This window comes from Neophocaena asiaeorientalis, unplaced genomic scaffold (assembly GCF_003031525.2).
Source record: "Neophocaena asiaeorientalis asiaeorientalis breed wild unplaced genomic scaffold, Neophocaena_asiaeorientalis_V1.1 scaffold332, whole genome shotgun sequence".
Classification (NCBI taxonomy): domain Eukaryota; kingdom Metazoa; phylum Chordata; class Mammalia; order Artiodactyla; family Phocoenidae; genus Neophocaena; species Neophocaena asiaeorientalis.
The window spans coordinates 6483637-6627815 of record NW_020173111.1 but is presented as its reverse complement, the minus strand read 5'-3'; the positions used below and the strand labels follow the sequence as shown (position 1 = coordinate 6627815).

At 39.3% G+C, this 144179-nt stretch overlaps 1 protein-coding gene and 1 pseudogene across 2 annotated transcripts; one reads left to right on the top strand and one right to left on the bottom strand.

Annotated features, from left to right (window-relative positions):
- Nucleotides 1-7392: 7392 nt before the first annotated feature.
- On the top strand, nucleotides 7393-8191 carry LOC112398732 (embryonic polyadenylate-binding protein 2-like; annotated as a pseudogene).
- Nucleotides 8192-27654: 19463 nt separating this feature from the next.
- On the bottom strand, nucleotides 27655-90057 carry PDCD6IP (programmed cell death 6 interacting protein). Of its 2 annotated transcripts, none has more exons than XM_024743441.1 (18): nucleotides 89716-90057; nucleotides 76935-76989; nucleotides 75384-75453; nucleotides 68986-69113; nucleotides 66646-66799; nucleotides 65364-65464; nucleotides 62982-63113; nucleotides 56444-56666; nucleotides 54771-54894; nucleotides 52561-52738; nucleotides 48128-48239; nucleotides 46851-47020; nucleotides 41909-42157; nucleotides 41422-41556; nucleotides 40136-40230; nucleotides 33483-33606; nucleotides 32158-32351; nucleotides 27655-31261 (listed from the first exon to the last, which is right to left on the bottom strand). In XM_024743441.1, the coding sequence occupies exons 1-18, from the start codon at nucleotides 89922-89924 to the stop codon at nucleotides 31087-31089; spliced, it is 2628 nt and encodes an 875-aa protein (XP_024599209.1). In that variant the 5' UTR covers nucleotides 89925-90057; the 3' UTR covers nucleotides 27655-31086. The 2 variants fall into 2 exon arrangements, with proteins under 2 accessions (XP_024599209.1, XP_024599210.1); XM_024743442.1 differs by having other exon boundaries at nucleotides 62982-63098.
- Between the last annotated feature and the right edge of the window lie 54122 nt (nucleotides 90058-144179).

Genomic DNA, 144179 nt, shown 5'->3' with positions numbered 1-144179 from the left:
CACCTCAGCACAATGCCTAGCACAGAATCGGCATTCAATAAACATTCGGTAAACAGATGAGTTAATTAATTGAAGTCCATGGAGTTTACAGTCTAGGAGTAAACACATATGACACAAACATTCAAAATAATAATTATTTAATTCCAAGTGTTGTGAGTGCTACTGAGAAAAGAATGATGCACACTGCACATTTATAACTGGAGAACCTGATCTACTTAGTCCAGACTAGTCAACGAAGATTTTCCCCAAAAAGCAACATTTGAGCTGAGACCTCAAAGATGACGACCAATTGTCCAGCTGAATGAAGGAATGGCATTTCAGGCAAAAGGATCAGCATGTGTGTAGTCTCGGGAGTGGGAAGAGCTGGGCAGGTTCAAGGGACTGAAAGGAGGCCTTTGGGGCTGGAATGCCAAGAAGGAGAGGACAGGGACCAAATCACAAAGAATTGTATAGGCCAGGGTAAGGGTTTGGGGCTGTGGTCGGTTGCAAAAGTGGCTACAGTTATTCCCCTACCAGAGTCTAGCCCCTTTGCAATGTGATTTTGCAGCTCCTCCCATCAAGAAATGGAATCCGGGCTTCCCTGGTGGCGCAGTGGTTGAGAGTCCGCCTGCCGATGCAGGGGACACAGGTTCATGCCCCGGTCTGGGAAGATCCCACATGACGTGGAGGGGCTGGGCCCATGAGCCATGGCCGCTGAGCCTGCACATCCGGAGCCTGTGCTCTGCAACGGGAGAGGCCACAACAGTGAGAGGCCCACGTACCGCAAAAAAAAAAAAAAAAAAAAAAAAGAACTGGAATCCACCTCCCCACCCCTTGAATCTTACCTGGACTTTTCTCTTGATTGAGCCAGAAGAATGCAGAGGAAGTGATATGCCAGTTCTGAGCCTGGGCCTCTAGATGCCTTGAGCCTCTACTCTCTCTTTCTCTTAGAACACTTCCCAGATCCTGAAGCATGAGAGATTATGTGGAACAAAGCCCAGCCATCCAAGCTGAGTCCCTCCTAGACCAGCCAGTTCCCAGCTGACCCTAGAATCATGAGTCAGCCCAGACAAGCCCAGAAGAACCACCGTGGTGAGTCCAGACCAAGTTACCAATCATAAGCCATACATGCCTGTTAGTATCTATGTTTGGCATCACTTGTTAGGCAGCAAAACCTAACTGATATCACAGCTTTATCCTGAGATCCATGGGATGCCTCTGAAGGGATTTAACAGCCGAGTGACAGGGTGAGATGTGCCTTTGTAAGAACTACTCTGGCTGCTGTGTGAACATTGGGTGGAGAAGGGGCAGGACTAGCTCAGAGACCAATTAGTGAGTGCTGCTGCCACCCAGGGGGAGGGGCTGCTGCCCTGGCCTAGGAGGTGTCAGTGATGTGATGAGAAGTGGACGGCACGGGAGCGCTTTGAGAAGTGATAGCCACAGGACTTGGTGACTGATTCAGTGCTATAGGTAATGAGAGAGGATGACGCCTCTGTTTCTGCTTGAGCAGCTGGGAGGACAATTGTATTAGTCAGGCTTCTCTAGAGAAACAGAATTCATAGAATGTGTATAGAGAGAGAGAGAGAAAGAAAGAGACTTATTTTAAGGAATTGGCTCATGCAATTATGGGGGCCGCAGTACAGATCTGCAGTGTGGGTGGGCAGGCTTGGGACCCGGGAGAACCGATGGTGCAGATAAAGCCCAAAGAAGTCTGCTGGAGAATTTTTTTTACTTAGGGAAGGGTCCGTCCTTTTGTTCTACTCAGGCCTTCAGCTGGTTGGATGGGGCCCACCCACATTACGGAGGGCAATCTGCTTTACTCTACCAATTGAAATGTTAATCTCATCCAAAAACACCCTTGGAGAAACATCCAGAATAATGATTGACCAAATATCTGGGCACCTTGTGGCCCAGTCAAGTTGGTACATGAAATTAACCATCACACTGGTGCCGCCAGTTACTGAAATGGGGAGGCTGGAGGAGCAGGCTCGTGAGCTAAGGTGCCGAGCTCAGTAAGCACGAGGCTCAATGGACAGAGGCCGCTCTGGCCGGGACCAAGGCAACCCAGGGAAGCCTGAGCAGTGAGGCTAGTTGCTTCCACCCTTGCAGTCACTCCATCACTAGATCGTGATGTGACCCTAAGAGCTCAGCAGCCACTGAAGAGACCACGGCGAAGCAGACAGCACAGCCCGCACCCCGGCAGATCCTGACAGTCTAGTTCGAGGAGAAAAGTGGAACTCAAGGACACTGGACCCCAGCTGGACTCATGGAAGAGATCCTGGGGCCACCCTTCCAAAGCAGGCCCCCACTGCAGCCGTGGGCCCTGCAGCGGGCAGCCCGACTCCATGACTGCCATGCTTCGTGGCCTGTGGGCCTGTGTGCTGCACACAAGGCCCTCCGGGGTCTGGGGCCTATCAGCCTGCCTCTCCAGACTCGCCTTCCCTCACTCTGCCCTTCCAGGAAAAGACACCCAGAAAAGGGCAGTGGTTAGGAGCACAGGCTTTGCTTTAAGGCTGCCTGGGAGCAGACCTTCACCCACGGGTAAAGGGCTTCAATCCCTTAACCATTCCCCAGCGTCCTCTTCTGTGAGGTGGGGATAAAACAGGACAGACCTGCATGTGCTGAGAATTCAGTGAAATAATGCTTAGCGCAGTATCTGGCGCTTAGTGAGTATGCAGTGAGTGTCAACTACTACTGTTAGATTCTTGCTGCCACCGCTATCATCACTCTGGGCTTTAAGGTCCAGCAAGCCTAGGCCACTCCTTACTAACTACTAATTAATGATGAATCCTGGCTACGTCACTTAACCTCCCTGTGCCCCAGGCCCTGAACTATGAGATGGGACAATGGTTCTTCCTTCTCAGGGATACTGTGAGGACTAAAAGAGATGGAGCCTTGAAAACACTGAGAACCTTCCCCTCCCCGGTGCTTGGTAAGTGAACAGTACACTTTAACCCGGAGCAGCACGGGGTATGGTAGTTCTCAAAGTGCGCCATGCTGCTTGGCTCCCCTGTGACTTTTCTGTTTGGACACCCGTCCATCGGCCAAGCATCATTCATTTTGTGAAGCCTGCTCAAGTCCCTACTCCCCTAGACGCTTCCCGGATATCTGCTTCGACCCAAGCATCTTCTCCTGGGTATACCTGCTGTCAAGGATATGCCTCTATCACTTCCCATGTCTCATCACATCGAGGACACCTGCTTACATGTCTGGACACCGCGGGACCTCCAGAGCCCAACACAGGGCCTGGTACACAGCAGAAGTTCTATAAATGCTGGTAACACTGAACCAACTTGTCAAGAGAACATTCTGGATTGATAAAAGGTCTGCAGCTGCAGGTTCACAGCCGCTCAGACCTGTGGGTCTCTGAGAAAGGCAGGGAGACACTGAGACTTCAGGAAGGTAGCCTCTGTGCCATCTTTTCCCTACCACCCCACACTCTCTTTCCTCCAGCCTCCCCTGGAGCCCCCTGCCAACCCCAAGAGAGCAAGAGGGAAGCCACAAAGAAGGGAGAGGATGAGCAGCTGAGGAAATGCCCCAGGCCTTCTCTCCTGCTAAGAGGCCTGAATTTGCAGGTTTCCTGTGGCCCCAGCCCAACCCTTAATGAGTTGGCAAGAAAAGATGCCTCGGCCCGGTTTGCTGGTCCTGCCAGAGTCAAAAAATGCTAACTGGCATCGCTCTGCTCCACAAGGCTGGAGGGTCATGCTGGGCCTGCCACGTTAGATGACACGCCAGCAGCCTGGGACTCATGTGAACCTGGCCACACCTTCCTGCCACCTGCACTCCCGGTAATTGGACAGGGCTCTCCGTCAGGCCCTGTCCCCAGGGCGAATGGCCTCACAGCCTGGCCCCGCCGACGGCTCTGTGCACTCTCCCCAGAATTGTCTGCAAAAGCTCTCAGGGCTCCCCTCCACCATTAATTCAAAGTTCCTCATGTCCACACAGACCCTGGGAGGTGGGCCTGGAAGCTGCAGCCTTCACACCAGAAGCCACCCACCTGTCCTATTAACTGTCTCATCAGAGCTACTGCACGTGGGAAGGAGCCGTGGGCTGGGGGGCAGGGGGCAGAGAGATATTCGCTGTTTTCCTGAAAAACCTCACACAAAACCGAAACTGTTCATTCACTCGTGTATTCTTTGGAAATTTACCAAGCGCCCACTATATGCGGGGTTCTGTGTTAGATGCTAGACTACCAGTGGTGAGCAAAGCAAACATGATCCCTTTTCTCGCTGGTGGGGTCCGCATGCTGCTGGTGAGACCGGATTTGAATCAAGGAATCACAAAAACAAAAGCTTGATTCTACTGTGCAAAGCTGCTATGGACTTCAGAGTGACAGCCTGTGTCCTACACTATAGGACAAGGGACCCAGACTGAGTCGGGGGCTCGGGATTAATCATCTCCAGAGATGCTTAAAAGGCATGTAATGCAATTACATACATTCTTAGGATGATTTCATTCCTAATAAAAAGAGGAATTTTTTGAGAATTCCCTGGCAGTCTCGTGGTTAGGACTCCACACTTCCGCTGACAAGGGCCCGTGTTCAATCCCTGGTCGGGGAACTAAGATCCCATAAGCCGCATGGCATGGGCACCCCCTGCCCACAGAAAAAGAGGAACTTTTTTACAGATTATCTTACAAACCTTTAGAAACAGTTAGTTCTCCCCAGGTTTCATCCTTTCTTTCTACAGTAATCAAACACCTGAATATTAGCTGGGTACTTGGCTACCTAGAATAAAATTACATTCTTCCAGCTAAGTGTGACTATGTAACCAAGTTCCACACAATGGGATATAAAGCAGAAATGGTCTGAGCAACTTCCTGGACATATACTTACAGGGAAAGAGAATGTCCCTTTTATTCCCTTCTCTCCTTCCTGCTGCTGGAAAAGTGGTCATGACTCCTGGAGCTGGAGCAGCTGCCTCGGACCACAAGTGGAAAAGGAATGTTGTAGATGACAGAACAACAATAGTTCATTCTAATTTAAACAGAATTTGGTACCCGCAGGTGGGGAGCCTCAGATAGCAAAGCATAAATGAGACGCTGTCCAAGTGGAGCCAGTGGGACAGCCGATGGCAAAGGTGCAGACGTGATATCTCATCATATCTAAGGTGCACATTTTTTTGTCCATTTTAACATTTCTGAAATTGATTTGCATCCTATAATTGAGGGCACATTACAATCGCCACGGGCCATTTTTTTACATTTTAACATTGTTGAGTAAGAGGTACCCAGCAATTACTAACATCTCACATAAAATATGGCATCACAAGCTGGTCATATGATGACTTGTTATTCCACACAGAGCTCTTGGTTAAATCATCACTCGTGGTACCTTGGAAGACAGACAACCTTCCAATGAAGGTGAAGCATTGGGGAAAATTCCAAATTTTGATGGACTTTAGCTGTCTTTTTCTTTCCTTCCACCCAACATTACAAGGGAGATTAACTCAGTCTAAAGCCAGCCAATCACAAACACAGATGGAAGAGGACATAATTCTGCTAGGAGAGGTACTTTCTGTCTGTGGCTAGCAATCTAAGTTGACTGGAAGTCAGTGCATTTATGGTCTTTAACAATAAAAGACAAGGAAGAAAGTTACCCACAGGCAGAACTGGGGATTTCAGAAGACAATGACTTTTTCCCAGGGAGCAGAATGAAGTGGTCCAAATGGACGAACCAGTGAAATGTGTTCTACAGCCAGAAAAGGGAATATTTGTCATAGCCCAGTGTAATTTCTGCCATGGACCAATGTCTATCATATCTCCCATTTTCCCTTTTCAACACGGAGTTCCTGTTGTGATTAACCTGTGTCCACTGAGTTACTACATATTGGCCATGCTGTGATTAGATCATTTCCCTTTTAGTTTAAAGACCACCAGATCAAGGGAAGACTGTCTTTTTGGGAGGATGGGTGGGAGATGCTCTGAGGAAACAGCCTGCTTTCTGTTGGTCCTCAGATATCTCCACCTAGTGAGTCTGTAGGATTTGTGCTATGACATTCAGAGCCAAACCTCTTCAATAAAGAGTTGAATATTTTATATATTTGTAAAAAGTTTTACATTTTTAATTATTTTGGTTCCTAGCATATATTGTTCCCTCCATGACACAATTAACCTCAATAATGAATTTTATTTTTTTAAAAACAAAACAACTCAACAAAATAAATTATGATTCTAAATTTGATCTTCTCATACTGTGGACTGAAAAAAACTTAATCTCTTATAAAATAAAGATAGGACCAACTGACAATTTCTGAAAAAAAAATCAAGGGAAGACTATCCTGGTCTGATGGACAGGACTAAGCATCACCCACAGATCCTGGCTGTTCACCCAGAAGCTGACCCAAGTGGGACTCTATTCCCATTAGGGGGTGGGGATGTTCTACAGAGGGAAAAGGTACACACACAGATACTTGGCTAACCCAAAGAATTGGCTATACCGAAGGTTACTAATGATGGATGCTTACCTAATGTAACAGGTATATATCTATATCTATTTTTTAAACCAGCCTCACGTTTAATGGGAAAACACAAGAAGCACTCCCATTAAAGCCAGGAACAAAATAAGAACGTCCACGATCACCCTTATTATTTACAATGGTTCTGGATATACTAATCAAAGCAATCAACAATAAAGAGAAATATAAAGTATAAAAAAATTTAAAAGTGGAGGCAAAGTTATTTGTAGTCGGTATGATTATCAACCAATAAAAGTCCAAGACAATAAAAAAAATTTGTATGCTGGATGGATACAAAATTAATATAAAGAATTTAATAGCCAGTTAGAATTATCAAGGAAGAAAATATCTCATTTATAGTAACCAAGAAGGATAAAATATACAGAAATAACCTAAGATGTGCAAAATTGATGTGAAGAAAATTTAAACTACCCCTGAGGGATGCACACCAAAAAACGACTTGCATTAATGGGAAGATGCACCATATTCTTAAATAGGAAATACCTCAAATGCAAAAAAACAAAACAAAAAACCCAAGCAAACGTTTTTAAGAAAAGTCTCCTTTTAAAAGTAATGTGGAGGACCTTGAAGATGTCTACTGAGCCTGAGCTCTAGAGCCCACAAGCCACAACTACTGAAGCCGGTGCGCCTAGATCCCGTGCTCTGCAACAAGAGAAGCCTCGCAACGAGAAACCCGCGCACCGCAACAAAGAGTAGTCCCAGGGCTTCCCTGGTGGCCCAGTGGTTGAGAGTCCGCCTGTAATAAAAAAAAAAAAAAAAGAAAAAGAGTAGCCCCAGCTCGCGGCAACTAGAGAAAACCCAAGCACAGCAACAGGACCCAATGCAGGCAAAAATAAATAAAATAAATAATTTTTTAAATTAAAAAATAAATAAAAGCAGTGTGAGGGCATGAAGGTGAGCAGAGGCCTGGCCTATCTCCCCTTCTGCCCCGGCCGCCATGTGGTCCTTCCTCAGCCGCGCTGTCTTCCCACACACCACAGAGGCCTGACAGAGGGCTTCCAACCCCGAGGCCCAGGGCTGGGGGGCCTGGTGCCGCCGGGCCGGGAAGACCTCTCTGGGCCCCAGAGCTGCAGACAGGGAGGAGGAGGAGACAGGGGAAGCGGGGGAAAAGGACGAGGAAGACGCGGGCTTCCTGCCGTCTCTCTTGGAGGAGGAGGACCTGGCCGAGTGCCCGGTACCGGACCGGGAGCTGGAGGCCATGAAACTGAAGCTGTGGGCCATGGAGCAGGCCCAGGGCCCAGAGGGGGAAAAGGAAGACGCCGGGGCCCTGCTGGCCGGGCAGCTGCTGAGCCCCGAGCCAGACACCCCCATGGAGAAGGTGGAGGCCAACCACAGATCCAACTACATGGGCAATGTGGACTACGGCGGCACGGCCCAGGAGCTGGAGGCCTATTTCAACCACTGCGGCGAGATACTCCAGGTGGCCATCCTGTGCAACAAGCTCTCCCAACACCCCAAGGGCTATGCCTGCATAAAGTTTGCCACCAACAGCTCGGCCCAGGCCACCGTGGAGCCGAACAAGAGCGTCTTTCAAGGTGCTATCCAAAAGAAACAACTTACCAGGAATCAGCTCCACGGACCGCGGGGGCCTTCAGAGACACCCAGGCGCCGGGGCGGACCCTCTCCCCACAGCAGCCTCCAGGGTAGGGCCCGTGTCGGGCCACGAGGGCGGAACCTGGGGCGTGGCAGATTCTCTCCGTAGTTCTCACCGTACTGAAGGGAGGACCCGATTTTGAGAGTGAGGCTGCAGCTGGGTCAAGTGTAAACACCTGTGCTCCTCGTAGGACCATTTACTCTGCGCAGAATCACTGCCCCGCCCCCTTCACTTGGCGGGAGGACGGCTCAGACCCCACGGCCGAAGCCCTCGGTCACGAAACAGCGCACGGTGTGGGCCTAGCACTGGGGCTACCGGGGGCTTTGGAGGGCACCGGGCAAAGCTGCAGCCAGGTGAGGCCCAGGCGGCGCTGGGTGTGCTCCCGGTCGGCATACTCAGGGCTGTTCGACCAACGCCTTTTATTTATTTTTTTTTGCGGTACGCGGGCCTCTCACTGCTGTGGCCTCTCCCGTTGCGGAGCACAGGCTCCGGACGCGCAGGCTCAGCGGCCATGGCTCACGGGCCCAGCCGCTCCGCGGCATGTGGGATCCTCCCGGACCGGGGCACAAACCCGCGTCCCCTGCATCGGCAGGCGGACTCTCAACCACTGCACCACCAGGGAAGCCCCCAACGCCTTTTATAGAAAAGTAGAATCTTAATGGTTATTTTTTTTTAAAGCAATGTGAAAATGGAAATAGACCCACAGACACAGAAAATGAACTTATGCTTACCAAAGGGGAAAGGGGGGGAGGGATAAATTAGGTGGTTGGGATTAACATACACTACTATATATAAAATAGATAACCAACAAGGACCTGCTGTATATCACTGGGAACTATACCCAATATTTTGTAATAACCTATAATGGAAAAGAATCTGAAAAAGTATATATATGTGTGTGTGTATGTATATATATCTGTGTAACTGAGTCACTGTGCTGTACACCTGAAACACACAACACTGTAAATCAATGATACTTCAATAAAAAAATAAAAGCAATGTGAGAGGACTGCCAGATATTAAGATATATTACAATACTACAGTAATTAAGTTAATATGGTGCTGGTACATGAAAGGACAGATAGATGAAAGGAACAGAATTTAAAGCCCCCCAAAATATCCATCAGTAAATGTGTGTATAAATAGATAAACATTTAACATATGATAAAGATGATATTCTGAATCAGTAAGAAAAAGATTTTTTTCAACAAAATAATGTTAGGAAAACTAAATAGCCAGATAGCAAGACTGCCACACATTGCAAATAGTTTTTCCTAATTTGTTGTTGGTTTTTTTACTTTGTATGTGGTGTTTTTTTGCAGTGCAGGTGTTTTTTATTTCTATTTTGCTTTAGGTGGTCAAATACATCAATCTCTTTTACTATGACTTCTGGGAAAGTCTTGCCCATTTTGAGATTAAAGCTATTTTCATATTTTCTACTAATACTTTATGACCTTATTTTTTTAATACTTAAATCTTTGCTCCACCTAGATCTTATCTTAATGGAAGATGTGACGTGAGGCCAAGTTTATTTCTCCTAGTGTGATTTCTCGGAGAACTAAGGTGTGTTCAGAAAAGAAAAGTGATTCTTCTTCTGCTTCTAGGACAAGAACCTGCTCCCAACTGCAGAGAATCAAACAGCCTGCACTGGTCAAACCACCTCTTCAGCTCTAATCCTGAGAATCTTCACAATAAAACGTGCAGTCACCAGTGGCCCTGCACTGCCTCCAAGATAAAGGTCAAAGGCAGGCTGAAAGCACTTCGACCTTGCCCTGCTTTTCAGTGCATTATCCCTCTGGCTGGCTCCCCGCCCCAGAGCACCCTCATTCATTATCTGGATAAAATGCTTTGTGAATACTGGGGTTCACTCTTCACCACATTCTTTGTCTGGCTAACTCATTTTTCAAATCTAAAGTCAGTCATTACAGGGAATTCCCTGGCAGTCGGCGCTTCTGCTGCAGGGGGCACGAGTTCAATCCCCGGTTGGGGAACTAAGATCCCACAAGCTTTGCGGGATGGCCAATAAATAAAATGTAAAAAAAAAAAAAAGTCAGTCATTACCTACTCCTGAGCTGCCTTGCCTTACATAAGACAGACAGACAGACACACACACACACACACACACACACACACACACACACACACACATTCCCCACCCACATCTCTCCCTCTGGGCCACGGGCACATGCCCCAGACCCCTCCACACACATCACTACCAAAGCAGAAGCCACATTCCACATTGTGCTGTCCACTACTGTGTATCTTCCCTGCTGGACTCCAGACAAATGTACCCGCTGCTTCTGCCCTCCCCCAACCTAGTGCAGAGGGACGCTGAATGAATGACTCCTGAATGAGTGAAGATCTTCCCACCTTGCTCCCTTAGTAAGTATTTTTCTAATGCCGAGAATGGTAAAATCATCAGGAAGAATGTGATGTTCATAGCAGTGATACATGTAATGTGCAGAGTGATGTACACTATAAATGCTTCATTTCTAACAGAGTGATACTCAGTCTGCCATTCTGGTATACAACAGCATGGTAGTTTTTGCAAAAATGGCCCAAATTATGCTCTTCCCTGTATCCATACCTGTTTTCAGTGTGATTTTGCAGCATCTTCCATACAGAGGTGGAGTCCTTGTGGCTGACCTTGGAACTTGCTTTAGCTAATTAAGCGTGGCAGAAGACACACTGTTCCCATTCCAAGCCCAGACCTCAGGAGTCCTTGCACGTTTTTTGCTTGTTTTCTTGCAACTCCATCCAGTCATGTGAAAAGTTCCATCTAGCCTTCTGGAAGATGAAATACATACAGTCAAGTCATCTCCATCACACCAGGTGACCCTGCAGCACCCAGTAGCAGACTGTCTAACTGACCAGCAGCAAACCACAGGCATACAACTAACCCTAGTCAGGACCAGTAGAATCACCCAAACCCCAGCACAAACTGCTGACCCACAGAAGCATGAGCTAAGCATACTGCTTTTTTTTAAGTCACTAGGTTTTGGAATGGCTTACTATACAGCAAAAGCTAATTTACAACTGGTTATTGAATTGTTGCAGTCCTTCCATATCAGTTAGTAAATATCCACTACCAAATTTGCCATGACCAAATGGACCCCTGACCACTCTACACCCAGCAACAAGAGCTAATGCCAGGTCCAGCAGGGGCCTTCAGTACATGCTCTGTTTCTATAGCCTGGTCTCTTCTGACTAATCGATGTTAATGAGGTATCGGTTATTAAATACTTTTTCAAATAACCTCTGATCAAAGGGGAATGACTAAGTGAGCTATAGCATATCACAATATTACATTGTCACTAAAAATAACCATATGAACTGTCAGTCCGTAAAACCCTGTCTATAAAATACTGTGAAGTGGAAAAGAACAGATCACTACCAATTGGTATGCACCCACTGTAATAACATCAAATGTATATGTACACAATGACAAAAAAGAGAATTGAAATTATAGTACCAAGAGCTTGGTGTTTTTGTTCTCTGTAATTATTTTATTCTAGTGCATAATAAGACAGAAACAACTCTAATCTTTCTTAGTAGAATGCGTTTTGGAAACTTGTCTTCTTGGAATTGAATTTTCTCAGAGCAAAGTCCTGACATTGAGTAGAATGCATTAAGAAAAAAATATTTAATTTCCTATAGGCAATATATCCTAACTGTTGAACCCGTGTCCCCTGCATCGGCAGACAGACTCTCAACCACTGCACCACCAGGGAAGCCCTCTAACTTATTTTTAAAAGCTAAAAAGTCACAAAATGAAAACTAAGTCAATGTGTTCTAGAATAGATCTTGCTTATTTAAGCAAATACTAATTCACGTGTGGATAACTTTGCTCCATCAGCTTCTCTCCCACATCCCAACATGGACAAGAGCCCTGTTTTTACTAAATCCACCCTCAAAATTCTTGTGATGCAAAATCTAGAGGATGAGTATACCAGACATTGCCAACTTCTTACCCAATATCTCTTCTTCCCATCTTTATTAACAGGACCCTGATTTTTTTCCCCAGGGTTGCAAGGTGACAATTATACTTACTTCCCCAGGATCCCTTGCAGCTAGTGATGGCCATGTGACCATTTCTGGCCAATGGGATGTAAGTATCAATCTACTGGATGAGGCTTCAGGGAAAGTAACTGTTTTCCCAATATAAAGAAACCATTCAGATAAAGAGACAAAGAAGATGTGGTACATATATACAACGGAATACTACTCAGCCATCAAAAGGAATGAAGTAATGCCATTTGCAGCAACATGGATGGACCCAGAGATTACCATACTCAGTGAAGTAAGTCAGACAGAGAAAGACAGATATATGATAACACAGGTAGAATCTAAAGTATGACACAATGAACTTATTTACGAAACAGAAACAGACTCACTGACATAGAAAACAAGCTTAGGGTTACCAAATGGGAAAGGGGGTGGGGAAAGGATAAAATAGGAGTTTGGAACTAGCAGGTACCAACTACTATATATAAAATACATAAACAACAAGGTCCTACTGTATACTACAGAGAACTTTATTCAATAGCCTATAATAAACCATACTGGAAAAGAATATATATATTCATATATATATATTCATATATATATATGGATAGCTTTGCTGTACACCAGAAACTAATGCAACACTGTAACCAACTATACTTCAATTAAAAAAAAATTTTTTTTTAATAAAGAAACTATTCATCAGGCACATGTCTTCTGCCTTTGTCCATTTCCCCTCTTCTGGCCTGGAATGCAAACTCGATGCCTACAGACGCAGCATCCATCTGTGAGAATGAAGAAAGCTACACAGCATAAATGGCAGAGCAGAAAAGCAGAAGGACCTGCTGGACCAGCTGTGGAGCACCTTGCTATGGACTTTTTTGCGGGGAGAAAAAGAAACCTCTTACTTGTTTTAGCCACCGTAGGGAGGCTTCTGTAACATGTAACCAGACACAACCCTGACTGATATAAAGGTGGGATGGGCACTGAGAAAAAGGAGGATGGGACAGAGGGTATGGACAGAGAGGCCAGGCCAATCCATTTATGAAAGAAGTAGACGAGAGGAAGGAAGGAGCAAGAGAAGATCCAGCCCCAGTCTGTGGTTAGGGAGCCGTGTGGGTGTTGGCACAGAGGCCACCTGGAGAAGCTGAGAGGGGAGAGGAGGAAAGTCCTTTGGAAGTGTTACTAGAGCTCAGGAATCACATCCCCTTAAAGGTCTTCAACAGAGTCCTGTAACAATGGAATTCCTTCTCAATTACCTCTGGCTGCTTCATTTTATTTTTGTGAATTGGCGGGGGGAGGGGGGGGTGTCTCTGCAGTGACCCAGCCATGTAGAGCCCCAGGATTTACTAGGGTTATGAAAGCATCAATTCAGGGAAGTTTTGAAAGAGCAGAGACAAGGCAGCCGGAGATGTGAGGTCAAGTCCTCATCCTTTCATGATTTGCTGTGGAATCTCAAGCCAGTACATTGCCAAGTGTGGCTTCAGGTCCCCCCTTTGTGAAAAAGGGGAGCAGATCAAACGTGCCGGAAGAAGCCTTCCATCTCTGTTCCTATAGTAGTCCAAGCGTTACAGCAAGAGAAGCATATCTAGACTCCTAGAAGGATATCCCCCCTTTGGGTAGCCTTCCTTTTGGGCTTTGATGGCAATCCATGGTGTGAAGAAAAGAAGGGTGTGCAGGGAAAATGAAGGCCATCCCACATCAATAAACATCTGTTGACCAGCTGCTCTGAATTGAGCACTCCGATGAAGATGGCCAAAGAATACAGTCTAAGCTCCGTAGCCAGGGGCAAAGTCCTCCCCACCCGGCCCCCTCTAATCCAGGGCCTTTCTCCCCCTGTCTCCCACACACATCCTCACTTCTGACACTCAAGCTGCTCACAGCATCCTCAGCCTCTTGTGATACTCCACGCCTCCCTCAATCTCCTCCAGCTATACCCTCTCTCCACGGGAGATGCCTTCCCTCTTTGACCTGGAAAAATCCTACTCACCCTTCAGTGCCCAGACCAAGCATTTTGAGAAGAATAAAAGCAGCTAGTCATTGGCCCAGGTGCTACCAGCTAGGCTGTGATGTTCCCCTGATGAAATTAACAATTTCATAGACTATCAATGCCAGTCGAGAACTCCAACAAGACACAAATGATACCACTTGGGAATCATACCTGAATAGAAATTGAAAACAAAGACACTGTGCAACAAGGAGAAGGACCACACCTCCCCTCCTGAGGCTGACGTGAGCTGCCATGGCTTCTTTTCCAAGGACATCTCTATCCCCACTCCATTCATCCCACCTCCTAGACTAAAGGTATTAAGATGCCCAGTCACCAAATTGCCCCTCTTTCTAACAAGACTGACCCAGAAGAGACCCCACTTCCTTGTACTCAAATCACCAAACACAAGCCCAAGCCTCTATGAAGCCCCTCCGAACCGCTCTTACCCAGACACTCCATGGTTCCGTGGGGTGCATGTTCTCTTTTCATGGAGCAGGTTACAAACCCAAGTTCAACTACATGTGTACTCCTGGTGCCCTTGGCAGGTGGTCAGTGACAATCTCTTCCTCTCTGACCTGCTCTAATCCAGCAGAGCAAATCTCCTCTCCCATGGACATCTACATCCCCTGTGCACACCTCTAGTTGCTGGAACACTCTGCTGGAACATCTCTCCTCAGTTCCACTGTCTCACTACCTCTCCCCAAAGCCTGTTCATCCTCTCATGACAGGGTTCACATCTTCCTCTGCACTGAGCAGGTCCCTCGGGTGTCTGTGGAACAAATGTCCCGAGACCCCACACCACAAATCAGCATGGCTAGGCCCCCGAGAGTCTCAACCCCAAGCACCAAAATGTTCATAACTCTTCCCCCTTCCCGGACCACACATCACGTGGAACCACAGGACGGGAATATTAGAAAGTCTGTCTTCATCAGCACTTCCCATGCCGCATCTCATTTTTGCCGTGTGCGCTGTTCTTAAACTTGCAAATTTGCCATCACTGCTGATCGCCCATCGAGGCCACCTCTGTGACATGAACCTCCCCTGACAGTGCGATGCCACGTTATTGCAAGCGGAGGATTGCAACGGCAGGCAAATAACAGGAACATAAGTTAATGAGTTGAGAGCACCAAGCTCCTTCACCAGAGGGAAGAAAGGAAGAGTCCTGAGGTTTAAATCACGTCCATAAAACATCTGCAAAGAGGAGTCGGAGGGGCTGCTGGCAGCCTAGCAAACAGCAATTCTAGGAAGCAGCCTTTTAGAGATCAGTATGGCCTGAAGTGTACCCTTCTATTTCTTTTTCAATTAAAACACATTGACGTGGAGGCCAGCTGCATTTGTCCTGGCCCTGGCACAACAGGACACCACCAGGAACGGCGGCAGCAGCCCATTTTCAAAGGCTCTCTACGAGAAACTGCATCTGCTTTTACCAAGGAAAATGTGATTTTGCTCAGCCTTATGGAATGTGGAACAAATACTTTTTTTAAAAAATGACAGGTTTGGTCGGGGTTTTTCTCCCTCTCCAAAATGGTTCCCTAGATGACAAGGTGTAGTGCAAACACCACTCACTTACCAAAGCTTAAAATGAAAACTTCTTAAGTCAGACAGAGTGAGACAAATATATGATAACGCTTATATGTGGGACCTAAAAAAATGATACAAATGAACTTATATACAAAACAGAAAGAGACTCACAGGTATAGAAAGCAAACTATCGTTACCAAAGGGGAAAGGGAGTGGGGGAAGGATAAATTAGGAGGTTGGGATTAACAGATACACACTACTATATATGAAATAGATAATCGGGCTTCCCTGGTGGTGCAGTGGTTGAGAATCTGCCTGCCAATGCAGGGGACACGGGTTTGAGCCCTGGTCTGGGAAGATCCCACATGCCGCGGAGCAACTAAGCCCGTGAGCCACAACTACTAAGCCTGCGCATCTGGAGCCTGTGCTCCGCAACAAGAGAGGCCGCGATAGCGAGAGGCCCGCGCACTGCGATGAAGAGTGGCCCCCGCTTGCCACAACTAGAGAAAGCCCTCGCACAGAAACGAATAGATATATATATATATATATATAAAATCAACAAGGACCTACTGTACAGCACCGGGAACTCTACTCAAGATCTTGTAATAACCTATAATGGAAAAGAATCTGAAAAAGAATATGTATATATACGTATAACTGAATCACTTTGCTGTATACCTGAAACTAATGCAACATTGTAAATCAACTCTGCTCCAATAAATTTTTTTTAAAAAAGAAAATTTCTTGTCTGCTCCCATTTCCCCACTCACTCCTGCAGTATCAGCCTCCATACTCCAGTACCTCATCAGAAAGGAAATAGGGTCACAGACATACACACTGGAGAGAAGGGGCCCAGGATGACTCTCTGAAAAAGAAGAGAGTTTTTCTTGTTGTCTCTTCTGCCGTTGTTGAGGGGAAGTTGAAATATAACAAAATGGCCTCTTTTTTTTTTTTTCAACAAAAATTAATTCTGCAGCCACGGGAAGGGTTGTAAACCAGATGCCTCCTCTCAATAGTTTAAGAAACATGTGATCTGGAGGATCATCTCAGTTTTGTCACCCATAAAGCTGGGTTCTTTTATCTGACCCCAACATCAAAGGGATGTTATAAGAAACATTGGTACAATAGCGCTTTTTTTTTGCAGTATGCGGGCCTCTCACTGTTGTGGCCTCTCCCATTGCGGAGCACAGGCTCCGGATGCGCAGTCTCAGTGGCCATGGCTCACGGGCCCAGCCGCTCCGCGGCATGTGCGATCCTCCCAGACTGGGGCACGAACCCGTGTCCCCTGCATCGGCAGGCGGACTCTCAACCACTGCGCCACCAGGGAAACCCTGGTACAATATCTTTAAAGTGCTTGTGATTTCTCAGAGAAAAAAAAAATTGAATATGAGGTGAGACTGTAAAATAAAGCGCAGGCCTGTCCAAAAGCAAATGAAACAAGTTCTTAGACTACATGCTACACTGGCCTTGCTGCTCAGAATGCCAGCCTGGCCACGACTGACCACAGCTGGGGAAACACCTGGGCTCCTGGGGAGCACTGCCCAGCGTCCCACAGAGCTCTGCACCTGAAATGCACTGGAATCGGAGACAAACCTGATTCCTGAACAAGGGTCTGCTTTGTAGTCACAGCATGGTGGGCCTCCAGGGAGTCAGAGGGGAGGGGCCGTCCTCCTACCTCACCACTGAGTCCTCCTGGTGCCTGAGCACCACTGCTGCTGACTCATTGCTTCACCGTCAACACCAGCTACTCATCATCATTCCCCACCTAGACTACCAGCAAAGACGCACCATCACTCCACCCACAACCCTCATCACCCACCATCACCTCCCCACCCCCACCAGCACATGCTGGTTTGCAAACTAACCCTACACACGGAGGGCAGAGAAGGATCAAGTTTAGAGGCAGCCACTCCAGATGAGGAGGCAGCAGGTGTGACAAGCCAGGGAACTTGCGCACGAGGCTGGTCTTGGGCACCACACAAGGGGGTCTCCCATCCGCCTGCCAGAATTTTACAAGTTTATACAGAGGCCTTAACTGGGTTCAGTCACATATACTGTCCAGATGGTTCCAACACCTTATTCTCTGAAGGCTGTGTCCTTGAAACCGGCTCCACTGGGGGATGGCGAGTGGAAGGTACATTCCAAGGACAGGGGAGGTAGGGGAGGGGGTGCAGCTCTCATGTCAACCTCAGAGGAAACAGGGTCCAGGGACCTGAGACCACTGGTCCAGACTGTCTAGTAGATTCACACAAACCTTTACATTTGTCATCAGACAACATTTAACAAGTTGCCTAGGGCAATAATAATAATAGCTAATAATTTTGAGAGCTTACTATGTGTCAGAGACCATTCTAAGATCTTTTCATGCATTAGTTCATAATAACTTCAGGCAGAAAGCGCCATTACTGTGCCTATTTTGGATCTGGGGAAGCACAGAGGCGAAGTCATTTGCTTCAAGTCCTGCAACTAATAAAGTGTCAGACCTCCAGCCACAGAGCCCATGCCTTTGCCCACTTTGTCACACTGTCATCTCACAAAATAAATCTAGGGCACGTTAGTGAAGAGCATTTGTTAAGTTCAGCGGGTTATTGGGGTACCCGTGCCAGAAAGCCAAGCAGAAGTTGCAGCCGCTCACACTCTGGGCTACTGGTATTTGCATGCCCCAAGTACACCACACGCTCAAGGACTAAGCTACGATCCTTGGTGGTAACAGCCAAGCATGGTGCTAACCGTGTACACACTTGGTTTTCTTTATTCTCACAATAAACTCGTGAGGTAGGTGATATTGATCCCACTTTATACAAGAAGAAACTGAGGCGCAGATCAACAACTTGCCTGATGGGCATGCAATAGACATACCTGAAAAGATCCTGTTCAGAGCGGTCACCTGGACCCAACCTGTGCTGAGTTCTATAAGGAGCTAGAAGCCACAGCCCTTCGGTCTGGTCTGTGCTATGGCCTCAGCACCCAGGATGGAGCCTGAAACGTCAGCTCCTGTAGATGAAGGCATGCATGCTTGCAGGAAGGAATGAATGATTGAATGAAACAGTGTTGCTCATAATTAAAATAAGAGCCAAATATACCTGGAGAAAACCATAGTTAGAAAAGACACATGCACCCCCAATGTTCATTGCAGCACTATTTACAATAGCCAGGACATGGAATCAACCTAAATGTCCATCAACAGATGAATGGATAAAGAAGATGTGATACATATATACAACGGAATAAAAAAAGAATGAAATAATGCCACTTGCAGCAACATGGATGGACCTAGAGATTGTCATACTGAGTGAAGTAAGTCAGACAGAGAAGGACAAATATCTTATGATATCGCTTATACGTGGAATCTAAAAAAATGGTACAAATGAACTTATTTACAAAACAGAAATAGAGTTACAGATGTAGAAAGCAGTCATGATTACCGGGGGAGAAACAGAGGAGAGATAAATTGGGAGATTGGGATTGATATGTACACACTACTATTTATAAAATAGATAACCAATAAAGACCTGCTGTATAGCACAAGGAACTCTACTCAATACTCTGTAACCTATATGGGGAAAAAAGTCTAAAAAAAGGGGCTATGTGTATATGCATAACTGACTCACTTTGCTGTGCAGCAGAAAGTACCACAACACTGTAAATCAACTATACTACAATAAAAAATTTTTTAAAAAAAGAAAAAGAAATGAAAAGTTCGAGCTTATATTGAACCAAAAAGTACAGGGTACCCATATCCTAGAGATTATTTAATGTTGTGATATTAAATAAAGCTAGTATTTTATAATTTAAAAAATAACATAACAGCCAACAATCCTTAAAGGTCAGAAGAGCAGGAAGTGTAACAAAGGTTAATTTTAGAGTCACTGCGGGAGGCTGGAACACAGAATCACCCCGCCCACCAAGTCATTTTCCTCCAGGCCGACCTACTTCTGGGCGAGTGAGGGTTTGCATACCTGTTCCTCTGTCCCAGGCTGACTTGTAAAAGTGGCTGCTGCCCTTTTCAATTAGACACTCTTAGACCTCCATTCTGAGCCCTTAAATATATACAGTGACCTATGCGCTGATGTAGCCAAAGAAGGAGGAACATGTGAAATTGTTCCCATTAAAATCAGCCCTGGGGCAACCACCGCGTCGCCAAGTGGCAGGCCTGGCTGGGTCCTCGGTTTGTAGTATAGGATCGCGGTCTCTCTGCGCCTGTAAAGTTCCGGTTTTACAAAGTCCCTCTCTCCTACCGCATCTCCCACCTCTGCCCCTTCCCCTCCCCCACACAAGTGCAGCCACTTCCAACAGCCGCTGACTTAATGAAAACCCTTCAGCTTTGTTTCTACCCTAACAGCGGATCTGTTCCTACCAGAATAACAAACCAAGTATGCTCTCTGCTTCACAAGTTTGGGTGTTTTTTGTTTGTTTTTCTTTGGGCGGGGGGAGACAGCAAATGAGCTGTGGGCACTAAACTAGTTCTCATCTGGTGCCTGGGAGACTCACTTTTTCGCATCACGTCTTCCTGGACTCACAATAAAGGATGCTTCAGCTCTTGGCGGGGTATCAGCTTCAGAGCCTTATCACAGGACCCCAATTACATTGTTAACAGTAAAGAAGAAAGCTTGAACCAATTTTAGAACAAGAGTTAAGAGGAATAAAGATCCCCGCCGTGAAGTTTTAAAGCATTAGTTGGGAAATAGTTCCCTCCTGTGGTGTAAGTGGAAATTGCCGCTCTTACCCATTGGAAAGTTTTCCAATGTCTAGAGGTTAATAAATTTTGTGTGCTGCTATGAACCATATGGGCAGTCAGGTAAAGCCTATGGACCTCTTCCCAAGTGCATAAAGTAAAATACATAAAATTACAAAGGAAAGTAATTATATTTAGATTTGTTTATCCAATTATTAAACAAGTGGGGTCTATACTAATATATGTGCTTTTTGACAGTAAATAACAAGACTTAGTGGCAGGTCTATTTACCATAAATGCAAAGTAGTGATAAGTATAAATGACGTTTTGAGAAATCAGTGGCAACTTTAACGTGATATACAAATAGCTAGGATTTTGAGACGGGCCAAAATCACAGGTTCTAATAATACCACAAAGGTCAATATTTGACCTTTTGTCACCATTTATAATTGAAGGAATTCTGTATTTCAGTTAGAGCGTAGTAAACACAAAGCCTCAGTTTTTTCCCATTCTAGTAGAGGAAGAGACCTCCTGAATTCCATCCCCTTGGGGACCCCTTTGGGGTTGGTGGAGCCCAGCTAGTCTCTCCACCTTAATCTATTCATGGAGCAGTTTCCGCACCTGAGGCAAGGAGGTACCAATTTTGTAGTATTTCAGGGGGAAAATGCTATTGTTACCTCCAGGGTGTGAGAACTGGGGAATCTGAATGCAATGGCCATTCCAACACTTCATGTAACTGAAACAACACTGCTCTGAAAACCAGGACACCAGTTTCTCTTCCATCCTGGCTAAACTTGCAGAAATGGAAGCAAATTTCAGCAAGATAAAATACATATAAGCCTAAAGTCAGAGAAGGGCCAACAATCTCACCAAATTCTCCCCAAGTTATGGGGAGTTTGCAGGTGCTGAGAACAATTATAACAGCCAGCAGCTCTGAGCACCTACCCGGATCGGTCTTTTGGGCGCTGCTCCTTTGCTGCTGCACCATCAGGGAGATGGAGGCTAAAGGCCAGAATCACAAAGGATCCAGACCAGGTCAGGCTGCTTCTAACAACCAGCCTTTAGCCTTTGCACAGCGCTGCTGGTGGTTTGTAAATTTGGGACTTTCAGGGATGAAATCTGAAACTAGCCCCGAACTCGAGGGCAGGGGAAGAGCAAACAAAGCGGCAGCCAGTCCAGATCGTAGGCGGCGTGTTAACAAGCGGAGGAGCTTACCTGAGAGGTTGGTCTTGGGCGCCGCAGGGTGAGTGGGTCTGCACACCCACCCACCAGAATTTTACACGTTTATGTAGAGGCATACTGGGTTCGATCATGTACACCGTCTAGAGGGTCTCAACACCGCGTACCCTCTCAAGGCTGCATCCTTGAAACCCTCTCCACTGTGGGCACCACAGATGGCGCGTGCATTTCAAGGACTGCAGGGGGTTGGGAACCTCCTGTTGCCTGGCTCAACTGCAGGTCCCAGTCTCTAGATGACCTCCCCCAAAAGCTGCCTCAGTGGGAGGGACCCTGACCCCAGGAGACCCCAGTGATACCCACAACTTGGAATGAGAAGTTGAAGGGGAAGTGTGTCCTCTGGGAAAGGCAGCACGTGAGCAGAACCCGGCGTTCTCCCAGCCGTGGCGAATGACACAACAACATGGGCAACCAAGGACCCCTTGGCTGGAGTGTCCCGCCCACTTTCCACAAGCCTCTCGTCCACCAAGCAATTCCACAGCCCGTCCAAATGTGCCCCTTCTCCCTGCTGGACTCCCCAGACCTCACCTGCCTGCACCCCTCTCCTGCCCAAACCTTCTTGGGGCCCTTGCCAACGGAGCTCTCTCACTGCTGCCCTTTCTCACCCCTGGACTCCTCACACATTGCCTTTGTCTAAACACTGCCCAACCAGCCCACCACCGCCTGCCCGCTACACACACACACACACACACACACACACACACACACACACACACACACACACGGTGAGGGGGCTCTCCCTTGGTCATCTAGACACGGTGGGAAGGGATGGAGATGAGATGGCAGAGTCGCAGGACTTGAGCTCATCTCCTCTCACGAAAACCCCAAAATCACAACTAACTGCTGAACAACCATCAACCAAAAAAGACTTGGAACCTACCAAAAAAAGATATCCTACCTCCAAAGACAAAGAAGCCACAACCAGACGGCAGGAGGAGCACAATTGCAATATAATCAAATCCCACAAACTGGAAAATAATTCTGTTGCAGAGGTTCTCCCACGGGAGTGGGAATTCTGAGCCCCACGTCTGGCTTCCCAGCCTGGGGGTCCGGCAGCGGGAGGAGGAGCCCCGGGAGCATTTGGTTTTGAAGGCCAGCGGGGCTTGAGTGCAGGAGCTGCACAGGACTGGGGGAAACAGAGACGCCACGCTTCCTTTTTTCTTTTTTTTGGGCCATGCCGCACAGCTTGCGGGATCTTAGTTCCCTGACCAGGGATCGAGCCCGTGCCCCCTGCAGTGCAAGCGTGGAGTCTTAATCACTGGACCGCCAAGGAATTCCCCTTAAACTGCACTCTTGGAGGGCATACACAAGGTGTCACGTGCACTGGGATCCAGCGCAAAGCAGCGACTCCAAAGGATCCTGGGCCAGACCTACCTGCAGGTCTTGGAGGGTCTCCTGGGGAGGCGGGGGTGGCTGCGGCTCACTGTGGGGACAAAGACACTAGTGGCAGAAGCCCCAGAGAATATTCCTCCACGTGAGCTCTCCTGGAGGCTGCCATTTTCTCACCAAGATCTGGCTCCACCCAACAGCCTGGGATGCCTCAGGCGGAACAACCAACAGGGCAGGAACAGAGCCCCACCCATCAGCAGACAGGCTGCCTAAAGTCTTTCTGACCCCAAGGCCACCTCTAAACAAACACACCCTTTGACACAGCCCTGCCCAACAGAGGGACAAGACCCAGCTCCCCACAAGAGTGGACAGGCACTGGCTGCTCCCACAAGGAAGCCTGCATAAGCCCCTGGACCAACCCCACCCACCATGGGGCAGACACCAGAAGCCAGAGGAACTGTGATCCTGCAGCCTGCGGGACCAAGACCACGAACACAGAAAGTTAGAAAAACACCACAGAGAAATATGTTCCAGACGAAGGAACAAGATAAAACCCCAGAAGAACAACTAAGTTAAGGGGCGATAAGCAATCTACCTGATAAAGAATTCAGAGTAATGATAGTAAAAGCGAGCCAAGGTCTCGGATAAGCATGGCGGGAAGTAACACAGTGGTGCCCCACCGCCCACGCTCTGCATGCACCCCCTGGATTCCTGATCCACCCCAAGTCCTCCTCAGCCAGCTCACCAGCTGCAAGCTCCATGGCTGAAACCTCGTGAAATGCCCCAGGCCTCCCCACAGGCACACGGTTGCCTCCTTAGGACATCCTTTCTGAAGCAGGGTGTCCCTTACCTGCCTCACCCCGCTGTCTGTCCTAAGCAGGTATCTCCCCAGAGTGCCCGGGCCACCCCATGAGGACGGGCTGAGGATTGCCCTCACACTTGGGATGCAGGCTCCACACCCATTTCCTGAGAGTCTGAGACATATCCCCATGTGTTGGCCTCAGTGGCAGGGCCTGGATCTCCCCACCCTCTAGTACCAGCCTTTATGGCATCAGTGGTTGGAGAAGGTGTGAGGGTCGGTCAGGTAGAGCTTGGGATGGGAGGTGCCACTCAGGTCTGTCAACACCTGTTCTGAGTGTCCAGGCCTTGCCTGTGAAGTCCAGAGCTCTGGGGAAGAAGGCCCTTCTGACCTCCTCTCCTGACCAGTGGGTGCAGACACGTTCCAGCAGACTGCTGTGTGCTCATAAGGGGTGCAGCCCCTGAAAGCCTGCTGGGGAGTCCGCATCACCCACTGAGCCTCCTTTGCTCCGAGAGCCCCGGAGGCCCAGGACGTCACCCCTGGGATTTCATTCAACTCTACAGTTTCTCATACACAAGGTGCTACCAACCTGCTGCATCTCAGGAATGAGCCCCAAAGACAGGCAGACTCTTCTTCTGGGACCAAGTTGGAGCTTCATCCCCCAGCACCCACAGCTTCTAGTGGGCTCATCTCTACCATAGCAAAACAGGCTTCCCCACAACTGGGGCAACCCCTTGGCTTGGCCTTACATGGCATGACCAGGCTGGGGCCATTTTAGGATTCAGGCGGCTCCCTCTGAGGTAGAGGGCACTTTCAGCTGGGAATGAGAAACATGAATCTCCTCAGCACTGTCTAATGAGTGATTTACCTTCTCTCCATCCTGCCAACCCCCATATCTGACCAGCAGGTGAAAGCATTCAGATCACTCTTAAACATCAGCAGAGGCTTCCAGGGGCCCTGTTATTTCTGCTCACCAGTCCTCCAGTGGGGTCTCAGCCAGTTCAACCAAACGAAAGCAGTGCTATTGTTGGAGCACGGCATGGCATGCATGGCATGAACATTCTTTGCCCTCCCAGAGGTGGCCTGAATGCAATAGGCAGCTATGAATTGAAGCTGATCAGCCCAGGTACATAAGAAATATCTATTTATTGATTGATTCAATTCTGACTCTGAAGCCCATCCCACAGGGTGATGAGAAATTCAGTCTCAGTCATTACTGGCTTCCCACACAAATATCCAATGTGGTGCCAAGTCCTGGGTCACCATTCCATGCTGCCCAGACTCATGGTCCCTTCAGTTACGGAAGCTCCACCTCATTTGGAGTGTGATACCCACTGGGCCTGCAGTGATCCCTCTAAAAAAGCTAACCCCTCTGAGGTGTTGCTGCTTCCTTTAACTCCTGGCCCCAGAGACTCCACCCTGCAAACAACCCCTGGAATAGGAACATGCAAGGGGTTTAGCTACCTGGTTGGCACTGAAAGGAGGGAGAAGGAAATGGAGAACTCCCACAAATTCACACTTAAACCTATCATTGTTCCCAGTTCAATTTCACTCTTCCTTGGAATATTAATTCCTTGAGGGCAGTTGTATTCGCAGCACCTAGAATAATCAATAATCTCTCAATATACAATTTTGAATTATTGGGGAGAAAAAAATGAATAGGTGAATGGAGAGATGGATGTGAGGAATGAGAGCAAATGCCCTACTATAAAACAAATACTCCAAGAGACAGGATAAACTTTAGAAAGCCTTTAACTTTTCATCTCAGTGAGATCCCAGCTCCATCACTCAGCTCCTCTGTGCCTTCTTTCCTCCTGTCCTGCAAAATGGGATGAAGTCACTGGCCATCTCACTAGTGACTGCTCAGCTAAAATAAGTTAATGGAACTTAAATGCTTAGAAGAGGACCTGGAATGTGGCAGGCACTCAGTAGAGGTCAGCTACTTTTAGCAGTAACAACAGCACGCAAGAGGAAGCTATGTTTGTCATTGTAGATGTTCAGATCAGACATGGCCGCTGAAAAGATCCCCAGCTCAGCCACTCGGCAGCCATGTGACCATGGACAAGTTGATCAACTTCTCTCCAACAAGTTGACTCCTCTGTGTAGCGTATGAATAAACATATCAATTTCATAGGGCTCTTCTGCAACAAATGAATTATTATTTGAAGACTCAGTACAGTCCTTAGAACCAGTAAGTACACAGTTGATGTTGAGCAAGTTATTATATGAAATAAGAGTAGGCAACCATGCTATCAGTGGAACACAGCCAGCAGTGGACTAGAGAGAGAAAGGTGAGATCAGTACACAGGGCATCAGAATGTAAAGATGAGATGTGAAGTCATCAGGGGCAAAACTCCCAAAACTGGAGACACAGACAAAGACAGAGAATCACAGGTTACTGGGAGCAGAAGCCATTGGAGCCAGAATCCTGGAGGAAAACACAAACCTGAGCACAAAACAGTTTTATTCATAATCGCCAAAAACTAGAAGCAACCAAGCTGACATTCCAAAAGTCATAAGAAAATAATACATTAACAATATAAGTGCAAACCCTGTTTACAAAAATATATATAAAAAAGACAAGATTTAGCTGAGGATGGGAGGGAAGAAAATAAGAGTATAAGTGTTCCAAATAACTAGAAAAAAAGAAAGCATAATCCAAGCAATGAAACACAGGAAAAGGAAATAGGACAAAAATATTCCAAACAGACAAAATGTCCAAAGATTATATGATTATAATTTTAACAAAGTTGCAAATTATTTTAAACTTTCCTATTAGATTACAAAACAAAAACAAAAAACAAAACGAAACAAAAAACACTAATGTATCCAGCTAGAAAAAACAGTGGAGATATTAATAATAATATATATTAAAAAGGATCACTTCATGTTCACAATAATTGGCTTGAATATGAATCACGTGGCTTCAAAATGTGTAGAGACCAGAAGAGTTACAAATACAGGAAAACTTTAAAAGAAACACAAAGGTTATAGACTTGAACATATCCACCTGTATCACTTGGTGTCACTAGTTGAAAAGGACGTAAGCAGCTTTTAAGCAAAAAGGAAGGTTATCAGGAGCCACAGAGTTGACACGAGCCAGGATCCCTTGCAGGTAGAGTACTAAGGCAAACAACTTGGATGTGCCCCAGTTGAATTAACTACAAAGGCAAGACCGGTCAGTGGATGGGGACCCTGGTTAGCAGGGGCCAGCGGCTCTCTGGTACACAGGTTCTAGGCAAGCTCCTGTCTGCTCACAGGCAGTGCCCAGGCCAACCCCACCCACCCTGTGGTCATAAACTGAAACAGCCCCAGCAGCAGAGCTGCTCAAGTCACTGTCCTAGATTTAGGTTGCAGCTGAACTCCAGTTCATGGGAGGGTCCCTTAGTTCCCCGTGTTCTCCCACCCCACATGCCTAGGTTCCCAAGCCCCTCCGTGAGAACTCTACTGTCCAACCCAGATGCCAGATAAGTGAAAACAAACAAAAAAGATTTAACTATACCCAATAGTTATGTATCTTAAATGTATATAATAGGGATTCAGACTATAGATTCATTCCTGGAGGTAGCTTGTTCAACTTCAACACACTTCAAAGACATACAAAGCCAACACATTCTCTGATAAATTGTGTATCCTGAGCTACATAGGAGAACAGCTGCATCTGACCTTAAAACATGGGAGAAGTAGGAAGAAAAGAATATAAATGTTTTAGAAGACGAACACATTTCACCATCCCCCTTTCCCTGGTCAATTGACTGTGGTAAGCTCGCCAAACATTTCCAAAATTTAACCCAAAAATGACACCTGAAGAAGCAATTACTCATCTGAAAGATCTGGGTCAAATCATAAGTGATGAAAATCATGGTCCATCCATGATCAATTATAGGGTTGACAGCTGTAAGAAAACATTTAAACAACACCGTCTTCTTGTCTCATGCAGTTAGTCAAAGTGGGTATTTTTTTATTTCCCAACCCACTGTTTGTCAAAGAAATTAGAGAAATATAAAAGCTGAAGCATAAACACTTTAAATAAGAATTCATACTACAAGGAAGTAAGAATCTTTCAACTTTTATTTCTAGGATACATTTCATCCGGAACCTTTTGTTTTCTTTACAATTTCCCCCTAAGAGAAATGAATACAATAAAAATATCATCCAACTACCAGCAATGTTTGTAAGCAGAAAAGAATCTAAAATCTCTGGTGTGATAATATAGGATTTCTTAAAAAATATAAACTTCATACCAGAAATAAAGCCTGAATATTCTCTTTTTCTCTAAAAATATAATTTTTCCTTCTTTGCTCTTCCATGTAAATCTTATAATCAACCATTTAGTTCTAAAGTCTATTTTTAAACTAGTAATTATAATGCTATAGCACTGTTTTTCTCCTACTTTGTATCCTGTTCTGTATTGTGAATCAACTAATAATTGCGGAAGTGTAAAAACAAAAAAAACAAAAATAGATGCTGCTAGGTTGTAGCAAGATTTTCCAAGATATCCTGATCATCCAAAAAAAAAAAAATTCCCCATCAGCAAACTGAAGTCTACTTAACAAATTGCATTTTGCCATGTTTATGAAATTAGAAAATGTGTAGAAAAAGCACTTTTGCAAACTGTAAAGCTCTAATGGAAAATATCTTTTTAATCTTTTTTGACTAGATAGGCTGCTGACTGGTACAGAAAACCAGGGACAGAGGCTCTGTGAAAACATTTTTTTTTTGGTAACTACTTAAATTTGGGGAGAGATTATAAATTGCAAAGAAGTTGGATGCACAGATCTCACAAAGATTGACTGGTTTGCAGTGACGTATGACTATTTTTCTTAAATGTAAATAAAGACCAAGAGGCACAGGAGTAGACCAATACTTTACACCAGACTGAGAAGTCAAGCCATCTGCCTCCAACTAGGAATAAGAAATAAGTTCGTTTTTCCCCCACTTCAGACCAGCTCCTTTATGCAGAGCTTCATTACTTATAGTCCATTTTAAAATAGTATTCCAAAGCCTGACATAAATAAATAAAACAAATAGTGTCCTTTCTTTAGTTTAGGAAGATAATCAAAAAGCCTAATTATAAACATAGGTACAACATACCTGAACCAGAGTGATAACTCTCCTACCTCTAAATAAAAAGCATTATCCACAACAACTTTTTAGGGTATTTTGTGGAATACAGGAAGTTAAGCAAAGGATAAAAAAGTCTGGTAACAAAAATAATCCCAGTGAGGGCTTGCTTCTTCTTTGCTAGAATGCAAAACGGACAGAGAAACTTCTTTCCATGAGCCACCTTAATGAAACTAGAGTCCTATGAAGACACACCCAGCAATGAAGGGCTGCAGAAATTTGGTCATCTGTACCTAAGACACTAGATGACCAAAGGAAAGCATCCTCAATCATCTAAAAGATGAGTGAACCAACAAGAGGGAATAGGCCTGGGTTTGCTAACAGAGCTGAATGAGCTGGGTATGCTGAGGAGGCTGCCACGAGGGGCTGTGGAGCCTCCTTCCCTAAAGTTTCTGAACCACCTTCCTGAGCCCTCTGAGAGAACAGAGGAGGCCTAGTCTAGCACAGGGAATGGGCTAAATGGCCTTGTAACTTCTCTGGTGGCCCTCCGATGCACTTACTCTTTTCTTTAGTGCCTTCCTTCCCCAAGAGAATATTCAGGCCAATTTTGTTTTGTTTTGTTTTGTTTTTGCATTAGTGAGAATTATAAACTAGCAATTTGGAATACCCCTAATCTCACTGAGTATCTTATGATAGAAATGATAACTTGAGTAATAATAAGGAACTTAAGTGCCATTTACACAAGTCAAACAAGCCCATGTCATATTCTGATGATTCCACATTAATAGAACTTAGCTATGATATGTAAAAAACTATTTTTGCCAAGGTTTTAACTACTGAACTTTAAACCAATTTCAGTATTCCATGTAAAGGTCATTTATATTGAAGTAACATGCCTTCATGTTTTCTACATACAACAACAAAGATTTTTAAAGATATACATATATTTTAAACCAATTCACTCCCTTTACAATCACACCTTCAGTCCCACACTTAAAATATAAACCCAAACTGTCAAATGAAAACAACAGTGGACCAACTGATAGTATCATTTAAATGAAACAGTAATTCAAGAGAAGGTTAGCATTAAAACTTAGAAAATAAACAGATTCATTGGACATCTACTCATATGCCTGGTATGTTCTGAAATGAACCTCACACAGAACAGACCCCACTGGAATATGAGACAACTCATTCCTTTCTCACTTTCTCATTCCATGAGGCATGTCTATGCACTCCACTAGGCAAGTCTCACTGAGGTTTATACAGTGATTAGTTTATCCTAACAGCAGAGACTAGTATTAAATACACAGCCTATTCCAGAATTGGCATATGCTCCCAACAACTGTTTTGTGCACTCCCTGAATTATAAAATAGTCCAATCTTTTAGGAGCATAAAAATGAAAGGGCTTAGATCTATTCATATACATTGTGCATTAAATGTTAGTAGGTTAAGACAGTAAGGTGAAAAAAAGGAACGGAAGGGTACAGTAAATTTTCTTTAAACAATTCCATTACATTAGACAGCATTGTTAATGACATGTATTTATTTTAACCAGATTATGAAAAAAAGAAAAAAATTATTACCAGAATTTGTATCAATTTCTTGGAGAAGCTAATAATAAAACATTAAATATACATATTTACTTGTATATTTATTTGAAGAATCTTTGGTAGCAACTGTGTTTCTTCTACATTATAGGATTTTTCAAAATAAATGTCAAAATTAATTTACTAACCAGCATATGAAGGATAAATTATGGTTATTATTCTTTTGGTTTTCCTATAAAATGTACTTGAACCTATTAACTTGCATTAATCATGCACTTAACTCATGATCTGTTTAACTTGTGTACACATAAAATGAGAGACTAATACCAGAAAGAAATTAGACAGGAATGAGAATCAATGACAAAACATAACAATGACAACTGTTCTTAAGGAATTTATTTTTAAATTATAAGATTTACAATGTTTTGATTATGCAAAATAGCATAATGAAAATTAAACCAAATCAATAAACCAAAAGAGAAAGATAACTTAGTTTTCTTGAGTATCAGTACTGAAACCATCATTGTAAGCCTCTGATGTTCCCATCATGTCTTATGTAGAACTAAGTATAATAATTTCAAACGTTTCACTTGTGGGTTTAATTTCTCATTTTCAACTTTTATGAACTGTAATGTAATTTATTTCAAATCCTATTAAACTTAGTCTTTATACTGCAACAGCAGCAAATGGCCCATGTGCAATCAAATGTGGAACTGGGGCACAGCTTCTAGCTGCAGACAGAAATTACACACTGCACTCAGCACATCGGAGTACGTTATATTAACCAGAGCGTAGGGTTTAGTACACTTATTGCAGGGTTGGTATTTCTTTCCCTCTGAGCTGAACCAGCTGAGCTTCTGAGCTGACACACTACTGCTGTGGATAGTAAGGCTGCTGTGGGGGCTGAGGGAAGGGGTATGAAGGCTGCTGGGGTCCTGGGTACGGAGCCTGTCCAGGACTCTGGTGATACACTGGCGGATATGGCATATTATACTGGCCGTACGCGTAAGGATTATAGCCCATGGGCATGGGCATTTGGCAATACCTGATGGGAAGAAGAACACAAGAAAGCTGGATTGGTAAATCAAACACTAGAAAATGAAACATACAATAATTATTCTAAAATGAAGTTTTTTCAAGAAAGCCATTCAATGGCGAGAAAAAACAGCTGTTTCAAGGTACTTGCTAGAGAAAAGTGTTCTATCCTGTTATTAATTGAAATGCAAGAAAAAAGTGTTGAATGCTACCCAAAAAATAAGATTGTTGAAGGAAATAAGACTAAATATTCACCTATGAACAAGGAATAAAAACGGAAGCCCTTAAGTCTAATGTGGCAATCTAAGTGCACTTCTGTTTCACAAGATTCAAGGTTCACTGTAAGGCTCATAAATTTACTATTTACAAAGTTTTAACGTTTGGAAGATACAATGTACTTTACTAAGTTTGGAAGACATTTTAAAAGACAGTTAAATGTCTGGATTTTTAAGACTAAAAAAACTATCACAAAGGCAGCTGATCTTTAAGAAAATACATGCCATAATTAGATAGATTTCTATTTAAGAGATGATCAGAATGCCAAGACATCAAAGTACAGGTATGTAAAGAAGGCCTTATCAACCTTGCTATGCTAAGCTCAGAAAAGGCACCTACCTGTTTGTCACCTAAATGAAGACCAAGGAAACATTCTGAATTCCATACAGAAGAGATATATTTAATATAAACCCAGTAAGTAAAAACTAAAATTAAATAAGTCTGGGAAATGGCTATTCAACGACTCAAAAAAAGTGACTATAACTTACTTTTATTTCTACGTGAGCTGACAATGTAGCTTACTCATTCATGACACCTCCATTCAGAGAAGGGGTGAGCTTGTTTTTAAAAGACTAACCAGAGCTAGAAACATTAGCCAATTCATTGGGATATACAAAGTTTCAGCCTTACCCGGGATACCCTGGATAGGTGGGGTATGGGGGTCCCTGGGCCTGCAGAGGGGGAGCTGAACCAGGAGTTTGTGATGGAGCTGGTGCAGTGGTCCCAGTGCTCGCTGGAGCTGGAGCTGGAGCAGTAGCAGGAGGAGTTCGATTTGCTGGAAGCACAGGAGGTGGAGGCCGGGCTGGGGGCTGGGGCTTAGTAGGCTGTAAGAAAAAGTCAGCACTGACAAAATGTGTCAGGTTTCTGTCAAATTGCTATCAATCAAAATAAAAGGGCATATGAGAAACTCTAGAATCCAACCAAATATATTTCTAATTCCCATTCTTAAATGTGGGCTTATTACTCCAGAAATGTACTGTAGCTGAAAAGTAATTCTCCAATTTGTGGATACTCCATAGCCACTGCTCTTTCCCTGATGCCTAATATTTAATCATTTACTGTTCACTACTGCTCCCATCAATGGTTATTAGACATTTGAGGTGGGAGGAAGGAGCAGGTCAGGTACCGTTTATTCCTGTTATCTCTTCCTAGCCCCATGAATTTTCATATGAAAATTTTTAAACACCAGAAAACTTAAAAGAATACTATTATAAACAATCACGTTTACCAATTAAATTAATTATTAATATTTGGCCATCTCTGCTTTATCTATATCCATATATTTATCTATCTATATATTTGCAGAACCATTTGAAAGTTAAGTTGCAAACTTCAGGACACCAGCCCGAAAGACTTCAGCATACAAGTCCTAACATTCTCCTACATAATCACAATACCATTTCACCTGAGAAAATTAATAATTATTTCCTAATATCATTGAGTATCCACTCCACATTCAAGTTTCCCTATTTATCACAAAATCTCTTCTAGGCGTTTTTATGAACCAAGATCCAGCTGAGGTTCATGTATTGCATTTGATTATTATGAATCGTTCCTCTCTTTTAATCTAGAATATGCCCCCTGTCTATTTTTTTCTATGACATTTGCTTTTAGAAAAGACCAAGCCAGGTGTCTCACAGAATGTTCCAGTTCTAGACCGTCCAACTGTTCCTAACAGCACAATTTAATTTCTTGTTTTATCACTGTATTTGCTATAAACTGAAAGTTGATTCTAAAGACTTCATTAGATTTAGTTAAACATTTTTAGGCAAGAATCCATGAGTGATGCCGTGTTCTTTATACTGCAAAACATCAGAAAGTTGAGGTTGGTCACCTGATCAAAGTGGTGACCACCAGACCTCTACAATGTAAAGTCTGTGTTATCCTTTACAGCAAGCAGCAAGCTGTCAAGAACACGTAAAACTTGCATTTTAACAATGTGGTTGCTTACTGACCGGCATGGTTCTCGGTGCTGGAGTTGGAGGCATTGGCGTGTGTCCCCCTGCGGGAGAGGACTGATACGCAGGTGTAGGAATTGAAGGAGCACTAGGTTCTCTGGCAATGCTTTGTTGCAAGTCCCTTATTAAAGACAGAAGTGTTAGAAATTAACACAATTTTGAAAACCAACACATACAAAATACCAGATCTTTTTCTTACTTTCTTTTCTTCACATATGAAACACAGAAAATATACTCAAAACAATGATGGTATTTTAAAATATACTACATTTCTGTTCTTGACTAGAACTAACTGAAATCTTCTTTCTTCCTACTAGTGAATAAAATAAAGTTAGTTCTTATTCTGTTTCTGAAGACCAGGGAAAAAGGTAAACTTTTTCAGAGATCACAGTTAGAGCCAGACTAAGGAACATGTCAAACTGAGCAAGTGAGCCTAAGAAACTGCCCTCTCTCTAACAGGAGGTCGTCCCCTAGATGAGAAACTCGTAACATAATAATCTAATAATTATCAGGAAACTACAACTGTACATAGTTACCTAGCTAATATTTTAATCACTGTATTGTATCAGTGTTTACAAAAAACAACAACCTATTCGAAACCACTGAGCAAATTTCTTGATGAAAACTTTAAAACCGTTGTACAAATTTCTTGATGAAAGCTTTCTGAAAGATATTCGAAATGTGGCACCGAGATAGTTTATGTTAAAAGATACCTCATAATCTATTATTAAGGTAAATTCATAAACATAGAGGTTGAAAGGACTATTAAAATACAGTATTAAAAATTTTGTTAATATTTTAAAGTCTCCTCTAACAGTAAATTGGAATCTCACTAAACAAAACCCTAAAGTAAAATACACTCTATGAAATACTTGGTTATTGAACAACTTCTCACTGTGCTGATTCACAAGCACAGAGCAGTAAACATGACGTGTCCTGAAATGTCTGCAACAGGACCTACTGTCTTGATGTAACAATTAACAGCAACTCTGAGTCCCCCAGACCACACTTTCACTGTCAAAAACAATCCCAGTTGTAAGATAAATTAGACACTCCACATAGAAAGAAAACTTACACACATTCATCAAGAAATCAAAACTACTTCATAATGTTTGTAAATTTGTAATAAATGCTTACAATATAAACTGTAAGTTTTTAGTCAATATTAAAATTTGAAAAAGGTCAAACTTTGAAACATCTAATATATATGTGTGTATATATATAACTCACATATAATAAATATAACAATTATATTTAATATTTTAAATATTTTATTTATTATAATTATCTTTACAACTATTTAATTAGATTTTGAGTATATTTAATCATAAACACAGTATCTAGCCTGTATGATTATAATATATTATAAAGCACATAAGACATAATATTTTTTCCTTTGATAGACTCCAGAGATGGTTGCAGTAAATAACACATTTATAGGACAAATGAGAATTTCCTAGGCACTTACTAATTATATAAATCAAAGCTATTAAGTCACAGAGTCATTTCTGTTTGTTTCACAAACTGGGCTTCTCTGCAAGATTCAGTCTGAACAAAGGGTTCTATGGCTAAAAAAAAAAAAGGCCAGGGGTACAGATAAAATGTCAAAAATAAAGTTAGACTAGTTGGTGGTACTATAAAAAATATGAAATCCCTATAATTATTTATATTAATTTAATATAATTTTCTGAAAAGGTAATATATTCACTTGATTCAAAAACTAAAAAGTGACAGGCCACTCGCTATCTACAAATTCTCATTCCACCATTCACTACCACAAACAGACAGCCACTATTTTTTATTTCTTATGAACCTGACCAGAGCTTCCTTATCAGAAATAAACCAATTCAAAGGTTTTTTTTTTTTTTTGTGGTACGCAGGCCTCTCACTGTTGTGGCCTCTCCCGTTGCGGAGCACAGGCTCCGGACGCGCAGGCTCCGGACGTGCAGGCTCAGCGGCCATGGCTCATGGGCCCAGCCACTCCGCGGCATGTGGGATCTTCCCAGACTGGGGCACGAACCTGCATCCCCTGCATCGGCAGGCGGACTCTCAACCACTGCGCCACCAGGGAAGCCCTGTATTTTTATCTTCTCCGTTTTTACATAAGAAGCATACTTTACACTGTCTGTAACCTTATTTTTTTTTTACCATTAATTATTTATCTCAGAGATTTTTCTACATGGGTAAATAGAAAACATTCTTTTTTTTTTTTTTTTTAAATAGCTGCATAGTATTTCACTGCACAGATGTAGCTTTATTTCACCAGCCCCACCAGGGATTGAACTCGTGACCCCTGCAGTGGAAGCGCGGAGTCTTAACCACTGGACCACCAGGGAAATCCCTGAAAAATGTTATTTCAGAGTAATTTTAATTCATATTTATTTTATATTGAGTGAGGGTAAGTATTTTTTCATATGCTTAAGAACCACTCATATTTCATCTGCAGAATTTCTATTCACATCCTTTCCCAATTTTTCTACTGAGTTTTTTCCTCCTCATTAGTATCTAGGAGTTCTTTATAAATTACGTATATTTGCCTTTTGCCCATGAATAAGTTTCAAATATTTTTCCCCAGTTTATTACATTTTGACTCTTCTTATAATGTTATGATGAACTTTTTTTTTATGGCTTCTGGGTTTGAAGTCAGAATTACAAAGACCCTTCCTATTTCAGCTTTACTAAGAAATTCTCTCATATTCTCTCTTCATTTCATTTTATACATTTCAATTATGATCCTTTCAGAACTTATTCTGAGGTAAAAATAACTTTTGTTTTCTAAATGGCTAAGCACATGTTTCTAACTTCTTCTTACTGATTTAGGATTTTTTCTTTCACTAAATTCACATATGTATTTGAATCTACTCCTATCTTCTATTCTGTCTTTGGTCTAATCACGTGCCAGTATCACTGTGTTTTAGAGACACTATTACATATTTTAGTGTCTGGCAAATTAGTTTCCCCTTACTGTTATTATTATTCAGTTTTCCTGGCTAATTTTGTTTAATTGTTTTTCTACTTGAGCTTTAGGATCAACTTGTCTAGTTTTACATGAAAATCTGTTGATTCCTTTTTTAATCAAAGTTATGTTGAGGGACTTCCCTGGTGGTCCAGTGGTAAAGAATCCGCCTTCCAATGCAGGGGACGCGGGTTTGATCCCTGGTCAGGGAACTAACATCCCACATGCCACGGGGCAACTAAGCCCGCGCGCCACAACTATTGAGCTTGCATGCCTCAACAAGAGAGCCTACATGCTGCAAACTACAGAGCCCATGTGCCACAACGACAGAGCCCACGTGTCCTGGAGCCCCCACACCACAACTACAGAGCCCATGCGCCCTAGAGCCCACGCACCACAACTAGAGAGAAGCCCAAGTACTGCAACAAAGAGACCACGTGCTGCAACGAAAGATCCCGCATGCCGCAACTAAGACCTGATGCAGCCAAAACAGTTAAAAAGAAAATAAATAAATAAATATTTTAAAAAATTACGTTGAGGGCTTCCCTGGTGGCGCAGTGGTTGAGAGTCCGCCTGCCGATGCAGGGGACGTGGGTTCATGCCCCGGTCTGGGAGGATCCCACATGCCGCGGAGCGGCTGGGCCCGTGAGCCATGGCCGCTGAGCCTGCGCGTCCGGAGCCTATGCTCCGCAGTGGGGGAGGCCACAACAGTGAGAGGCCCGCGTACCACAAAAAAAAAAAAAAATTATGTTGAATACATAAGTTTCTTTAGAACTGACATCTTCATGAAGCTGTCTCATCCTATCTAAGGACATGATACGTCTTTCAGCTTGCTCAAGTCCTCTTGTGTCCTTGAATAGTGTTTCAAAGTTTTCTTCAAACCGGTCTAATAAATGACAAATTTATTCCTATGTATTTTATCTTCCTTATTGCTATTTTAAGTGAAGTCTTTTCCTCCACTATATCTTCTATGTGTTTATTTGTATGAAGGCTATTGATTTACTTTTAAATATTTATTTATTTATTTGGCTGCACTGTGGGACCTTTCTTTAGTTGCTGCATGTGGGATTCAGCTCCCTGACCAGGGATCGAACCCAGGCCCCCTGCATTGCAAGTGCGGAGTCTTAGTCACTGGACCACCAGAGAAGTCCCAAGGCTATTGATTTCTACAAATTATTTTTATAATCACCTATCTTCAGTAACAATTCCTTTATTATTTGCAGAGTTTGAGGGTTGATTCTTTTGGGTTTTCAAGATGTGTAATCATAAAGTCTGTAAGTAGTGATAATTTTACCTCCTCCTTTCCAATTTTTCTATCTCTAATTTCTTTTTCTTTTCTAATGGTGTAGTCTGGTACTGCCAATATAATATTAAATAATAGCATTGATAATGGGCATTTGTCTTTTGGGGAAATGTTTATAGCATTTCTCCATTAACCATGAAGCTGAGTTTTGTGCAGATATAAACAGATAAATAGATCTATTGTATATATACACACATACACATATATTTTCATGTTAAGGAAGTCAATTAATTCCTATTTTGAGTACCAGAATAGTTATTTTCTCATGCTTTTTCCTCATTCATGAAGAGAATCTTTTTCTCCTTAGATGTAAAAATACTGAACCAATCACTGCATTACTGGAATAACCACCCACTCCCTCTTGGTCATGCTTCTTTATTAATATACTAAAGAATATCAATGGCAAGTATTTTATTTAGAAATTTCGCATCCATATTCATAAATGAAACTGGTCTGAAGACTTTTGTTTTAATCTTTGTCTGATTCACTTATCAGTAAAACTAACTTGGAGGGTTTTTTTTTAAACCTCTAGAACCATTTAAAAAGCATTCTAATTATTTGCTTTTTAAAGGTTTAGTAGAAAAACTGAAAACAACTGGCCCTGCTCTTTCTTGGGGGGTGGAAGAAAGTAGCTCTTAACTTCGTCCACTTCTTCAATGGGAAACTGTATAAACATGGACAGAGACAAGAATAATGGTCAGGTCATCTGAAGGGCTCAGGCCCATGAGTATAATAGTCTCTGGGTCCTTTACATTCATTACTAATTGAGCACATGGCTCTGTATACACCTGAAGGACAGGCTGACTGGATATAAAATCTTTGCCTCACATTTGCTTCGAGTTCCAACAAGCAATCATTCCACTCTGTTCTAGCATGCAGTGCTGCCAGCCTGAATTTTTTTCACCTTTTTATAAACTTACCTGATCTTTTTGCCTGACTGCCTTAATAGGATCCTACCATTATCTTTTAAGACTAATAATTTATATGCTGGGGTGTTGACAGTTCTTGTTCATTTCTCCTGACCATATTATATACCCTTTCAACAAGCCTTATTTTAGAAAAATGTTCTTGAGTAATATCATTAAATATTTGTTCTGTTCACTGTTTTGGTTTTTCGTCTTTGAAGGGAATTCAATTTTACATATATTGGATCTCCTCTGCCCACTTTCTCTAATCCTTTTTAATCCTTTCCTTACTTTGGTTTCATTTTCTTTGATTTCTTCTTTTCTACTTTGTGCTCCTGTGTTTTCTTCATCGTCTATCCTCCATTTTGCTCCTTCCCATTTCATCTTACACCTGTGATGGCTTTGTTCTTCTCTTCCACTTGTTTCCTGAATCCTGACATCTCACGTTTTAGTGCCTCCTGTTTTCTTACCATTTTCCTTGAGTTCTGGCACTTGTTTGTGGTGATCCTTAATGATTGTTTCCTAGTCTTTTCTTTTTTTTTTTTTTTTTAATTCATGGTAAATTTTTTATCTGTTCTGTGACGACATTATTCTGGTGAATGTTCTTCATCTATTAAGTTTAGTAAAATTTTGTTCTCTTTCTCACCTCAATGAATATAGTATATTTGTATCGATGCTGTGTCAACTCTCTATTCATTACTCCACATGGAATGAGTCCTATGTTACTCGCCCAGCTTTCCCAGTAGGCCCCTGCAGAAAGTGACTTTACTGACATTTTCTGAGCTATAAACCCTCTCTCCCTCATGTTCTGTGCCTCTAGCTTCATGTAAGGAATCTATTTGCCACTTCAAAGTAAACTGCTTATGTTTATTCGCATTTCCTAAGATCTGTTACCCTGAGCTATTCTGCTATCACTTCTGTGACATCACTGTTCTTCCTACATCTAGAGTTTCCACTCCTTTTCACCCTTTGGTTCTCAGATTATGCAGTTGTTTCCTTGCTGCTTTGTAAAACACCATGGAGGGGACTTCCCTGGTGGCGTAGTGGTTAAGAATCCACCTGCCAATGGAGGGGACACGGGTTTGATCCCTGGTCCGGGAAGATCCCATATGCCATGGAGCAACTAAGCCCGTGTACCACAACTACTGAGCCTGCGCTCTAGAGCCTGCAAGACACAACTACTGAGTCCACATGCCACAACTACTTAAGCCCGCATGCCAAGAACCCACGCTCCACAAGAGAAGCCACCGCTCGCCACAACTAGAAAAAGCCCGCATGCGGCAACAAAGACCCAACACAGCCAAGAACAAAAAATAAATAAATAAATTTATAAAAAAGCAAATAAACAAACAAACACCATGGAGGAAACAAAGAAACTGCCAACTCACCACAAAAGTCTCCACATATGACTTTTTAAAAGAGGTAGCAAGATTTTTTTAAAGAAAAATACTTCAAAAGTACAATTTAATACACAAAATAAACTTACTTTAAGAGTTCATCCCTCTCTGTCTTCCGTGCAAACACTATATCACTGCATTTGTTCTGGAACCTGATGAGTATTTCAGTCAGCTCATTGTAAAACTACAAGTAAAGAACAAACACAAGTGATAAACCAGAACAATTTTTAATCTAAGAGGAACACAATCTAAAGCTCCTTTGTCAATAACAGTTAAAGCTAAAGAGCTAAAATCCTATGCATGAGAGACAGTCATACCACTTAAGTCCAGTAACTTAATATTAAATATGACCTAAGAATCCCTAAGAAAATAAAAATAATAAAATCATCGTTAGAAAGCACTGCCACCAAAAATTAAGTGGCAACAAGTTAAAAGTTTCATGATCGTGAACAAGTTCCCAATTCCTAGAGAAAAGTCAACTTCTTAATAAACACTCTAAACCTATTTAAGTGGAAGTATTAGATCTGCACATTCACTTCCGAAATGCAGGCATCATTTCAGAAACCCTCAGAAGAATTTCCAAAGGCACTCTGGTGAGTTTTCTCAGCTTATCTATTTCAACAAAGCATTTTAAACCAAATTAAAATGGCATTTTACTATCCTCTCTCTTTGGAAGGCTTTGGCAGTATTTCTATGCTCTCTTCAGAGGATTTTACATTATATCTACCATATTTACATCAAGATAACTTTATTAAGTGATCATTATGGAGTTAAAGTACCAAAAGAAATTATGTATTTGAAAAACTTAAAAATCACTTGTTCCCTCAAAAGCAAAGTAATTGGTAAAAACAAATATAAGCATTTCCCTAAAATATCTAAAGGAAAGGCAAGAAAATACTTAAACATATTTAGTAAGCACTCTGAGTCATAAGCAGATCACAAATCTATCATAATCCGCACCGCCAGCACAGAATATAAAAGCCATACATACCCCCTTCCCCACCACGTATCAGCTTTGACTACTACTCCTCTTCCCTCATAATTAACTCAGATTGGCCAACTTTCTACCCCCCAACAAAGTGTCACTGACCTTTTGACCTCTCTGTGCTAATTCCTGCTACCTGAAATGAATGCCTACACATCCTCTTTCTGCCTGGTGAAATATAAAATTCATTCTGCAAAGTTCCCATGAAATACTCCCACCTTCATTAAGCTTTCTCCCATTTATACCAAAGCTCTCAAGAGCCAAAGTCATTAAAGCTAAGAAATTCAAGACAGAATGATTTGGTCCAACTGGAAATACCAATTAACTTCCCAAACTATATCCTCACATCCACACTGGTTAGTTAGCTCTTGTTTCTTTTGTGCTTCATACCTTTGTGCCCTCCTTCAAATTAGCTACGAGTTCAACAAAGTTGTCATACGCAGTGGCTAAATTCTTCAAAACTTCTTCTCTTAAATTAGCTTCATTGTTAGACTGTTTCATTTTTGAAAATTCCTGGTGTGAGACCTTGTTAAAAGAAAGATTTATGCAGTTACACTTATTTATCAAGTTACTATAGCTCATAACATTTGTACTGATACTTTCCCAACTATGAAAATCATATATGATTTCCTGCAGTTATTACTAGATATTTACCTAATATATTCCTTTTGGAGTAACACAGTACTTTACAGCTTTCCTTAAGTAAAAAATACCACAAATTCAGTGGGCATGAAAATATAACCAATAATGTTTACAGATTTTTATTAATATGTAACATTTGCAAAAAACACAATCCTAATTGGATACAGATTTAGTCCAGGTTTATCCTTCCTGTAATTTTTTTAATAAAAATCTTACTAAAGTATATAAACTTTACCTGAATATTTTTAAGAAGTCCTTCTTGTTTCTTTAGAGATTCTTGGACTTTAGTTGTAAGACCCCCATAGATTCGATCCAGTTCAGTAACAGAAATAGCTTCTTCATTTATCACACCATCTTGAGCCAGAGCAGTCAAAAATTTGCTCGTCATGTCAAAATTCACTGATTTCAGGTCATTCTCCAGCCCCTCTCTTTCCTTCTTTACTTCATCAAGATTTGTCAGTAAGGATTTTAAGACATTTACAACCTAAACAATTTAAGAAACTTAGTTTAACTGCCCAAAAAACAGAAGCCAATTTCAAGAAAGGAATTATATATAAAGGTTCACCAGGGTCAGGGAGAGACGATCTCTCAGAGAGTCAAGTATAAATTGTACATCAGGTTTATTTAGATACAGACATTGCTGTACCTTTAGTGGATTCAGATTGCAATAGCAGCAGCAATAATGATAACAGATCTACTGAACATCTATTATGTGCGAGGCACTGTCCTAAACACTTTACAAATATAATTTTATGTATTCCTTACAACACCCTATAGGGTATATATTTATTACCTCTATTCCACAGATGGAGAAATTGCATCCCAGAAAAATTAAGTTAACATGCCTAAGGTTGCACAGCTACTAAAAGGAGCAGAGGTGAAATCTGAGACCTAAGCCTGCCTAACTCCAAATCAATCTCTTAACCTCGCTACACTACACTGCATCCTTGTCACGAGGTAGAGGAAAGTATATATATATATTTTTTTTAATATTTATTTAATTTAATTAATTAATTTATTTTTTGGCTGTGTTGGGTGTTAGTTGCAGCATGTGGGATCTTCACTGCAGCACACAGGATTCTCTCTAGTTGTGGCGTGTGGGTTTTCTCTCTCTAGTTGTGGCAGGTGGGCTCCAGAGTGAGTGGGCTCTGTAGTTTGCAGCACACAGGCGCTCTAGTTGAATCGCGCAGGCTTAGTTCCCCCGCAGCATGCGGGATCTTAGTTCCCTGACCAGGGATTGAACCCATGTCCTCTGCATTGGAAGGCGGATTCTTTACCACTGGACTACTAGGGAAGTCCCCAGAAGGTATGTATTTGTCAAGTAAAGAGATACCCTATTTTGCCGACCTATCGAGACTGAGAGAGAGAGGGACATGGAGACAGAAACAGAGATATGGATATACACGGAGAGAGCACTCGAGAGAGACAGACAGACAGAAAGCTATAAGCTGTATGTTTCTTTTATATCCTGGGAGAGAAAGAGTGGGCGGGTTCTGCATCTCTCTTCGCATCATGAGTTCTGCCTCTTACTCGGTCCAGGCAGTCTCTAACACCCACATGATTCATAAACACCCCGTTGTAGTAACAGTGTTAGAGTGTTCAAGCGCCCTCTAAGGCCACACATGAGCTGCCCCCTTTCACTCACATCTCTTCACACTTCTGCTAGGACCAGAGGGGAGAACAGCAACCCCAAGCCCTCTGTTCTGCTTGCCCCAGGGATGCTTATAGAAAGAAAGTGGGGAAAGACAAAGGAAGAAGGGGCCATCCATGAACCCCACCTACACCTCTTCTTACCAGCAGCACTTCCAGCTCCAAAGGATCTGCTCACCTACTGCCTGTTTCTAAGAAGCTCTGTCCGGCTCTTCAGTCCACGGCCTTAGTTAGCTCCCTGACAAGAGGGTCCAGAGCGACCTTCCCATGTGAAAACCAAAGCCCTGAGGAAAAGTCTCAAGTTTCTTCTATATTTTGGCCTCTGTTACCACCGTATCTCCTAAGTGTCCTTCCTATCTTAAATTCACTCTCTTAACATGCAGAGCAGTGCAAAGAAATGGTCTTAGAGGCCCAAGAAGCATCAAACCACAGACACTCTTAAAAGGAAGGAAGAGGAGAAAGAATCATACCTGGATGGACATGGCAAAGTCTATTAAAGGGATTAGTAGAATTTGATGTTAGACAAAGTGGAGCAAAGTCTTGCTTCCAAATGACTTCCAGGACATATTGTTAAATGAAAAAAGGTACAAAAGCGTTATGTATGGTATGTCGCATTTTGAGTGAGAAGCGAAATCAGAATATAAAAGCTATACACACACATAATATATGATATGTATCTGTGTGCATATGTATTTTTCACAAAAATAAAAGCACTAAGCACAAACCAAAAACTAACCAATATTGTTCTTACATAGAGCAGATGGGAAGAAGGTAGAAAAAGGGGTGAGATTTCTCTGCATGAACCTTTTGAATCATGAACATTCTTTTACACATCCAAAACACAAAATTAAATCAAATTGTGAATACAGAAACAAATGAAACTGGTTGTCTAGCAAAGTGAAATATGATGACATAGAAAAAAATACTTCAACTCTGACTACACTCCCTTAGTGAATATAATGGGCTTAGTTACTGTATAACCAAGGGCAGTTTACCTGGAAAACTCAATTTTCTCATCTGCAAAACAAGAATAATAATAGTACCTATATGTCAGGACTGTTGTAAAGACTGAAACAATCCATATAAAGTGCTCAATGTAATTTCTAACATAGGCTAAGTGTTCAGTCAGTAGTAGCCATTATTATTAACTGTTAGTTAGGTTTCATGGTTTAACTCTATACTTCATGTGCGTTGAGGACTAAAGAGGCTTAGGCATCTGAGCACTCAGACAAGAACAGAGTAACAACAAGGAACAGACCAAGAATTAAGTATCCCTTATTTTGCTGAATTATAACTATTTCTGTAACTATGTGACACATTTTGTATTGGGGGTATGTAACAGCATATAAATTTGAAAAGGCTGCAATAGTTTTATCTGTTGGCATATTTAAACTGATAACGGAAACTCAACCATGACTATGACCCTATGTGAAGGTTGCTTGGCTATTAGGAGAGTAAGAAAGGTCATTTTCCTCTCTATAAGTTATGTCTAACAAAAGTTAGAAAATGTTTAAGTAGCCAAGTGAAATAAAGCTGGGGGAGAAATAGGAATATGCAGAATTGGTCTTAAAAAATAGTCTAGTAAACAAAGCTGAAAGTCAGGAACACTATTATCTTGAAATACATGACTGTCTCTTACAGTATAAAAACGAAGATCCTCTAAGTACCTAAAACCAGATGCCCAAACAGAACAAAGACAAATAACTAGTTAGTTGGCCTGTTCATAATGAAAGAAAAAAACAGCCCTACCTGTTATGCTTGGACCTCTTAATAAAACATGTACTTTGTATCACTTTAATAATCAGCAATTCAAATGCTTGAGTTTTTCTCATAAAAACTCTGGCTAATGTGTCACCAACTACGATGACAACTATCTGAAATAGCTTTAATAAACACATGATGTTTGCCTCTTCTGATAAAGGCACATGATGAATGAATATTTAGAACATTGAAAATTGCTGATTACCTCTATGCAGAAAATCTAGTTTCAGTAAAATAACTTCATATTGACTATAAAAGTTTTCTTCCCCTATGTAACACCACTGTGAATTAACAAAGCAGCTATTACTGAATAAAATAACATATCAGTACATGCTCATTCTGATTTTGCTTAGCAAGAACCATTTTTGCTTTTCTATAGAAAGCAGGAGAATAAAAGGACAAAAGCCCTATAAGTTCTGAGTCATGCATGTGACACTAAAAAGAAAAAACGAGGATACTAAACAGAAATGTTTTTTTCTAAAATAAAAAGGGGCCAGAAAGTGTTGCTGTTCTATGGGTCTGCAGGCTCTGTTCTTCACAAGTTAATCTTCTAACCACCTTCCTTTTCTCCCCCACGTCCTCAAAGCATCTAACTGACAGTCACTGTTCCTTCAGGCACCCGCCTTGAGACGCAGGCTCTGTGCCCATCCACCAGCGCCGTCTTCTCTTCACTTTGGGGGCTGCTTCCACAGAACCTCAGAAACCGCTCTGGACACACCCACTCACTCAATCTTCTCGGATCCTACACATGTCCACTTTCCTGCCTGTCTACTGTTCTCATAAAGTGCCAATTTCTTAAGCCTCCTAAGCTTAAGGAGCTCCAAATGCTGAAACATAACTACTTCGTCACCTAAATTCTCACAGTATAGTTGCGACACTTTTCAATTTCTACCCTGTATTACAGTAATCCTTGTATACGTCTCATCTTCCACACTGGATCGTGAATTGAAGGTAAAGGCTGGTTATTATGTGCATCTAGCATAGTGCCTTACACAGTAGCTATCCATTAAGTCTTGGCTGAGTAAATACATGAAACATTTCTGTGCAAAGACAAATAAGGAATGACAGTGATAACTTCTGAGATCTACTATTCCAGGAAATTCACCTTTTTCAATAAGTTTTCAGCGCTATCTCTTGCCCTTTGGCTTATTTTCCTGTGTGCTTCGGGTCTCCTCTTCGCCTACACAACTTCACAGTGTTCAGCCCACACTCCCCTTTTGGGACTTAGCGAATCACACGCCCCACTACTGATTTTCTCCTTCCTGTCACCAGTAGAAATGTCATGATGACGTTATCCATTTATTAGATTAACAAGCACACCTTGACAACTTTCCCTTCAGAGGTACTCCCAGTGGAATATGGTGGAAGGTGGTATAGAATGATGTAAGAAACAAAGAATCTGTGGTCAGAAGAGTATCTGGCCAATCCAGTCCTTCCACTTCAAGGAAGTTCCTATACTTCCAAGCCTCTCCCTTTTATAAAATTTGAATTAAACCTGTGAACATATGAGGTACCTAGAATACAGTACCCAGTTCATAGGAGGCATTCAATAAATGGAAATTATTACTACAGGACAGTAGTATTATTAATATAATTACTTTTTACACGGTATATATATCATGCTACTCTAAACAACCACCTCAATGTACATCAGCATTTTTAAAAAGATGACAGTAAGAAAAAAAATTGGTAATTCATTGTATATAATGACTTGAACATAGTTTTCATAAGCAGATGATCACCCACATCAAAATGCATGTCCTCACCTCGCTGCCCTGCATGGTCTTTGCTGGGTTAGCAGACGGGATGGCAGCATTCAGCTCCAGCTCCGGCTTACACAGAAGTGCAATGGTGTCCCGGTGAGCCTGGTAACGCTCTTTCACCTGTCCATCTGCTTGCACAGCTTTATCCAAAACAGTTCTGAAGTTGCTTCCCTCTGTGGAGGGAAAAAAAAAAAAAAAAGTTACCAGAGCACAGTACTGATTTTAACAGTAATGTATATAAGCTGGTTGTACTTTTAATTCTGTTCTCCAACTTTACTTGTTTCCCCCTTCGATAAGTCCCAATTCACTAGATAACAGAAACTGAGCTCCTATTAGTCTTTGCATTTTCGGTTTTGGAAAAATGACAAAATCAATTATAAAGCAAAAGCACAGTTATATCTTAAAATACATTTGCGGTTACTGTCCACCAAATAAAAGCCCATCGACATTAGTCTAATCTTTTCCTACAACGTGTGAATATAGAAAGATAACATTTACTCCAAAAATTGTTACAACTTACTTCAAAAGTATTCCTCTCTCAAAGGATCACTCCTTAAATCTGACTTAAAAGAAAGGCGGATATATTTTTAGAAAAATCTCAATAGTATTAATTACTTTTACAGAGAAATAAAACAAGTCTAGACATCATTTATATTAACAAGCACAAAATCTTAATATTCAAAGTCTTAAAAATAACAATTTGGGGCTTCCCTGGTAGCGCAGTGGTTGAGAGTCCGCCTGCCGATGCAGGGGACGTGGGTTCGTGCCCCAGTCCGGGAGGATCCCACATGCCGCGGAGCGGCTGGGCCCGTGAGCCATGGCCGCTGAGCCTGCGCGTCTGGAGCCTGTGCTCCGCAGCAGGAGAGGCCACAACGGTGAGAGGCCCGCGTACCGCAAAAAAAAAAAAACAATTTGGTTTCAGGTTAACTGTTAAAACCTCATCTTTTACTACCCACTACTAAGTGAAATGAAATTACAAAACCATATATATAATATAATCTCATTTATGTTTTTAAAATATGCATAGAGCCTGGAATAGGAAATGAGTATTACAGGATCATTTCAATTTTTACTTTCTTAAGAATTCGAACTTCTCATAATGAACGTCGATTACCTTTGTTATTTTTTGTCTTACACGGAACTGAAGAAAAACACCTGGATTTTCATAATAGCAGTTTCAATAAAAACACGTTTACATCAGAGCCTACTTCAATCAAGCAAAAAACGTAGATCCAAACTGAGAACTTACTCAAGTCAAAGTCATTTATGCACATTCTTACCTGCTCTTAAGGGCTTATAGAGTTCATTGGATGGCGTCCTTTGCCAGCGTTCCTTGAATTTTGCTCTTAAATCATTGTCAGTTGTTTCTTCTTCATCCAACAGTCTTAATGACTTTTAAAAAGAAGGTAAAGCAACAATGAAATATTTCTGGTGTAAAAAATTTAAAACAGTTTTTAAATGATCATACTCAATACAGGTGAGAATTAGTGAGCTCCTACAGTACTGGTTAGAATATAAATTAGTACAATAATTTCTGTTGCAGAAACCCAAGTTATATTTAACAAAAAATCTTGTAAAAACTTAAGACTAGGTTAGCCATTACCTTACTGAGTAAAATTAAGAAGACTAAGAGATTATGCACATCCATGTACCAAGACTACTTTGAACAAAGATGTTTTTAAGATTAAAACAAATAGCCTTTAGACCACTGAAGCCATAAACAAAACAGAGAAAATTGATTAATTCATGAAAATAAAAGATTTAGACTTCACTCCCAATACAACAAACTGAAAATTAACATATAAAAAAATGCCTTTCTAATGCATAGCTGAGAGGACAGGATAGTAGAGCACCTGAAACACAAGTGCTAATCCAGTCAATGGTATCTGCTAATTCCTGATAGCTTAGAGCAGAGGTCTGCAAACTTTTGTGTCAAACATTAGGGTAAATATTTTAGGCTCTATGGACTATAGTTTCTGTCAAATATTCTTCTCCTTTTTTTTTTTTTTTTTTTTTTTTTACAATTCTCTAGAAGTGGTAAAAGTCATCCTTAACGAGTGAACCATATAAAAACAGGCCACAAGGTAGAACTGGCCTACTGTCCATAGTTCACCTCCTACACATTCTCTAATGGCTTAGAGTGTGAATTTAACAGAACATGAATAGGAGACAAGAAACACAGGTGGAGTTAATAAGAGGAGGAGGTTAGATCAAGGGCACAATCTTCCCTCAAACTGGGTCACTTCCAAATGGGTGACTCTCGGTGGACAAATTTTTAAAAAGGAAAACTGCCCAAGAGAAGGGAACTTAGAACTGAAAATCATAAAACCTGTGTGACACAAAGTCCTAAGATGAATTTCAGAGTAAAAGATTAACCACAAAGAAAAAAAAAAAAGAAAAAACCCTCCAAATTGACAGTCTTAAAATACAGGAACACACCAAAACAAAACAAAAACAAAACAAAAAACACTGAAATAAGAGGAACAAACCACAATTAGCAAAATATCAGCAAAAATAACAAATCATGAAACCAAACCACGAAGGCCACAGATACTAAGATGATAAAATAAAGAAAATAAAATAAATATATTTACTACATTTAGAATAAGAGATAAAAGTATGACAGGAGAAAGAGAATGAAAAGAATTGAAAAAGAACCAAATAAAATTTCTGGAAATGAAAAAAATAAAATGAAAAAGTTAGGAAGTTAATGGATAGTTAAAAACTGCTGAGATATAACTGAAGAGAACCAGTGAACTGTAAGACTGACCAGAAGAAATCACACAAGATGAAGCACAGAGCAACAGAAAATACAAGTGGTTAAAAGACCTGGAAAATAAAGGGAGAAGATTCAACATCAGAGATCCAGAAAGAGATAATAATGAGAATAGGGAAAAAGCAATATTGAAAGAAGTGAAAACTAAGAACTTTCTGGGATGGATGAAAGACACAACTCCTCAAATTCACTGGATCCAACAGAATATCAAGCAATTTAAATGAAAATAAACCCACACCCAGACACATCACAATGAACTTTAAAGAAGAAAAATAAGTGTACAACTTCCTTGCTGTTAAAAAGAAAAGAAAAAAGAAAGAAATGGAGGAAACTCAATAAAACCAGGAAAACGTAAGGGTGAGGAGGGACAAAAAAAGAAGGAAATCAAAAGAGTGAGACAAGTAGAAAATACAAAATATAGAAGAACATGATTCCAAATATATGAATAATCACAGCTAATATATACGGATTTAACCCTCTACAAACAGAGATGAAGATTGTCAAACTAAAAGAAAAGGAAAAACCTTACTATGCGCCATTTACAAAAGACACAACCACAAGGACACACAAGTTGAAAGTCAAAGACACAACCAGAAAACTACAGACCAATATCCTTTATGAATATAAATGCAAAATGCTCAACAAAATACTACCAAACCAAATCCAGCAGCACATTAAAAGGATTCTAGGGCTTCCCTGGTGGCGCAGTGGTTGGGAATCTGCCTGCCGATGCGGGGGACGCGGGTTCGTGCCCCGGTCAGGGAGGATCCCGCGTGCCGTGGAGCGGCTGGGCCTGTGAGCCATGGCCGCTGGGCCTGCGTGTCCGGAGCCTGTGCTCCACATCCCCAAAAAAAAAAAAAAAAAAATGGATTCTACACCATGACAAAGTGGGATATACTAGGAATACAAGGGTGGTTCACATCTAAGAATCAATTAATGTAATACTCTGTATTAGTAAAATGAAGGGGAAAAAACCCATATAATCATCGAGATACAGAAAAAATATTTGACAAAATCCAACACCCTTGTATGACAAAAACACTCCAAAGGCATGATTCCGTTTATCTGAAATGTCCAGAATAAATAAATCTATAGAAATCGAGATTAGATTTGTGGTTGCCAAGAGCAAGGGGAAAGGGAGAATGAGTGACTCAACTCCATGAGGAGTTAATGGGTACAGGCTTTCTTTTGGGGGTGATGAAAATGTTCTGAAATCAGATTGTGTTGGTGCTCACACAATACTGTGAATGTACTAAAAGTCTAAAGAGGTTAAAATGGTGAACTTTTATGTTATGTGAACTTTATCTCAAAAAAAAAAGACACATGTAGTTGTGAGATTAATATAGGTGATTTATTAAAAGAACCAATCAGGCATCTTGGAAATGAAAAATATGGGGGAACAAACAATAAGGCACAGCTAAACAGCCAATTAATAAGCTGGATGGCTAGCCTGAGACAACCTCCCAGACAGAACAAGAGCACAAAGAGAAAACGTAATAGAAACTTTAAGAGGTGTGGGACTTCCCTGGCGGCCCAATGGTTAACTCTCCATGCTCCCAATGCAGGGGGCCTGGGTTTGATCCCTGGTCAGGGAACAAGATCCTGCATGCCGCAATGAAGATCTCGCAGGTGGCAACAAAGATCCCGAGTGCTGCAGCTAAGACCCAGTGCAGTCAAATTAATTAATTATTTTTTTAAAAAAAAAGAGAGAGAGATGTGAAGAACTGACCCAGAAGCACCACAATCAATCTAACAGGAATTCATTAGGAGAATGGAGGAAAAAAGAGTAACTGAAGAAACAGAATCCATGAATCTAAGATGGAAAAGGCCCAACAGCTCCCAAGCAAGATAAATTTATCATTTAAAAAATAAATTAGTGGACACTTTAAATTTTCTCAAAATCAAGACTAAAATTAAATTTGCAACCACAGAGATAAACACTCAAAAACAGTATCAGCTTCACAACTAACAACTTACTTAAAATGAGACTCTCCAAGTACAACTGACAGAATAACAGTGACTCTGACTCATAAGGCTGTTAGGAACATCAAATAAAATAAATAAAAATACTTCATATTAAGATAGGCAGACAACAGACATATCATATACACTAATAAAGCCAGTTTTTCCTTAATTATGAGATGAGCTTTTTTTCACATTAATATTTGTTTTATTTTAGTTAATCCTTTAAATAACCCTGGAAGGTATATATTCTTATCCTCAAGGTTCACACTGTCATCTCTGCCCCCAAAGTACTTGGATATGATGTAAATACAACATCCTCTGATAGTTAACTGAAAGATCAAAATATGAATTAAAGCACTGAGAACAGAAGTCACCTAAAAAAGATGTGACTCCTAAACTGACAAAAGCCAAAATAACCAGCCTGAATATATTTATAGCTAAAGAAACAAATGTATCAATTAGGGGAAAGAGGTGAAAGCACAGTAAAAGGAGAATAACATTGGCAAATAGTTGTCTTTAGCCAAAAACTTGAGTGTTCCATTCTTATTGATAAAATCTCCTTTCTACTAAAAGATAGGTATAGTCGGCTTATAAAACATTTGATAGCCTAACTTCCTTAGTCTGATTCGTTGCTCACCAGAGACCTAATCTTTCATAGGAAAAAAAAAATCATTAATTGTGAACAGTTTGTGTGACAGTAATTTCTCACAGTATACTAGTTTTACACAATGGTCGTACGAGTTTCAGTAATGTGCATTTATATACCCTTAAGACACATATGACCCCATTTTCACTCACTCAGAATTCCTCTTGAGGCTGAAGAGCAGACTCTGTCTGGGCCACAGCAAAGTCACCTAAATGATGAGTGCTACCTTGTGAAACCCAATAGGAAGAAGCCTTGAGTCCTAATCCCTGCTGGATACCATGGGGCTGAAAAGTTTTTGCTTGAAAAGCAAATCTCTTAAAACATACCTCATCTAGGATTTCTCTATTTCTTTGTAGAAGTTCAGGTAGCTCTTTGATCAACTGATCAACAGTCTGGATGCCTCCCTGTTCAATCACAGATGTGGACTTAGTCAGTATAGACTGAGGTACAGTATCTCCAGATATATCTTCAATTGCTGCTGGAAGATTAAGTGAAGCTAACACCCTGAAAAAATGAGATAGTATGTCATCTAGAGGTCTAATCCTCCTTTAAAACACTGATATCCTGTATCCAAATCAATAGCAGCAGAGTTAGCACTCCAAAAAAGTGGGTAAGCCCTGTCAATGGAAACATAAAGCAAAAATAGAGGAAAAACAGAAAATCAGTGATGATAAAATTAAAACAAAATCATTAAAGAGTTAAGTTAGGTTCACAGTTCAGAACTGAAAGCTAAAAGGTAAGAAATATGCATTAAAATATACTAGATACCTTTGGCTCACAGGTAAATTTAACTTCTTTCAGTCTAAGTAATTAAAAGTCAAAAATTCTATTTTGAAAATGCAATCTTTTATCACACTCCTGATTGTTATACTGTCAGTGACAAAACAGAAGTAATACACAAAATGGTTATAATTTCATATCATCTAAGCAAAATTTCAAGAGTACATAGTTGGTCTATGTATTAACACAGCATCTTCATCTGTTCTGTTTTGTGGCACAATAACTATTATTCTATTATTTCATTTACAAAATGGAGGGGATGTTGGAGTAAACTTATGTTGCTTTCTCACTGGAAAAGGTAAAATGAGGTCAAAACCTATGCATTCATCAAAATTAAAAACATGAAAAAGCAAACAAGACTAGGAAAAAATTCTCAGTAACATTTCTGATAAAGGACTTGCCTCTAAAATATGTAAAGAACTCTTTAAAAATTATTAAGAAGAAAAACTCAAGTTTCTAAAAATGAGCAAAAAGATTTCAACAGACACTTCACAAAGATATATGAATGGCTAATAAGCACATGAAGAGTTGCTCAACATCGTCAGTCATCAGGGGAATGAAAATTAAACCACTATGAGATACTGCTACACAAACACTAAAATGGCTAAAATTAAAGAGATTGACAATCCTAAGTTCTGATGAGGATGCAGAGCAAGTGCATTTCTCACACAGTGCAGGAACAATGACTTTGGAAAACCATCTGGACATTTCATGCGAAGTTAAACATACACTAACCATACAACTCAGCAATTCTAATCCTAGGTTACTTATGCAAGAGAAATAAAACATGTCCACACAAAAATCTGTACATCAATGTTCATAACAACTGAAACGTCCATTAAAAGGTGAAAGAATTAACAAACTATTTAACCATAAAAAGGAATACTGCTCAGTAATAAAAAGAATCAAACTGATGCATAAAACATAGATTATGCTAAGTGAAAGAAGCCCAACACATTTTTAATATATACTGTTATATGCTGTGCATACTGCAAGTATTGCATATTATACATACTGTAGCAATACTATACACTGTATATAATGTACGATCAATATATATCATATATAATGTACTATTTACTGTATATAATATACTATATACATCATGTACATATTGCACATGCTATAATGATTACATTTATAGTAAATTGTATAAAAGGTAAAACTAACCTATGGTGACAAGGAGCAGATCAGAAGTGGCTAGAGGGTAGAGGAGGAGGAATTGAATGGAAAAGCATGAGGGAATTTTTTAGGGTGATGGATATGTTCTCTATCTTGATCATGATGCTGGTAGTTACATGGGTATACATATTTATCAAAAAGAACTGAACTATACACTTAAAATGGGTGTATTTTATTGTGTGAAAATTATACTTAATATATTTTTTAAAACAACGTATTATTTTCTTAGCTTCAATCCACCAAAAACAAAAACTGTTTCAGAATACTGAACGTACATGTATCTTAACTTTGAAAGTTCAGTTCTACTTCACATTTCCCTCAAAAAAATATCCCCTAAAATACAAATTAGTGGTCAAATATTTTCACTTTGTTTCAGTAATTAAATTTCTTCCAACTATAATATATTTGCCAGGGTTCAGTAAATATAGTGTCCCCAAGAAATGTGTGTGTATTTGTTATTTCAAATATCCTTGACATTCAGCTCTGAGCTCAGAAAACTACAACGTTCATAAATAATCAATCAGGAAACATCAGAACTTTAGAGATAAATTTATGAAAGTTAAGCTCTACTGACCCATTTGCCAAAGTGGTGGCTTCTCTCATTTGAGCAATTGATCTGTTAACTAAATCAGCTTTCCTCTGACCGCAGGCAGCCAAAGACTGCTGCACTGACACAGGAACCATCTTCTCAAACAGATCTAAAATTAGGAATTAAAATTTCAAGAAAATTTTAAGACAAAAACTCAAACTGTAAAGTGACTACTCATATTTCCTTTCCAATATTCACATTAAAAGTCTACAGATATTTAAAGAACAAAACTGAATCACTATTGAAAATACGATGAAGAGAATTTTTAGATCACCATATTCGTGGACAATGATAACGAAAGCTTTTTCTTTGTACTTAATTTTCTTAGCTTTTAAAGATGTGTTAGTCATTAAGTTTAAAGGATCTTTGGTGAAGATCTACACAGGAGAAAACAATGCTTATTTGTTGATGAAACTGAGTGGAGCACAGTGCTATGGTTTCCAGCTCTACCACTTCCTGGTTCTGTAACCTTGGGTAAATGACATAACCACTCTGCATCAGTATCCTTATCAGTCAAATGGGGATAATAATAGTACCTGTCTCATGGAGTTGTTCTGAGAAATAAATGAGCTAATATTTGGAAAGTGCTGAAAAGAGTTTCTGGTACATGGTAGACACTTTGTTAAATAGAAATAAGTACAGTTATCCCTTGGTATCTGGGGGGATTGGTTCCAGGACCCCCAGCAGATACCAAATCCGTGGATGCCCAAGTCCCTTATAAAAAATGGCACAGGGGCTTCCCTGGTGGTACAGTGGTTGAGAGTCCGCCTGCCGATGCAGGGGACACGGGTTCGTGCCCCGGTCCGGGAGGATCCCACATGCCGCAGAGCGGCTGGGCCCGTGAGCCATGGCCGCTGAGCCTGCGCATCCGGAGCCTGTGCTCCACAGTGGGAGAGGCCACAAGAGTGAGAGGCCCGCGTAACACACACACACACACACACACACACACACACACACAAAAGGCACAGTATTTGCATATAACCTACACATATCCTCCCAAACACTTTAAATCATTTCTAGCTTACTTATGATATTTAATACAATGTAAATGCTATGTAAATAGTTGCCAGAGGATGGCAAATTCAAGTTTTGCTTTTTGGAACTTTCTGGAAATGTTGTATGTGAATATTTTTCAATCAGCAGTTGCTTGCATTCATGGCTGTGGAACTATAGATACAGATGGCCAACTGTAAAATAACCACCCAATAACTTAGAATATTATCCTTGGCATCTCAGCTAGAGGCTACCATAATATTGCATATACCTACAATATTCAAGGATACTATAACATTTGATACAACCATGACTCCAGAAGTTTATATGTTTAAAGTCATATTTATGTATGTTTATTTTTATTAGCAGAATCTTAAATAACAAATGTTAACATAAAGACAAATGCTCACTGAGGTCGTTATCATTACTCAGACACAGTTTCAAGTTTTCTGACTCTGTTGTATATATACTTCATGCTTTACTACCATTTACTTTCCATCTTAAAATTTCACTGTAATTTTTATTCTCATATTCACTTTGAACAACATGAAAGCAAATTATATTCAAACACACAATCACCAATTATGTGATTTTAGCTACAAAAAGTAGATTAAACTGCAGAAAATATAAATAAGATTAAAGTGCCTCTGAACAGTTTGACATACCAGTGAATTTCTGGCTGATGGGTACACTGACTGGCGTAGATTTCACAAGTGTGGCTTTGCCAATAGGGTCTAGATCTTTAAGGTCTGGAACTCGATCATGATAAATGAAGTCATTATCCTTCTTTGCTGCAGTAAGGGCACGGTTGATTTTGTCAGAAAATTCTTTCACATTGACATATTCATCATAGCGAGATGCCACTGTTTTAATCAATTCTGCCGCATGCTAGTTAAAATGTAAAAAGAAAAAGAGAGAATATTTTCTTTCTTTTTTTCAACCAGGTATCCAAGCACTGTTTTCTTAAAAAAATCTTTGAGGATTGGCATTACTATAAGTGTGGTCAACAGAACAGCCTAGAAATTCTCCCATCACAAAATACCAAAATATCAAAAATGAAGAATAATACAGAGCAGATATCCCTTTAAAGACATGAATGAATTACCAAGAAAATAAAAGAAATCAAAACTATAAACTGACATTGAGGAAAGCTGGCTCTGGCTGTTGGGTATTTCTGTACCCAAAGGACGAGCTATTAAAATGTATCAAAAGCCCTCAGGGAGACTTAAGACACGGGTCTTGAAACTACATAAGACAGAAAACTAAGAAACATCCCTTTCACGCTCCACATGAAGGCAGTAACCTCAAAGGGCTATACCCGTGATGAAAAGGGTGAGTCAGAAAAAAATTATGCAACATAGGAAATCAACAAGGAAGCATGCTGTGTCAGCACCAATAGGAATTTTTTCTTTAAAGGCTGCCCTTGTGATACATAAGATGAACACATGCCTCACATAAAGTTAGGGTTCAAATTACTCAGGTGGTATTAGGTATAGTAACACCAGATAAAATAGACAATAAAGTCAAAAGAATTATTAGGGATAAATTCAATATAAAACACTTTCCAATTTGCCAGAAAGATATAAAACCTCTTAAATATTGTATTTAAAAGCCTTTATCGGGCTTCCCTGGTGGCGCAGTGGTTGAGAGTCCACCTGCCGATGCAGGGGACACGGGTTCGTGCCCCGGTCCAGGAGGATCCCGCATGCCGTGGAGCGGCTGGGTCCGTGAGCCATGGCCGCTGAGCCTGTGCGTCCGGAGCCTGTACTCCGCAATGGGAGAGGCCACAACAGTGAGAGGCCCGCATACCGCAAAAAAAAAAAAAAAAAAGCAAGCCTTTATATAAACAATTATAATGAAAAATTGATAAATCTACCCAGCATTAGAGTGGAAGATTTTAACATTCCTGTCTCAGAAATAAATGGAGTAAACAAAAAATGTGTAAGATTATAGAAGATCTGAACAACACAATTAATGAGTCTGATTTACCAGACATGGAGAACCCTGGGCTCCACAGTTAGAGAATACATAATATTCTCAGGTATATAAAGACCATCTATATAAAGCGACCACATGAAGAGATAAAGCAGTCTAAAACACCAAAATTACAAGAATGGTTTAATATTTAAAAAGCTACTTATGTAATTCTCCAAATAATAAGTTTAAGTTTAAAAAATCAAATTATCTCCAAAGATGCTGAAAAATCATTTGATAAAATATTCACTCTTGACAATTTTTAAAATTTTAGTAAAATAAAAATAGATATCCAGTTCCTTAACATGTTAAAATCTTAACCTCCAAAGTTAATCTCATGCTTAGCAGAAAAATAAAAGAAACATTCCTGGAGTCAAAATAAAACAAAGATCACCAGTATTGTCATGAACATAGAACACAGAACATGTCAAAATAACCAGACAAAAGGATAAAATTAGAGGTATAAAATTTAGAAAAGAAAAGGAACAATTATTATTTACCATCTTTTGCTGGTATATATTTGTATACCAGCAAAAGCTAAGAGAATTAACTATTCTAAATAAGAGATAGCTTAGATTCAAAATCAACAGAGCGAATACAGATAACCACCACTTTGAAAAGATAATTAAAGAAAAAATCCATTGTTACTAGCAACAGGAAGACAAAATATCCAGGAATAAATTTTAAAATATATGTACAAGATTAACATGAAATAGAAACAAGGATAACCAAAACAAGGAAAAAAGCTATACCTTTAGTGTAAACCAAGAGATGGGAAAATACACATATTTAAATCACTTTTTAAAGTGATCTGTACATCAAATTTGATTTGTAAATGTGGTCAAATGCTCCCCCAAATTGAAAAATTATTAGGAGCATAAGAAATGCTGAATACAGCAGAAGAAACAGGGGAAGGCTAAGGGCCCCACCCTGAGGGGAAAGTGCTTAATTAAGCAAATCTAAAAACAATGAAACGCAATGAGGTGACAGCTGCCAGCTCAAAAATAAAGGTAAAGCCAAATGGCCTGCCTGGAGCCACCCAAGGGTCACAGGAAAAATGGAATACTGAGGAGCCTGGTTCCAAGGAGCTGCTGAGCACAGAGGCAGATAATTACAAGGGCAGGGATGCTGGGGGAAGCAGAACAGAGGACTGAAAGTGGGGAGAAGGAGGAAAGGGGATGAGCACTCAGAAAATGTCAACAAAATACAAACTCTGAAAATAGATGCATCACCTGGAAAAGCAAAGGCTGTGAGGAACTCAGGGAAATACAGGCACAGAAGTGGAATCCTTCCTACACCAGGCTTTGAGAAGCAGAGAGGAGGAGAGGAGGAAGGGCCCTACACAAGGAGGCTGGGAAAGATACACTGCAGTTCCCCCACCCAGGAACCTCTTGCTATTCCCCGACTAAAATCAAGCTCATTCAAACACAAGTGACTGAAAAGGCATCCCATCTGCCTCAACACTAAGAAACCATAAGGAAAAGGATGAAAAAGAGCAGTTTAACTTTCCAACAGATAATGAAAATTCACTGAAGAAACGTTGCCACAGGGAGTTCCCTGGCAGTCCAGTGGTTAGGACTTGCACTTTCACTGCTGTGGCCTCGGGTTCAATCCCTGGTCGGGAAACTAAAATCCCACAAGCCTTGCAGCACAGCCAAAAAAAAAGAAAGAAAGAAAGAAAGAAATTGCCACAAAGCAAAGAACACAGCATACTAAAAAAACTAAAATAAGCTAAAAACTTAAGGATGCAATCACAGTACCAAAGACACACAAAATATGAACAGAGGACCAGATGGCCCAGATAACAGTGGGTGATAGATAGCAAGAAAATGTGAAACGGGACCTGCAGAACTCAGGAAAGAAAGTGAAGAAAACTAGGAAAATAGTTTAAGGAAGACTGTAATATTTATGCAAGGAACATGAAAGAGATAGCAGACATCACAGAAATCAGTGTAAGAAACATACAAAACAAGAAAAAGTGAGGACAATTCAACATGGCAGTTGGGGAGCAGAGGCCATTACAAATTAAAAATTCATGAGACATATCAACCAAATGCAACATGAAGACCATGTATGAATCCTCAATTTGAACAAACCAACTGTAAAAACACATTTTAGAAAAAAATCAGCGAAAGCTAAACTATGTTTGGATACTATTAGATTACTAGAATTATTAATTCTTATTAATTGTGCTAGATCGGATGACACTGTGGTTTTAATTTTTTTAAGACTTACATATACTGAAGTAACTTAAGGATGAAATGATACATAAGACAGCTGAAAATACTCCAAAAAAATAAGAGGGGAAGGGGAAACCTGAAACGCAAAGCAAAATATTGATAATCACTGAAGCTGGGTAATGGATATTTGATGATTCTTACTTTTATATATATATATTTTTGAAATTTTCCATAGTAAATACTTAAATAAAATTCATACAGAAGCATAAACAATCTCCTTAATATCTACAAGCTACTATCATAACAAAGAAAAAAACAATACTTTCACAAAATCAGTTTTATCCTCTCATTAGGTCCCTCATTAATGAATTAAACAAATTCATTTATTGTATGTATGTATGTATTCATTCTATCTGAGTCACATTTTTTTATCTATATAGAGTCATCCCTCAGTATCTGCGGGGGATTGGTTCCAGGACCTGCCACAGACACCAAAATCCAAATTCTCAAGTCCCACAGTTGGCCCTCCGTACCCAGACTCTGCATCTGCAGATTAAACATAGCACACGACCAGCATTTGGTTGAATCCATAAATTCAGAACGTGAAGATACGGAGAGCCAAATATTTATTCACTGAAATAAACCTGCATATAAGTGGACTTGGACACGTCAAGCCTGTGTTGTTCAAGGGTCAACTGTATTTTTATGTCTTTTTGAAGATCATACCTTGGCAACTTTAGAGACTCCACCAGGATGATCAAGGGGACCCACCTTCTGGAGCCAAATGAACTGCACTGTCCAATAAGCGCACTTCATGAGCTGTGTAAGTCCAGGTTCAACTTTTCTTGGCCCCAGAAGTGAATCACAAGCAACAATTTTCCCTTTGTTATTTTACCTACTGTTGTGATATTCCTGACTTTTGTGATTTTGTTTTTAATATCTGGTTTGCTCGTGACTAATAAGCTTTTCCCCATTATTGTTAACAATGATTGCAAAGCTGACTGAATGGTGCAACCATCAGGTACATGGGGCAGGAGAGACTATGGAGAATATGACTTGCTGGTCAACTTTTTTGTCTGTTTTGTTCTGTTTGCCTATTTCTGAGCTCAAATCAAGTAGAAAAATATCTCATACTTCATGGAGAGAGGAGCAGCCCTTGGAGATATGAATCAGTAAGTATTTGTGTTCTATATGTTAACTTCTGACCTATGACTAAAGGTGTAAAACTGAAGTCATAAACTCTTGTGTGTCTATAACTGAAAAAAGTCTTCATCTCTTGTTATGTTGAGTTTGAAAGTTTCCTTTTTCCAGAGGGGTTTTAAAAATTAGATTAAAATTTCAAAAGAGCCTCTTATATAACTGGTTTATAGAGAATAAAGGCTTATTTGAATATAATAGTCCCAGAATTCCCCCAAAATAAAAAAGCTAAACTTCTGTAAAACAAACAGCAGTGCTCATCACCCAGTCATTATCCAGTGCAGTGGCTGACCAACACTGCTCCCTGAGAGAGGAATTCAGGATGAAAAACAAGATGAGGTACTCTATGCTTTCGAAAAACAGGCCCCTTAGACAGTTAGATGCGTATCTCAGGAAGAATTTTAATGAACCCAGATTCCCACATCTTCCCATACATAGAAAAACACTAAAATCATTAACTTGAGATATCTGTTCTTTGTGACTAACAGTAATGTTACTGAGACATAAGCCTGACCGATTGTACATATTCCTTAGCCAAAATCATATATAAGCTGGTTTCTCCCGTACCTCTTCAGAGTGGTTTCCCAGAGCTACTGAGAGGCTGTCTCCCAGGCCACAGTCCTCAGTAAAGTCCCTGAATAAAACTTAAACTCCAACTCTTATGTTGTGTGTTCTTCTTTCAGTCAAAACTCCTAGTACTCCTAATACTTTAAATATGCTACCCTGAAAAAAATCTCTCCCCCAGAAACCCCTTTCTCAGAAGCATTTTCATATAATGCTAAGTTATTACAATCAAAGTGAATCCCTGGAAAAATAAAGTATGTTTGATAATCTGAGTGTGTCCGTCTCTGATTTTGTCAGTGTGGAGGTGTGGAGCATAATACAAGCATACATTTTATTTTTTATAAAACTTGGGGTTTTTTTCTCATGAAAAGACTAATTAAACTGAACTTCCTAAATAAGGCTTGCATGTATCTTCTAATACCAGTCCATATTTAAATTTCCTTAACAGTCCTCTTCCTACCCTCTGCTTACCAACCCTCAAAATACAAACAACTCATGTAAACAGCCCTTGCCCCTGCTGCAAAGTTGCCCCAGATGTCACATCAAGTTTCTCACACACCCAGTGCTGATACAACAGCATAGAAGATACTCTGCTGATTACCAAATCTATTTATGTATCTATTACCACTGTCCTTTTCAAGCTGTGGAATTGTAATGACCCAATTTAGACCAAGGCTAGGCCACAAGTTAAGTACTCCACATCCTTTCTGGAGCATATAATTAATTTAGAATATTTTATATTACAATAAACATGGATAAATAAAAGAAAACTGAATGCAAATTTTACATGAAATTTTTAGATAAAATATGAGACTTCAAAAAGCACACAGTAGGTATAGCCTAGAAAATAAAAACAATCACCTGACTCTGTTGACAGGGGAAATGAGTGGGAAAGGTTTTTACGAGCAAACTTGGGAATCTCACTAAAAAAAAAGAGAAATCCGGGCTTCCCTGGTGGCGCAGTGGTTGGGAATCTGCCTGCCAATACAGGGGACATGGGTTCGAGCCCTGGTCTGGGAAGATCCCACATGCCACGGAGCAACTAAGCCCGTGAGCCACAACTACTAAGCCTGCGCGTCTGGAGCCTGTGCTCCGCAACTGGAGAGGCTGCAACAGTGAGAGGCCTGCGCACCGCGATGAAGAGTGGCCCCCGCTCACTGCAACTGGAGAAAGCCCTCGCACAGAAACGAAGACCCAACACGGCCCAAAATAAATAAATAAATTTATTTAAAAAACAAAAAAAAAGAGAAATCCAAGTTACTTAAATATTTATTTCTGAGAAACTCACCTGTAACCTTGCAATCTCTTCTCCAAATTTCTTCTGCTGTTTTGCCAGGATAGACTGGTGGTACTCAGCATAGGCCTGCATGATACAGTGCTTTGCAGCCAAGACAGGGAACACCTCCTGGAAATAAAAATACTGACCAGGGGAGAGTCCAACCACACAAACCACCACAGACAACATGGGATGCAGGAAGAAAAAGGAAAAGGAGACAGAAATTAGAATCACCCCATTAATGGTTTAGGGATAGGTTAGTCAGGTGTAAACAGAGAAGACCACATGATTTTGCATGGACTGGATTCAATGAATTCAGTTTTTTTCTTCCAATTAGAATTAAGGTTTGGGTTCTTTTCTTTTTTAACTGTTAAATGAAGCCAATTAAGCTTTTACAATTCACTTTAATTGAGCCATGAAGTCAACATTTTGTTTACAAAGAAGAAAGGAAAGCATGCATTAGAAAGAGAAGTAGAATGGACATTCACAGAGGAATACCAAGCACAGGGCTTTAGAAGCTTTCTTGTGAGCCCTTACCCAGCCCTTAAGAGTTAACTAAACCACCATTACTCACATATACTAATGAAATTGCTCTATAGCTGACTGTTTCAACATGTTTAAAAGACAAAAGACAGTAAAGTAAGTTCCCTCTTAAATTCATGTCCTAAGAGACTTTTTTAATAAAGATGATTTTTAGCCATATAAAAATTACTCAGTATCACATACTCAAAAACACATAGCAAACAGACAAATGCACTAAGCTAATGACTAATATGATAAAGTGCTATTTTGCCCTAATTTGTTTTGAAAAAAATTCCAGTCAAAATTAATTTTAGAAGATCCAAAAACATGAACCAAAAAAGCAGAGGATCTTCTAAAATGTCAAATCCTAGCCTATAACCTCATTGTTTTTAGGAAGTACATGCCATATAATATCCAAGAAATATACTAGACAATCACTGTCTAGACAAAAAAATAAGAGAATCAAAAACTGAATTACTACCTTGTGAGCTTTCCTGTCTCCCAGTGAATAATTTCCTAGCTTCCTGGGTCACTACTTGCAGATATTCCAGTTTTATAACTAGAATATGAAAATATCTTATGAGATTTATTAGTAAAAAGGCAAAAAATAAAAGACATCTAAATCTCAAACTGTACTCATGCCAGTTCTCAAGGTAAGTCTGGAGCAACTTGGTACTTAAACAGGAGATTTTCAAGGAATACCAGGATTGGTGCAGAGGTAGTTTCCAAGTCTTTGTAGGTGACATTCTTCTCTCCAGGACAGGACTGAACTAATGGCCCAACAGGATGTAACGGTACACTGTGCAGCTGATCATGAGGTCTTCCAGATGAAAAAAAGGTGAGAGGAGATCCCAAGTCTCTTTTTAAGAGCAACACTATTACTACCCAAGAGTCCTGGGCAAATTTCTACTGATCTCTTGGTGAATTTTAAATCTCCAGGAATCTTCAAATTCCCTAGTGCTCATATTCTGACTAATGTGTTGATGTACTTACATGCTTTTTTATTTCACCACAAAATTGTCTGCAATTTCATAATTTATAAAGATTCCTGAATGACTTATAAATCAATAAATCTCCCTACAAAAGAGCATGTAACAAATATCATTTGCTATCATACAGACAAAACTAATTCCTTGAACATTTCTGAAAGAAAGCAGTTGAATCATACTACATTTCAGTCTGTAAGTTTCCGTTTTTAAGCATTCTGAATTTACTTCTTAGTCTAATCATCTGCTTTGTCATTTACAAATGATCATCACTGACTAGTCTCTTCAAATGCCACTTCAGAAAGGTTTATATTAAAACAATTAATACTTCCTGTGATACATGGTTTTAGATGGTTGTTTTCCTTAGCTGTCCAATAGCAGCCCAATTTTCTAGCCCTGTTGGCAAAATTTAATTCTAATCAAAGTACTGGATGAATTTGTTAAGTTTCCTTTTCCTTTTGTCTTTATGTCTGTTTTTGCGCTTTAAGATTCATCTCTAAGAAAACAGGACAATAATTAAAAGGGTGAATAATCAACATGCTCAAGTACTCATGCTGTACCAAATAACCAATGATTCAAAACTACACAATGCCCTGATGTGATAAAATTACTGGAGACAGGTGTTCAAAATTTTCCAGCAAGAGTTTTAGCTCGGAAAAACAAGTTTAGTAAAGAGTGGAAGCAAAGGCATCCCCTAAATATGAAAGAGAATTTGTCATGCATCTTAAATAAAAAAACTGTTTCTACAAATATACTCTACAAATGCCTCTCCTTAAATTTCAAATTTCTTTAAAAAACATAATTTTTAATTTGCTTTTTATATACAAAAATGTCCAAATATTTCCACATGCAAAACAACCAAGTATTTACAAAAACAATAACTGACCTTGGGGAGAGTATCTTTGTACTGACACTGTTTAAAAGCATCACCAAAATAATCTGCAGCCTGATTAGCCAATTTAGCTATGATAGCATCTTTCATTTTATCTGGAATAAAATATTAAATTGACCATTATAATGAAAATAAATATAAAATAATCTGATATATCATAATAACTCAGTATAGACATTGAGATCACAAGTTTGTACATTTATCTTAAAAAATTCTTATTGATGAAATCAATTCTTCTGCATACAACTTAATTATTCCACAGGCAGATCCAAAGAGTCAGAATAGATCAGCAGTTGCTAGAAGCTGGGGGAAAAGGGGAATGGAGAGTGACTGACAGTGGGTATGGGGTTTCTTTTGGGGGTAATGATAATGTTCTAAAATAAGATAGTGGTGATTATTGCAAAACTCTGAATACAATGAAAACTAATGAACTGTATACTTTAAAAGGGTAAATTTTATTGTTTATGAATTCTACCTCAATATAAGCTGTTATTTTAAAAGAAAAACTTTTCCAGTTCATTTAGCTTCCACCTGATGGACTGCTCCCTTATTTTCAATTTCTCTGTACTTACATATTCATTCAGTCTTATACTAATCTCTCATACTAATTCACAAGCCTTACAAGAATTGCTCTTATTCCCTCATTCACAGGGCCAGGGACTCTGCCTGGATGGCTCCTTCTTATCAGTTAAGTCTGGTTTAAACAAGATCTCCTCAAAGAAACTCTTCTTGAATGATGAATCTAAAATAGCATGACTCCCCCTACATACTTACCCAACTGCCAGACCACTAGTCATTATCACATCTTATTTTCTTCACAGCAATTATCTCTCTTTAAAATTACCTTGGCTACTTAATTTCTTGTTATCACCTCCCCCACAATAAATTGTAAGCTTCCAGAAAACAGAAATCTTGTTTGTCTGCTAACTCTATCTAGAGCCTATCACAGGGATTGGCACACAGTTGTACCCAATACTTATTTGCTGAATTAACGAATTTTTGACACACTACAAACCTATATAAATACTATTCCGGATTTCAGTGTTTTAAGACAGTAACTATGTATTTCATAAAAGACTTCAAACACAGCCTACATTCTTAAATGTGCATTTGTACCACCTTAAGGTCAGAAAAGGAAAGCTGAAAGTTTTCAATAATCCGTGGGTCAAATTCAAAGAGGAAAGTTCTGTGTTGAACATATTACAATCACCTTCTTATTTTAAAAGCCTGTCACTTCTTTTCACATGCAACAAAATATAGGACAAACTGGAATTACCTCTTGTGGCTTTTAAAAAAAATACTTCTTGGGCCTGTGCCAGCATGATAAGACTGAGAGTCCCAACGGTATCTGGAGATATGTCCACAGTAGGCTCTCTATTCAAGGCAGATAAAACCGTCTCTTTAATATGCAAAAAGGCACCACTAGCAAACTAGAGGAAAGAAAAGAATTTCTTTTAAATCTGTAAGAATTCAGCAAGACAATTTTCTACTGTTACACACAAAACCACTTACATCTGACCTACAGACAATAAGGACAGTTTTCTAAAACACTATAGAATAACAAGAGATTTAATGTACATTAAAGTCAAGTGCAGTAACAAACAAAGTAAACTGATGAGAAAAATTGATTAAACTTTTTAGAAATACTCCCTCAAAACTAACATGAGAACAAAGGCAGGGATAAAACATTATTAAAATGTTTTTAGTCCTGAAATGCTCTTGCTTTGGTCCCAAATTCATCTCTCAAATAACTAAACATGCCATACTTAGGGGAAACCTTAAATACTACTGATACCTAGTCCTCTGGGAAACAGCATGACTATCCATTGCTACGGATTTTTTATTTGGCTTTCAGGGCTCCCTACTGACATGTTCCCCATCAGATTTTTCTTCTCAATTATATTTCGTTGAGGTTAACACTAAGATAACTTCACTTTTATGAAATAAATAACCCTGGGAAAAAGAAAGGTGGCAGTCTGGGATTAAAAAGTGCTGGGGGGCACTTCTGTGGTAGTGCAGTGGATAAGACTCTGCACTCCCAATGCAGGGGGGGCCTGGGTTCGATCCCTAGTCAGGGAACTAGATCCCACATGCATACCATAACTAAGAGTTCGCATGCCACAACTAAGGAGCCCATGTGCCGCAACTAAGGAGCCCTGGAGCCTCAACTAAGGAGCTGGTTACTCAAGGTTAACTGTACTGAAGTAAACATCAATGATTGCTGCAGTCATGAAGTATCATAAAACTAGAATGTCTCCAAGGAGTGATCAGCTGACTTGCTTAGTAAACTCACAGAATCACAGACTAGAACTGCAAGGGATCCAGTCTCTCATTCACAAATATGGACTGGAGACCTACAGAGTTTAAAGCACTTAGCCAAGGGCACAGAGCTTCTTGGTAGCAAACAGCCCAGACAGGTAACTAGGATCTCTTTCCATCACACTAGGGGACCCTGCTGTGAATCACAGAGGTGACTCACAGAATGGAACATATCCTCAGTAATTCAGAATGCCCTCTAAGATTTCACATGCCAACTAATGGAGTTACAATGAATGGAAAATTAAATAAAATTTTACTTCACTTTCACATTTTAAAATATTTGCCATTTATAGCCTCACAAAGGAAAGGTATATGCACCATGCTTGTCATCTGCGCCCATCTAAAATTGGGAGCATGTTGTGTGTTTAAAGTACATTTTCCTCTCACTTTCTTAGAACAGCATTCTTCACCTCTCTTCTAAACTTAAACAATGGGAAAGATCAAACTCCACCTCTGAGACAAGCAAATTCCAGAGCCATGAGGGACAGTGTAAGAAGCATTTGGAATTCCATAAAATTTGGAATCAGAACACCTGAAACCCCAATCTACCACTTTATTAACACTTCTGCCCTTTAGTCTCCTTGTCTGTAAAATGAAAACGGCATTATATAACATGCATCAAAAAGTTTATGTGAACATCAACATACTCCGTAAATTATAAAGGAACATAAAACATAAAAACATAATTACAGATATCACTTAACAATAATCACTTACTGTTTTTTAAATTGAAACAAAAAAGAAAAGCTGAGTAAATAACATACTGCCGCCAAATAATATGCCATATTAGTCAATGACTGTATCTAAAATCTAAATTTAGCTAATTTAAGAACATTACACATCTGACCACATTTAACTATGACCTCTCCACAAGCTCAGAGTTAAAATTTTCTTGCCAAAAGGTCTTAATTTTTGTGACACTGGTAAAAATTTTTAGTGTGTCTAAGAAAAATTATGTAAAAATAACGTACAAATATTTTAAATGAGGTCATTTATTTAAAAGGGATTTGCCAAGGATTTCACCTCAAAACATTTAATCATTTGTTCTCCCAACATCTACTGAGCCTTTATTATGTGCCAGGCACTGTGCTAGGTGCTGGGTATACAATGGTGAGGAAAAACAGAGCTGGGTCCACAAGTAAGTAGTTTATCTAAGGGCTTCCAAAATATGTATCAATTCATTAAAAAGTACATTATTTTTCAAGAAAGCATCTATGTGTAAAGAAACATTTATAAACCTAAACGCAAATTATTTTCAATTTAATCCAACTTAGTGTTGATGTTCTGTTCTGCGTACCTGATAATGCTTAGCAGCGATTTTCAATCCTTCATCATTATCCAGGTTCTGTTCCGCTGCAATCTGGCTAGCTAAGGCTGCACAATTGAACAACACACAGCTCTTTTCATATCCTAGGCTTGCAAGAGCTGTAAAAAAATTGAGAAGGAAAAATTTATCAGATTATTTTTGTTCTAAAGAAAACGAATGTTTCAAAGAGAAATACTATGACCTCTATCCCACTGGCTCGCACAAAAACAAGTTTCCAGACCTGTTTTCTGACCCATAATACCACTCCCATATTCCTAGTTGCCCTGCCAGGCATCTATTTCCACAACAATATTCTCATCACCTAAAACTCAAGGATCAATAAATTAATCTTTCCTTCCCTTTATATCCACACTGCTATTAGTCAGATTCAAAATGAAAAGTCATTCAAGTCATTTCAAATTCAATTGGAATAAATTCTTTCCATTCTTCCATCACCTCTCTCAAAATGATATCTTCCCATGACATTCAAACCAGTTCCTCACTACTACAAACCTATGCCAATGCAAGTACCTCCTAGAGTAAAGGAGACATGGAAGGCCAGCTAATACATCTCTCAGAGGTAGAGAAGATTATATGGTTAAAATACAATTCTAACCAAGAATCTACACACCTCACATCCACTGGGATAGCTACTATCAAACAAAATGGAAAATAACAGTTGTTGGCAGGCATGTGGAGAAATTAGAACCACTGTGTACTGTTGGTGGGGATGTAAAATGTTGCAGCCATGTAGAAAACAGTATGGAGGTCCCTCAAAAAATGAGAAATAAAATTACTAAATAATCCATCAATTCCACTTCTGGGCATAAACCCAAAAGAACTGAAAGCAGGGTCTCAGTCTCAGAGATATTTGTACACCCATGTTTGTAACAGAATTATTCATAATAGCCAAAAGGTGGAAGTAACTCAAGTGTCCACTGATTCATGAACAGAAACAAAATGTGGTGTGCACTTATAATGGAATATTAGCCTTAAAAAGGAAGGAAATCGGGTCTCATGCTACAACATGGATGAACCTTGAGGACATTATACTAAGTGAAGCAAGCTAGTCACAAAAAGACAAACACTCTATGATCCCACCCATACGAGGTGTCTAAAGTAGGCAAACTCACAGAAACAGAAAGTAGAATGGTGGTTACCGAGTACTGGGGAAAGGGTGAAAAGGGAAGTTGTTGTTTAAAGGGTACAGAGTTTCAGATTTGCAAGATCAAAAAGTTCTGGAGATCTGTTTCACAACAATGTGAATATACTTAACACCTCTGAACTGTACACTTAATATTGGTTAAGACAGGGAATTCTCTAGTGGTCCAGTGATTAGGACTCGACGCTTTCACTGCTGGGGCTCAGGTTTGATCCCTGGTTGGGGAACTAAGATCCCGCAAGCCATGTGGTGCGGCCAAAAAAAAATAAAGAATTTTTAATAATTGGTAAAGATAGTAAATTTTATGTTACGGGTTTTTTTTAACCACAAAAAATTTTTTAAAAAAGAACAAATTAAATCATAGTGACATTCAAATGGCTTACATAATGTGCCAGGTATTGAACACCAAGCAAAATAATCAGAAGGCTTCTTACAAAAAATACTGAACAAACCATCTAGGAAAATCAGAACACTACAGCTGTGTGTTTGTGCCACACAATAGTGCCATAAAGTAAAACCCTCCTTGTTATGTAGCATTTTAGTAGTCTCCCTTGTAATTACGGTCAGCTTTTAGCTTGCCTCCAACCTAATTCTAGCCTCCTCACCATAAAGTAAAGCAGACATACACACCAGCTACTCTAACCTACTTTCTTAAATAAATGTATTAAAAATCTAGAATAACCAGGATATGAGTAGAACATGCAGCAAAATAAAGATCAAGGTGAACTAAAACTCTAAGCCCAGAGTAAACAATTCCAATAACAGAAAACATTCCAAAGATCCACATTAACATCCTTAAAGAGATTCAAAGATGGTACATCCATAAACAAGTACATGATGTTATTAAAAAAAGAACAATCCATGAATAAGAAAAAGCCCCTGGAAATTAAAAACTTGATTGCTAAAAGTTTTTCAAAAGAAAGGTTAGAAAATATCTAGGCAGCCCATAAAGAGAAAACAAAATGAAATGTGTAAAAGTTGTGAGTGAGTAGCTCAGAACAACTAATATCAGTTAATACAGCATTCTGAAAAGAGAGTAAAAAATGAAGAAATTATCGAAGAAATGTATGAAAATTTCCCAGGGCTGAAGGGAGATAATGAGTCTTCAAACTGAAAGGACCAACAATAAAATGCCATACCCCAAATGAAAGCCAATTAGATCTTTTGAGATTTCTAACCATGAAGTATAAAGAGAAAATTGTAAAAATCTTCCCAAGAAAAAAGGATCAGGTCACCTACAAAAGAATACTCAGCAGACTTTTCATCAGTAACACTGGATAGTAAAAGGCAAGGGAACAATGCCTTCAGGTTCTGAAGAAACATGATTCTAATTAATTCAACATATATTAAAGCCAGTATGGCTAAAAAAAAGGGGAACAAGGGACTAATGGGAAGCAATGATGTCAGGGAGGTAAGAGAGCCAACTCTGCTGTAAAGCTTTAGCTTTTACTCTGAGTGAGGCAAGAAGTCAACAGAGTTTTGAACAGAGACACATTCAGCCCGCCTGGTGGACAACAGACTGTGGAGAAGCAGCACTGGTGGAGGCCAGAGATTAGGACAGGTAGCTGCTGCAATAGGTGCAAGGGGTGATGGTGGCTCTGACCACAACAGCACGAGCAGAGGTGCTGAGAAGTGACTGGATTTTTAATACCTTTCAAAAGAAAATCTGATAGGATTTGCTGATGAATTCACTGAATGTGGGGAATGAAGTGAAACAATGTCAAGAGTGCCTCCAAGGTTTCTGACCTAAGCAGAATTTCAAACCAAATTCATGTGAGGGCAAAATACAGACATTTCCACAAAGAAGAGATTCAGAAATGTGACCTTTTCTGAGAAAGTTACTTAAGAGTATATTCCAGCAAAAGAGGAAGACACAGCAGCCAGAAAACAATGGCTCTAAACTAAGGGATAATAGTTATACAGCAGATTTAGATAGCAAACAGTCCAGATTCAAGCAAGAAAACAGTCGAGGCCAAAGGGAACAGAAGAGTCACTCAGGAAAAGGTGAGTCCAGAGAGATAAATAATAAGACCAAGAGTTTGCAAAGTCTTGAGAATATGATAAAAGCACAGAATGTGTGTGGTGGTGGAGCAATTAAAACTTCTAAAAACACACACACACGCACGCAGAGCCATACAAGAAAGTCACAGTCTAAATATGAAGCAACTCATCCAGTATATATGACAGAGAGTCGGTGAACTTAAAGAAGAATGAAATATATTCTAAGCAACAGATAAAAGTAAACTTTTTATATATAAGATATATATGCCAGCCTATTATATTTCCTATGAACATTATCATCCCAGACTGTTGTCTTTCATTTTATTTTGACAATTTCTCACGTATAAGAGATTTTGTGAAAACTTTTTCCTGTAATTAAATCTTTTTTCCTTTATGATTTCTTCTATCACATCTAAAGTTAAATCAGGTTTTCTTTAAAATAAATGTTCAACTCTCCTTTCTTCAAAGAGCTCTTTTTTGTTAATATTGAACTTCATTCTTGTTTTTTTACCTGAGCTTTTCAAAATGACAACAGCTTGATTATAAATAAAAATAATTGTTCTAAAATTCAAACAATTGTTTAAACACACACACACACACACAAAAGAAAAAGAAAATAAATTAAAAATCACTCAATATCCTCCCAGAGTTACCCACTAATTTTTGGTGAATATCTTGACAAATAAGTACATACATGCTCACATACCCAATTTTTCACAAGTAGTACACTATACCATATTCAGGGTGCCTGGAATGCACAACTCCAGGAAGCAGCAATCACCCTGGTTTCTATATAAAAGGTGTTCCAAAGAGACCAGCTCTGGGGCCCCGAGTTACATCAATTCAAGGCAACAGCTCTCACCTGTAACAGGTCTTTTATTGGATATTCAATGGACAGAGATGTATATGTCAACAAATATATATTTGCATTATCATTCTTAATATTCTAAATTATACAATATTCTAATGAATGGGCAGCCTGTGCTTTATTTAACCAAAACATTAGTGATGGACATTTAATTCCCAATATTTGCTACTAGAAATGCCTTGATGATCTACCTCCTGCTTTACTTATGCTCTCAATTTTTTGTGTGTCCCAATTCCTCTAGGACCTCAGTTCATCAACTTAACCTATCTCACTTAAATGTCTCCTGGTTCTCCTGCTACCTGCTCCTTATTCTCAGCCAAACAACTTGCTTGTCACAACAGCACTAGAAGTCCTTTTCTTGACTTTGCCTCCCTCTCAGCATAACACTCCCTTTGTCCCCAACTCTTTACTGTATATTTTCTGAACTGAGCAACCCACACATGCTGCTTGCACTTCACTTCCAGTCCACCCCTTGACATGACGCAATCTGACTTCAGCATGCCCCTAGTGACACTTCTTTCTCTGCCAAATCCAGTGAATTCTACAACCTTCTATTTCTTGACCTCGGCCACAATGACTCTGTCAATGACATTTCGACATCAGAGTCACCTGAAGGTATTTTCAAAGGTATCAATTCCAGTGGCCCACCCTGAAATGTCCTCCTATCACATCTGGCATTCTGTATCTTTGTCTGTAAAGATATAATCTGTATTTCTAACATTCTCCCCAGATAACTGTAATATGCAGCCAGATTTGGGAACCACTGGACACAATCTCTGAAACTCTTCTGGCATTCAATCCCATTGTCTCTATTTTACCCTGGTTCCTCTGAGATTTGAAAGTCTTTTCTCAACCTCATTCCCAGGAACCTCTTCTTCTCATTCCCTTGAACGTTGTATTCCCTAGCTTGGCTTTCATATTTTTCCCAATCTACAATCTACCAGAGGAGATAAATTTATTATCTTTTAATGAAAATTGTTCCCAAATCTACATCTTGACCTCTTTTGAGCTTTAAATATATTATTTCTAAATGCCAAAGAGAAACTTCTACCCAGATATAACACAGAAAAGTCAAACTCAACCTGTCTATTGAAAGGAATAATTAGCCACAGGTCAAACCAAGTTACAAACCTTAGAGTCAAACATCAACTCCTACTCTTTCTTCTGACAGCCAGCCAGCAGATCCATCAGTTTCATCTCTGAACCCTCTCTCAAACCCATCCCTTCCTTGACCCACATACACTATACCTAGTCAAATCTCTTCATCTCTCACCAGTCTAACTGGTCTATTTCTCTCTAGTCTCTGGACTTAGGCTTTCTGGAGTTATATCTGGCTTCATTAAATCTTTGCCATATGATCTTGGAAAGTCACTTAATCTTTCTAAACCAGTTTGTGCAACTGGTGATAACAGTGCCTTTCTTCATTGGGCTGAGAAGGAATTTACTAAGATAATATGTGTAAAGCCCCTTCCACAGTGCCTGGGTGGAATAAGCTATAAACATATAAGAGGGAAGAGCACAAATTCACAGTACACTTACAGCTCTTCACAATCTACTCTCCAATGTCTTCACCCTCCATAATCCCCAATTCACCTAAGGTTTCAAGCCTTAACAATAATTATATCAATATGTATTACATATAGTAACACACTATATGACACTGTTATATAATATTATATAGTATATATTCTATGATGCATACACATTATATATATGTATTTCATATGTAATATAATACCCATATTATTGATTGTAGCTAATAGTTATTGAGCCTTGTTCTAAGGACTTTACACATATTCACTCATTTTATCCACAGAAGAACCCAATGAAATAAACAGTACTTCACAGTACTATTCCCTACTTCACAGAGGAGAAAGTTAACACACAGAAAGGTTAACATGATGAGCTGGTAGATCAAAAAGCCTTGTGACTTTCAGTTATAATATTCTACCTGTAATGTTATTTTCTACCTGGAAAAACCAAATTCATCCTTCAGGGCCTCACTCAAACATCACTTGCATTCAAACAGGCAGAATTAACCACTCCCTCATCTATGCTCCCGGAAGTTTGTTCACAGACTAATATACTCTCTACAATATTTTAGAATGATAGCTACCTTCCCAACCTGACTGAGTACAACTATCTTATTCATTTTTAAAACTATGACAGTGCCTGGCAAGGTGTAGGCTCTCTACAAATATTCGGAAATTTCATTAAAAGTTGAAGTTAGAAAGAAAATAAAACATAAAAATTTTTATTATTTACAAAGAGTCATAAGGAGAGCAATTTTAGAAACCTACAACAATACAAAGTATTTAGAACAAATTTCCTATCATTTTTTATTTAAAAATTACATACCCAATTTTACAGATCCTCCAAAAAGTGAACCTTTATCAAAAGCATCCTTCCAGGTAAATGTCAAGCAGATCTTGATAAAAAGAGGAAAAAAAGAAAAGAAATTCATGTTACCTTCCTGAATCTCATTAAATATTAAGTCTCTTTCAAAGAAAAATCCACAGTGAAGAAAAGGACAAAAGCTTCAACCCATCTAAAATACTATATTCTCTAACCAACCAATTCCTTTTCCTTTTTGTGGACCATAAAATTTTCTTTTTTGAAAGTAAGATACTGGCACTAGGATATTTCAAATGGTCATTCTGCCTCAATAACTGAATACATTATTGTCTTCTTCAGAAAACACAATCTTACTCATCTTTACAAACACACAATGGCTTGAACAGAACAGATACTTAATAAACGATCATCAAATAAGCCAAGAGAAGTGAAGGCAACGAAGTAAGCTCTACAGGTTTCCCAGAGGATAAAATTTAAAACTATGGAATACATGATGACAAAAGTAGGAGAATGATTACCTTTCCAGGATAAAATGAGACAATATTTTATTTCTTGATCTGGGTGGTGGTTATACATATATATTCACTTTCTGAAGATTCAAGCTATATACATGATACTGTTCACTTTTATGTATGTATACAAATAAAAGTTTACTTAATTAAAAACTGCATCTCACTCTACTCTAAAATATTCCACACATGAAGGTTAAAAAGAACTTGGCCTCTTTTAAATTATGTATTGCAATCCAATACAAAATTTTTCAATTCTAGATTAGAGAAATTTTCAATACACACAAAACTAGAGAGAATAACACAAGGAACTCCCATACACCCATTAGCAGTTTTAGCCTTCTGCCCTTCTTGGTTCATCTACCCTCACTTCCTGACCCCAACCCCACTACACACATACTTTTTCTCCTGGAATATTTTAAAGCAAATCTTACCATATTATTTGACTTGTAAAAACTTTAGTACAAGAATGTTTAAAGTATTTTGTATAAACTATTTTAAAATTTAGAAATGCCACACAAAAACTTTTAACAAGTCTCCCAAATAAAACTGTAATAAATCATCAGCATTTTCAATATCTAGCCTTTAAGAGAAAGTAAGATTGACATTCTTATAGTGTAACATCTAATCATAGTATCTGCAAATTCATATGCAAATATAACTTGTGCAAATAATTTTTAAAGCATATAAAATGAGACTAGTACTCCCTGAATCATACAGTTTTCTTTATTCTGTAAAAACCAAAGGAAAGGGCACCACAGATTATATTAGTCAAAAGATCCTATTGATTAAAAACTGCAAGAAAAAAAATGCAGTCCAATGCACTAAATGAGCCCAGATGTGACTGAGGAATGGCATGAATAGAATTTCCAAGAGACTCTTTACAATGGGCTTAAAAGTTTCTAATTTGTATTTTTAAAGTCTCATAAAAACCTAGGGATAGTGAAGAGGCACCATTTATTTTAATAAAATACCATGGGTAGGAGGAAATGAGTTATTTACCATTATCATATAAGTTTAAAACAAATTAAAATTAATGACTTACCTGGTTTTCAGAAAATGGGAATTTGGGTTCAATGGAACAGATCTGATCATAGTATCTAAAAAAAAGAGCAAATTTGTTTATTTTTCTTTTTGTTTCCCTTGACTGAGGAGACATATTCAAAAAAATATTACGAAGACTCATGTCAAACAGCGTACTATGTTTTCTTGTAGAAGTTTTATGGTTTCAAGCCTTACATTTAAAAGTCTTTAATCCATTTTGAATTTATTTTTGTGCATGGTGTGAGAAAGTAGTCCTGTTTTCCCAACACCATTTATTGAAGAGGCTGTCTTTTCCTTACTGCATAGGAGATTAAGAGGTATAAATGTCCTGTTGCAAAATAAATGAGTTACGAATATGGAATGTACAATATGGGGAATATGGTCAATAATTATGTAATACCTTTGTACGGTGACAGATGGCATCTAGACTTGTGGTGATTATTTTGAAATGTACCAAAATATCAAATCACTATGTTGTGTGACAGAAACTAACATAGTGTTGTAGGTCAATTATATTCCAAAAACAAACAGAGATCAGATGTGTGGTTACCAGAGGTGGGGGGCTGAGGGGAGTGGGAACTGGATGAAGGCAGTCAAAAGGTACAAACTTCCAGTTACAAGATAAATAAGTACTAGGGATTGTTAAGTACCACATGATAATTATAATGAACACTGCTGTGTGTTCTATATGAAAGTTAAGAGAGTAAATCCTAAGAGTTCTCATCACAAGGAAAAGAAAACTTTTTTCTATTTCTTTAATATTGTATCTATATGAGATGACGGATACTCACTAAACTTATTGTGGTCATCATTTCATGATGCATATAAGTCAAACCATTATGCTGTACACCTTAAAAGAAAACTTTTTTCTATTTCTTTAATATTGTATCTATATGAGATGACGGATACTCACTAAACTTACTGTGGTCATCATTTCATGATGCATATAAGTCAAACCATTATGCTGTACACCTTAAACTTATACAGTGCTATGTGTCAATTATATCTCAATAAAACAGGAAGAAAAAAGAACCTTAAAAATAATTTATTAATTAAATATAAAAACCGGTCAAAATTTTAAATTATCAAAGCTAAATATTACACACATTTATGTAAACACAACTGGAGTACACTAAAATTATACGTGTTAACTTTGAGTGGACCACAAATCAGATTTCAATCAGCCATTTTAAAGTTAATTAACGTAGTCTTTTTTTTTTTTTTTTGGTTGCACCAGGTCTTAGCTGCGACATGCATGTGGGATCTAGTTCCCTGACCAGGGATCGAACCCAGGCCCGCTGCATTGGGAGCGCAGCACCTTATCCACTGCACCACCAGGGAAGTTCCACACAGTCTTTTAATGTGTAAACCTGTATCTAAAATGCATGCAATGAAAAACTGTCAAAAAAAACCTCTTACCACCAAAGAAAAATACTTATCAACTATTATTGGCTAAAAGCAAACTAATATCTGCCTAGGTAACCAATGTATATCTTAAAATACTATTTCTTATTAAGATAACTTTATATCCATTGGGCAGATTAACACCTCTGGTAAACTACTGATTAAAAACAGGTTTACCAACTTTCCCATATGATTTGGGTATGTCCTCTCCTGTCCATCTCCACCACTGCTACACAGTCAACAATTCCACTCTCCCTTGAATGTAAACTAATCCAAAAGTTCCCTAGCCAGTCGCCCTGTCTCCTCTTCTCCTTTCTCATTCTCTTCAATGTGTTCTCCACACAGCAGCCAGAATGATTATCAAACATGAGGCAGTCTTCCCCTATCAGGCTGACCTCTGAGCTAGCAAGGAGGTTGGGGGGGGTGTCCAAGGCCAAGCTTTCTAACTGGCCTGTAATCTTTCTTCCTTCCCTTATCACCTCCCTGCTTCTCCACCCCCATCACCATGGCTCTTTGCAATTGTTATTTCTGAGGCCAAGTTTTCCAGAGGGGTGTGAGCAACATGTCAGAGATCAAGTTTGGGGCTGCCATGGCCACAAGTTTGGTTACACAGAGGAAGAATTGAGCAATTAGGTAAATACAATGAAGATAATGGGAGTCAGGCTTCTAACTACCAGAGAAAGGAGTTACAAACATGGGAAGGTGGACAGCTAGAAGAAATGCTGGCTTTGGATCGGAACGGGAGGTAACAGTGTGAACTCATTTTTTAATACAATGTAATACAGATACAAAAGAGGTATAAATATGTGTGTGTATGTATTTCCTAAATGTATATGCTGAGAGGTCCTAGAAGCAATAATACCTAAGTAGCAATAAGCACACCTAGAGGCCAGATAAATAGTACTATGCATTAAACGGAGCCAGCCAGTCCTTAGAGAAATTGCTGGCTCCATGGCTGCAACTGAGAAAATTCAAGCGGCAAGCCTAAAACATCTAGCTATGCTAGGAAGTTAAGGACTCAAAAAATGATGAGGATATGTCAGAAGAACACAGGAACTAGCTTTAAGCAGCTCCTACTAGCGAAGTCCAGAATAATTCAAATAAATAACAAATCATAACCCACTAAGGAAAATAAGAACACCGTTCTAAAGTAAACAAAACAAACAGGTGAATAGGGAAAGCTCTACCCTACTGTACAATGCCAACTAATAAATCTAGAAGAAACAATGAAGTGAGAAATGTCACCATTTGGCATCTTTCATAATATAATATCTGATTCAGGTAAAATCATTAATGGAAGCTAAAACACAAAAGTTTGATGGAAACAGGATATTACAAAGTTGCAAAGTACCTCCCCACAAAATACTAATTAGTATAACTTATTAATTGTAAGGCCAAAAAATCTGGCAGACAGCATCTTAACAAAGTGATAAAAGTTAAACATTATCAGCAATGGGACAAATCAACCTCGTGTTTTTCCTAATATGCACTAAAAAGAACACAGCATCACTTGGGTGGTACTAGAGCCCCCAAATGCGTAAAACACAAGAAAATATGAGGCAAGCCCTTACTGAGGGACATTCCACAAAGTAAGCAGCCAGTACTCTTCAAAAATGCCAACATGGTGAACGACAAGGAAAAACTGAGGAACTATTCCAGATTGAAGGAGACTAAAAAGGCAATTAAATGCAATGCCAAGATCTGGGATTAGATCCTGGACCTGTAAACAACATTATTGGGAAAATCAGCAAAATCTGAATGAGTTTTGTAGATTAAATGGTAATATTCAATCAATGTTAATTTCCTGATTTTGAAAGCTGTACTTTGGTTATGTAGGAGAGTATTCTTGCATTCCCATTCTACTTATAATTACATCCAAAACTTTTGACATCATTCAACTCTCCAGCCTCAACTCAGAATATTCACTACACATTCTAGGCACTAAAATGCTATGCTCTCTCCTGGCTCAGGGCTTTCACCCATTTTTTTCCCCCATACCTGGAAATTTTCCCATCACAATTTCCCCTTTTTCTTGTCCTCATTCATTCACTCATTCAACAAACATATACTACAAGTTTACTATGCACCAAACACAGTTCTAGGATATAGGAATTCAGCAGAACATAAGCATTTAAAAATTTGCACCCTTGTAAAGCTTACTTTTTGAGTGGGACACAACACAAGATAAAGTAAAAATGTAGTAAAGTAGATAGTGCTAAGTGCAGTGGCACTTAAAGAAGTGAGAGAAATAAGGTATGTGTATGGGGTGAGGTGAGAAGGCTGTAGTTTTTTCAGATAACATGGTCATTTGACTACATAAAAGTAAAAAATAAAAAATTTTGAAACATCCTGGGGGCTTCCCTGGTGGTGCAGTGGTTAAGAATCCACCTGCCAATGCAGGGGACATGGGTTCAAGCCCTGGTCCGGAAAGATCCCACATGCCGCAGAGCAACTAAGCCCATGTGCCACAACTACTGAGCCTGCACTCTAGAGCCCACGAGCCACAACTACTGAGCCCATGTGCCACAACTACTGAGCACATGTGCCACAACTACTGAAGCCCGTGCGCCTAGAGCCCGCGCTCCACAACAAGACAAGCCACTGCAACAAAGAGTAGCCCCCGCTTGCCACAACTGGAGAAAGCCCATGCGCAGCAACGAAGACCCAAGGCAGCCAAAAGTAAATAAATAAAATACATAAAAAATTTTTTAACAATCATGAATAATAGAGAGGGCATGAAGGAAGTGATGGGATGTGAGGGAAAAGCATTACCAGTCAAGGGAAGAGCAAGTGCCAAAAAGCTGAGACCAGAGTATGCCTGAAAAGATCTCTGCCATGATTAGGAGGCATATGGCCAGAGAGTGAGCACTGGAGAAAATCGTGGGACATTAAATCAAGGAAGTAATGATGCCTGGAGTGCAACTTGTAAGACTTTTGGCTTCTACTATAGAGTAAGAGGAGGAAGCATCCAGAGGGTTTGGACAAGAGTAACACGAGCTAATCCATTTTCAGAGTCACCCTGGTTGCTATGTAGAAAACTGACTTGCAGGTGTGCCAGGGCATAAGTACAGACAAGTCAGAAAGCTACTGCAGTAATCCAGTAAACAGATGATCCACGGTGGTGGCAGAAATGATAGAGGCACTCAATCTCACTCCTTTTCTAAATTAGTTCCCCTCTCCATTTATAATCTTAGGCCCCTGAATTTTTCCTTCACAGAACTTACCACAGTTGGTAATATATTTATTTGCAGGACTTTGTTTAATGTCTTTTCTCTCAAAGGACTGTAACAGAAACTGGGTCTATTTGCTCAGTTTCATTGCTAGCTCCAAACAAATGAATCAGTAAAATGCAAAGTTTTTAAAAGGCAACTTTTTTTAATCTCTGAAAAGTAAAACCTGAGATTCTCTGTTTTGGTAATAAACAGGAGCTACCAAAGAACGTGTCCATAAGGAGAGACTAGCAAGTACCAAGACCCTGAGGCAACAATGTGCAAGGAGGCCGACAGGGCTATAGGGCGGGGACTGGCACACTTTTTCTGAAAAGGGCTATTCTAGGCTTTGCCAAAAAAGAGGCAAAATCAAGGATAAAATGTAGGTTTGTTATAACAAGAAAGAAAACTCCTGCCCTGCCCTGGGCGCTTTTTACCTGGGTTGGGCCATCTGAGATGGTGGGTACACTAAGTACACAGCTATCTAATTGCCATTAGCTGGAGACTTCTCTGAGGGAAGAGGATCCAGTCTGGTGTTAAGAAGCCCAGGGGAGGGAGGTGAGTAGTGGCGAATACAGTCTGTTTCACTCTCTGCCCCAGTGACACTCAAATATCAGCACGCCCTTCTCTCCTGCCAGAGAGTCTAGCCATCTCAAACTTGGGCGGCTGGTACAGCTGGCAGGAGAGAGGGCAATTTGCTGAGTCACCAAGTTCCGGTGTGAGATTACACCATTCACTGCCAAGCCACTGCCAAGCAGAAAACCCAACGTGTAGGGCACCTGAGCAAGCCCTGGGCAGCAGTGAGGCACGGCTACTGGCCAGAGAAGCAAACACTTGGAATAAAGGGGAGGATGGGGCAGAGGGGAGCACCCCAGCTAACTCTCCAAGGCTCACAATGCTAGAGTGGTGCCCTGGACCATACAAAAACAGGCAGCTGGGCAGGCCTCTGCTCTACAGACAGCAAGGAAGGAAGTAGGAGGAGATGAAGCTACTTGCTCTGCAAGTGAATCAGGAAAAAAAAGAAAGGCTAAAGAGAATGTACTAAAATTTTATACCTACCCTATTTACTCCAAAGCTTTTTGGGGTCAACTCTGAAAACGTATGTGGGGTAACAGCACATGTATATCCTACATTTAAATGACTAGGAAGATACGCGATGGAATCTTCAAAGTAAAATAGCTGTCTTAAGACAGGTTATATAATATGAAATATAAGTATGAAAAAATGAAATATAAGTACTGTACAACACTCATTGGAAATCAATAATATCTGACTTCATAATATGGAGTAAACTCCAACAAAGAGACCAACTAATGCTTTTCAAAAGAAAATAGCCATTGCTAACTGCAGGTACCACAGGGAAAATGCTGTTCCTACAGTACGAAGTACAGTAAGCTATCCTTTCAATATAATTCCACCACATACGACCCCTCATAGTTCAGCCTAATTCTCAGCTATCAAAGCTCTCTAAAGACGGAACAAGAGCAGCACAAGAGCAGAACAAGAGAATCTACCACACCCCTCTCTTTATCATTTAAATATGCTTTACTCAATCAGCAGATTCTATCCCAGGGTATACCTCTAACAAATTAGAGCTAGGCTGCAAGTTTTCCACAAGTGGGGAGAGAGAAAGCCAGTATGCTACACCAGAGTACTGGTGTAGCAAAAAAAAAAAAAAGAATCTGTACCGTTAAAGATTTTATTTTAAAAATAAGTAAAAAAAAAAAATTAACTATAAAATCCTAAACATAAAAAGGTAAGTCAGACAACCCTGAGTTTGAATCCCAATGCCACCAACTCTTAGCTGTGTGACTGCATGCAAGTTACTCCTCAACCTCTCTAAACCCTTCCTAAAGTGAGGGCAAAACCTCATTTAATTTAAGCATGAGGGACAAATGATACAATATATACTCAAAGCTTAAAATATTGCCTGGACACACTGCACATGTTGGAAAAACGGTAGCTACAGATTCTTATTTTACAACTATTCATAAGTGTTTTACATGTTCTCCAGTATTTCATAAAACTCAATCACTTTAGAGCACATATCTAAGAACTCAACGTTTAAAATCTCATGGGGAAATAAAAAGGAAATGAATATATTTCTTTTAATATACCAGTGATAGGTACAGGACAAATTCCCATTAGAAATTCTAGTTTTAAAGTTTTTTTTAAGGGGAAGCTGTGAAGACTGAGAACAACCAATCTACGTTAGGCAAAGTGATACTGCAACGCAAATTCACGTAACCCATCCAGCTCCAGCCAGTACTGAGGGCTGGGCAACTCCCAGCCCACCAACCAGAGACAGAAACAAGAGAGCTGGGCCAGATATTGATCAAAGTTAACAGATGCCTCCTGAACCTTATTTTCACACTTCTTTCTTTGCCCAATTTACCTCATGAAGAATCACTAATGAAGCACTACTGCAGCAGAGTATGGCAGAAAGTAAATAGTCAGGGAGTCAAGAAGTCAAGATCTTAGTCTAACTCTACCACAAAGCTAGCTGCGTGGCTTAAACCTCCTGTGTGCAGAAGATTCTGAGAGAAGATTCTCTCTAGGGTTACAAAGAGTGAAGAAAATCCTGACAAGCTATTTTATTTATTAAACATTAGAAAAGTCAGAACACAGAAAAGCAGAGATTTAAAATTTTCCTTTAAATTTTCAAGTTTATTCATTTATGCACAATAAAATTACTGAGCCAATTTAAGGTCTGGCTACTACAGATACTCCTTGAGACCAAGGGTCAGGTATTATATATCTTTATATTCCCCACACTGTTTTATTAACAAATTGTAGCAACGTCATTAGGACTAATATTATCTCAATATCTTAAGCAACAATCAGAATGTAAGCAACAGCTTGAGAAGTAAAATGGAGCAGCAATATTTTCTTTCTTGATCTGTAAAACACTAATGCTGGGATAAAATTTCAGAAATTATGAAACTAATTCCATCACCTTTATTTTACAAATGAAAAAGATACTACCATAATGCAGCAAACTAAGTATTAACCCACAAAAAAGTGACACACAGCTATTTAGAAATTTTACAAAATCCATATAAAGGACTCTTGAGTTAAAGAAAACTAAAATTACAAACTATTAAAAAATGTCAACAAGAATACTATATACCGGGGACTTCCCTGGTGGCACAGTGGTTAAGAATACACCTGCCAATGCAGGGTACCACAGGTTCGAGCCCTGCTCTGGGAAGATACCACATGCCGCGAAGCAACTAAGTCCTTGCGCCACAACTACTGAGCCTATGATCTAGAGCCCACAAGCCACAACTACTGAAGCCTGCATGCCACAACTACTGGGCCTGTGTGCCTAGAGCCAGTGCTCTGCAACAAGAGAAGCCACCGCAATGAGAAGCCCACGCACCGCAACGAAGAGTAGCCCTGCTTGCCTCAACTAGAGAAAGCCCAGGGACAGCAACAAAGGCCCAACGCAGCAAAAAATAAAATAACTAAATTTATTTAAAAAAAAAAAAAGAAAGACACATGCACCCCAATGTTCACTGCAGCACTATTTACAATAGCCAGGACATGGAAGCAACCTAAATATCCATCAACAGAAGAATGGATAAAGAAGATGTGGTAACATATATATATATATATATATATATACACACACACATACACACACACAATGGAATACTACTCAGCCATAAAAAGGAACAAAACTGGGTCATTTGTAGAGACGTGGGTGGACCTAGAGATAGTCATACAGAGTGAAGTTAAGTCGGAAAGAGAAAAACAAACATTGTATATTAATGCATATATGTGCAATCTAAAAAAATGGTATAGATTATCTTATTTGCAAAGCAGAAATAGAGACACAGACATAGAGAACAAACATATGGATACGGGGAGGGGGATGAATTGGGAGATGGGTACTGACATATATACACTATTGATACTATGTATAAAATAGATAACTAATGAGAACCTACTGTATAGCACAGGGAACCCTACTCAATGCTCTGCGGTGACCTGAATGGGAAGGAAATCCAAAAAAGGGAGGATATAAGTATACATATAGCTGATTCGCTTTGCTGTACAGTAGAAACTAACACAACGCTGTAAAGTGACTATACTCTGATAAAAATTTTCTTAAAAATTCCTTTACCTATCCTACCCTTCTATTAGATGTGGACACACATAATGGCCAATAACATATGAGCAGGGTATTCCGGGGCAGCTTCCAGGAAACATCGTGGAGGCTGAGCCCTCTGCCTTCTTTCTCCCTCCCTCCATCCTCCTAAAACTTGGGTATGACTGCTATCTGGACCTTGAGAGCAAAGACTCTAGGTTTTACAGAGCAGCTCACTGGAGGAGCCAGAGCCTGAGCCTGATGAACTTCACAGAACCACTACACCATCCCTAGGCTACCAGAACTACCCATCCACCAACTTTTCACACAGAGTAAAATCATAATTTTTTTTCAATTTATTTTTTGGCTGCATTGGGTCTTCATTGCTGCATGCAGGCTTTCTCTAGTTGCAACGAGTGGGGGCTACTCTTCGTTGTGGTGCACGGGCTTCTCATTGCAGTGGCTTCTCTTGCTGCGGAGCACTGGGCTCTATGCATGCAGGCTTCAGTAGTTGCAGCATATGGGCTCAGTAATTGAGGCACATGGGCCCTAGAGCACACGGGCTTCACTAGTTGCAGCGTGCGGGCTCAGTAGTTGTGGTGCACGGGCTTAGTTGCTCCACAGCATGTGGGATCTTCCCAGACCGGGGATCGAACCCATGTCCCCTGCACTGGCAGGCAGATTCTTAACCACTGAGCCACGAGGGAAGTCCTAAAATCATAATTTAACTCACTGACAATTTGAGATCTACCACACGCAGATGACTTCACCCCTAACACAGCAACATAAATAATATAAAACTAAAACAGATAATATAAAAAACTGCATACATGACTGCTGAGATCCTCAACCTCCATTTCCCCTGACCAAATTTCAGAAAGCTGACAACCAGGCTTTTTCATGGAACGAGACTGGAAGCTTTCTCTCTAAAGAAACTAATCACAACAAAAGACATGGAAGGTGGTATCTGGAACTTCCCCCTCCCCCCCCCAAAAAACCCAGCAGGGTTCCCATCTGATCACCTAGTGTAAAATTCACTATTTACCAAGGCTCTCCTAATCAATTTGTAGTTAAAGTCACTTTACAAATGATGACATTCACTCTTAATATTATAACTCATAAATGTGTATTTTAGGAAATTTTAATAGGTCATCTAGAAGTTAGTAACAATAAAAAAGGCAAGTCACTGAACCTATATGTAGAGCTGTGTATCATTACCAAGCTAGCTTCTCTTCTTTAGGAATTAGATTAAGCCCTCTTTTTTTAAAATTTTATTTAAAAGTTCATTAAGTTTAAAATATGTAAATTAATGTTCAGTTTACACAATTATCCAAATATAATTATTAAAAGTAAGACAATCTGCTTGATTGGATGAACACCCCACAATTGTTTCATTTTTACAGCATGTATACCAAAGGTACTTTTGTACACACCTCCATTTAATAGACTGTACTAATATCTATTAGTTTACCCTAACTCTCCTAGAACAGCAAGAAGTGAAAAAAGCGTAGTTGTTGAACGAATGTGTTAATATGAGGATAATACAGACAACTAAAGAAATAGTTTCAAAGAGACTATCTCCTCAACAGCCCTAGAACCTAGGAACAGTTCTCACATTTACACCTTGGAAAAGACTAAAGGAATGAACAAATGAACAAAGTTTTAAACTTCACAGAACCACTACTCACTATTCTCTCATCTTTTAGTCTCTGAAGACTACACACTCCTTAAGGGCTGAGACCAAACCTAATGTATTCATATGTACATTATACACAACCCATGCTTTTTTAATACTACTAATGAAAAATCGTCACCGAATGCCACTCATGTCTACATAAGAATTGTACTGGAGATTTTTTTTTAGTATGTTAATTCTAAAGAATGGCTAAGGATTCATAGGTTAATTTTTTTTTTTATATTTGTTTCTTTTTTAAATATTTTTAAATTTTCTTTATTTTTGGCTGTGTTGGGTCTTCGTTTCTGTGCGAGGGCTTTCTCCAGTTGTGGCAAGCGGGGGCCACTCTTCATCACGGTGCGCGGGCCTCTCCCCATCGCGGCCTCTCTTGTTGCGGAGCACAGGCTCCAGACGCGCAGGCTCAGTAGTTGTGGCTCACGGGCCTAGCCGCTCCGCGGCATGTGGGATCTTCCCAGACCAGGGCTCGAACCCGTGTCCCCTGCATTAGCAGGCAGACTCTCAACCACTGCGCCACCCGGGAAGCCCCTGGAGATTTTTTTTAAGTATGTTAATTCTAAAGAATGGCTAAGTATTCATAGGTTAATTTTTTTTTTTATATTTGTTTCTTTTTTAAATATTTTTAAATTTTATTTATTTTTGGCTGTGTTGGGTCTTTGTTGCTGCGCGCGGGCTTTCTCTAGTTGCGGCAAGCGGGGGCTACTCTTCGAGTGGGCGCTACTCTTTGCTGTGGTGCACGGGCTTCTTATTGCAGTGGTTTCTCTTGCTGCGGAGCATGGGCTCTAGGTGCATGGGCTTCAGTAGTTGTGGCACGCAGGCTCAGTAGTTGTGGCTCATGGGCTCTAGAGCACAGGCTCTGTAGTTGTGGCGCTTAGCTGCTCCGCGGCATGTGGGATCTTCCCGGACCAGGGCTCGAACCCGTGTCCCCTGCATTGGCAGGCAGATTCTTACCCACTGAACCACCAGGGAAGCCCTAACTTTTTAAAAAGCTTATACTAAGTATCAAGTTAGTGATCTTTGCAACCCAACAGTCTTATCTTTAAAACTGACACCAAGGGGTCATCATCTCTCTAAGCAATCTATTCAGTAGCCTCCTTCTGGAGAACCAGCTCTTCCCCAGTCCATACTAATATTACTTTAATCCATGCTGCATGGAGAAATTAAACCAGCAGAGTGACTCAGACAAGGGCAATTAAATTAGGCCATTTCCCACCATCATACATGGGCACAAGCCAACACAATCAGAGGCCTCCATGGACTTTCGCCAGGGTGTAGGAGAAAAGCACTCTTACCTAAGATCCTAAGTGTTAAGACCACTGTAATTACAGGAGAGCCAAGATCCTGAGTGCTAAGACCACTGTAATTACAGGAGAGCCAGTGGCCATCTCTCCCAATAGAGAAACAAAGCTCTCCTAAGAGGTAATCATCATAGAGGCAGGATGATCTCCTGGAATGCCTAAAGATAAGGAAGCAATATTCCTTGACTTTGCAGTTACTAAGCTAGTTTGACCTGAGCTGCTCCTACCTGCATACTAATACAGCTGTGTTTTTCCTGTGAAACAAGGAGAATATGTTACACATAGGAAATGAGATCATTAACAAGATGGGTGAAATAAATTTTTTTAACTATAAAGTGCTATAAAAATGTTCTGCCATCCTAACTAGAAAGAACTACAAAAGGAACTCTCCTTAAATACAGCCTGAACTCAATAAACATTTGCTAAGATAACAAATTTACTCCAATATCTGCATACCTGTTTGTGAACAAACTGATTAAAAGCAATCTATCTTGAACGTTAATGTCACTCAAGTTTAACTTCAAATAATGGCAGCTCCTAACCTATGGAATTCTCCATTTGTCGTTCAGTTACGATGAACCTAGGAAGATGGCTCATTCCGGTGGACAGGGTAGTACGTAATAAACATGGGTTCCAGTGTTCCAATTCTGCCACTTCCCTGAAGCAACTACGATTACGAAATCCAAACCTGGCCAAGAAAGTTTCGCAGTGATGCAAAAAGTGGGGAAGAGAGGAGTCTCAGAGACCCCCTCCCCCCACCAAAAAGTGAAGAAAACCAGTTCTGGGTAAATGTGGCAAGAGAGATCAGTACGTGGCTGACCGTTCCTCCCAGGTGGCCGACGGCCCGAGCCTCGGTGGACCAAGGGCTAGGGCGGGCAGCTAGGGGAAGCGGGTCGGGTCCCCGGGGCCTTCGAGGCCGCTCCTGCTCAGCAGGAAGGAATGCAGACCACACCTACGCGCCCGGCCACCAGGGGCAGGACGGCCGGCCCGGGCAGTGGGTGTGAAGGAGGGACGCAGGAAGAGAGAAGGAAGCAAGGGGAGCAGCAGGCCGCCGACGGCCTCCCCCCGCCCGGCCCCAGGCCCACCTCAGCAGCGTCTCGAGCGCGCCCTCGTGCTTGTCCAGCGGGCGGCCGAGCGCGGCGCGGCGCAGCTTGCTGAGCTCCTCCGCCGCGCGGCAGTACTGGGCCTGCTCCTCCCCGCCGCTCGGGTACGTCTGCTGGATGAACTTCACCAGCGGCTTGGCCAGGTCCACCTCCGAGGTCTTCTTCAGCTGCACTGAGACGAACGTCGCCATGGCGAGCGCCTCGGCCGCCCTTCGGGCCAAAGACCGCGGGACGGCGACGAAGGCCGAGGCGCGCGGGGTACCGGACGGGCTGACTGACGGGCTGACAGACCTCCGCTCGGCCTGCGCTTCGGGTCTGGCCACTTCCGGGAGCTATCGCGCAGGCGCAGTCGGCGCGCCGCCTCCGGTCACGTGAGGGAGACCGGGCGCCGGCGCTGCTCACCTGGGGCCCCACTCTTCCTGCGCCCAGCCTTACGGCGCCGGCTTTCTCCACAGGCGGAATTTTCTCATTCCTCCGTACTTCCTCGGCAGGTGGGCAGAGTGCTTTCACGTAAAGATAATTCTTCCTGCGCTCTAACAATTTCCCGGGGAAGTGCTCCAGTTACCGCCACGTGCGCGAGTTTGCAGCCACCCGTCCAAGACCTGGCAGCCTCAGGGTTATTGTGACCTATGGTAATTCATTCAGCGGGCTGCTGTGTATGAATACCGTGTGCACAGTGAGCCGAGTAGGCAAGGTCCTGGCTATTGTGCAGTTTAATGTCAGGTAAGGACACAGATACTAAGGTGGACCAAAAAAGTATCTTGGTACAAAAAGCAGGGTGCTTGGCATGTAAGGGTATGAGGGTCCCTCGAAAGAACCTAGTTTAAACAATAATAATTATTAAATAATTAGAGAAGTCTTTTCTGAGGAGGTGAACTTTAAAAGACCTGCAGTTTGAGAAGATGCTTGACATTAGGGGAAGGGAAGAGTGGCCGGGAGAGTAGTGGCTAGGGAGAGCCTCCCAGACCAAGGGGCAACGGCCCTAGGAGGCAAGCACTTCCCATGTTCAGGGAGTGGAAGCAAACAGTGTGGCAAAAACTTAATAAACAAGTAGAGAATGGGATGAAATAAAGTTGGAAGAGTAAACAGGCATCAAATCGTTCAGAACCTTGTAAGCCAAGTTAAAGAATTTGTATTGTAGAATAAATGGAAAGGAGGCTATAAATGCCATTTAAGAAACGATGACATGATACAATTTATCAATACATTTTTAAAAGGCCATCCTGTGCATCAATCTGATGGGATGTCATATGAAGTATACAATATCGTCATCTATGGTCTATTCCAGGCAAAAATGTTTAACTTGAATCTGTCAATTCTTTGCATCTAACACACAATTTATAAAGAAGTACAGGGGATAGAAGAGCAAACTAAATGATACCATGAAAAGTAACCAAACAAATCCAGAAGGTGGAACATTAGGCAGAATAACTGACCCCATCTCTTTAAAAAATTATAGTTATAAAAAAGCCACTGCTCTGTAAAAGAAATTTGAGGGACGTAGAATCTGGATTGAATCCTGATTTGAACAGACCAGCTATGAAATGCGTTTTCAGGACAATTGAAGAACTTTGAACATAGATGGACTGAATATGAGATGAAAATGTATTGCCATGGAAAGGTGGAGATCATTAACTGAAAAGAGCAAGTCACAAAACAGTATGTATGTTACAATATCTCATTTTGATTATAAAATGCACATATGTGTATTTATTTACTATGAAAAAAGATCTAGAAGGATTATACCCTAAGGAATTAGCAGTTGTAATCTTTAGAAGTGGAAATGTCTTATTTTCTTTATTTGTTGCCTATCTTTTTTGTGTAATTTTTTACAGAATATATACTACTTTTGTTACAAAAGTTTATTTGGCCACAGTTTTTTTTAATTTTTAAAAGTTTATTTTAGTTAAAATGTTCCAGGTTAAAATAAATAAAGTAGCCACTCTGGGTGCTATGTAGAGAATGTATTAGAAGAAGGCAAGGTAGAAGCATGGAGCCAAATCATGAAACCATTTCAGAAATCCAGGCAAGGAATCATGAAAGCTAGCATTAGCAGTAGTGAGCCAGACTCCCAGATTTGGGGCCTGAACATCTGAGCTGTCAGTGGAATCATTTACTGACATATTAAAAAAATATAAAAAACTGATGGATAATCCACTGATGGGCCCAGAGGATGGAAAGTGTTTATACCAAGCATTCAAGTGGAGTCATTAAATTGACAATTGGGTATATGAGATTAGAGCTCCAAGAAGAGATCTTGTTTGGGAATCAACAGTCGGCATACAAATTAATTTTAAGCCTCTGGGCCTAGAAAGGAACACAAAGAAATAGAAATAGATCAGAAGCTGTCAGGAAATAGAATATCAGATTATGTGTTTTTTTAAGACAGAAGATAGTATTTTGTAGGTTGGCTGACAGGACTGATCCACTGGGGAGAGAATGAAGATTCACAAGAGCTGAGGATAACCAAAGGAGCCAAGTGCATGAAAAGAGGAGAGGAAAGGGTAACCAGAGTAGGGAGGGTACAAGAGAAGGGCTTAACTGTCAGAAAGATGAGGGATGTGTCATTTGTTGAGGCAGATGGAGGGAAAAAGGAAATGAATATAGATGTGTTTAAGTTTGGCATTGATCGAGGAAAGATTAAGGTGATCTTATCTGATAAAACATGATCTGTCTCTGCATGTCTCTCAAACTTTATGTTTTGCCACTTGTTCCTCATGTATTACTGCCCAGTCATGTTGGTCTTACTTCAGTTTCTCAAACTCTCACTAAGATCTTTCTTTCCTCATATGACCTGAAATAATTTACCCCTTTCTTCATATCTTGGAAGAAATGTCTCCTCCCCATAACACCGTCTAAAGTAGATTCCCCCCTTGTTAGTGTCTAACTCAGCCATTGTTTATTTGCTTCATAACACTTATCCTAACTAGCAGGTTTTTTGTTACCTGATTAATTTTTTTCTGACTTTCTCACTAGAATGTAAACTCCTTAAGGACAAAAACTGTGTTTGTTTTGTAACTGTTAAGTCTCTAGCACTTGGCACTTAGTAGGCAACTCAGTAAATATTTTTGAATGAGTCAATGAGTTTCACTGCTTGCAAAAAAATAAAAAGGTTTCTACTATCAAAATAACACAGCTTTCCCCTCAATACCCTCATTAAATAGGCATTAGGCCAGTGGCCAAAGAAGGAGGGTATATAAAGGTAGGCTAGCTCATGTTCTGATAATAAACAATTTCAAAATCTCAGCATCTTAACATAATAAACATTTGTTCCTTGCTCATGCAAAGTCTTCTGTGGGACAAGCAACTGTCCAGGGTCGCTGTCCTCCAAGCAGTGTCTCAGTCATTCAGACGAGTTTGATCTTGTAGCTTAACTGTCTTGAGACTCCAATTTCAAATGGAAAGAGGGAATCTGTAGCATCACATAGCAACTGTTCACTGCCTCTGCCCTCTCACTTTCATTACCTTTCACTGTCTAGAACTTCTCACATAGCTCCGTCAGACTGGAATGGGATCAGGAAGGGTGGTCTTCTGTATGCCCAGGAGGGAAGGGAGAACTGGATGTTAGGGAGCCCTAGTGATGCTTTCCAAAGATACGTTTCACTGTTTCCAAACTTGCTTATGGTAACATTGATTTTCCATCTGTGTAATGAAACTTCATAAAATGTGTTCTTAGAGTGTATCCGCAGTGTAACGTTTCAGGGAATATTAAATCTATAGGTTTTTTCCTCCCTGATAATCCCTGGTTCCGGTGAGCCCATCATTACCCCCACTGATTGAACCAATGGAAATAAACCTCTCTGGAAGGACAGAACCCTGCTGAAAACAGCTTTGAGTTTCAAAATAGAGCTTTTCAAGTCCATGTTGAGACAGTAGCCTGAAAGTAAGCACTTGTGATTTGGGGGAGGAGCGAAGCCTTGTTGAGGAGAAAAGAAGTTTATCAAAGCGAAGCCCAGAGGACTGTAACAAAGAGTTTTTACAGTAAATGAGAGGGTAAATAGTACAAGGATTTGATGTAAGGGAAGTCCCTGCAATGTAAGAAAGAGAAAGCCCTTTTGGGTGCTAAGAAGAAGGGTCTAAGAGAGAGAAAGCGAAGGGCAAAAGGTAAATGAGGTGTCTTCACTCCCCTACTCCACTCTCTCGGGGTAAACTTAAGGGTGTTGGGGGGTCATGGGGGAGGACCTACAGGAAAGGAGGCATGGAGTAGAAGAGTTCAAATAGACTTGCTGAAACCAATAACATTAGGATGGAGAGGACTTCCTTGGCGGTCCAGTGCTTCCACTGCAGGGGGCGAAGGGTTCAATCTCTGGTTGGGGAACTAAGATCCCACTGCCACATGTCACCTGGGAGACACATCATGTGTATGGAATGGAAAGGGGAATGGTGTGGGGCAGGGCACTCAGTTTTTTGCAACATATAACATGCTTGAGAACTATTTGTCTCCTTACTCTATTTGCATATTTCTAAAAAATTTAAAATGCAAGAAGAGAAAATTACCCACTTTCCACTTATGGGTGTGTAAATTTCGAGGTCCACATGGCCTCGAATTTTTTTAAGAGAAATAGGGAAACTATTAAACTTTTTATGTAGAATTATTCCCTGTGCAAGCCCATTCTCATCCCATATACTAATGATCATATTTCCACCAGCTGCCAGTTCTCTAATACCATTCACAGCTATTTAAATAACCTGCCCTTTGCCACCAGTGTCTCTTAGACAGGAGTTGTTTTACTTGGGTAAGATAACTTCTGAGAATAAATATCAGCATTATTTTGAAAGAATTGCTTTACAGAGTAGAAATAATTCTGGACAGCTGTGCGTATTATCTTGTGTGTATCTCGACGTTTGAGGGCAGGTTTCTCCTGTTTTCACCAAAATCCAGTTATGTGTTTAAGTAGTATCCAAAGTTGAAGAGGAGCTCCCTCACCATCTCTCCCTTGCTTTTGTTAATTTGCTTTTAGAGTTATATGCGGTTTCTTTAGTCTGTTCCCTCCGGCATACACTAGCTCTCTGTTTCAGATTCAGGGAGCAGTAAGTAAATGGTTATTGGTATTTCTTCATATTAAACATACTTGAGTTTCCTTGTAAGAAAATTATGCATGTACACAGACATGTGTGATTTCATTTATCTTTACTTATTTAATATTTATGATCATATATTAAAAACCAAGGGCTTCCCTGGTGGCACAGTGGTTGAGAGTCTGCCTGCCGATGCAGGGGACACGGGTTCGTGCCCCGGTCCAGGAAGATCCCACGTGCCGCGGAGCGGTTAGGCCCGTGAGCCATCACCGCTGAGCCTGTGCATCCGGAGCCTGTGCTCCGCAACGGGAGAGGCCACAACAGTGAGAGGCCCGTGTACCACAAAAAAAAAAAAACAAAAAACCAAACCCTCCCCGTAAGCTTCATGGTACAAAGGAAAGTATCAGTAACGTGTGGATGGCCAAACTAAGTTATTCAGCAAGTATCTGTTCAGGTTCCACTGTGTGCCAAGCAAAATTTAAATCAGGAGAATTCTGTAACCAATATGTCAATCTATTGTATATATTTACAAAGTTCTTGGTTCCACACTCATAGAAGATAGTTCAGGAGATGGTTTATAGGATGGGGTTTAGGACAGGAGGCAAGCCCTACAATGGTAGCTGTGCAGCAGAGTAGCCAGACCAGATAAAACAGGAAGATGAAGGTCTGCAGAAGGAAGGTCCCATAGAGAAAAAAAGAAAGATTAGAGAGGGACTTCCCTGGCGGTCCAGTGGTTAAGACTCCATGCTTCCACTGCAGGGGGCACAGGTTCAATTCCTGGTCGGGGAACTGAAATACTGCATGCCACGTGGCGTGGCCAAAAAAATAAAAAAAGAAAGATTAGGGGGATTAGATAGAATACCTGATGTGATGGAGCTTTCAGAAAAAACTAAGAGTTATTACAAAGAAGAAGAAAAGACTGTGACACTAAGGAAAGCAAAGGAAATAAAATCATGGTGCATCTCTTGGTGTTTACAGTCACAATAAACACTAATTGTTTAAGGTTGTGTCTACCAGGTTTCTTTCTAGAAAAATTCCTATTTTTAAAAAATTTTTATTGAAGTATACTTTATTGAAGTATAGTTGCTTTACAATATTTTGTTAGTTTCAGGTGTACAACAAAGTAATTCGGATAGATAGATATTCTTTTTTTCAATTCTTTTCCATTATACATTTTTCAATTCTTATTCCATTATACATTGAATACAGTTATTACAAGACATTGAATATAGGTCCCTGTACTATATAGTAAATCCTTGTTGTTTGAAAAATTACTATTTTCTCTTTGTACTTAATAAATAATTTGTGGAAATATACTTTGAGACTATATTAATGTGTTGTTCCTCATTAAACTTTTTTTTACTAGTTTTAGCATCCTTTGATGATTCTCACCTGACACTATTATTGCTATGATAGTGGCAAAATGGTGATTTTCTAATCCATCATTTCTCCTATGTTTATTAGTAGGCATTATTCTATAAGGAAAACTTTTCCTTTCTCTCCAATTTATTAATTTATTCAGTTACATATTTATTTATATCAGTACAGACTCATGGATTTTTATTCAGTAGATTATAATCCACTGCTATCATTATTTATTTTGATGCTCTACCTTGTCCAGGAGTTGGCCAATGGAAGCACCTTTAGGCTGGCTCCTATGTTCTTTTTCTCCCAACGTTTTAATTTTGTAAATTTCAAACACAGCATAGAATTTTACAGTGAAGACACCTACATACCCACCCACTTAGCTTCTAACATTAACATTTTACTATCACACATATCTATCTTTATCACACCTCTCTCTATCTAATCATCCCTCTATCCATCCATCCATTAATCTGCCTTACGTTTTTGGATCCATTTCACAGTACATTGCAAACATCAGACAGGAAAAGTAAAATAAGTAACTTGATTGGTGAATAGATAATAGATGGGAGTCAAAAGATATTATCTAAATTATATCAACAAATATCATTTAAAGCTGACAAATCAAATAGTATAAGGAAGTAAAGAAAAAGGGGACTAAATAATTTTCTAAAAGGCATTATTATAAAGATAACCATTGAAACAAAAATATAAACTTTCCTAAAACCAAAAGAAAATTTAAAAGAGCAAACAGGCCACACAGGCAAAAACATAATAAAAATAGCAACACAATAAATACAGCACAGGATGATACAAAAAATTGAGATCAAACCTAACAGTCATGTAATAAATGTAATTGGGTTTAAATCAACATTGAAAGAAAAAAGACTTTTAGATTGAATCAAAAAGGAAAACCCAAATGTGATAGATTGTAAAATTGGCTACAAGTTCTTCTCCTTTCGTCTATGACTTGCATTGTGATGTTGTAGATCCTCTCATCAAGAACTGGAGTTTGTTTGACCACCCTTAAGTCTGGGTTGTTGATGTAAATTGCTTTGGCCAATGGGGCATTAACAATCGTGATGCAAGCCGACACTTCAGCCATCAGAGCTTGTTCCTTCTTGCTGCACTTGAAACCCTGTGATCTCTCTGTAGAGACCAGCCTGCTGGATTATGAAAGATGGCCCAGTCATCCCCCTATCCTCAGCCAATAGTCTACTAACTGGCAGACAAGAGAATTAGGCTATTGTAGATCATTCAGCCACCAGCCAACCCCCAGCTGATGTTAGTTACATGAGCAAGCCCATCAGAGTTTTGCTGAGCCAGCCTAGACCACAAATGCCCAACCAACCCACAGAATCATGAGCTAAATAAATGGCTCTTGTTTTAAGCCACTAAGTTTTGTCACAGTTTGTTATGCAGCAAAAGCTAACTGATACCCCAACATGGCACATATAAGCAGTACACCTAAACAAAGTGATTCAGAAAGGATAAATAGAAATAGAGATATGCCAGGCACATAGAAACAATAAGAATGCAGAGGTTATCATCTTGATATCAGACAATTCAAGCCAAGAGGATATAAATATGAATAAGAACACTTCATAATGCTAAAGGATAAAATTGTCCAGAAAAAAAGTGTAACTAAAGCTACAGTTACAGGTTTTTAATATCTATGTGTTGGGTAACCCAAAAAATCTATGTATCAACACAGCAACCACCATCACAAAAGAGAAACTACAAGATTAAATTTTGAACTAATAATTTCAAACCTTTTGGCCAAATGTTTGAGTAGCTAAGAGAATTAAAAGGAATATCACTCAGGGGTGATGCAAAGAGGATACATCTGGAGGCAAGATAGATGAATAATGTCCTCTCTGAATAATGTGTAATACCTCATTATGAGAGATGTGGCCATGCAAATTATAGGGCAGTTGAGAAAGTATATATTTTCCACTTTGCAGTTAGGCTGTATTCTCTATGAAAAATAATATTTGTTTTTTTGGAGATGGTGATTCAACAGCCACCTGCAACACCTTTCGTAGAAACAAAAAGAATCTCATCTACAACTCCCAGTAGCAGTGAGTTTGTTCACCTACCTTGTACTTTGTAGGATCTGAATAGTCGAAGTTCCCCACCCTAATTTGGGAGTATGAGAGGACTCCACTGCCCTTACCCACCACACTCCCCCCCAGGGTATTCATCTAGCCCTGTGGTTCCAACTTCAGGTAATTTTGCCCCCCAGGAGACATTTAGCAATGTCTGGAGACATTTTTGGTTGTCACAACTTGGGGCTTGGGGGGTTGCTACTGGTGTATAGTGGGTAAAGGCCAGGGATGTTACCTACAATACACAAGACAGTCCTACACAACAAAAATGCATCCTGCCCAAAATGTCAGTTGTACTGAGGGTGAGAGTCACTCTTGAGAATCATGCAGTCATGCAGTCAGCCCTCTGTATCTGCGCGTTCCCCGTCTATGGATTCAACTAGTAGTAGACTGAAAATATTTGGAAAAGAACTTCCAGAAAATTCCCAAAAGCAAAACTTGAATTTACCATGATGGTAACTATTTACGTAGCATTTACATTGTATTAAGTATTATAAATAATCTAGAGATGATTTAAAGTATATGATAGGATGTGCATAGGATATATGTAAGTACTACACCATTGTATATAAGGGACTTGAGCATCTGTGGATTTTGATATCCATGGGAGTCCTGCAACCAATCTTCCATGGATACCAAGGGACCACTGTACTCTGTCCAGTAGACTTTGAGGTCTTCCTACCTCCTGTATACCTTCACCTATTCACCCTTCTCTAAGTATCCTAATCCTCATCTGGGTATCCTCACCTTTCTCTTTGTCCTTTTTTTTTCTTTGTCCTTTGTCTTAAACCTTAACAGATAAGGATGTGGCTCAGGCCTTAGATCATTAGTATAATCCCATCCTCAAGCCTCAGTAATTTAAAAAAAAAAAAAGACCCAATTCTAGCTATTGAGGTATGAAAGAGGTTTGCCAGAGGTCTCAGAGAAGGGAATTTCTTTGCTATTTTGAGAGAATTTCTGAAAGTGACCTTTCTTTCCCTAGATGTGGATGAGGAAACATGTTTCTGTACGTCAGAGTTCTTTATTGTGCGCAATAGAAATGAACTGTGGATAGTTTAAGCAGCAAGAGAATTTATTAAAGGATATCAGAAACTTCGCAGAATCTCTGGGAAAGCCAGAGAACTATAGGACACACGGCAGAATATATCCTGTTGCTCCGGGGAAAACACCACTGCTTCCCCACTGAGCACGACTACCCCGCTAGCAGATAATGGGGGGCCCTTGAGGGGCCTGAACCGCCACCACTGCTGCTTCTGAAGGTAGTACTGTCACCTCTGCCAGGGAGTCTCTGCATGGTTTTTGCAACTTTTTGACACCAAGAACCATTTGAACATACTGGCAGAGCTACAGGAGAGTCTGGAAAACAATTTCTGAATTCCACATTGGTGAAGTAAGGACTCATAAGATGGAGAACTTCCCCACAACCCCAGGAAAGGTTTCAAAGGTGCCTTGCAGCCATTAAGCATGCATATGTCCACTATACCTTGGAAGCTGTTGACAACCATCTTATGACCTTGATGGAGAATTAGGCTTCAGATGAAATTGACATGCCAGAAGTCAGAGAGGAGAGCTAGAAAGAAACTGGGTCAACAAAGATATCACTGAGATGCTGAATCAAACCAGAGCTAAGCCCACCTTTGTGTCTGGGATCTATGTCCAGGGCCTAGTAAACCTCCATTGTTGTTTAAATTGGATTTTCTGTTACTTACAAATAAATGCATCCAAAGCGATATGTAAACAAAAAATAATTGGAAAATATTCCTGAATTCTTAACAATGGAATTACTAGATTACAGGGTATGTGCATTTTAAATGTGGATATATGTTAGTCAATTACCTTCCAAAATTTTACATTAATGTTTATTTCCACTAACAGTTTGTGAGTTTCTTCACACCATCACTAACACTACACTTTATCCTACTTTTAAATATTTATTAACCTGTTAGATGAAAAGTAGTATCTCATTATGCTTTTAGTCTTAATATTTAATAAGTAAAATTAAAACTCTTTAAGTGTTTTTTTTTCTTCTGTTAGATACTTATTTTCATCCTTTGTCCATTTTTCTATTGGATTACTCATCTTTATTGACTTAAAAGTATTCTTGGGCTTCCCTGGTGGCACAGTGGTTGAGAGTCCGCCTGCCGATGCAGGGGACACGGGTTCGTGCCCCGGTCCGGGAAGATCCCACATGCCGCGGAGCGGCTAGACCCGTGAGCCATGGCCGCTGAGCCTGCACGTCCGGAGCCTGTGCTCCGCAATGGGAGAGGCCACAGCAGTGAGAGGCCCGCGTACCGCAAAAAAAGAAAAAAAAAAAAGAAAGTATTCTTTATTAATAAAATCATTCTTTTGTCATATATTTTGCATTACCATTTTGTCATTTGTCTTTTGGTATACATATCTGTTTTTAACATTGAAATTAAACTGGTGTGTCTATGACCATACCACCCTGAATGCACCTGATCTCAAAAGCTAAGTAGGGTTGGACCTGGTTAGTTCATGGGTGGGAATATCTGGTGCTGTAGGCTTTAATAATATACATGAAGAACAGGTGTACACAGTGCATTATGTGTACTGTATGTTTGTGTCCTTCCATAGTAGACTCAGGAAGAGAGTCCAAAGTCTTAATCTTGCTTATAACTGGCTTTAATAATGAAAGATGGATGAATTCAGTAAAGTTGCAAAATACAAAATCAATATATAAAAATCAGTTGCATTCCTATACACTAACAATGAACTATGGGCTAAGAAAACAATCCCATTTTACAATAGAATCAAAAACAAATACTTAGGAAATAAATTTAATGAAGGAGATGAAAGCTCTGTACACTAAAAACTATTAAACATTGATAAAAGAAATTTAGGAACACACAAATAAATGGAAAGATAACTCAGTGTTCATGGGTTAGAAGAATGAATATTGTTAAAATGTCCATACTGCCCAAAGTGAGCTATGGATTCAATGCAATTCCTATCAAAATTCCAATGGCATTTTTCACAGAAATAGAAAATAGAAATAGAAAATCCTAAAATTTGTATGGAACCACAAAAGACCCTGAATAGCTAAGCAGTCTTGAGAAAGAAGAACAAAGCTGGAGGTATAACACACTTCCTGATTTCAAGCTACATTGCAAAGCTATAGTAATCAAAATATTATGATATTGGCATAAAAACATACACATAGATCAGTGGAACAGAATAGAGCCCAGAAATAAGCCCATGCATATATGTCAATTAATCTGTGACAAAGGAGATGAGAATATACAATAGGGAAAGAATAGTCTTCTCAATAAGTGGTGTTGGGAAAACTGTATATCCACATGCAAAAGAACAAAACTGAATCCATGTTTTACACTGTACACAAACATCAACTCAAAAATGGATTAAAATCTTGAGTGTAAGACATAAAACTCCTAGAATAAAACATAGGGAGTAAACTCCTTAACCTTGGTCTTGACAGTGATTTTTTTTTTAAATTGACACCTAAAGCAAGGGCAACAAAAGCAAAAGTAAACAAGTAGAGCTGCATTATACTAAAAACTTCCTCACAGGAAAGGAAACCATCAACCAAACGAAGCAGCAACCTATGGAGTGGGAGAAAATATTTGCAAACCACTCATCCAATAAGGGATTAATATCCAAAGTATATAAAAAACTCAAACATAAAAACAACCCAATTTTAAAATGGGCAAAGGACCTCAATAGACATTTTTTCCAAAGAAAACATACAAATGGCCAACAAGTGTCTGAAAATATGCTCACTAATCATCAGGAAAATGCAAATCAAAACGACAATGAGATATCACCTCACACTTGTTAGAATGGCCATTGTAAAAAAGACAAGAGATAACAAATGCTGGCAAGAATGTGGAGACAAGAAAACCTTTGTACACTGTTGATGGGAATGTAAACTGGTGCAGCCGCTTAGGAAAACAATATGGAGGTTCCTCAAGAAATTAAAAATGGAACTACCATCTGGTCCAGCAATCCTACTTCTGGATATATATATTCAAAGTAAATGAGATTATCATCTCAAAGAGATATCTGTACTCCCATGTTCATTGCAACATTATTCACAAGAGTCAAGGTATGGAAACAAGCTAAGTTTCTGCTGATGGATGAATGGATAAAGAAAATATTATGTATAATATATACAAATAATATTCCATTTTATATATAACATATATGTGTGTGTATATATATACACTAAGAAAGAAGGTAATTCCACTATTTGCTACAACATGAATGAATCTGGAGGGCATTTTGCTAAGTGAAATAAGCCAGACAAAAACAAATACTGCATGGTACCACCTACATGTGGAATCAAAAAAAAATTTTAACAAGAGTTGACCTCATAGAAACAAAGTAGAATGGTGGTTGCCAGGAGAGATGGGAACAATAGGGAGAGGTTGGTAAAGGGTACAAACTTTCAGTTATAAGGTGAATAATGCCTAAGGATCTAATGTGCAGCACGGTGACTGTAGTTAATAATACAGTATTGTATGATTGTAATAGGCCAAGAGAGTAGAACTTAGGTGTTCACTGCCCCCCCGCAAAAAAAAAGGATGACTGTGTTCATTAACTTGATGGTGAGAAACTTTTCACAGTGTGTAGGTACACTTTAAAAATATTACAATTTTATTTGTCATTATACTTCAATAAGGCTGGGAAAAAGTGAAAAATGGAGAGATGAAAAATGAAAGACTAAAAGATGGAAAACTGCTGCAGTTCACACAGACCCCAGTCTCTACCTCTGCCCCACAATGTGTCACTATTGAAACACAGAAGATTTGCTATATCAGGACTGTTCACAAGATGGAGCTATTAAAACTTGAGTGCTCTGATAGTCTGAGGTTACAAACCTGAAGGACTCTTTTTCCTAGGGCACACCTGTGGTGCTAGAGGGAAATTTATAAGGGCTGAGCTAGAAACCTGTTCTCACAACCAGCAATGTTAAGCACAGGTAAGCAGCCCAGGCTTCCCTCTCCTTCGTGGTGAATTTTTCCTGGGTAAGCCTTGGTGTCTTTTGCTGCCATCTCAGGTCAGGGATGCTTCAGTGCATCAGAGGTGATGTATTAACACTGATCCTCCCAAAGAAAGTGGTCAGGATCTCAATAACTTCCTTCCCAGAAGACTCTTTAGGCTTTGGGAAAATTTGCTGACCCTCTTCTATCAACCTTCAAACTCCTGTACTAAAGGACATGTTGTGAAGAGCAGCATTTAGATTCCACATACAAGTGGTACCATGTAGTATTTGTCTTTCTAATTTATTTCACTTAGCATAATGCCCTCAGGGTCCATCCATGTTGTCACAAATGATGGTGAAGTCACAATGTCCAGATAACAACTGCACAACAGTCCTGACTGGGGCAGTGTGACAGGCAGATCGACTGTGGTCCTCACCATGGTTCTGCCATTGTAACTTACCTTTTTTTTTTTAATTTATTTTATTTTATATATATAGTTTTTGGCTGTGTTGGGTCTGTTGCTTTGCACGGGCTTTTCTCTAGGTGCGGCAAGCAGGGATTACTCTTCATTGCGGTGCGCGGGCTTCTCATTGTGGTGGCTTCTTTTGTTGCAGAGCACGGTCTCTAGGCACACGGGCTTCGGTAGTTGTGGCACGCAAGCTCAGTAGTTGTGGTTCGCGGGCTCTAGAGCACAGGCTCAGTAATTGTGGCACACGGGCTTAGTTGCTCCACGGCATGTGGGATCTTCCCGGACCAGGATTCAAACCCGTGTCCCCTGCATTGGCAGGCAGTTTCTTAGCCACCGTGCCACCAGGGAAGTCCTGTAACTTACTTTTAACCTGATGAAACTTCTAGAGGATCTGCTTCACCAAACAGGGAATAAATCTAAATGTAAAAATACATATCAAGGACCCAGGGAATCTATCCCAGAAGAAAAACAAAGGGAATTCCAAGACGGACATCAGAAGAAAGTCCTAGCATTATGGTTGTACAGAACACCTAGAGAGCAACCAACAGAGACAAGAAAAGGAGATTTACAGAGGAAACATTTCCCAAAAGATTGGAACTAATACATTTCAAGGCAATTAACATATCCAAGGAAAAAAACTGAGAAAGGAAACCAAATAAAGACTTAAGTGTCTGTTAATAGCAGAACCGGTTTATTCAGATCAACCCTACCACCGAAGACAAATAAAACATCTGCATAGAATATTTAAATTAAACTTCTTAAGGCACTAATGAGCTAACAACATTCTGAGGTAGTGTTACCCAACTAAATGTGGGTCCACTTGCCCTGGCGCAGTAAAGCCAATCTTTACTGGGAGGGTTGTGGTGAAGGAGACACAGGGTTGTGGTGAAGGAGAGCGTAGCCTTTATTGCAGGGCACCAAGCAAGGAGTCCAGAGCAGCTAGTGCTTAAAAGACCTGAACTCCCGAAGGCTTTTAGCGGAAGGTTTTTAAAGGAAGGTTTTTAAAGACAGGGTGGGGTGTGGGGTGTGGGGTGTATGATCAGCTCATGGACGTTCTTCTGATTGGTTGGTAGTGAGGTCACCGGGGGTCAACATCGTCAACCTTCTGGTTCCAACAGGTCTGAGGTCTCTGTGCTTGTGGGCAGCATACAGTTCACTTCTTCCACCTGGTCAGGATTTCAGTATCTGCAAAACAGCTCAAAGGACATGGCTCAGAATATTCTCTATAGCCCCTGAGGAGGAACTAGAAGTGCTTGACTTTGTTTAACGGCTAAACTATTATTATTTTGTCTTGTTTGACTGTTTCCCTTTCTTTCTGCATTTTATCACTTCTCTGATTACATTTATTCTTTGACTAAAGTTTTTTTTACAGACAAAAAGGCAGGCGGAAGACATGGTGGGGGTGGGGTCCTGTCCTGGGAAGGCCCCATAGGGTCCTGCTCGGTTACAGTAGGATGCAGGAGAGGATGGAATCTGGAAGCTGAACATAGTACACAGGGCGCTTACATCCTGGGAATTTGCCAGTCTAAAGGGGTGGCTGAGTTGTGATACTTTTGAAAGCTTCCCAGAACTAGAGGATACAAATCAGAGTTCAGAGCCCACTGAGGGTGGGGTACCCTGGTAAATAGTCTCCTGCTTTGGATTAGGATCTCAAAGTACTGCACCCTAGAAGTCAGAGTAAATTGACAGTAAACCAGCCTTCACACAGATTGTCACCAGCTTTGAATGATGAGGTGGGCCCCAAATCTAAGACTTTGAAATCAGATTAAAGTGATCCTAGATTACTAGCGGTCCCAGGAGCCTGGCAGAAACAAATAGAAATCCTCTCTAGAGAGAGATAACATCATCCTGAGTCCTAACTTATTTCTATAACTAATTTTTGAAATACATTGTTCAACACACAATCAAATATAACTAGACATGTGAGGAGCCAAGAAAAAATGAACAAGAACCAGCAGAAATAACTGACATCAGACACAGCCCTGGATGCCTCCAAATCTTGGAATTATCAAACACAAATAGTAAAACAAGGGCACTTCCTATGCTAAAGGATGCACAAGCCATGTTGGAAAATTTCAACAGGAAACTGGAAACTATAAATAGTGACATACCACACTTATAAAAGAACCAAATAGAATTTGACAAGAGAAAAATACTATAACCAAATTTGTTAAGTGAATGAGTTTACGAGCAGATAAACTGGAAGATATGTTAAAAACCGAATCATAAAGCACTACAACAGTCTGGTGAGAGTTACATTTGCATATATATAATAATATAAACACTGCATGTTGATTTGACCAACTATTATAACGATATTCAGAAAATGAATTCCACTAAGGATCCTACAGTTATTAAAAAGATAACAGTTTATTTTAAACTTAAGATAAATTTCAATTTTAGATAAAATAGAAAACTTCCTTGAAAAACACAACTTACCAAAACACGCAAGAAATAGGACATTTGAATAGTATTATATGTATTAAAGAAATTGAATTTGCAGTTAAAAACTCCCCCCCTTCACACATACAAAACTCCAGCCCCAGATGACAGTGAATTTTTGAAAACATTTAAGGAAGAAATAGCACCACCGTCACACAGACTCTTTCAAAGAATAGAAAATGGGAGAATGTTTACCAATTCACTATATGCTATCAAAATAACACATAAAAAAAAAATCTGACAAGGACGTTATAAGAAAAAAAAATTACATGTCAATACCTCTGATGCAAATAAATTTTAAAATTCTTTTAAGATATTTTAAAATTGAATGCAGTGATATATAATCATCATGGCCAGGTTGGGTTTATTCCAAGAATTCAAAGGTAAAATGATATTCAAAAAAGTATTCAATTAATATATCAAAATTTTGATAGCTCAGTTTTAAGAATACGGTCTTTTTCAATGATTGATTTAACATTTTTTCCAAATACTTTAATATAAACTTATTGAATATTGACTCCATGCTAATAATAAAAATTAACTTTTTGTAATAAATGAACAAACCAAACAAAAACAAACATGCAGATAAAGAGAACAAAATAGTGGTTACTAGAGGGGGAGGGGTTGGAGAGTGGGCAAAATGGGTAAAGGGGATCAATGGTCTGGCGGAGGATGGAAACTAAATTTTAGGTGGCAAGCATGCTGTAGGGTATACAGAAGCAGAGATAGATTGTTGTACACATGAAACATAATGTTATAAATCAATATTACCTCAGTAAAAAGATAATAAAATAAAATAAAATTTTTTGTAAAGAAAAGAAAAGAAGATGAAGGATAGTAGGAGAGGAAATGGCACTGTGAGAGAATAAATTTGCATCTACCATAATATGAAGTTGGTAGATAACGTTTAAAGTAGCATGTGCATGTTTTTCACAAATAGGTAGAGATGTAAATGCCAGAGGAGGCAGCTAAAGGAGTAAAAATTAGTTGCTTCCAGAGAAGAGGAACGAAGAAACTAGGGAGGGATGGAAAAAGGGAAATGCTGTAGTTTGTCATAAGCCTTTGTAGTCCTGAAAAGGAAAAACTCAGTTGCTGTTGTCTTTCCTATGTAGGGAAAAACCCAGTTCTTCCCTACTGTGTCTTTCTTCCCTGTGTGTTGCCTTTACCTTCACAGAGAATACTTCACTTCTGACACTTGTGGTCACCAGATGTTTGAGGTTTTTTTCCCCACAACAGCAAGCTAGTCTCCAGCACCAGATGGATGTCCTACAACTTAAGTCTAGCACTATCTACCTGGAGGTAGTGTCAGATCCCACAGATTAAGGGCTCAGTCCCATAAGATTGTTCTTACCCCCCGCACTTCAGACACCAGGGGCAAGCCCAGGTTGTCACCTGTGCTTCGGACCAACTGGCTGTAGATTAGAGATTCCTTGGGTTCGATTAATTTGATAGAGCAATTCACAGAACTCAGGGAAACACTTTTACCAGTTTATTAAAGGATATGATAAAAGATACAGATGAACAGCCAGATGAAGAGATATATATAGGGCGAGGTCTGGGAGGGTCCGGATCGCAGGGGCTTCTGTCCTCATGGAATTGCGGTATGTCACCCTTCAGGTGCACATGAGTTCGCCAACGTGGAAGCTCTCCGAATCCCATACTGTCGGGATTTTATGGAGGCTTCCTCATGTAGGCATAATCAATTATACACTCTGTTTTTAGCTATGTTCTCCCCTCTGGGAGATGAGGGGTGTGGCTGGAAATTCCAAGCTTCTAATCCTGGTGACCAGCCCCCATTCAGGAGCCAGCCAGGAGCTCACTCAGAGTCACCTCAATAGAACAAAAGATTCTCCTATGGCTCTTATCACTTAGGGTTTTAGGAGCCCTGTGTCAGGACAGGATCAAAGACAAATAGTAAAACAAGAGATGCTCCTAGTGTTCTTATCACTTAGGAAATTACAACAGTTTTAGGAGCTGTGTGTCAGGAAATGGGGGGCAGAGGCCAATATATATATTTTCCATTATCTCACAAGTACTATTTGACTTTTCTAAATATGTACATATTATTTCAATAAAACAAAAATTAATTTAAAAAGTAAAAATGAAAAAACCAGGACTGGATGAGATCATGAGGTAGACAGAGAACAGAAGAACTCTAATACCTGAGCCAGGGCCCTTGCAATGTTTAGAGCTCAGGAAGATGATGAAGAGGGACCAGCCAAGTAATCAGAGGGAGCAGCCAGAATCACAGGAGGACTTAAGAGAGTGGTGGCCTGGAAACCAAGTGAAGGAAATATTTCAAGAAGAAGGGAATGGTCAAGCATGCCAAGTGTAATTAGTAAGACTGAAAATTCATGAAAAAGAATATAAAAATATATTCAAATATATATATCATTAATATATATTATATTATTTAATATATTATATTATAATGATATTTATTGTATATAATTATCATAATATAAAATAATTATTGTATTGTAATTGTAACATAATTATAATTATATATATTATATTATTAATATATGTAATATATATTAATGTATTATTCAAATATATATATGTATGAATCACTTTGCTGTACACCTGAAAGTAACACAACATTGTAAATCAACTGTACTTCATACTTCAATTAAAAAGAAAAGAATGAAAATTGATCATTGAATTTGATACCATCAAGTGTAATCTTCAAGAGCAATTTTTTTTTTTTTTTCAAGAGCAATTTTGTTGGAGTGAAAGCCTCATCTAAGTGAGTTCTACAGAGTATAGTGAGAATGACAAGTAAAAACAGCAAGAACAGCGACTCACTGGTAAGGAAAAGAGGATGGGTATTTGTATGTCAACAGGGAGCTTTGTGCATCTTAAGTGTGAGTCTGTGTGTATGGCTTCAAATGAAAATATTTGAATGTTGATGGGAATGACCTATTATGTTATAGGACAGGTATGTGATTTATATACATATATGCCTGAAATAAACTCAAGTTAGACAGCATTAATCATTTAAAATTATCCTGGATTTAATTTGTTAAATTTTAAGATTTTTGCATCTATGTATAGTATAGCTTTGGAAGAATAAGCTAGTTTTCCTAAGAAAATTAGAAACATATTTATTGTTTTCTGTGTTCAAAAGACACACAAAGATGTTAAGTTATTCATTAGATTGGCTGGACCAAGTGAAGAAATACAGGTAAGAGAATCCAACAAACTTGGGTCCTACTCCAGCTCTTTCACAGTAAGTGAAATTATAAAGCTGTTTAACACTGGGCAACATTACTTCTTTGAACCTCAATTTCCTTTTCTGTAAAATGGTGTTAATATCTAACTCATATTGTTATTGAGGATTAAATAAGATAATTTATATTGTGTTCAGCATGGCACTTAAATATGGCTAAATGTTTCACTACCATTAAATGTAGTTACTATCATTAATGATCATCAGTTATTTTTTTCTTTAATGGTTTTTTCAATTTCTTCTATTAGTTATTGACCTACAAATGTTTTCTACTTCTTCTTGAGTTAGTTTTTGTAGAGAGGTCTTTGGTTTTGTTATCAGGCTGGGAATTTTGAGCTCAATTATAAGCAGCAGTCCAAAAGCTAGCAGAGAGGGATAGAATGAGGCCAAGGAATGAAAGGGGTAATTGATGAACCAAAGTCCACAGGGAGATGGGGGAGGTGAGGCCAAGCACACAGATTTATGCATCAAACAAAAACGCACATCTACTGAGGCTGGCAGTAAGGGATGGATTGGTGTAATAGATGGTGTTAAATACGGAGGGAGGGAGGAAAAGGAGTTTCATGTTAAGTGAACATTCTAATTATTCAACGAAAAGCCTTTAACTTACATCTTATGGTCACAAACACTGTGAAACTGTATTTATTTCTCTAAACTATATTAATGTCACAGCATAGTATTGTACTTCAAAGTACTTACTTGTGATTGATGTAAAAAAACTAAAATGTGGGCCCTTCCTAGAGAAAGCAGTGTGGAAAAATATATAGAAGACTGTACAACACATTGAGAGAAAGTAAAAGCCAAATTCATGAGCAAAAACCAAAGCATTTCAGCAAAGCACATCATCTTCAGGGTGTTCTTATCATACAGAAACAACAGAAGTTCTCTGTAGAAATAGGATCATGAAATATATACTATGGTTATGCTATATTTATTGAATAGACAATTTTACTCACAAAAATACTTACAGAATAGACATTGATTGTTTTATTATATTCAGAGTAGTAAAACTAAACAAGCAAGAGAAAGTTTGTTAATTCATGAGTATATCATGGTTAACGTGGCCACTTCTGAGGTTTCCTTGTGCATTGATTACCAAGCATCAAAATATCACATCTGCTACCAAAAAAAAAAAAAAAAGGCAGAAAAAAAAAGGGTAGAAACTAAAAAAATAACACACCATTGTAAAGCAATTATACCCCAATAAAAATGTTTAAAAAAAAAAAAAAAAAAAAAAAGAGTGTAGCAACTAAATGTTAGCTGGGGAATAATTTCTTGTTATGTGTAAATTATGTTATAGGTCATATATTATACATGTTATATAAGAGTATCTTTATCAACTAAATGTTAATTGGGGGTAAGTACTCTCTATGTAAGCTCAAGTTCTTATCAGTTTTACAGTTGTATGTGGTAAACAAGAAGATGAGCAATTAACCAGTGGAAGGAATGGATAAAAGATGAAGACATTTTGAATAATTGAGAATAACAGCCCCTTTCTTTGCACTTAACAGTAGGACTTTTTTTAAAACCCAGATTATAAGTATTTGATAGGTCTACTCATTTTCCATGTGTAGTGGTAGACTAAATGACATTCAATGCATGTCAAACCTTAAAGCTAATTTTAGAAAAGTGTCCTGTTATAATGGAAAAAGTATAGGATAAGGAGACAGGCAAAACTGGGTTCAAATTCTAGCTCAATTACCTACTATCTGGGTGACTTTAAACCGGTTATTTAAGCTGTCCAAGCCTGTTTCCTTAGCTAAAATTTGGGCATCATAATACTTTCCTCACAAGGCTATTTTAAGGACTTAATAAAAATGATAGCTCTTATTAAGAGAAGAAAACCGAGTTTTAAATTTTGAAAAATTGAATATCAATTTTCTTTTTTGATATTCTTTCATATTTACTATTAACTGCTTTAAAAATCTTTTTTAAGTCCACTAAACCAGGCTCCATTTATTACAATTTCTAAAATCTTCAGGTAATTTTTCCTATAAAATTGGCATATATAACTTCATTATGTACTTCCTATATGTTGATTATTATAGGAAAAAAGTCATTTTTTTCATGGTATCTTTAGCAATAAAAGATAAATTACTTGTTCAAAGCTATATAGCTTGCTAAACTACTTTTGTTATAAGCAATTATCAACTTGTTATTTCTACTGTGGCAAATCATTTTGACCCACTAAACCCCATTTTAAAGCTTCAAATGGATTAATTCTGGCCTCACACACCATACTGAGGTAACTATTGCCGCATGACAAGTTACCCCAAAATTTAGTGGCTTAAAACAATGAACATTGATTATGTTATAGTTCATATGGGTGGCCAGGCCGAGCCACAGTTTTTTTTATGGCTGAGCCTTGGAAATCCACCTACCATCACTTCTGCCATATTCACAGGCCAGACCTGATGCACTATGGGAAGGGGCTACACAAAGGTGGGAATACCTGGAGGTGAACATCACTGGAAGGCCATCTTGGATTCTTGCTGTTGCCCCACATACAGGAGTAAATGTTCTAAGAGGTACTTTTAACAGTGAAACTGTTACTAAAGGCAGAGTATTTTGCCTTATATATAAAAATGCTCAACAGTTTATTGAACAGATAAAGATTCACTCTTACAACCTAAAGAGAAAACAATTAAGCAAATAAATCCATTGCCTTTTTTTTTTTTTTTGTCTGAGCTTGGATGCTGATTGGTTATTTTGTACAGTTTGGCCATCTATGTCTTTTAGATGGAGGTCAGCAGAAGTGAGGAAGATGGTTATACAACCAGGCACCTACGACAATGATGACACAATTGATCACTACAGGTTTCCACACTAAGGAGAGACAGAAAGAGGATATGGCAGGAAGTCTCCAAAGCACCTGGTAGCTTGGGTCTTGGGGTACAGTAATCAAGGAAAATGGTCTTTGGAGGACACCAGGGACATCACAGTAAGAGATAATGCTTGAAAATATACAACAACCAGCATATCATTTCTTCCTTATGAATGTCTTTCTAGTGGTGATATACGCATGGTCAGCATATTTTCAAGATTTCATCAGAAACACCCCCTCTTCCTTTTTACTACCATATACTCATTTGCAGGAAGCTGAGGGGACCCATCCCAAATCTCAGACCTGCGGAGATAACATTTATTTCAAAGAGTATCTCAAACTAAAGCCAGTCAGCCTGTGGAGGTACCAGAAATGAAATGGTCAGTTTCCCAAAAGCCTCCATCTTGGGAATGATGCTGATAGCACTCATCCATCCACAAATGGTGCTTAATAGATATTTTTGGATGAATAAATAGAAGAAAGAATGAAAGTTCCCACATGTGAACTGAAGTTTTTAAACTATTTGATGGGAGACTGAGTCAACTAAAGATACGTAATACGGACTTATGCAGTACATCTGCATAATGCCACTTCGTTCAGACCCAAGCTTCCTGCTGCTGTGCCCTCACTGTATGATGGAAGTGGATACCTTGGGGAAAAGCACCAAGTTCCTCTGGAAAGCCGAAGAGGCTGGCACGACGCTCTTTCTTTTGAATTCTAGCCCCAAAACAACGAAGTTTACTAATAGATGTATACTCACTATGAAATGGTGTCTCCTAAATGATTTATTATCTATCAACTCCAGTAGCAATAAAGAATAATTGCTGAACACCTGAAAGAAAGAGCTATCTTGCTTGTCTCAACCCCTGCTGGCACACAGCAGACACTCAGCAAACATTTCTTGAATGAATAAATGTTATGCCAACTGTTTTATCTGTTCTGCCAGTACAGTCTTCGTAACTTGTTAACCAGAATTTAAACTGGACTATAAAGCTCTTAAATCTTTTGAAAGAGATAAGTGTTGCTTATGTGAAAAGGAGACAAAAACATAACCCAAACTAGAAATGTAGATTTGATAAGAAGCTTTAAGAACTTTAAGAAGAAGAATTGAATTAGCTAATGACAAGCCACATTGCAATTATGAATGCAGTTTATAACCAAAGACATTATAAAGTCAGGACAGAGAACAAGTGGTTCAACCAGTTACAGGAGCTTTGAAGTAAACCATTTCAACCTGGCCCCAGGTAAAACTATGAAACTGGTTTGGTCTGTGTGGTCCCCAAACTTCTCTTTCCTTCAACCCTTTTCCAGGCTAACAATACCTTCAGGTTTTCTCCACTCTCCCACTAACTTTTTTTTAACATTACAAGGAAAGTGCAATGGTGATAGGTTGAAATTAGCTCCAAAAATACCCCTAATCCATGTATTGCAGTGGCCTCAGGGCAAATTTCCCAGGCTATAGACAGTGAAGGCATCACCGATGAGTTGAAATAAAATCCAGTATTTTTCCTAGAAGCAAGAGCTGGGATTTCTGGCCTTTATTTCCTACTTTTTTTTTCCAGAAGTGTGCTTGTTGAAAGCCCAGCTCCCTCCTCAAGTAGTGCAATTAGAACTTGACATGGATTGGTTAGGGGAGGCAGTGCAGAGAAGTATAGCCTCTTTTAAAATAAATTTATTTATTTTGGTTGTGTTGGGTCTTCACTGTTGCGCATGGGCTTTTCTCTAGTTGCGGCGGGCAGGGGCTACTCTTCGTTGTGGTGAGCAGGCTTCTCTTTGAGGTGGCTTCTCTTGTTGTGGAGCACGGGCTCTAGGCACGCGGGCTTCAGTAGTTGTGGCTCGCGGGCTCTAGAGCTCAGGCTCAGTAGTTGTGGTGCATGGGCTTAGTTGCTCTGCGGCATGTGGGATCTTCCCAGACCAGGGCTTGAACCTGTGTCCCCTGCACTGGCAGGCGGACTGTTAACCACTGCGCCACCAGGGAAGCCCTAGCCTTTTAAAATGTTCAGCGATTACAAAAGTTCTGGGGTTCAGGGACTATTCAATGTGTAATCAACAGCTCCTAAAAAAAATTTACTTAGATAAGAAGATAATTCAATGCAAAAACAGAATTGGGTATGTCTTTGGGCAATTTATTTAGAATCTTCTGTCCTTTCATGATTCAGCCTGCCCTTTGTAAAACTATGAGTCACCATGATTCTCATTCTGACCAATATTTTTCTGCTTCACTGCTTGGGGGGGAAATCAGTACTGCGTTTTGAATCCAGCACATTTTATCTACTGTATCTAGTCTTAACTATTGAAAGAAATTGTGAAGACTTGATAAATTGCTATGCTACAGCATGACACAAGATAGCCTCCTAATACTGTGTGTATGGATTTGGCCTCTGGAACTGCTGCAGCCATCTTGTGACCATGAGGAAAGTGATAAAAGAAACTTTTGCTGAACCTTGAATATATGCATTCAGACTTGCTTACTGCATGACCCTGAGCTTGTAATATGGCAAAGAATCAGAGCAACTGCTTCCGCAGTAGAAGAAACCAGAGCAACTGGTTTTCAGAAAACTAGTCAGTCAGTAGAAAAGCGACCTGATGGGGAATTTGTGACTGTACTATCTAGACTCAACAAACTGACCTGGGGCATAGCAGTCAGCTGTGCCAAGCTCCACTATCACCAATCAACTTTGAACTGGCAATCGAAGTAGTTGTTGAAACCACGTAATCATTATTCTATGTGAAAACTTGTGACTTCTGCCTTTATAGGTCCCCTCCTTGCCCTTGATCAGAGACACCATCTCAGAAGGCTGTATTCTCTCTTATATACCTATAAATGAGTAAATCCCAAAGACTTCACACTAAATTTGTCTCCAAAGTATTCTTTGCAGTTTAACACTTACTCTGCCTCGGAATCTTTGTTTCTTTTGTTGGCAGGTCAAAACTGATACACCAAGAATGGCAAAGCAGGAAGACAAAAAACCTGGTTCCTTGATGATATCTGTATTTTACTAACTATGGAGCCTTCCTACCTCTGGACTTTTTGTTTTGTGATAAAATAAATTGCCTTTTTTGCTTAAGCCACATTGAGTTGGGTTTTCTGTTTACTTGTACCAAAAGTAAAATAAGTGATACACCTTTCATTGCTCTTTTAAAAATAGTGCTCCCACCCCAGAACACTCTGCCCCCTCATCCTCCTTATTATATAGTTATTTCTTTGTTTACTTGTTTATTGTCAATGTCTGCCACTAAAGTGTAAGCTCTACAAGACAGGGAACTTGGTCTGTTCAGATGCCTGTCTAGAAAGTGCTAGCACATTACGGATGCCCAATAATATTTGTTTAATAAATATTTGTTTAATTCATAGAATTGTATATCATCTTTGATTGGGTTTCCTAGAAGCAAAGCCTGAGAGAGGGATGCACAAGCATGTGATTTATTGGAGGAGTGCTCTTTGGAGAAAGGTAGTTCAAGGAGCAGGGTAAGGCAGGGAGAGGAACTCAGGAGGGATGTGGTCTCAGCTGAAGTTTATACTCAGCCTGATCCCTAGAGAGCTCTAGACTATGAATTGCACCACAGAGTTGGTTGCATTTTGAAACAAGGGGGCAAGCTTTTATTTTTCACCCAAATTAATTAGTTATTAGTCATTAGCTATTGACTACGAGCTGCTTGGTTACGGTGGAGGGAAATGTTATCTCCTAGGCAACTCAGCTCCCATCCAACCAAAGGCAATTCTCCAGAGAAGGGGCTAACTGTGAGTAGTTAGTAGTCAACATTCACAGCAGCTGGGGGACGTAAAGGGAGTCTGGGTGGGACACCAACAGTGTTTACAATATATATCTAGAAAATAAAAACCATAGAGAATTACTAAAAACGATTAGAAGCAATCATAGAATTCATCAAAACGGAAGGTTATACATTGAGTATATAAAAATCAGCAACATATCCCTAATTAATAACTATGAAAAAATTTAGTGGAAGAAGATATTTTATTTTAAAAACTATAAACTGATCAAATATCTAAGCATTCACAAACAAAAAATATATAGAATTTAAATGAAGAAAACTTCAAAATTCTATTTGAGGACATAAAAGAAGATAAGTAAATTGAAAGACAACATTTCTTGGAGCAAGAGACTAAATATGTTAAGTATATAAATTCTTCCTCAGTTGTCATATAAATTCAATCCAATCCCAATTAAAATACAAAGGATATTTTTATCTTGAAAAATAGTTCTATAATTCATGGTAGCCAGGAAAATTCAAAACAAGGTATGGATGGTCCTACTACAAATTGATGCTGTAATAATTGAAGTACTTTAGAACTTGTAAAGAAATAGGTAGATCCATGGAATAGAATAAAGGGTCCAAAATAGATCCAAATATATATGGAGAGTTAGTTTGTGATAAAGGTGTCATGTCAAATTGATGAGGAATGAGAGATTATTATGTATATGGTATCAAAACAACTATATTATTATATATATGGGGAGGAGGACAAAAATACTGAATCCCTATCTCATTCTTTAAACCAAAGTAAATTCCAGAGGGAGCAAAGATGTTATGTAACTAATGAAAAACAGAAACTTCTAGAAGAAAGCATGGGAACATATATTTGCTACTGTAGAAGAAGGAGCCTTACTAAGTAGTATCTAAAGTCCAAAAACCATAAATCATAAACAAAGTCAAGGGTCAAATGACTGAGAAAAATATTAACATGTCCATACTTTACTAGAGCTCTTGTAAGGGCAGATAGTTCAGAGAAAAAGAAATACTAATGATCAATAAACTCATAAAGAGAGGCTTAACTTCATCCACAGTTAAAAAAAAAATGTAGATCCAAAGAATGGAAGATATTTAACACCTTTTGGATTGGCAAAATTGAGAAGTTTAATGGTATCTAGTTCTAACAAATGTGTGGGATGGTGGGGAAACTCGCATAGGATTGGTGGTATTGTAACTAGTGGGACTTTTGTGAAGGTGATCTGGCAGTCACTACCAATGTAGAAAGCACATACCCTTGGCCTATCAAGCTCACTGCTAGAAATATTCCGTAAGACTATACCTGCAAAAGTTCATTAAGATAGGATGTATACAGATGTTCAATGAAGCATCATTTGTAACAACCACAAAAAAAAAAAACCTGGAAACAATCAAATTGCAATTAATAGGGTATTGTTTTAATAACTAATAGAAAGGGAATTCCCTGGTGGTCCTGTGGTTAGAACTCTGCACTTTCACTGCTGAGGGGCAGGGTTGGATCCCTGGTTGGGGAACTAAGATCCGGCAAGGCACATGGCAAAAAAAAAAAAAAAAAAGAGAGAGAGAATATTCTGCAGTCTTTTTTTTTAATTTAAACTATGAAGTAGTTTAGTTTGTGCTGATACGGAAATTATATGCAAGTGGGATATTTGGTTTAATTAATTAGTCCCCTTATTACATTCACCACTCACAGATTAGAATATCAGTTAAATGAGTGTGTGATATTAAACTCCCTAAATATATCCTTTCAGTTCATTGCCTCAGCATTGTCATTTAAGTATCAGAGTACTGGCAAAGCAAAAGCCACCCCAGACTTGTATCTGGGGACAGGATACAACAGTGATTGAGAATACAGGATGTGTTAGTAATCTATTGCTACATAACAAATTACCCCAAAATATAGCGACTTCAACAATGAATATTTATTATCTCACAATTTCTGTGGATCGGAAATCTAGGAGCAGTTTAGCTGGATGGTCCTGGTTCAGGGTCTCTCATGAGGATACAGTCAAACTGTCAGCTCCGGCTGCGGTCATTTCAAGGCTCAAATAGGGCTGAAGAATCTGCCTCCGAGTTCTCTGCTGTGGTTGTTGGCAAACCTAAGCTCCTCGCTGGCTGTTGACTGGACGCCTGCATTCTTCACCATGCGGGACCCCGCCATGGGGCTGCGGGACATGGCAGCTGGACGTGGGTGTCTCCCAAAAAAGGGAGAGGCACCCAAGTCCAATCTCAGAAGTGACATAGCATCTCGTATAGATACCAGGAGGCCAGGGGCGGGGGCCACCTTGGAGGCTGGCCATCAGACTCCAGGGTTTGAATCACTCAATAACCTTTGCCTCAGTTTATACATATGTAAAATGGGAATAATAATAGTATCTGCTTTTGACGACTAAAATGGCTAATATATTTTAAAAGTTAAGAATGTATTTAAGATATTTATGAGTGAATTATAGGACATGTGGCATTTGCTTTAAATACTCCAGAAAAAAAAATTGAGGGAGGAGAATGTTGGTGGTAAATAAAACATATATGGCAAAATGTTGATGATAATGATTTTTTTTCTTTTTTTTTTTTTTTTGCGGTACGTGGGCCTCTCACTGTTGTGGCCTCTCCCGTTGCGGAGCACAGGCTCCGGACATGCAGGGCCAGCGTCCATGGCTCACAGGCCCAGCTGCTCCGCAGCATGTGGGATCTTCCCGGACCGGGGCACGAACCCGTGTCCCCTGAATCGGCAGGCGGACTCTCAATCACTGCGCCACCAGAGAAACCCCGATAATGATTTAAAGTGGGCGATGCACAGGGAGATCACCTCGGTGCTTTGTGACCACCTAGAGGGGTGGGAGGGAGATGCAAGAGGGAGGGGATATGGGGATATATGTATAGATATAGCTGATTCGCTTTGCTGTACAGCAGAAACTAACACAACATTGTAAAGCAATTATACTCCAATAAAGATGTTAAAAATAAATAAATAAATAAAGTGAGCAATGCATACATAAAGGTTTTTTAATGATCTTTAATTTTTAAAAATTTTATTGATGTATAGCTGATTTGCAATGTTGTGTTAATTTCTGCTGTACAGCAAAGTGACTCAGTTATAGATATATATTTTCTTTTTCAGATTCTTTTCCATTATGGTTTATCACAGGATATTGAATATAGTTCCCTGTACTATACAGGAGGATCTTACTGTTTATTCATAATCTTTATTTCTTAAGTTTAAAATTTCCCATAATAAAAAGTTACATAATTTTTTACATAAAACGTTTATAGCAGTACCTGGAACATAGTAAACAGTCAATAAATGCTGGTTATTATTTTTGGAAGGATGAATAAGCCAGATTTTTCTTTATTCAAGTGGTTTAATTTCTTACATACTGGGTCTTTATACATGTATAATTCTGGATGAAATAAGTTAACTTAGGTCTTTACAATGTTTCCTTAAAAATTATTGATCTATTCAGCTATAATCATTTCTCTATCAGGGCCCAAGTAATCTTTGCAGCTGCAAAAATGAAGATATAGTTTCCTATATCTTGTATGTCATAGTCCTATCCTATGAACCACAACAGGGAGCCCATGTCCAGAAACAAACTGAAAGTAACAAACTTCAAATTATCATTGACAAGAACAATCACCTGATTAAAATGCACTTAATCACTAGGTGAAAGAAGTCTACTCTCCATTAACCTGGGGCTGTTTATCAGGTTATCCAGGAAAGGCGATAGGAAAAGAGTGCATCACAGGTCATATGAAGAGCGCAGTTCTGGGAAGATAACTGGGTGGGCAAACTAGAGGAGCCCAAGGGAGACACTACCTATTTCAGACTGCCCCAGAGTGAGCATGAAAAATCACACTAAGACACTGCTTATAATAGTTCATTAAAAACTGAGATTTGCCTCATTTTTATAATCTAGGACTCAATTGCATTAATTTTCAGCTTTCTAACCCATTTTTGGCGGAAGCTTTGTGAAATATGCCCAAGCTTGGCTATTTTGAGCCAAACAAATTTTACACTTTTTTCATGTCTCCTGATCACTAAAACTTTTTTCTCTTATCTAAATCCTGCTTTTAATTACAGAATTATGGACTTTGGTCTTTTCTGTAGGATGCAATTTTCTTCTTAATAAATAGAAATTTTGTCAGTCAGTTTTTGTCAGTCAGATTTGGATCTGATTTGGTTACAGTAGAGCCCTTTTTGCAAACATTCAGCATATCAAGATCCAACTGTGGTGCACAACTGAATATGTAAAATACATCTTAAGTCTCTCTGCAATGTTACCTCCATTTATATTTAATAGACATTCACTGAAAGTAAACAGTGGGGGTACCACAATGTATAAGAACAGTGATGACTTGCACATAATTCTTGCACAAATGGCATTTCTGAGTCTGATCTATCTGCTCCCTACCATTCCCCCTTCTTTTTTTTCTTTTCTGTTTTTTTTTTTTTCTTTCTGGGAGGAGGGACAGCTATGACTAATACAGCTATGTCAAACTTGGGAATATCCTATCCTTTTACATTTTATAAATCATGCTTAAGTTTACAGAACAAAATCATAGGGATAGGATTTTCTCTTCCTGAGAGTAGCCAGGTGAAATGAACTTTTTATCCAGGTGACCAAATGCATTTAATATGTGGTTTCAGTATACCTGGTACTTACCAGGATGGAAATAGAGTTGTCTGCTCTTACACGCCCCCAACCCCAAAATGAAGCCAACACTGTTATTAAAGGCTCTTTGAAGGAAGCTTATGCAGGATTCCCCTGGAGAGAGAACAGGAGGGATGGGATGGACCAGTTTAGTAGAGAGTGACGTAGGGGGATGCAGAGAGTCCCCAAGGCTGAGGGAGGCATAGGATTTGGTGAGGTCAGTGGGGTGACCTGTGTTTAGCTTCTTAAAGCTCCTGAGAGGGTGTCACCCACACTTAATTGTGAAACACTGCAGCAACCTTCTACTGAAGAACCCTGAATAGGGCAGCTGGCTAATTGACCCTGGAATTGGCCATCGTTGCCCTTCTCTGGTGTGACCTTTGGCCTGATCTCGGCATCTCTTAAGATGTCATGGAGGAGGGAGATACTACTTTACCTTCCTTGAAGGGTAGTGTAGTGGGGAAGCTCAGAGAAGTGCCAGAATATAAATGCTGTCTAGTAGTTACAGAGGATAAGGCAAAGAAAGGCATCTTTTTCTTCAGATAGCAATTAGTTTACTGATTTAGAATTGTAAATGTAACACATGCTCACTGCAAAAATTAAGAAAATAATAGAAAAGTATAAACTCTGTGTAGCATTTTAATGGGATTAGTTGACAAATACTGATTGATAACCCGCTTTTTTCATCATAATATATTCTGGACATCTTTTCATGATAATGAATATCAATCTATGGCCACATAGTATTTCCTTTTGTAAATATGTCAAACTTAATGCCTCTTGATAGAAATGTAGATTGCTTGCAGAGACTTTTTGTATAGAACAGTGATACAATGAACATTGAACGTTGCACACTAATTCAATTATTTTCTTAGGATATATTTCTAAAATTGGAATTGTTGGGTCAAAGATTACAGAAATTTTTAGAATCTTAATGCTTACTACCAAGTTCTCCAGAAGTTTAGTACCAATTTATATTTGAGCAACAAAGTATTAACAGTGTCTATTTTTTCCACATTCTAATTAATTCTGGGTATTATCATTTTTTAAATTAACAAATTCATTTCTTACTCAAAATGTTAAGAATCTTCCCAGTCCCAGATACCAGTGATACTTTTTAAAAAATGGATAAATATATACTTACATATATGTAACTGAATCACTTTGCTGTACAACTGAAACTAACACAACTTTGTAAGTCAACTATACTTCAATTTTTAAAAAAAGAACTAAAAAATGTATAAAATAGTAATAGTTGCTCAAACATTCAGCAAGGTAAGTTTCAATAGATGCAATTCTCAGGCAATAAGCTTTAGTTAAGGAAAAAGTAACAAGTTAAAATTTTATTTGCATAACCTCTCATACAAAGCAGGGTATGCTATTACTCTGTAATGTTAGCTGTAAAGTAACTATGACAATACTTGGAATTCAAGAGCAATTTGGTATTGAGCCACTCTATATTGATCTTCTTTGTCCTAAATATAAAAGAACTTTGTCAAAATGTGGACCCAGGAAAGGACTCCAAAAACAGAAGTAACTATAATTTGTTCTTTCTTTTTGGTAGTTTATATATGTAAAAAAGTAAGTAGAGAGACTTCCCTGGTGGCGCAGTGGTTAAGAATCTGCCTGCCAATGCAGGGGACACGGGTTAGATCCCTGGTCAAGGAAGATTCCACATGCCATGGAGCAGCTAAGCCCACCACAACTACTGAGCCCACGTGCCACGGCTACCGAAGCCCGTGCGCCTAGAGCCTGTGCTCTGCAACAAGAGAAGCCACTACAATGAGAAGCCCGCACGCTGCAACGAAGAGTAGCCCCCGCTCACCGCAACTAGAGAAAGCCCACACGCAGCAATGAAGACCCAACGCAGCCAAAAATAAATAATAAATAAAAAAAATTTTTAAACACTTAAAAAAAAGTAAGTAGATATTTAGGCCAAATGATTAAATCTGAAAATTATAACTATTAACACCCACTTTAATGTCCAGTAAATGCTTTTTAAAAATTGTCTCAGATTGATATAATTACATTAACTAAAACCACTTGCCTAGAATGGTTGTTGGGTTTCTTATTCTTCCCATAAGTAAGCACGGTCATTTAAAGAATTCAGATGGAGACCTTCAAGATGGCGGAGGAGTAAGACGTGGAGATCACTTTCCTCCCCACAAATACATCAGAAATATGTCTACATGTGGAACAACTCCTACAGAACACCTACTGAACGCTGGCAGAAGACCTCAGACTTCCCAAAAGGAAAGAAACTCCCCACGTACCTGGGTAGGGCAAAAGAAAAAAGGAAAAACAGAGACAAAAGAATAGGGACAGGACCTGCACCACTGGGAGGGAGCTGTGAAGGAGGGAAAGTTTCCACACACTAGGAAGCCCCTTTGCGGGCGGAGACTGTGGGTGGCGGAGGGGGAAAGCTTCGGAGCTGCGGAGGAGAGCATAGCAACAGGGGTGCGGAGGGCAAAGCAGAGAGATTCCCGCACAGAGGATCGGTGCCGACCAGCACTCACCAGCCCGAGAGGCTTGACTGCTCACCCGCCGGGGTGGGCGGGGGCTGGCAGCTGAGGCTCGGGCTTCAGTCGGATCTCTGGGAGAGGACTGGGGTTGGCGGCGAGAACACAGCCTGAAGGGGGCTAGTGCGCCACAGCTAGACGGGAGGGAGTCCGGGAAAAGTCTGGAGCTGCCGAAGAGACAAGAGACTTTTTCTTCCCTCTTTGTTTCCTGCTGCGCGAGGAGAGAGGATTAAGAGGGCTGCTTAAAGGAGCTCCAGAGACGGACGCGAGCTGCAGCTAACAGCGCGGACCCCAGAGACGGGCATGAGACGCTAAGGCTGCTGCTGCCGCCACCAAGAAGCCTGTGTGCGAGCACAGGTCACTATCCACACCTCCCCTCCCGGGAGCCTGTGCAGCCCGCCACTGCCAGAGTCCCGTGATCCAGGGACGACTTCCCTCGGAGAACACACGGCGTGCCTTAGGCTGTTGCAACGTCACACAGCCCTCTGACGCTGCAGGCTTGCCCAGCATTACGTACCCCTCCCTCCCCCCAGCCTGAGTGAGCCAGAGCCCCCTAAACAGCTGCTACTTTAACTCCCTCCGGTGTGAGCAAAGAACAGACGCCCTCAGGTGACCTACACACAGAGGCGGGGCCAAATCCAAAGCTGAACCCCAGGAGCTGTGCAAACAAAGAAGAGAAAGGGAAATCTCTCCCAGCAGCCTCAGGAACAGCGGATTATAACTCCAAAATCAACTTGATGTACCCTGCATCTCTGGAATATCTGAATAGATGACAAATCATCCCCAAATTAAGGCGGTACAGCTTGGGAGCAACTGTAGACTTGGGGTTTGCTTTCTACATCTAATTTGTTCTTGGCTTTATGTTTATCTTAGTTTAGTATTTAGAGTTTATTATCATTGGTAGGTTTGTTTATTGATTTGGTTGCTCTCTTCTTCCTTTTTTTTTTAATATATATTTTTTTCCTTTTTCTCTTTTTGTGAGTGTGTATGTGTATGCTACTTAGTGTGATTTTGTCAGTATAGCTTTTCTTTTACCATTTGTCCTAGGGTTCTGTCTGTCTTTTTTTTTAAGTACAATTTTTAATGTTTCTTATCATTGGTGGATTTGTTTTTTGGTTTGGTTGCTCTCTTCTTTCTTTTTTAAATTACTTTTTAAATTTTAATAATTATTTTACATTTCTTATTTTAAAAACTTTATTTTTTTCTTTCTTTCATTCTTTTTTTCTCCCTTTTCTTCTGAGCCATGGGGCTAACAGGGTCTTGGTGCTCCAGCCGGGTGTCAGGTCTGTGCCTCTGACATGGGAGAGCCGAGTTCAGGACATTGGTCCACCAGAGACCTCCCAGCTCCACGTAATATCAAACAGTGAAAGCTCTCCCAGACATCTCCATCTCGATGCTAAGACCCAGCTCCACTCAATGACCAGCAAGCTACAGTGCTGGAAACCCTATGCCAAACAACTGGCAAGATAGGAACACAACCCCACCCATTAGCAGAGAGGCTGCTTCAAATCATAATAAGGTCACAGACACCCCAAAACACACCACTGCACGTGGTCCTGCCTACCAGAGAGACAAGATCCAGCCTCATCCACCAAAACACAGGCACTAGTCTCCTCTACCAGGAAGCCTACACAACCCACTGAACCAACCTTAGCCACTGGGGGCAGACTCCAAAAACAATGGGAACTATGAACCTGCAGCCTGCAAAAAGGAGACCCCAAACACAATAAGTTAAGCAAAATGAGAAGACAGGGAAACACAGAACAGATGAAGAGGCAAGGTAAAACCCCACCAGAGCAAACAAATGAAGAGGAAATAGGCAGTCTACCTGAAAAAGAACTAGGAATAATGATAGTAAAGATGATCCAAAATCTTGGAAATAGAATGGAAAAAATACAAGACACATTTAACAAGGATCTAGAAGAACTAAAGAGCAAACAATGATGAAGAACACAATAAATGAAATTAAAAATTCTCTAGAAGTAATCAATAACAGAATAACTGAGGCAGAGAAACGGATAATTGACCTGGAAGATAAAATAGTGGAAATAACTCCTGCAGAGCAGAATAAAGAAAAAAGAATGAAGAGAATGGAGGACAGTCTTAGAGACCTCTGGGACAACATTGAATGCACCAACATTTGAACTGCAGGGGTCCCAGAAGAAGAAGAGAAAAAGAAAGGGACTGAGAAAATATTTGAAGAGATTATAGAGTTGAAAACTTCCCGAACATGGAAAAGGAAATAGTCAAGTCCAGGAAGCACAGAGAGTCCCATGCATGATAAATCCAAGGAGAAACACACCAAGACACGTATCAGTCAAGCTATCAAAAATTAAATACAAAGAAAAAATATTAAAAGCAGCAAAGGAAAAACAACAAATAACATACAAGGGAATCCCCATAAGGCTAACAGCTGATCTTTCAGCAGAAACTCTGCAAGCCAGAAGGGAGTGGCAGGACATAGTTAAAGTGATGAAAGGGAAAAACCTACAACCAAGATTACTCTACCCAGCACGGATCTAATTCAGATTTGACAAAGAAACTAAAATATTTACAGACAAGCAAAAGCTAAGAGAAGTCAGCACCACCAAACCAGCTTTATGACAAATGCTAAAGGAACTTCTCTAGGCAGGAAACACAAGAGAAGGAAAAGACCTACAATAACAAACCCAAAACAATTAAGAAAATGGTAATACGAGTATACATATCAAAAATTACCTTAAAGGTAAATGGATTAAATGCTCCAACCAAAAGACATAGACTGGCTGAATGGATACAAAAACAAGACTAGTATATATGCTGTCTACAAAAGACCCACTTCACACTTAGGGACACATACTGACTGAAAGTGAGGGGATGGAAAATGATATTCCATGCAACTGGAGATCAAAGGAAAGCTGAAGTAGCAATTCTCAGACAAAATAGACTTTAAAATAAAGACTATTAGAAGAAACAAAGAAGGACACTACATAATGATCAAGGGATCAATCCAAGAAGAACATGTAACAATTGTAAATATTTATGCACCAACATAGGAGGACCTCAATTCATAAGGCAAATGCTAACACCCATAAAAGAGGAAATTGACAGTAATACAAGCATAGTAGGGGACTTTAACACCCCACTTTCACCAGTGGACAGATCATTCAAAATGAAAATAAATATGGAAACACAAGCTTTAAATGATTCATTAAACAAGATGGACTTAATTGATATTTATAGGACATTCCATCCAACAGAATACACTTTCTTCTCAAGGGCTCATAGAACATTCTCCAGGATAGATCATATCTTGGGTCACAAATCAAGCCTTGGTAAATTTAAGAAAATTGAAATCATATCAAGTATCTTTTCCGAACACAATGCTATGAGACTAGATATCAATTACAGGAAAGAATCTGTAAAAAATACAAACACATAGAGGCTAAACAATACACTACTTAACAACCAAGAGATTCACTGAAGAAATCAAAGAGGAAATCAAAAAATACCTAGAAACAAATGACCGTGAAAACACTACGACCCAAAACCTATGGGATGCAGCAAAAGCAGTTCTAAGAAGTTTATAGCAATACAGTCCTACCTCAAGAAACAAAAAAAAACTCAAATAAACAACCTAACCTTACACCTAAAGCAATTGAGAAAGAAGAATAAAAAAACCCAAAGTAGCAGAAGGAAAGAAATCATAAAGATCATATCAGAAATAAATGAAGAAGAAATGAAGGAAACAATAGCAAAGATCAATAAAACTAAAATCTGGTTCTTTGAGAAGATAAACGACAGTGATAAACCATTCACCAGACTCATCAAGAAAAAAAGAGAGAAACCTCAAATCAACAGAATTAGAAATGAAAAAGGAGAAGTAACAACCAACACTGCAGAAATACAAAGGATCATGAGAGATTACTAGAAGCAATTCTATGCCAATAAAATGGACAACCTGGAAGTAATGGGCAAATTCTTAGAAAAGCATGACCTTACAAGACTGAACAAGGAAGAACTAGAAAATATAAACAGACCAATCACAAGCACTGAAATTGAATCTGTGATTTAAAATCTAACAACAAACAAAAGCCCAAGACCAGATGGCTTCACAGGTGAATTCTATCAAACATTTAGAGAAGAGCTAACACCTATCCTTCTCAAACTCTTCCAAAATATAGCAGAGGGAGGAACACTCCCAAACTCATTCTATGAGGCCACCATCACCCTGATACCAAAACCAGAGAAGAATATCACAAAAAAATAAAACTACAGGCCAATATCACTGATGAACATAGAGGCAAAAATCTTCAACAAAATACTAGCAAACAGAATCCAACAGCACATTAAAAAGATCATACACCATGATCAAGTGGGGTTTATCCCAGAAATGCAAGGATTCTACAATATACACAAATCAATCAATGTGATACACCATATTAACAAATTGAAGGATAAAATCCATACGATCATCTCAATAGAAACAGAGAAAGCTTTCGACAAAATTCAACACCCATTTATGATAAAACTCTCCAGAAAGTAGGCATAGAGGGAACCTAGCTCAACATAATAAAGGCCATATATGACAAACCCACAGCCGACATCGTTCTCAATGGTGAAAAACTGAAACTATTTCCTCTCAGATCAGGAACAAGACAAGGTTGCCCACTCTCACCCCTCTTATTCAACATAGTTTTGGAGGTTTTTAACACAACAATCAGAGAAGAAAAAGAAATAAAAGGAATCCAAATCGGAAAAGAAGAAGTAAAACTGTCACTGTTTGCAGATGACATGATACTATACATAGAGAATCCTAAAGATGCTACCAGAAAACTACTAGAGCTAATCAATGAATTTGGTAGAGTAGCAGGATACAAAATTAATGCGCAGGAATCTCTTGCATTCCTATACACTAATGATGAAAAATCTGAAAGAGAAATTAAGGAAATACTCGCATTTGCCATTGCAACAAAAAGAACAAAATACCTAGGAATAAACCTACCTAAGGAGACAAAAGACCTGTATGCAGAAAACTATAAGACACTGATGAAAGAAATTAAAGATGATACCAACAGATGGAGAGATATACCATGTTCTTGGATTGGTGGAATCAACATTGTGAAAATGACTGTACTACCCAAAGCAATCTACTATCTGATTCAATGCAATCCCTATCAAACTACCAATGGCATTTTTCACAGAACTAGAACAAAAATTTCACAATTTGTATGGAAACACAAAAGACCCCAAATAGCCAATTACTTATAGTCAATTAATCTACAACAAAGGAGGCAAGAATATACAATGAAGAAAAGACAGCTCTCTTCAATAAGTGGTTCTGGGAAAACTGGGCAGCTACATGTAAAAGAATAAAATTGCAAGACTCCCTAACACCATACACAAAAGTAAATTCAAAATGATTAAAGACCTAAATGTAAGGCCAGACACTATAAAACTCTTAGAGGAAAACATAAGCAGAACACTCTATAACATAAATCACAGCAAGATCCTTTTTGACCCACCTCCTAGAGAAATGGAAATAAAAACAAAAATAAACAAATGGGACCTAATGAAACTTAAAAGCTTTTGCACAGCAAAGGAAACCATAAACAAGACAAAAAGACAATCCTCAGAATGGGAGAAAATATTTGCAAATGAAACAACTGACAAAGGATTAATCTCCAAAATTTACAAGCAGCTCGTGCAACTCAATATCAAAAAAACAAAGAACCCAATCCAGAAATGGGCAGAAGACCTAAACAGACATTTCTCCAAAGAAGATATACAGATTGCCAACAAACACATGAAAGAATCCTCAACATCACTAATCATTAGAGGAATGCAAATCAAAACTACCATGAGGTATCACCTCACACCAGTCATAATGGCCATCATCAAAAAATCTAGAAACAATAAGTGCTGGAGAGGGTGTGGAGAAAAGGAAACCCTCTTGCACTGTTGGTGGGAATGTAAATTGATACAGCCACTATGGAGAACCATATGGATGTTCCTTAAAAAACTAAAAAGTAGAACTACCATGTTACCCAGCAATCCCACTACTGGGTATATATCCTGAGAAAACCATAATTCAAAGAGTCATGTACCGCCATGTTCATGGCCGCTCTATTTACAATAGCCAGGACATGGAAGCAACCTAAGTGTCCATCGCAGATGAATGGATAAAGAAGATGTGACACATATATATAATAGAATATTATTCAGCCATAAAAATAAACGAAATTGAGTTATTTGTAGTGAGGTGAATGGATCTAGAGTCTGTCATACAGAGTGAAGTAAGTCAGAAACAGGAAAATACCATATGCTAACACATATATATTGGATCTTAAAAAAAAAAAAAGGGTTCTGAAGAACCTAGGGGCAGGACAGGAATAAAGACGCAGATGTAGAGAATAGACTTGAGGACACGGGGTGGGGGGAAGGGTAAGCTTGGGCAAAGTGAGAGAGTGGCATGGACTTACAAATATTACCAAATGTAAAATAGATAGCTAGTGGGAAGCAGCCACATGGCACATGGAGATCAGCTCAGTGCTTTGTGACCACGTACAGAGGTGGGATCGGGAGGGTGGGAGGGAGATGCAAGCGAGAGGAGATATGGGGATATATGTATATGTATAGCTGATTCACTTTGTTATAAAGCAGAACCTAACACACCATTATAAAGCAATTATACTCCAATAAAGATGTTTAAAAAAAAGAATGTATAGTGATGCAAATTATAATCTGTTTAAGTCAGAAAGTTAGAAAACTAGAGTGATTTACTTAAACTTTTTGAGATTTGTTTCAATTTAATGAATTAATCAATAACTCACCTTAAATAGAAGTATATGAATCATTAGTCTTTCTGTGTCACAAACAAAACAAGCTACAATTTTTTTATTAATATAAAATTCCTATGATATAAAATTCATTATATGAAAGTGTACAATTCAGTGGTGTTGAGTATATTCACATATTGTGCAACCATCTCCACTGTCTAATTCCAGAACATTTAAATCATCCCCAAAAGAAACTCCATGCCTTTTAACAGTTAATCCTGGTTCCCTCTTCCCTTGGTCCCTGGCAACCACTAATCTACTTTCTATCTCTATGTATTTGCCTATCTGGACATTTCATATACATGGAATCATACAATATATGACCTTTTAAAGATAACAGCTTTACTGGTACATAATTGAAATACCATACAATTCACATATTTAAAGTGTAGAATTTAATAGTTTTTAGTATATTTACAGATATATGTAACCATCATAAAGGTTAATCTTAGAATATTTTCATCACCCCCAGAAGAGATTCTGTACCTTTTAGCTATGACCCTCCTATCCAGCTATTCCTCCCAGCCCAAACAATCAATAATCTATCTTCTGTCCCTGTAGATTTGCCTATTCTGGACATTTCATATAAATGGCATCATACAATATGTGGTCTTTTGTGATTATTTTCTGTCACCTACATGTTATTATCTGACTTTTTTTTATTATAGCCATCCTAGTGGTTTTGACTTGCATTTCCCTGATGACTAATTATGTTGAGTATCTTTTCATGTGCTTATTGGCCATTTGAATATCTTCTTTGGATGTCTATTCAGACTCATTGCCGTTTTTAAAAATGGGTTTTATGTCTTTATTATTGAGTTTTAAGTGTTCTTTGTATATTCTAGATATAAATCCCTAATTAGACATATGATTTGCAAGTGTATGCTCCCATTCTGTGGGTTGTCTTTTCACTTTCTTGGTAGTGTCACTTGAAGCATGACACTAGAAGTTTTCAATTTTGATAAAATCTATCTTTTCTTTTGTTGCTCATGCTTTTTGTGTCATATCTAAGAATCCATTGCTAAATCTGAGGTTATGAAAATTTACTACTATGTTTTCTAAGAACATTGTAGTTAACAGCTCTTACATTTAGGTCTTTGATCCATTTTGAGTTAATTTTTGTAAGTGATGTGAGATAGGGATCCAACTTCATTCTTTTGCATGTGGATGTCCAGGTGTCTCAGCACCAGTTGTCGAAAACACTTTTGTTTCTCCCATTGAATAGTCTTGGCATGCTTGTCAAATTTCAATCAACCAATGATGTATATGTTTATTTCTGGGTCTCAATTCTATTCCATTGTTCTCTATGTCTGTCCTTATGCTGATACCATACTGTCTTGGCTACGGTTTTTAAATTGGGAAATGTGAGTCCTCCAACTTTGTTCTTCTTTTTCAAGGTTCTTTTGTCTATTCTGGGTCCCTTGAAATTTTATATGAATTTTAGAATCAGCTTGTCCATTTCTGCAAAAAAAGAAAAACAGAATTTTGATAGGGATTGCATTGAATCTGTAGATCAATTTGGGGAATACACAACAAAATTTTAAAATAACTTTACTCTAGCTTACTAGGTCATGGCAGACTGTTTGCAAAGATAGCCACAGTTATCCTCTTTCCCATACCTATGGATAGATGCTATGATATTTTAGTTCCTCCCATCAAATGGTGGAATCTATTTCCCACCACTTGAATTCAGGCTGGCCTTTTCACTTTGACCAAAAACAATGAGGTAAGAGTGACATTGTGCTAGGCTTAAAGATACCTTGTACAGTTCTTATTCTACTACCATATGAACAAGCCCAGGCTAGCCTGATGGAGGATGAGAAAGCACATGGAGCAGAAACAGACCACCCAGATGAGGCTGCCCCAGACCAGCCAGCTCCAAGCCAACCTAGAAAGTATTGCAGATATGACAGGCAAGCCATCTGAGATCACTGAAGCCTAGCCCAAATCAGCAGAACTGCCCAGTCTATCCAAAGACTCAAGAGCAATTGTTTTTAAGTTGTTATTTTAATGCACTTAATTATGGTGTGATTTTTGTATATAGCAATAAATAACTGTTTATAGTAAGTCCCCTGCATACGAACGAGTTCCATTCCAAGAGCACATTCATAAGTCCAATATGTTTGTATGTCCAACAAAGTTCACCTAGGTACCCAATTAACACAATTGGCTATGTAGTACTGTATTGTAATAGATTTATAATGCTTTTCACAAAAATAATACATAAAAAACACACCAAAAAAAATAAAGAAAACATTTTAAATCTTACAGTCCAGTACCTTGAAAAGTACAATGGTACACTACAGCAGCTGCCATACAGGGACTGGCATCAGGTGAACAGGCAAGAAGAGTTACTGACTAGGGGAGGGAGAGGAGGTGGGAGATGGTAGAGCTGAAGGATCGTCAGCAATAGGAGGAGGGCAAGCTGCAGGTTCACTCACGCCTGATGTTGATGGCACAGGTTCTGGTTCCTTGCTGGATTCAATTCTATCTACCCTCTTGAAAAAATGATCCAGTGATGTCTGGGTAGTAGATCCTTTTTTCTCGTCATAGATGACATGGTAGCACTGGATTGCATTCTGAACTGCTGCTGCAACCTTCATGTACCGTTCTACGTTCGGGTCCTGTGCCTCAAAAACTAACAGTGCCTCCTCAAATAAAGAAAATCTCCTTGCCATTTCCTGCATCGTGAATCTCTCTGGTTCTTCAGTTACATCTTCTTCCTCTTGTCTCTCTTCGTCCTTTCTCTGGGCCTCCAATTCCTGGCGCTTCCTAGCTCTACCAGCTTCATCACCACTGCTTCTACACTTGCTTCCAGACATCCTGGGCTTGAAATAAAGATACTGTACTACTGTATTCTATACAGTACTGTACAGTAAAGTACACAAAAGCACAACCACTTGTAGAGGATGCACGCATGTGTCAATGTACACCAGACACGAGAACTAATTTATGTGATTGGACATATGAACACATGTTCGCATCTTTGAAAGTTCGTAACTTGAAAGATTGTACGAAGGAGACTTACTGTATAGGCAAATTGAAAAAATGAAATGTCCACAAAAATATGTCCTCTTTATGGATAAACAAAATGCGGTGTACACACACACACACACACACACACACAAATGGAATGTCATTCAGCCTTAAAAAGGAATGAAATTCTAATACATGCTACAACGTGGATAAAACTTGAATATGTTATGCTTAGTGAGATAAACCAGACGCAAAAGAACAAACGTTGTATGATTCCTCTTATATGAGCTACCTAGAATAGGCAAATTCATAGAGACAGAAAGTATAATAGAGGTTACCAGGGGCTAAGGAATTATTGTTTATGAGTATAGAGTTTCTATCTGGGAAGGTGAAAGCGTTCTGGAAATAGATAGTGTTGGTGGTTGTGCAACACTGTCAATGTACTTATTGCTACTGAGTTGTACACTTAATGATGGTTGGCATCATATAAATTTTATGTTATGTACATTTTACCACAATTTTAAAAATATATCCTCTTTGAGTCTGAATTTTTTAAATATGTGTAGTCAACTCACTCATCTGGATGGACTCTCCAGAGTCCTTGAGCAGTAAAAACCCACTTTAAACACATTAACCTTCAAAGCAGCTTTGTCAGTTCCCCTGACTGGCCCCATTCCTGGCTCTAGCTGTTTGCCCTATTACAGTGTCACCCAGCTTCTGACCCAAGGCTTCAACTTTCACTCCTTGGAATTGACAACAGGATTCCACTTGCTGGGTTTGGCTTTTGGGATTCCCTAGCACAGGACTCAAACTCTGCCTATGATCCTTTGCATTTCTGGCACTACTGGAAACCACTTACCTGCTTCCTACAACCCCTGTACTTTGAGATGCTCCAGGTAGGCTCTTCACAGAAAATACTTACAATATTTGGGACATATTTAAAAATTACTAAATGTTTATCTGAAGTTCAAATTTAACTAGACGTCTTGTATTTGTATTTGCTAAATTTGGCAACCCTAGCTCCAGGGCTCTGCCAAGGAGATTTGGGGGGAAAATGCACCAGGAAAAAATATATGAATATTTTTTACTTTTATTCTCTTTCCTGGTGAAGCCATTTTTCAAAGCACTACCTATATCAGTATGTTAAGTATTTCAGCAGCCAGGTTAACAGTCACAAACCCAGATTTAAACACAAATACAATCCTGCCCTCAAGAGAGAAGATAATGTAAAATGAATCTGGTAGCATTTTATTCCACAGGGATTCACTATCACTCGATGTATTATTTTATAGCAAGCTACATTGTATGTGAATTTAACCATATAATTTTACACTATATTAATTTACACTGAAAAAGCATATTTTCTCAAATTATTTAAGAAGCATGATCCTCATATAAATAGTGAGCACATGTCAAAGTTTTATTTAACTCACTAATGAAGGAACCAGAAGACAGAGAAAATAGTTGGATAAGGATATGAGAACCCGGGGTGTAAATGTCAGTGGGAAAAGGAATGCTGAGATCAGATTGCTGAGTTAGATATGAAGCTGGTTTATCTCCTATGAAGCAATAAAACCAAAGCCTTTGAATTGTCTTCTCTACCATATGGGGGAAAAAAGCCTATCTTACCAGTTTTTGCAAGTTAACATCTAACCTTACAGAGTTGTGAGACATCTAGGCCCTAATCAATTGCTAGCCAAAAAAGTTACACTTTCTGAGAGACATGATCTCGCGTGAGTCTATTAGAAAATGCTCTAACATGATATTAAAAGGTCCCTTAATTGTCTTTTTGCCTTTTGTCCAATTTCTGGATAATTTTTTTCTGTGCAACATCTACTACATTCATAATTATATTTGGTATGGAAAAATAAAGGATAGAGACAAATCATATGCTTGGTCCCCCTACCATTCGTCCTGGGGTGAGCCTGGGAAAGGAGATAAAAATCTACCCTTCACTCAGTTCCTCTTTGTATGCTGGCAACTCTGGTCAATGAATATGAGTCCAGTGTTTAAAGTTGTGGGGTTTTCAAACAGAAGGTCCCCTAAATGCAAGCCAACTATTTCATGTGGTGCTCATCCAGAAAAACAGTTTGTTCCAATACTGGTGGGAAAATTGACTAACATGTTGTCTGAAATTGGAGACTTGCTAAGGATTTCTAAGGCTAACTATTACTGTTTAAATTTTGGCATTCATGCTGGATTTAGAATCTAGACAAAGCACAATAAGAGATCCTTCTGTAATATTGATTTTTTAATTGATTTTTTCTTTTTCTTGAGGACGTAAATACATACTCTACAGATCTGAGGTAGTACAATGAGTTTGTAGTAGACACCTATTGGGCCTAGATCCCTTTTTCTTGTTTAGTTCCTTGGCTGATCTAAAGATTGATTGTGAATTGCTTAGAGCGGCCCTTTTTCTGGAGAATTGCCTTCGGAGCCACTTCTCCTGAGAGGGTATTTCCTCCACCTGAAGGCAGCTCACAACCAGTGACTGACTGATAAGGATACAAAAGCCTGTACCCTCTGTCTCAAGGCACAGTTAACACTCCAGAGCTCCTCAAGGTGTCAGGCAGAAGCTAGACTCCAGGTAGGACACATTCTTGCTTAGCTTTTGATCCTTGCCCTATCTTGCTTCCTGCACGCCCCTTTTCCCTGAAAGCACATACTCAAGAATCCCTATCTCTGCATCTAGGGAACCTGACGTAAGACAAGAGGATAGAGTGAATAGTAAGCTTCTTTCCTGCATCTTCCCTTCAGGCACCCAGTTCACTCATAAGAAGTAACCAGGTTGCCAGTGTCTTGGGTAAACTAACAGAAATATTAAAATATATATATATAATATGTAAATATAAAATAGATATATGAAATATGCATGTTTGTGGGTTTATTTTTGTTTTATATAAACAAATGGTATCATCCACTATCACTGTGTTGCCTTTTTATTTGATAAGGTATCTTGGAAGTAGTTCCTAACCAGTATACACAGTGCTGTTCCATTTGTGAAAGCTGTTCAGTATTCTGTTGTATGTATCTACTGTAATTAGGAAATTGGTCTCCTAATTATGGACATGTAGGTTGTTTCCAAAGTTTAGCTATTAAATAAATATATACAGCAATGCTACGGTGAATCCTTGTTTGTGTGAAATATCATAAATTATGAATATTTTTGTAGGATAATTTCCTATTAGTGGAATTTCTGGGTCAAAAGATACATGCATTTGTATTTTGGCAGATATTGCGGAAGTGCTTTCCACCGAAGTTAAATCAGTTTTCACTACCACTGAAAATATATGGGAATGGCTGTTTCTCCAACCCTCACCAACATGATGTAGAGCTATATGTTTTATATTTGCCAATCTGACGTGTAAAAAATGGTATCTTTTATAATGAATGAGATTATGTATATATTTATACATTTAAGAGCCATTTATATTTCCTTTTCTTTTCCATTTTTATATTGGATTTTGCTGTTTAATTTATAGGCACTCTATATTTAAGAAAAATTAACTCTGTGACATAAATATTTTTTCCAAGTTTATTATTTATCCTTTTCTTTTGTTTATGAAGTTTCAGTGCTATGCAGAATTCTTTGCTATTGTTGTTTTTAGGTACTTGAATATATAAACCTGTTGTTTCATGGTTCTTGATTTTTGTGTTACTGGGCAAGTTCTTCCCTGGTTCAAATGATTTTGGAAATTCTCCCACATTTTCTTCTAATACTTTTATGAATTTCCTTTTTTTTTTCATTTAATCTAATGCATCTGTAATTTGTTTTGGTTTAATCTGAGAAGAAAAAATCCATTTCTCTTTTTTTCAGATGAATAGCCAGTAATCTCAATATAATTTATTAAATAATCCACCTTGTTATTCCTATCTTATTAATAGCTATTATAAAAAATGAATGTCGTATTTCATCAAACGCTTTCAGCACTTGTGGAAATGAAATGATTTTCCCACTTTTTCTGTAGTGAATGGTGAGTTATTGAACAATTTTCAAATTCCTGCAGTAGATACCACTCAGTGAAGTTGTGTTATTCTTTTAATGTACTCCTTGTTTGCTAATATGCAGTTTTGAATTTTTATATAAATATTCATAAGTGATATTGAGCTATAGTTTTATTTTTTGGTATTATCTTTGTGGTTATATTCACTTCATTAAAAATTTAGAAGTCTTTTCCTTCCGTACTTTAGAACATAGCAGCACAGAGTCATTATTTCTTAAAGGTTTGGTAGAAGTTCAGTGAAAATATTTGTGCCAGGGTGGTTTTGGGGGAATAGCTCTTTAATATTTCCCCCCCATTTTTTCTATGGTAATCAGTCTATTTATATTTTCTATCCCTTCTAAGATCAGTTTTGGCAATCCCTCATTTGAACCCGGTTCTCAAATTTCTTTTCTAGTGATATACAAGTTAGTCTCTCCTGAATCTATTAAGTTCTCCTGTATCTATGTTTAATTCCCTCATATAAATTCTTATTTTATGTACTTATGATTTCACTCTTTTAACCTCAATTAAATTAAAAAACAGTTCATTAATCTTGCTTTACTTTTTGAAGAATTCAGTTTTGGATTTATTTCTCAGATCTGACACTTTTAAAAAAGTTATTAATTTTGCTTTTATCTTTAATTCATTAATTTTTATAACACTAGGATTGTTTTCTTGTGTTTTTCTAATTTCTTTTTTTTTCACACACACACTGTATTTTACTTTTACAAGAGATAAACTGACACCAAGCATTGTAAATGGATGACAACAACAAAAGCAACAATGATTGCAATTACCAAACATGAGACACACTCATACTATGTCATAATATTGACATTCAGTCCAGTAATCCTCCACTGTAACAGCTCCTTTACTTTGCAGTGAAAATTAATTTCTATATTTTTTCCTCTGAGTCCTTGTGGGATATTTTTTTCTATTCAAACAAAGTCACAAAAATTATAATCATCCTCATCAGTTCACTCAGTCCCACGTAATTAATTTTTTTTCATCTTGATCTTTTATTAGCACTTTTATGAATTCATCAGATTTCCAACAGAGTTCTGAAAATGCTTATTCATTCAGTTCAGCAGTATAGTCAGTTACCAGAAACCTGTACTTGTCAGAGTCATTTCCATGAATTCCTTGAAGATGAAACACTTTTATAGGAACATATTTGCAAAAGCATCAGAGTACACCCAGAACTGTCTGTAAATGACAAAAGACCATGGTTAAAGATTTGATAAAAGTTCATAATAATGCAATTAACAAGGAAATTTAGTTATTTCTGAGATATACATTTTAACCTAATAACTAGAATTATGACTTATAACATTATACCAGAACATATAAGATTTTTAGAAATTTCATGTAATGTCTGAAACATTTATATTAACATATTTCCATACAAATAACCCAAAGAAAGTTTAGTATTGGTTGTTTTTTGTTTGTTTGTTTGTTTATACTGCAGGTTCTTATTAGTCATCAATTTTATACACATCAGTGTATACATGTTAATCCCAATCACCCAATTCAGCACAACCACCATCCCCACCCCACCATGCTTTTCCCCCCTTGGTGTCCATACGTTTGTTCTCTATATCTGTGTCTCAACTTCTGCCCAGCAAACCGATTCATCTGTAGCATTTTTCTAGGTTCCACATACATGCGTTAATATACGATATTTGTTTTTCTCTTTCTGAATTACTTCACTCTGTATGACAGTCTCTAGATCCATCCACGTCTCAACAAATGACCAAATTTCGTTCCTGTGCTCCACAACAGGAGAGGCCACAACAGTGAGAGACCTGTGTACCGAAAAAAAAAAAAAATCTTGCTGTGATTTATATCAAAGAGTGTTCTTCCTATTTTTTCCTCTAAGTTTTATAGTGTCCAGTATTACATTTAGGTCTCAAATCCATTTTGAGTTTATTTTTGTGTATGGTGTTAGGGAGTGTTCTAATTTCATTCTTTTACATGTAGCTGTCCAGTTTTCCCAGCACCACTTACTGAAGAGACTGTATTTTCTCTATTTTATATCTTTGCCTCCTTTGTCATAGATTAGCTGACCATAGGTGTGTGGATTTATCTCTGGGCTTTCTAACTTGTTCCATTGATCTATATTTCTGTTTTTGTGCCAGTACCACATTGTCTTGATTACTGTAGCTTTGTAGTATAGTCAGAAGCCAGGGAGTCTGATTCCTCCAGCTCTGTTTTTTTCCCTCAAGACTGCTTTGGCTATTCGGGGTCTTTTGTGTCTCCATACAAATTTTAAGATGATTTGTTCTAGTTCCGTAAAAAATGTCATTGGTAATTTGATAGAGATTGCATTGAATCTGTAGATTGCTTTGGGTAGTATAGTCATTTTCACAATATTAATTCTTCCAATCCAAGAACATGGTATATCTCTCCATCTGTTGGTATCATCTTTAATTTCTTTCACCAGTGTCTTATACTTTTCTGCATACAGGTCTTTTGTCTCCCTAGGTAGGTTTATTCCTAGGTATTTTATTCTTTTTGTTGCAATGGTAAATGGGAGTGTTTCCATAATTTCTCTTTCAGATTTTTCATCATTAGTGTATAGGAATGCATGAGGTTTCTGTGGATTAATTTTGTATCCTGCAACTTTACCAAATTCATTGATTAGCTCTAGTAGTTTTCTGGTGGCATCTTTAGGATTCTCTATGTATAGTATCATGTCATCTGCAAACAGTGACAGTTTTACTTCTTCTTTTCCAATTTGTATTCCTTTTATTTCTTTTTCTTCTTTGATTGCCATAGCTAGGACTTCCAAGACTATGTTGAGTAATAGTGGTGAGAGGGGACATCATTGTCTTGTTCCTGATCTTAGAGGAAATGCTTTCAGTTTTGCACTATTGAGAATGATGCGTGCTGTGGGCTTGTCATGTATGGCCTTTATTATGTTGAAGTACGTTCTCTCTATGCCACTTTCTGGAGAGTTTTTATCGTAAATGGGTGTTGAATTTTGTCAAAAGCGTTTTCTGCATCTATTGAGATGATCATATGGTTTTTATTCTTCAGTTTGTTAATATGGTGTATCACATTGATTGATTTGCATCTAATTTCTTGATTTGAACAATTAATTCTTTTATTGTCAGTTTTGCTTTTTTAAAAAATTAATGTAAGTATTAGGACTTTGCATTTTGTATGTATCTCATGTTTTCCTATGTGAAATTCAATTTCCTCTTTGATCCAATAAATGTTTATGATTTACTGGTATAGTCTTGTTATTAATTTCTAATTTAATTGCATTAGGCACAAAATAATATGGTCAAAAACGAATGTTGCCTATATCATTCCTATTTTTTGAAATTTATTAACTTTTTAAAATCACATTTTGTGAGTATATCCTGGACACATAAAAAGAAGATGTATCTTTGGAGAGTATAGAGTTATATAAATTAGAGCTACCTAATTATGCCTTAAGATGTTTGAATCCCTTGTGGAAAGACACATGAAATAAATATTTTTAAAAGATAGTTTTAATACTCCTTTGTTGTTAAGAGTATTGTAGGAACACTGTTCCTAGTGTTTTAGGGATAAGAGAAAATATTGTTTTAAAAATTACAGCTGTAATGTTTGCCTTTTGCTTTATAGGTTGTAAGAGCTGTAAAGAGCCTTTAGTTGATACAAAATTACCAAAATTTTGTAGCATGGCTGATTTAGGAGTAGTAATGATTGATATACAGTTTTAAAATTCCATTTTCTCTGTACTAACACTCATTTATGTTAAAACTTTTGGTAAGCCTGATATATGAGGTGTTTGGGGGTAAACTAAGGAGAGACCTCTGTGAACACTTGAGGCAGTGGAGAGCTGCAACTACCTGGAGCAGTTACGATATGGGCAATAGTGACCAGCAGAAAAAGGCCTGACCTTGATACTGAGGATTGAGACCTTAAGGTGCAATGCAGTAGAGAAATTGGGTTCAAGTGTAGGTTAATTAAGGTGACATACATTCTCCTGGAATGTATCAGATAGCACAAAACATTGAGAAGAGAAGCTACAGCCTCCTAACCCATGGGTTGGGGCAATCTATCCAGCAGATATTTATTTTATGCCATTGTAAGTAACAAAAGCTTAGTGCTCTATTGAGCACTTGCTATGTGCCAGCCATTGGCCCTGGGCTGATTATATATATATATATGTAAAATTTTAATTTAATCCCTCACTACAATCCCATGAGGCAAATGCTCATATAATCCTCATTTTAGAGAGAGGGAACAGAGACTTAAAGAATCATCCAAGGCTGATTGGTTCAAGATGGCAGAGTAGAAGGATGTGCTCTCACTCCCTCTTTTGAGAACATAGGAATCACAACTAACTGCTGAACAATCATCGACAGGAAGACACTGAAACTCACCAAAAATATACCCCACATCGAAAGACAAAGGAGAAGCCACAATGAGACAGTAGGAAGGGCTCAATCACAATAAAATCAAATCCCATAACTGGTGGGTGGGTGACTCACAAACTGGAGAACACTTATACCACAGTAGTCCACCCACTGGAGCAAAGGTTCTGAGCCCCACGTCCGGCTTCCAAACCTGGGGGTCTGGCAATGGGAGGAGGAATTCCTAGAGAATCAGACTTTGAAGGCTAGTGGGATTTGATTGCAGGACTTTGACAGGACTGGGGGAAACAGAGACTCCACTCTTGAAGGGCACACACAAAATAGTGTGCGCATTGGGACCCAGGGGAAGGAGCAATGACCCCATAGGAGACTGAACCAGACCTACCTGCTAGTATTGGAGGGTCTCCTACAGAGGCGGGTGGTGGTGGTGCCTCACCATGAGGACAAGGACACTGGCAGCAGAAGCTCTGGGAAATACTCCTTGGCGTGAGCCCTCCCAGAGTCTGCCATTAGCCCCACCAAAGAGCCTGGGTAGGCTCAAGTGTTAGGTTGCCTCAGGCCAAACAAACAACAGGGAGGGAACCCAGCCCCACCCATCAGCAGACAAGCGGATTAAATTTTTACGGAGCTCTGCCCACCAGAGCAACAGCCAGCTCTACCCACCACCAGTCCCTCCCACGAGGAAACTTCCACAAGCCTCTTAGATAGCTTCATCCACCAGAGGGCAGACAGCAGAAGCAAGAAGAACTACAATCCTGTAGCCTCTGGAACGAAAACAACATTCACAGAAAGGTAAACAAAATGAAAAGGCAGAGGACTATGAACCAGATGAAGGAAGAAGATAAAACCCCAGAAAAAAAACTAAATGAAGTGGAGATAGGCAATCTTCCAGAAAAAGAACTCAGAATAATGATAGTGAAGATGATCCAGGACCTCAGAAAAAGAATGGAAGCAAAGATCAAGAAGATGAAAGAAATGTTTAACAAAGACCTAGAAGAACTAAAGAACAAACAAACAGAGATGAACAATACAATAACTGAAATGAAAAATACACTAGAAGGAATCAATACCAGAATAACTGAGGCAGAAGAATGGATAAGTGACCTGGAAGACAGAATGGTGGAATTCACTGTTGCAGAACAGAATTTAAAAAAAAGAATGAAAACAAATGAAGACAGCCTAAGAGACCTCTGGGACAACATTCGCATTACAGGGGTCCCAGAAAGAGAAGAGAGAGAGAAAGGACCTGAGAAAATACTTGAAGAGATTATAGTTGAAAACATCCCTAACATGGGTAAGGAAATAGCCACCCAAGTCCAAGAAGCACAGAAAGTCCCATACAGGATAAACCCGAAAAGAAAACACGCTGAGACACATAATAATCAAATTGCAAAAATTAAACACAAAGAAAAATTATTGAAAGCAGCAAGGGAAAAATGACAAATAACATACAAGGGAATCCCCATAAGGTTAACAGCTGATTTCTCAGCAGAAACTCTACAAGCCAGAAGGGAGTGGCATGATATACTTAAAGTGAGAAATCAAAAGCTTTACAGACAAGCAAAAGCTAAGAGAACTCAGCATCACCAAAACAGCTCTACAACAAATGCTAAAGGAACTTCTCTAAGTGGGAAACACAAGAGAAGAAAAGAGCCTATGAAAACAAACGTGAGACACAGATGTAGAGAACAAACGTATGGATACCAAGAGGGGAAAGGGGCAGGGGTTGGGGGTGGTGGTGTGATGAATTGAGAGATTGGGATTGACATGTATATACTGATGTGTATAAAATGGATGACTAATGAGAGCCTGCTGTATAAAAACATAAATTAAATTTAAAAATTTAAAAATAAATGACAAAAAAAGAAATTAACGTTGCTACAATACTATTAACTAATTTACAGACTATATTTGGGATTCACCTTTGTTTCTACCAGTGTCTTTTATATAATCCAGGGTCTAATCTAGGATACCACATTGCATGATTAATTTAAGTCAGAAAAATTTTTACTTGAGCCACATGCCTGTCCTTCAGCAATATATAGCATACATATGTTTATATTTCTGAATTTTCACCCTTTCAGATGTTCTTTTATGTAAATAAATAATTATTGCTCTCTGCTTATAACTCACTGATTCTGAACATAAGCTTTGGCTGGGCATTCTCAAAATGAGTTTTGTAACATTGAGAGGAAACTTATTTTAAAAATTCCAATTAAAACAATTTTTTTTTTCAAAAAAAAAAAGAATCATCCAAGATGGCACAGCTGGGATTTAAATACAAGTGATAAGATTCCCACCTTGGTCTTTTAGGTATGAAAATTAAACTAAAGAGACTTCTGGTTGTGGGAAAAATGGAATAGGCACACTTCTCCTTATTCCTTCCACTAAGTACAACTAAAAACCCTGGACGTTATATTTAAAACAAATAAAGATGGCTTTGAAAGGTGGAACAAAGAAAACAGAACGGCTAGGGACCTCAGGACTCAAGGATTGACATGCATTGAGTTCCCTAGGTTTTCTTTTTCCCTCATATTCTCAGCTCGGTCCTGGAGAAGCTAAAACCTAGAAATGCCAACAGATGTAGATTAAAAAAGAAAAAAGTCCAAGAAAAACCCATTCTTCCTAGCCAAAGGACAGGAAAGAGGCAGTCTGGCAAGACTGAAAACTTTTAGACAATAATGGCCCTACTGCAGGCAAATGCCTCAGGAAAAACTGAGGCCCCACCTCCACCCTTGTCAACAGAGGTTGAGTGGAGAGCCTAGACTTCCATCCTCACCCTGCTGGAATGAGGCCTGCTCCTCCATGCCTCTCCCCACCACTGGAGTGGTGTCAGAGAAGGCCGAGTGAGGAGCCAGGACTTTCACACTAGTCATCCAGGTAAAAAGCCCTCCATCCTCCAAAGCTTCCGTGGAGATGATGTGGAGAGCTTGGCTTCCACTCCCACATGGCGGT

Excerpts from the sequence above, each read along its gene's own strand:
- PDCD6IP (XM_024743441.1), bottom strand. The coding sequence starts at position 89,924 with ATGGCGACGTTCGTCTCAGTGCAGCTGAAGAAGACCTCGGAGGTGGAC. Across the intron at positions 76,990-89,715 it reads GCGCTCGAGACGCTGCTGAG|ATACTATGATCAGATCTGTT; the intron begins GTGGGCCTGGGG and ends TCTTTTTTTTAG. Across the intron at positions 48,240-52,560 it reads ATAGAGAAATCCTAGATGAG|TCATTAAGACTGTTGGATGA; the intron begins GTATGTTTTAAG and ends TCTTTTTAAAAG.